Below are 144,179 nucleotides of genomic sequence, written 5' to 3' on the forward strand. Positions count from 1 at the left end.
TCTCAAAACAAGGAAAATGCTTTCCCGGTGGCTTGGAAAGGAGTTAGCTTGGGTCTAGCAACAGACAAATAACTGAGAATGTGGTGTAACTAATATATAACTAATATAATCATTTTAAAAGATATGAAGTCTTAGGGCTAGATCCAGTAAATTATTCTGTTCTTCCAGGTGGGTGCCCTAAGCAGAAGGTTACAGAGTCCCAGTTGCTGCCTCTCAGCCAAGGAGTGGTGGATTCCTGTGTGAGTCAGGGACCAGACTTCACTACTGGGCGAAGGATTGCTCTCACCTCAGCTGACCTACAGTCAGACAGTAACAGTACTCACCTGGAGAAACAGGCAGTGTGGACTGGAGGTGAAAATTATACCAGTATTTTCATTACAGGGACTAAGCTTTAGCCACTAGGCTATTACATGGTATGATAGGAACCAGCAGAAGGAGCAACGCTATGTCTTACAAGAGAAGTTGGAGCTTTGTTTATAGTGTTCAGGAACTGGGGGTAGACAACTCCTTCTGAGAGATCCTGTAGATCTCAGCATAACAAAGCTGTGCTCCTGTGCCAGGCCTTTAATCAAAAGAGAAGGTTTGACTGTGACCATTTCCAGCAGGCCTGCTCTAAGGGTGCCCTTCCTGTCCTGGGGAGTTTTTTAGAAGGTCATTTAGGGATCCCAACTCTAGTTTTGCCCTGGATTGGCACCTGGGTGCCCTCCTTGGCTCTGGATTCCAGCCCAGGTCTGGATCTAGCTTGCAAGTCCAAATAACCTGCATATTCAGTTGCACAGATCAATGATGCCCCAGTGGCACAGGCCAGGGAGGTGGTGCAAGATCACAGGTTTCCCCACAGATGTGCTGTGCCTCTGAGGAACCTCCAGAAAGATCTGGGAGCATCAGGAAGACATTCGGTAAGGGTGAGGTGACTGCTACTCAGTTTGTCAGGAGCTCACGGCGTATGCTTCCTGTGGATGATTTTGGGCTTGCAGGTTAGCAGTTCAGGCACCTTACTCTTTCCCCAGGGTCATGTTACTCAAAGTTTTTCAAATGTCCTGGATCATGTCCAGATTACAAGCTAAGTGTTTTAGAGTAGTATTTTGAGAGGAAGGATTATTTCTTCTACCAGCATTGATACTAAACACTAGGGCTAAACACCAGCCACATCAGGCTGTTTCTTTAAAACTTCTTTGAACTTTGGATGCATCTCTGCAGCCTACAGCTTTGTATAACTGCAGAGGTTTGTTCAATGGCTGGATGTTATATAATCAGTCTTTTATTTTCCTTTTGCCTGTGATCATGTTATGTAGGCTGCTTCTTAAATTTCAGCAACCCTAAGGCAGCCTGAGTCATGTGTATGAGGCTCTTTTTTGCACTGTTGTGTAAGGTAGTGAGTTGCAAAGGTCATGGGAATGAGTTATTTAAAAACTGAAGCATGCTGGGCTCTATCCAGCTTAGAAGAGATGAGCTCAGAAAGGCATTTACGTTTTAAATTACAGCTTTGGTTATCAAGGACTGGTTGACTTCAAGTCAGTATTTCTGTTTCCTTAGCAAACTGCAGTAGCACACAATATTCCTGTTTCTTTTATATGTGTTGCTGATATAATCATATATTCACACGTGAGACAACGAATAAAATATTTACTTTCAATCCTCAGAAAACAAATGCATTCATAAATATTGCCATCATAGACACAGTCTTCATACTCACTCGTTTTCAGTGCTCACAGCAATTAATCTCCCTTACCGTTTGTTCTCAATGGAAAACATTAGCTTCATGGTTGAAGTGCATTCTTGAGTGCTTTGTTGAACCCAGTGGACAACAGGGTTGCGATGTGTCACTACGCTCTTGTATAATCTGGCTCAGTCATACCAATGCCGTTCAGGTAAAAGGCACAAGAACAGCTAACTGTGAAGGTCCCTAGGGCAGGTCCGTATGTTTCTATTCACTCTGGTGAGTGTCTGGTTTAAGCCAACCAGCTGTACCCTCATTTACAGGAAGCTCTTTCTTGCTTCCTCCTTCATGTCACCTCCCAGGCCCTCCAAGTCGCCACCCGTGCAAAAGTGTGTCCAGCCATACTTTAAAGTGGAAGTGCTCTGAACTACCCCAAAAGCACTTTTAAACTCGGATCATTTCACAGGGCAGTTAGGGCACAGGTCCACAGACCGCTCAGCAGGCGGAGCAGGGCAGGCAGCAGTCTCTGGCAGAAGGGAAGGGCATTGCAGCAGGGCTGGGGAGCAAGAGGGAATACAGAGTCACACCCTGTGAGTGATTTTTGTTCTCTCCATCAGCCTATGCAGCTATCCCAACATCATTTTGGCCATTTGCAAAATTCCACACGTGCAATTGTAATTTGCTTCCATTTTCATGCAACAAAATGTAATCAGACTATGATCACATCAACTCTTACTGAAAATAGTAAGAGAAAGTTATGGTATGACAAAAAATTACATTAAATTGATTTGGCATGAGGAAGCAGTTAAATGACTCTGATTGCTGAAAACCAAAACAGTACAATCCACGTCCCAAAATACTGTACCAGTATCACATGCTATTAAGTAATTAAGTAATAGCATGTCCCCTATGAGCTGGTAATACAAGAGTACTGGTAAATGATACGGGCAGAAACTGGTTAAGCCATGAGTTGTGGAGTCACGCATGTGCATGTAAGAGAGGAAAAAACCACATAAAAAATGAAGGGTAGAAACGCAAAGGGCACAGTAAGGTGAGTTCAGGGAGAAGCCACTGAAAGGAAAGAGAACACTGGGGCAAAGGGCTCCCTGGAAAGATCTTGAATGTGAGCACAGGTGGGCCTTTGCTGTTTGCCTGCCTGCCTTTTGCTGTGTTCAAAAAAACAAGAACTTTGTATGTCTTTTTAAATAATTGCATAAAGAATAACACTTGAGTCTATTGCAGTATGCCCAGTACCAGCATCAGGACTCGAGGTGATTGCTAGGATCAAACAGGAGCGGCTATAAAAGAAGAGCTGGTACAGGGGAGAGCAGAGGTAATGAAGCTGTATGGGTTTAAAGATGTTAGCAAAAAAAATCCCAGTGATTTTCCTAGATACAAGTCTTTCTGTTTTGTATTTCCATGTATCAGTGGGTAAAATATGTAAGATTCAAAGGTTTGTGTGTTTCTTGCATGTTAAGAACGAAGGGGTGCCTTACCCAGACTCAAAAAGCAATTCCTTGGGTTAATCTGGAAACCACTGCTTGAATCTGCCATCACCTAGAAACTGGCAACAAGCTCGCCTTCCTCCAGAGGAGAACTATAAAACCAAGCAAGAGAAATCTGCAAAGAGAAAGCCTGTTTGCTTCTCTAACACTGCTCTTATCCTCTTGAACTATCTCAGGTCGAGCAACTGGAAGACGGCATGTTCTGTAGACAGACGGCTCCTGGCAGGCAGTCAGTACAGCTGCGAATATGACACTCTGTGCCAAACATGAGTCTGTAATTTCTACTACTCTCCAATTGTCCGCTTTTTGAGGATATCATTTAGTCATTTCCTGGGAAGACAAAGGATGCCCATCAGAGCTAATGATACTTCACTTGCATACACGTTGCTGTGTGGGAGGTTGTTATAACATGCACTTGGAAAATGAGCACGACTGATGCAAAATGACAGCAATGATGTTGATGCAGGAATGTGCTGCCAGGCAGTTTTCTGAGTCCCTGCACCCTTTGGTGAACAAGGAGGAGTTTTCTTCTGACTTACATTTCTCAGCCATCTAAATAAGAGAGCAAATGCGCCTCAGGAGAAATGAGAAGTGTGTTAGTTTTCATTAACTTTTAATTTGAAGCCTGCATAACTGAATTAAACCACTGTAGTAATCTGGAAAGGATATCTGAAAGTCCTGTTGAATCAGAGATAATTCCTGCCCTCTCTCTGAAAAGTACATAGAAAAAAGGTGCTTTGTTCAGAGGCGCAGTATCCCCACCAGTGCTGGCAAAGAGTCTTCTCTGACTTGAGCAGTGGAAGCAGCTCTAGAAAGTCATTTCAGGCTGCTGCAACGCTCCCAGGGCTGTAGTAAAGGTCAGCATGTTGTGTCCTTCAGCCGTGTGGTTTTGGTTAGCAAATCTGTGTTGTCGACAGCTCTGAGTTGCTTCCAGATGGCAATGTATTAGGGCTCCCGTGTGCAGAAGTAGTGCACTTCTCGTGCCCAGCTTGTGCTCAAATGCACGGGACTTGCCACACAGCATTTAGGCTGTAATGCCTACTGCAGCAAGGCTCACACCCAAACATTCCAGTCATGTCAGGAAAGAAAAGTTTAAAAATGTTGTTTTGCTGCCAGGTCTTCCTCAAAAAAAAAAAAAAAAAAGGAGTCTAGTTTCAAATACTTAAGGATGACCTGTGGGAATAGACAAACCTCTGGGTCTCAAATGCCTCCCTGCATGCTTCTAACCAGTTATGCCAACCCTCTTGTGAAGAGGGATTTTGTATATGAAGCAAGGAAAATGTAACTAAGGGACAAGGGTCTATAGTGTCACTGAGTGTCTCCCCACGCTGTACCATTTTCCAGGGTCATTCTTTAAGGCCATCTTTACAGCACTCACAGTGCCAGACCCTCATGTTTGCAGGATTTTAGCATGCCTACAACAATTGTAATTCTGCCAGGCACCTTGCCACCTCTACCTTGTGTTTCGTGACCACGTCCAAGCCTGTTTGGCCTTGCTACCAAGGCCAAATCATCAGGTGTAGTGTGTTGTTGGGAAGCCACATGTCCCTGACCACATTAGAGCTTCTGTGATAAGAGTCCTGCCAGAAGTCTGCCCATCCCTGTGAACTAGAAAGTACTTCTTTCTGGCGTCCAAGCACCACTAACCAATCTTGTGTGGCTAAGGATTAGGTTAAGGGTTTGTCAAGTATAGCTGTGGTGCGGTTGTTTACATATGGTGCTTGCTATCGTGAATGTCGAAGTAAATACAGGATCTGGAGCATTCTTCCACTTCTTTTGGTTGCTGATAAATAGCAAGTGAAAGGTCGTTCACTAGCTGCCTCAAACCAGACAGCTACATCAAATAAATAAAGAGGAAGGGCTTGTTTTCGGTGCTTGAAAATTATTATTTTTCTTCCTTCTGCTTTATCCCCTACAGTGGCTACAGCCGCTTTCTGCACCAGAAAAAAAATAGAGGAAAATGCTGTTTGAAGCAGAGCTGAATGACAGGTCTGTGCCATGTGACAGGGAGCAGCCGGCGAGTAAAGCACCTTCCTGGCAGCCCGGAACATCAGAGGAGCTGGATGCGGAGAGGAAATGTCACTGTATTGATCCATTGCTTCTGTTTTGTTTTGTTTTCTGTTAATACCACACTACTCCCTTATTCAAGCTCACGTATCAGGAGCGCTGGGGACAGTGACAACGCAGCAAGCCAAGGCTGCTGACGCCAATGAAGGTGGGAGGGAAAAACATACATTTAAGTGAGAGAAGAATTTGGCCCAGTGTCACCTTTTGCTTTTGTACAATCAAGGAAAACTAAAATACTGTTGCTGACAGTGCCAGCTTTTAACACTAACTGCACAATTACAGGACAGTGTATTAGAATTTATGTTAATACTTAATTTCAGATTTCACCTCTTTTTTTCCCTTTGCCTGTCATCTTGAAATGTATCTCCCCTAATGCCTGGCCACTCTGGAAGGACGTGTCCCTGTAGGCAACATGAACAGGGAATGCAGAGGTAACGTTAAACGATTTCTGCAAATATGAACTTTTTAGAAATTCTCATTTTTGTAGACGTTAATGTCTTTGAAACATTTGTAAGCCAATGATGTCAATAATTTATTCAGGCTTCCTGAGTGCATTATTTTTCTATACTCTCAGTTAAATACTGGGAATGAAGGTTGCCATAGTTACAACTGAGTTCAGAAATTAGCTCTCTTGTATTGTAATTCCAGTTTCTTATCTCGCTTCTCTTGCTCTGATACAATGAAAGACATGTTTCCACCTCTGTAATTAAACCATGATGCGAAAGATCTTGCTCATTCATTTTAAAATGTTTGAGCAAATGTAGGAGGAGGGACATTTTCTGTTCTCTTGTTTTCACCAAAACCAGTGAGTGACATGGTACTTCCTGCACCCAGTCTGCATACCTTCTGTGCATAGCTTCAGCTTAAGAGTGAAATGTAGTTTGGCATTTTAATTCACTGCAAAAATATACACCAAAAAGTAAACAGGTATGCCCACGACTTCCTTTTATAAAGGATATATTGCATGTAAAGACCTGCATTATATTAGCATTTATTTTGACAAAAAAAAAGGTCCCAATATGACTGGATTCAGCAGGTCTTAAATTGACTTCCAGGTGGTTTGGATTGGGTCTTAAGATGGTGCCTGGAAAGCAGGAGTCGTGAAGGGCTTCATGTAATATCTACTGAAAAGTGAAGGCCTTCTCCTTTAGATGAGGAACAACAAGGTGTCTGTCTTACTGTCAGAACAACATGTCTTTGTGTGCTGTTTGCTAACACATCAAAAATGACACATGAATAATTGGTAATGATTCGGGAGTTTTTTCAGGCTCCTGGGTCAATACAAAGCAGATTGGGAGGTGGGTCGTGCCGCCCTGGAGGTGAGGATTCAGCACATCTGGGTCTGCCCGGTGCTCAGCGGCGAGAGCAACTCCTGCTCTGGGCTGCTGCTGCTCACGGGTCCGAGCGGGGAACGGGGCAGTGGCTCAGCAATACAGCTGCAATAATACATCTTCACCGCGCTCCTCCCTTCTGCTGCCCACATTTCACAGCCCAGCCCCCTTCCCTGTGCTTGCCATCATGCTCTGTGGACTCTTTGCCAGGACAACGCAACTCCCAGAGCTGGGAATAGAGAACTATTCAGTTTTTTCTCATTGCGTTAGATACTGCTGGTTCAGTGAGTTGAATCCTGCCCAGAGAGGAGAAGAGGGCTGCTGGGCAGGGGCAAGGGGACCCCCATTGACTCCTGGGGAGAAGCAAGGGGGAGCGAGGGAAGCAGGTCTGACTCTCTTCTTGGGTCCGCTCTATCATCAAGCTGTGCCTTTTGAGCTTAAATGTGTGTGTGCCATGAGATTTGTTAAAGAATCAGCATCTCTTCCTTAATACAGTAGCAAGAATAAATATGCTTTATTCTCCTGAGATAGTGGCTGGGAGGGCACGCCCACAGTGCAAGAGGGGGCAGGGCCAACCTTCATCCTGCGAACATTTCCCTGGGATTTTTTTTCCCAGACAGGAATAAGGCATGTGTGTACCTTACAGAAGGGATCCACTAGCTATTTGGGACAAACCACCGTAAACTGACATGAACAGGGCTTTGTTTTGGACATGATATTCGATGCACCATCGGTAGAACGTTAAGGAAAACCAGCATTTACCATGCTTCAATATTAAAATCAAGCGCTCAGAGATTATATGCACGTCACATCTACATAGTGGACGTAATGAAAAATGCATGTCATACCCATATTGAAATGAATCTTCAGTTTACTTGCAGCCTGTGAAGTGCGATCGCACATGCCTGACTGGGCATCGCTGCTGACGGATTGCCATGCAAGGATGCCTTACGCTGGGGGCTGAGCCGCTTGGTGAGTCACTGGAGTAGAATGCAGGGTAGAAAAGCTCATTTCCCCAGTTACTCAGAGGTAAAATATTTTTGGATCCATGCCTGGTTTGTGCTGGGAATATTAAGGATGTTTCTGTTTTTCTGATAAAATTCAGTGAAGAGAGAGAGAGAGAGATATCATTGCTGCAGTTAGCACTGAATTCTCTCAGCCTACAGCTGAGTTTTCCTTTCCAAATCAGTTTGCACGGCTCTGTCTGAAACATGCCTTGAAACAGTATGGTCGGCTTCTGTATCGAACACAGAGGACTGCATTTACTCTTTCATCTTTGCTTTATATTTAATCCCCCATAGCAAAGTAGCATTGAGCCCTCATCTGAAACATGGACCGTAGGAAATCTGTAATTTTTCAAGCCATTGATGGAGTAATTAGAAGATGAAAAGTCATATGATAAAAAGATTTTAAAGAAATAAATGCACGTTTAGCTCAGTTAAAGCTATCCAAGTTCTTCAAAATAATGAGTGGAATTAAAACCATGATTTTAATTAAAACCAAAGCAGTGGAAGGAGTGCCCAAATTTTCCTGTAGTGAAAATCTGAGGAGGCTTAAGAGTGGAATACCACTGGAGCTGGGTCAGCCAGTAAAGTGGGGCACGTTCTGTGCTCAGGTGTCTGTGCACGGTGCTGATCGGCTCTCATGACATCTGGATGTGAGCAGCTGAGCGCAGAACTTGCTCTGCCAGCAGCAAACACGGCAAAAGCAGACAACCAAAGAGAAAGAGGTGAAGGACTGATCAGTTGTGTGTCTCCATGTCCGAAAAGGTGGGCCATTCCCTGAATCAAAGTGTCTCTCCGTTTATTCAATCCTGACCTCTTGTAAACAATTTCCTTTTTGCACCTGTTCTGTTTCTGAGGGGGGGCCGCCTGGTTACAGAGGGCAGCAGGGTCATCTGAGCTGCATACAGTTCTGATGGATCAGAAAAAAGGCACCATGCTGAACACGGTGAGGATTTCTGGCTGTTTCTGCTGGAGACACAATGCTACAACCTTGTTGGCGGATACTTCTAATGCACTAAAGCAGCAAGGTCTGGTAATCAAGTAATGGTAGGGAAAATAGGGTGATACATCCAGCCAGGATATATTTGATATCAGAATCACAGAATCACAGAATGATAGGGGTTGAAGGGACCTCTGGAGATCATCTAGTCCAACCCCCCCACCAGAGCAGGTTCACCTAGAGCAGATTGCACAGGAATGCGTCCAGGTGAGTTTTGAGTATCTCCAGAGAAGGAGACTCCACAACCTCTCTGGGCATCTTGTTCCAGTGCTCTGGCACCCTCAAAGTAAAGAAGTTCCTCCTTGTGTTTAGATGGAACTTCCTATGACCAAGTTTGTGCCCATTACCTCTTGTCCTGCCACTGGGCACCACTGAAAAAAGACTGGGCCCATCCTCCTGGCACCCACCCCTTAAGTAGTTATAAGCATTAATAAGACACCCGCCCTCAGTCTTCTCCAGACTAAAAAGACCCAAGTCCTTCAGCCTTTCCTCATAAGAAAGATGTTCCAGTCCTCTAATCGTCTTTGCAGCCCTTTGCTGTACCCTCTCCAGCAGCTCCCTGTCCTTCTTGAACCGGGGACCCCAGAACTGGACACAGTACTCCAGATGTGGCCTCACCAGGGCAGAGTAGAGGGGGAAGATAACCTCCCTTGATCTGCTAGCCACACTCTTCTTGATGCAAGAAGGCATCTCATAACCCCTGCTGTAAGCACCAAGCCTCAGTGGTGACAATGGGAAACCTTTTCTCCCCCCAAGCCCCTCATCTTTCTTCATGTTCTCTTGTGTGTCATTCCCCACATCACTCACTCCGTTTACTTTCCACAGGCAAAAGAAATGAGATATATTTAGCACCTTTCCTCAAATCCTTCTGGAGCTATGGGGCTCCTTCTCTGCTTTCAGCTTGGCATCTGCCACCCCTTGCAGCTGGTGCTCCTTTGCTCACACCTGCACCACACCTGATGCTAACTAGAGCTCTGGAGGAACGTGTGGGTGACTGATATGGTTGTTAATGAGGAATTCAAGCTTATAACTTAAGCAGACTCTTAACCACAGGTAATCAACCAGAAACAGCAACAGAAACACTTCAGAGGATATAAGCGTGTGCCTTGGCCCTCTGGGGGCTGGGAAGTGTGTCTGTCAGAGCTAGGTATCTGCAGTTCTGCAAAATGCCCCTGAATGTCACCTTTAGCGTGAGCCCTGGAGACGGGGTTTCTCCGAGCTGCAGGTGCTCAGTGCTGGTAAGGCATCTGAACGGCTTTGCACGGGTAAGGAAATGAGGGCTGTGGGCTTGTCACCTTGTAGGAAACGCCTGTGGACTGTGCAGAGTAGCCTTTGCTTCCTCCAGCAGTTTTAAAAGACCTGCCCAACTGGACATCTACTCTTGCTCTGAGTGGTGGAAGGAAAGGTTTACCCAGAAGAAAAGACTATTGTAGATGCAGCCGAAGCAGTATGCCTCTTATTCCACCCTATCTCTGGATCTCATACAGGCGATTTCACCTGTTATTATGACACCTTGGAAATCACCAGCAAATAGCTCTTATAAACATCAAACACAGGAGAGATAAGCACCTGGATAAAAGGATGAATTGTGTGTCCTCAATACAGTGAAGCCAGCACTGAGGGAAATACATATTCCCCTAAGAAATCTGCAGGAAAACCTGCAGTTCCTGCAACAAGTCAGAGGAAGGGATGGAGAGTTACAAAGCCTGAGCACTCTTCTTTCCCAGCGGTGGGAGGACGGGTGGTGAGTTTGTTCCTCACAGACCACAGAGCAGATGTTCAATTTCAAAATGAAGTTTGGATAAACATGTAGACATGTATGAGACCTGAATGGAAATCCTGGGGTTTAGGTTGGTTGTTTAGGGTTTGGTGTTCCTGTAAACCTCCTTTTTTTTCCCAGGAATTTCCTTTTGCATTATCCGAGTCCTCTTCAATGCCTCCAGGCTCCTCGTTCCCTGGGTGTGGGCACGGGAACCCTAATGTCCTTGGTGTGAGATGGTGTCCTCCGGGATGCCAGGCTCTGCCCTGTGCTGCAGGGAGCTAAGCCCTGTTCCTGCTAGGTGTTTCCAGGTTTCCCAGCCCTGGAAGATAAAAAGTCTGAAATATTAGCAGCCCCGTGGAGCTGCAGATGCAGGAGCCCTGGGCAACTGTGCAGCTCAAGAAACCAGCAAGGAAGGAGGCAGGTCCTGAAAAAATCTGTTTCTTTTTTCTCAGAAGTTTATTAAAAGCTGCTCTGCTGGTTCAAAGCGTGCTGATTTTGATGAACTGGCATTTTCTGATGAAAACCTGTTGTTTTGATGGAAAAACTCCCACCAGCTGTCAGATGTACGTTACAGCCTGGCGTAGCTGCAATGACCAGCGTCAGGTAGGCAAGCGAGCCCTGAGCCCCCATTCCTGGGGAGCATGGCCAGGGTCCATGAGCTGCCTTCAAACGAGGCTAGGACCAAAGAGGAGCAGGGTTACAGACAGGCAGCTCCTTCTCCACATCTCCCGTGGCCAGCTGCTGGAAGGGCCTGGCCCTCCCTTTCTTTGCCTGTTGACGCAGTGGGGCTAGCAGGGCTTGTGTATCTCCAGAGCATTTTCTAATTTGTTTATTGACGATGACAAAAGCCCATTTTTACTTCTGTCAGCAGAGTTGACGTGGCTGTAAACGAGCAGATTGCTTTGCCTCCTGCATTATGAGCAAAATTGCCAGCTAAGCACTAACTCCTGGACCCTTCCGTGGCTGATGCTCGGCACTGATGTATGGAGCAGAGCAGCAAAACAAGTTGCCTATTTACATTTTGCTATGCTGGGGGTGAGAAAAATGTGATTTTAACCACTGAATTGACCAAGTGCATAAACAGGGAATGTATGTGTATGCAGGTAGGTGTATGGCCCCAGCATACAATTTCTGATCATAATTCATCTAAAATAACTGGGGTTTTGGTAACGTCTAGCTATTTTGCCTCAATTCATACTTTCTGAGTAAATCTCACAAGATGTAGATGGCAGTGATAAGAAGCTGATGGCCCTGGAGTGATTTGCATGTTGTTCCATATAACAATACGTATATATAACATACACATATATGTAACATACACATATAACAATACGATATAACAGCTTTAACACAGATTATTGTAAGCATAACATTACAAAACCAACATTACCTTGAGATAATTACAAGGAGATTGTATTTACTTAGCTCTGGGACCATATTTTCTCCATGGGAAACACCAGTTCTGCTGTTTTGTCCCTTTAACCTCCTCACTTGGCACAGAAAGCAGGGACAGGACGGCGTGGAGTTACAGGCGGCACAGGAGGACAGAAGAATAAGACAGACACAATAAGACATGCCAAAGACACAGCATGGAGTGGGCTGGAGCAAATATACGTAAGCAAATTCATGATAACAAATAAAATAGCAAGTATTTAAGGTCAATTCCTGGCGGGGGGAAGTTTTATAACCTAGTATTTTGCAGCGTTTAGTATCTTTTTTCATCTGCCATTCTCTGGGCACACAGATAAATTTCTGTGTAATCTTTCACATTTACCCCTCTCCCTCTATGAGATCCCATTCCATGCATGTTGTTTTGAAGTCCCCTTAAGACATATTTTGTGCTTTAGTAGAACACTTAAAAACCCAACTGGGGTTCAACACAGAGGTTGCCACAGGAAGAAGTGGAAGGCTTTTCCTCTGGCTTCTGCCTCAAAATCATCCCCTTGGCAGCCAGCAGTGGCAGAGTCTGATAGGCAGTCAATGCACGGGGTGGTTGGAGGAGGTCACGGTTTTGTTCGCTTTGAAGAAACCTCAGCACTGAAACCCGGCTGGCAGCACTGGGGTCACCACTGGAAAGGCAGCGTTTCGGCCAGAGCTTGTCCCCGTGCAAGAGCAGGCTGCACAGAGCGGGCTTCGACCAGGGGTCTCCAAGTGCTCAGCAGAGATTTGATGGCAAAGACGTGATATAACATTTTGCAAAGTATTTGGGGAGCTCTGAGTGTTTCAGCCACCATTCTCAGTGGGCATCCCCAACTCTCTATGCTGTGGTGGTATCAAGCGAGTTAAACTGCCACACCAGTGCTTACAGCCTTCAGCCCAGGTATTTTCGGAAAACAACAGCAAACTTCATCAAGAGGCATTTCTCCTGTGTGCCCAGGTGCTTTTACCCTCCTCCCCCCAGCCCCCTCTGTCCTGGGAAACAAAACGAAATCCTGTATCAGTCCCAGATGCAGAATTTCCCTGGGCCAAAGGTGGTCCTGTAGTCATTTTCTGTCTGAGAAAAAGCCTGGCTTTGCCCGACCCGACTTCTGCCAGCAGCTGATCGTGGGAGTAACCACAGGGGATGGTGGTAGCCAGAGCTGCCTTGCAGCACCCATTCCTGGTGGCAGCCCTGTCCCTGTGGAGACACTGCAGGGCTGGCATCTGTCCTGCTGTGAGACGTGCGGGCAGGGGGATACTCAGTGTTTTGTGGTACGGTCGCGGGCAGGGATGTAATGTTTGGGATAGGCAGGCACATAAGGTGGGGAAGTGTCCTTAGAGAGGATGAAGGAGAGTGGACTTGTGGGCTTAGGAGGGAAGAGGGGTTTGGGGCAACAGCCAAGCAACGCCCAGCGACATGTCCAAGAGTGGTGTGACAACTCCTTATCCCTCCGGCACTGGGCTGGCATGGCAGACCCTCTCCGGGTCCTCTTCCTGCGTCCGAGAGGAGGAGTTTCCTGCTGAGCCAAGCTCGGCCTGACAGCAGAGCTGCTGCTGCGCAATGGGTTTGATCCTAATGTGCCTCCTCGATGCCAAAAGGGCTGTTTCGGATGCGGGTGGGCCGTGCAGGGGTGTGGATGTGCGTGCCTGCGCTACGAGCAGCAGCTGGAGAGAGGAAGGGGTGCCAGAAAACACTCTTCCTCCCTCAGCCCCCATAGCTTATAGAAGTGTGTCTTTTGTCCTGCTTTTTTACACAATCCCAAAGATGCCAGCCACAGTGGAATCGCCCCTGCCAGCTCTCTGTTGCGTTTTGGGAGTGCAGCCCGCTGACCCAGGAGCCAGCCCAAACCCAGCAGGGCTCTGGCACTGGCTTAGCTCAGGCAAGGGCCTTCCAGAATCACTTCTCTGAAGCCGTATCTCGTTTAAACCTGCATGCTCAGGCATAGGCAAAAGGGGAATTACCAGCTGTGTTGCTTCTTGCTTTTCCAGAGCCCTCCCGTTTCGCCTCCGATGGGCTGGTGCAGCCTTCCAGCAGAATTAAAGGGCACAGCTGGCTGCCCCGGGAGCGGGGCTGCGGCAAGCCCATCACAAACTCCTGCTACTGCCAGGAAAGGGCTTCACTGAGAGGCCCCCTCTTCTCTCCAGGTTATGAAAGAAATTTAAACTTCTCTAACAGGTCACCACCAAGACAATATTCTTAAGTCAATACTGCTGTGGGACTGAGCAAACAAGGGGGGAGGTTGTTTAAAACATTTCTGTTCCAGGTTTGGCTCAAGAACAGCCTTCATTACGCGTGTGTAAACTCAGAGAAAAATTACATTTGATTAACAGCGTAGTTCGGGGGGAGCATGCTTACCTTCCTCCATTCCGAAATTAACCCTGAAAACAAAAGTTTTGGAAGCAAACCATCCAAGAGCCTGTGCTACGAGGCAGCAAGGGGCAGCGCGCCACAGGTGGGGTTTCAGCATGTGCTTGATGGACTTTTGGACTTGATGATCTTACAGCTCTTTTACAACCTCAGTGATTCTGTGATGTTTTTTTTTTTTTTGAGAAAAGCATTTACAGGCACCTGCATCACCAGCCAAAGCAAACAGGGCGATTTCCCCTTTCCTTTAGCTAAAATCAGCCCTTGGCAACAGGGGAGAGAGACCTGCAGCATCACCAGACATTGGGCAGGGATGTGAGCTTTAGGGCATTTTTATGATTGCTTACAATCTTCCTTTACACTCTTAAGCAATGCCTTGGGGCCAAGAGGGTAACTGGACCCTACTGGCTCTTGGGCTAATGGTTACAAGTACATCAGGGCCCAGGGGAGATGACTTTTAAGCTGCCAGCGTGGCCACCCCGCTGGGAACCATCAGGTTTGTTTGCAGAGGTGGTTGGGGGAGCAAAGTGCACTTGGGGCATACCCAGACCCGCTGTTGGGAGCCCTGCAGGAAGGTGCTCTCGACTCCCTCTCCTTGCTGACAGCGTAGGTGCTCCCACAGAGTTTAATTTGCACGTGCCAGCGACTCCCAGTGCCCTTACTGGTCCCGGCTGCCTCCCAGCAGGTACCGGCAGGGAAGCAGGGGAGGGGGCAGCTCCCAGCGAGTCCCCGGGAGAGAAAAGGAGCTTTTCTCTCGCAGCAGGCAGCCTGTCTTGAGGGATCAGGCTTTGTCCCCGGCCATCCCCAGAGTTTCTGACACGTCTCCTTGGAACATCCCACAACAGCCAGCCATGCGGAGTGAGGACTTGGCTTGACTATGTGGGCACATGCCGGGGGACTGCCTCCAGTCCCGAGGGGCGACTTGGGCTGAAGCCATGAACCGGGGGTGGAAGAGACAAGTCCTCGGGACGTCTCAGGGTGGGATTTTAGGCTCATCAGTGACAAACCTACCCAGCAGGCTGGGCAGCATTGTGTTACTTAGATGCATATACCCTCTACTGGCTTCTGTTCTTAAATTAAAATCACATCTTCTCCCAATAAATACATCTTTCCTTAAACTCTGCTTCAGAGGGCTTGTAACTAAGGAGATCTGGCCTGTTAAGATGTCCCATGGAGAGGTGGCTGAGTTTCCCTGTTTCTTAGCAGGAGCTCCAGATGGTTTCGCTGTTTATCAGGAGAGACCACAGACACACCGTCTTCCCCTCAACCTGACGCACTCACACACTTCCTCTTGCTGTTTACCGCATCTCACAGGAGGCTTTTCACTCTGTCTGTGCAATTCCTGCTGGTTTCACCCCGAGTGAAAAATTCAGCCTAAATTTCTCTTGAAGCAGATGCTCTCCAGTGTAACTGGCATTTAGCAGAGAGCAGCTTGGCAGGAGCAACTTCTTCAGAAAAGCATTTTTTCTCATGCAGGAGTAAAACCGGGTGCAGAGTCACGAGTCAGAGTGTGAGACACTGGAACAGGTTGCCCAGAGAACTTGTGGATGCCCCTTCACTGGAAGTGTTCACGGTCAGGTTGGATGGGGCTTTGAGCAATACGATCTAGTGGAAGGTGTCCCTGCCCATGGCAGGGGTGTTGGACATGATGATCTTTGAAAGGCCCTTCCAACCCAAACCATTCTATGGTTCTATGATTGCTTACAAAATGGGAGGGTTTGTGGTTCACCATGGGTCCCTCATTCACTCTGGGGGTGACCGCAGAGACCCCAGGGCTCCCCGGGGAAGCATATCAGGCTGCCTTGGCTGGGCACACACAGGTAGCAAAGCACGTGGCCACACACCCAGGAGGGAGCCCAGGGATCAAACAGCAGTATCAGTGGGTCTAGTCTTCAGAAACCAGACCTGCAGGTCCCAGTCACACATGCACCATGGGTCTCCTGAACCTTCGTCACCCAGGGAAAAACTTGAAGATGGCAACATCCAGGATTGTAGGCACCTTTCTCAAGAAATGCCGCATTTGCTGGGACAAGGGAATCCGTCTGATGATTCTTGGGTAAGGTCTGAATACAAAACCACATGAGAAGGTGTCATCACAGGGTGAGTGTCCCTGCCGCATTGGTCCCTCACTCTCGTCTCAGCTCAGTGCACGTCAGGCGGGCAGATTGCAGACATCCAGGGATCACAGTGGTACCGTGCGTTCAGCATTCACATTACTGCACGCTCTTCTCATGGCAAAGGGGCTGCAGAGAAGGCGCACATGAGAATGGTCTGCCTCGTGTTTCCTGCGCAATGCAAGAAAACAGCCAAAAGAGCTGGTGGACCTGAGCCCACACTGTGCTTCGCTCTGGTGCCTCTGGGCCAGGCTGGGCTCCGCTGCCCCGGGCGCCTCTTCCCAGGCCTGGCTCCTCCACTTGTTCCTCTCCTCACCTGGTGCCACCCGCTTCGTCCTGGCCTTGCGGGGCAGTGGACCCTGCCAGGGCTCCGTGCTTACCAATGACCCTCCGAGCCGCTTGCCCATTTAGATCCATTTCAGCGTCGTTGCACAGAGGGTGTTAGGGGCCAGGGCTCGTTCCCAGCTGTGAGCTGATTTCTAGGGGTGTTTATTACGGAGCACATGCACCCTCGGAGCTGGCTCACTCTTCTTGCAGACTCCTGGTATACCGTCCTTGAGCTGAGAGACTGACAAGGGGTGTGAAAAGCAGCTAGGATTTTGCACTCCAGTGTATACACAGGCACAGAATGTGAAAACATCCCCCCCCTCTAATTATACACTGTTGTTTCCAGTACAGATTTTGTAACTACCAGCGACATGACAATGACTGGGGGGGTTTAAGCTTCCCAAATTCTCTAACTGCTGCTTTCACCTGCTGCACCCATTTCAAGCTCTCCCAGTTAAAGCAGCTGCAACTGAGCAGTGCTGGAGAGAAAGGGGAAGCTGAGAAAGCTAAAAGCCTCAGGAAACAAAAGCCATTCCCCAGAGGGGATGAACTCCTTTCTGTTCCTTGTCTAGAGACATTTAAATGCGTCTGCTACTTAATTGCATCTTTAAGAGTCCCAGCCCTTCCCCGGTAATGGCTGCTGAGGCTGCAGCATTGCCCTTGATGACAAGTGATGGGGGATCAGGAGGGCTGGGTTGGAGGAGCCAAGAGCACCGGGTGGCACCAGCAAGAGAGGCTCCGTTCCCTCATGGTCTCTTCTGGCTTGACGTCTGGTGAGCATGGGCAATGAATATTGTTATTTCCAAGAAGCGTCTCATCGAAACATCGCTCTGAATTTATTCATACTGTCAGAAATAAGCCACTGGGGAGCAGTGCTAGGTCTACACAGCAAAAAAGGTTGAGGAAATTCCGGTTTGCTCGTAGTATTTGGGGAGAGGGAGCAAAACTTCCCCGCTGACAGCAGCCCACCCCTCGTTACACCAACCTGTATAACAGGAGTGTTGCAGCTGCACATCTGCAGCTGCAAACCAGACAGCATGGCTGTAGGGCCTCCTGTTTTCTGTGGCCAGACCAGATGGTCCTGATGCGCAGGTCTGAGATCCAGCTCTTCCCTGTCACCATGCTCACAGATCCCTGGGACCCATCACAGCATCTCCAGCCTTCAAAGGAATTCAGCATTTTGCCTTCCAAACAGCATATTGCTGGGTGCTCTGCAAATCCAAAGGCAGGATGCCATCTGAGAGAAATAACATGCAATAAGATCGGTGTTAGTCAGGAATAAGAGCTGCAGCTGCCTGTGCAAACCATGCAGCCATATTCTCTCTCTTTCCTTTTTTTTTTTTTTGAGAACTGTAATCATGTCCGCATGGAGGAATTTGTCAGGCTTTGTCTCCATCCCTAGAGAGAGGGACGTCTCCCGGCCCCTGTGGGTTTGGGATGCTGCGGGGGGAACCTGGAGTCTCAGCAAGTTCTGCACTGAGTTTGGGGGTCCCATGCCACGACTCACCTCTGCACAGCAATCTCAACAGAAAATACTGTCTGCATGTCCTATCATGTGTCTGACCATGAGGTAATGTTTTCCAGTGTTTGTAAGGAGAACTACTGCATACAAGGCACAGATGAACAACTCCGGTGTTTCCAATGGTAAGGCTCAGATCTTTACACCCACAAAAAAAAAAAAAAGAAAAGAAAAAAGAAAATGTTGAAAATGGGAAATGCAGCCTTTTCCTTTCCAGGAAAAAGTGCACTTTTTCTCAAACTGTGAAACAAACAGAAACAGATTTCTGACCGCACACTTTTAGGAGTAATGAACTATTGAAAAGTCCCTCTCCCGGCATCATCTCTGCTCCAACCTTCCAGGATAATGGAATAAATACTGAGCTTTCAGCACAGCTGTTATTAAACACAAAGACATCAGCATAACTCCTGCATCCCCTTGCCAAGATTTCCGGGGGGCTGGCTCTCTGCGGGCCCAGGTGAACCTGGAAACGACAAGGTGAGGGGAAGTGCCGGTGCAGGAGGGGCAGCAGCCTGGGGCTGTACCCCAAAGCCAGCTCCTGGATCTGTCCTCCGAGAGGCCAGGGAGGGAGGTGCTGGCCCCACAGTGCCCCCGCAGCTCCACGGCGCGTGGAAAGGATTCAGGGGAAACCACGGGCACGTGAAAGAGCAAAATCTGTTCATCCCAGCTTGGCTGCCTCTGGTGGGGCATGGATGGGAAGGGGGATTAGGTGAGGCTCTGGGAGATACCGAGCTGTTTGCTCAGGAGGGAGGTTGGTGCAACTCTTCTTGTCCCAGGGATCAAGCAGAGCCTGATCAAAGGCAAATAGCTCCATTCAGCATTTGCAGGAAGAACTGGAGACTTATTTTTTGCATGATTTGAAGGGGATTATTTTCCCGCAGTTGTAAACCAGGGTGAAAAGCTCACAGAGACCATGGGGTTACAGGTCGGTTTTTCCGTTTCAGTTTCTTCCATGCTGCGTGAGCCTTTCTGACACCCTGATGCACAGCGCTGTTAAATGGAAATTCAATAACTGCTGTAATAGCAGGCACTTATGCAAAGAAAAAAAAAGAAACCATCTAGATCTGTCTCTTAAATGTTGTGTGTTTACTAGGCATAACTGCTTTTGTGCTATGACAAATGTGTTTCCTTCTCTCTGCTTAGATATAGCCTCTGCTTTTCATACCATAAACACCACAGGTTGTGAGGAGATTGTCTGGTGTGGGCTCAGCTTTCACAGATTAAAAAAAGAACAATTCTGAACACTGAAAGGGAAATTCTCAATGTCAGCTACTGCGGTGCTGCCTCCTGATGTCTGCAGATTCTCCAAGCCTCAGAGCTATTCCACAGGTGAGCTTTGAACATCAATTATTTCCTAATTAACCCCAAGGGCTGGCTCATATCTTCCCAGCTGCCAGGCTTACAGTTACTCCTGCTGCGATGGAGGTCACCCAGGAAAACTAAGGGGGTGACAAGTCTCGTCTTGGTAAAGCAGTCTGGATCAGAGAGGGATACAGATAGTCAGGGCTCTGGACTATCAAGGCTTACTGAAGCTCTACCAGGATAAGATGGAAATGTTCGTATTACAGAGAGGCAAATCCATCTCCCATGGGGTTTCCTGGGCAATATCCCTCAGGCTGCGTGATCCCCAGCCTGAGCTGTGGATCCACGTCCCCCCCCCAGGCACCGGAGCACAGAACTGCCGGCGCACTCCCACCCGCGGAGGCTGGCAGCAGCTCGGCCGTCCTGCTGCGGGGTGACGTCCACAGCCCCGCTCCCTTTGGCAGCCAGTGGCGGGCCAGCGAGGACGGTGGTTTTCCTAAGGCACCTGTGGCAGGTGTCAGCTGGCGGCTGTGGCATGGTGAGAGTCACACGAGGAAGCTGGGAGTGCTGGGGTGGAGATGGTATGTAGACAACAAAGCAGGCAAAGCTGGAGGAAGCCAGTGCTCAAAGAGCGGTTTGTTTGGAGGTGTCTTGGTTTCATTTATTCTTCCTTTTAGACATGCACGGAAGTCGGGACTTCATGTTTTTTAATGTGATTTCTAACGCTCTGTTTGGATTTTCAGTCATCTCACCAAACAACCTGTGCTGCTACCCCGAGGAGCACCTTGGCACGCAATTAATTGCTACCCAGCTTGGCAGCATTCTCCTGCAAAGGCCACCTCCCCTCCGCCTCTGGCCGGTCAGACTGCGCTTCCTTCACTTGCCCAGGGAAGTGGGGATAGGCAGCAACTGCCCCAGCACACATCCCTGCTGCCAGACCTGCGGGCAGGAAGGCAGGGGCAGGATCTGCAGGTGGTGGGGTGAAGAAGGAGGCTGTGGCCGCACCACCTGGAGGCACTGGCTTGAGGCCCAGGAGAGAGGGACAGGGGATTAGTGCTTGTGTGAAAAGGTACAGAAAAAAGCGTGTGATACTGGGATCCTGGCTAGAGAAAAGAAGAGATGTAGGGGAAAGCAGAAGTTGCTGAGGGAGACCAGTTTTGAGATGTCTTTGATAGTTACCTCCTTCCACCATCCCAGTTTACTTGTGATCTTCATAGGGGCATATCACAACGTCACAGTCCCCTAGTCACCTCCTGCTCATACACGCCCTTTCAGACTGACAACAAACAGAAAACCCCACGAGCTTGGCTCGGATGGCATCACCGTGCTGCTTACGCTGCAGCGATCTGATGGGCGGGATGACATTTTGAGCCTCGTGCCAGTTTCAGTTCTCACCTCTGGTACGATTTACCTCAGTCACACACCTGCCCCTACCATTAAAATGAATGCTGTAGTAAAATACAAATCAATCAAGTCCTCAATAGTAAATGAAACCTGTGAATTTTAAACATATTCTTGAAATTACTGTACCTTGTCTGCATATATGAGTTATAATTATTTGCAGAATTGACTGTTTTGGCATCTAGCCCCTAAGATACTTAGCAATAAGCAACCATCTTATTCTATTAGTTGTGATTATCCAAAACTGTATCCCTCCATTGCCACACCAACTGCAAAAATCCCTTAACGCTTGTCCTGACAGAGCTTCTGTGGCCTGCAGAGCCACTAGCAGCCTCCTGCCCTATTCTGAAACCTCTCATGTTCATGGAAGGAGTAGCATGTTGTAGGCTTGGGTCAACTGATTTAAAAAGTGCAAAAAAACTTCCCAGTCCTTAAAAATTTTTTTATTGCTCAGAGGGACAGATAGGAGAGTCTGAAATGCCATGTGATTAAATAAAACATTTAGAAACTTGAAAGACACTCATCACACGAACAACACATTGTAGCTGCATATTAATTTTAAAAAAGGAAAAGCGTGAAGTTGGAAATACAGTCACAAGAGCTATTTCTTGAACAACTATCAAGCAATAGGAGAACAAAGTGCAGTCAATGCGTTTCAAGTGTTCACTGGACAGCAAGAATGAAGAAAAGCTTCTATGAATTCCTGGAGCTTTTGACTCCTGTAATTATTTCCTAAATCATGTAGAGTGCCTACGTTAGCTATATTAACGTTTTAGATAAATGACCTGGAAAAATAAAACACAACAAGTAGTGTGTCCACTGAGGATAAAGAGGGGGCCAAGCAACTGAACTGTTTTGACAGATCATTTTTAGATTAATTTATTATTTATCTGTAACAAGAGTTGACGTTAGCAGTAGTTCTTGCAAATTGCAAGGTCATTAGAGCTTTCACATGCCCTTCTGAGCAGCAGATAATTAAAGGCGTATCTAAAGCAAACTCAAAGCACGATTTTTGCACGGAAAGGTGTACTTGGTTTGCAAAAGCATTGAGAATAGGGTACAGAGTGAAAGCCCACATGCTGAAACATCTCCATTTCTGCTGGTAACGGACTAACTAAATTAAAACTATATGGCTGTGTCTACAGGTGGCACAATCGCATCTTCATTTTGTTTGCAGACATTCCCTGGTTTACCCAGGTCTGGTTACTACTTTTTAGTTATTCTGACTGAAGTAGTTCATAAATCAGACCATTCCGGAGGAGGTATGTTGAAGTGTGGTCCTGTTCCCTAGAATAACTTCATGACTATGGACATATCGTCAGAATCTGCACAGACAAAAAGCTTGTGCCAGTTACCATTGACAACGACGCACACTTACATTGCGGGAAAGTGACAGTAAGAAAAGACCTGTATTAGGGTAATTCATGAGGGTCATACTCACAGCAACTTTCTACACCCCTTTAGTCACATGAGTCCTCCTGAATAAATACGGTCACATGAGAAAGATCGTATTTCCTCTTGTACGTTGGTATTTCAGTAGGACTTGCAAGATCTGGAAAGTTTAGTTGTTTAGTTAAGCTATGCTTGCATCATGCAAGCCTAACTTTGCCTTGCAAATGTCCTACTGCAGCCCGTTTTTCAAATGGCTCCTTAGATTAGTTTACAGGTTTGGCACTTCGTACATCACTGACAGGCAATATGACAGAAACCTTACAACTAGTGAAGTCATACAGTCGTGGTACTCAGCGGAAATAAGATTTTTGGCTGGTTTAACAGATACAGAACCTAATGGACACTTTAATTACTACATTCACCATAAAGGTAACAAACAAATTTATTTATAGTGGACATTTCACTCAGTTGGAAGTTTTGCATTCACACCTTTTTTGAGGCATAGTGTGCACCAACAAACTAAGAGCTGTGCACAGAAGTAGACCTAAGGAAGGAAAGCATGACATGGAAATATCCGTGCGAAACTGCATATTAATAAATGGATGTCCCACTGAAAATCAGCGTTTCAGTTATCTACCGTGTTATAGCCTTACTTGCAGACGCACATTCTATCCGTTAATAGCAACTATACTGGACTAGCAAGCTACAGAGGTTTTGCAACACCAAAAGCAAATGCATTAGAGCAATAGCGACCCTGAGATTTATGTCCATGTTACCATGATATGATATGATATCAACATGAGAACATGTTCCTCTTTATGAAGCCAAGAAACACCTGAAATACAATGCTGCTTCAACTCAGATAAGCATGTCTGCATTGAAAATCTGCTAGGTCCAACTAATCATGTCCTCAGTCTCTGTTTTGGAATAAGAATGCTAACCTCGACTTACATTTTTATGGTGTTTTTGCTGGTGAAAGTCCCAGCAGATGTTGAATCATCTAAAGACAAGTAACAGCTCTAAGAACAGAAAACACCATTCATGTTTAATCATTTACTGACAAACACAGTTTTAAAAAAGTAGGGAGACTTTTCAGAGATACAAATGGGAGGTAGACACCTCACTTTAAGGTGTTTTGAAGGCCGTTCATAATCTCCCTTAACACTTAATAAGTGGCACTTGAATAATTATTAACTTGTCTAAATTCCAAAAATATGATGACAGTAAAATGATTATGGTCTCTGTGTTATATCTAAAGATAATAAAGCCAGAAAATTAAAGAGACAGAGGTACATAAGCATATATCGGCATCTGTGAAAACACTTCTAAAAAGATAAGAACAATTGCTTCTATTTCACTTGTGTGGCTACAGCACAGAAGAATTACTGTATTTCCCTGGGCATCTCACATCAGATGACAGAAGATCAGGAACAAACACCAAATACCTGTAACTTCTCCTCTGCCTGTTTTTCTGCATCGCTGTAACACTACTGTATCTCAAACACAAGGAAACTTTGTCATGTATAGTCCACACCCACGAAAAACAATTATAAACTTCAAGAGAAGAAACAAAAGCATACAATACTGTAACACAAAAAAGAAAAGTTAAAATTTCCAGTTGGAGTTGCTGTAAATAAGTGATGTTTAAATAGTCCTCTTGAAATATTAATTCAATTCAGAACAAGTCCTGTGCTGCATAAAACTGGAAATATGTTTGCTAAACATTATACCTCAATATAAATTACCAAAAAAAAAGATAAAAAGATTTAAGGGATTTTCAGAAAACTTAAGAGTTGACAACCTCTCCTGCCAACTGGAATGCTCAAATTTTTGCCTCAAAGTGGGTGGTCCATATATTAGCAAAAGCCATTAAATAATTTTTATCTTATTCTAATATTAACAACAGTAAGTTTACTTCTGTCTTATTTTCATATACCTTTCCTTTTAAAGGCCTATGGTTTAGTGTTCACAAATCGAAAAATATTTGTAAATATACAGAAATAAAGCTTAATAGCACACAATATAAAAAAATGATAAATTTCAAAACCATTACATTATTATTATTATTGAAAAGTGCACTACAATTAATCTGTAGGTTAGAGATGCTTTGATCGTAGACATAATTTCCGTGATTAACTCCTCAACAAAGTTTTTCATCTTCTTAATTAAATGAGAAATCTTTCATCCACCAAGGTTTTGGATGCCAAATTCTTCTGCCCAAGTGTATTACGAAAAAACCTGAATATCTAAGAACATTTTAGAAAAAAATGTGTTAACAAAGAAATACTTAAAACAGTACATTTCAGTACCTAACATAAAATAGTAACTTCATATTATCTTTAAATCATAAATAACATGAATGAATTAGGTGCTTAACTCCCCTTAGCATTTTTGAAATATTTTCCACTATCTTTCCACCTTGAAATGTAATATAATCATGTGTGATCCGTTTTAACAGATATTTGTATTTTCTATTTAAAGTTATTTGTAGCCTCGTGATTCATGACAGGCATGTGAATAAAATTAATTTCTCACAAGCCTATTTGACAAAAAAATCAAAGAACTATTTTATAAGCTCTCAATATAATCTTCTGTCACCACAAACTGCTAACTCACTGCTTTAATTGTCTAGTTAACTATATAAACCTCTATATTAACCCATATTTTTTAAATCTTACTTTGTTCTTAAAGGAAAATTTACCTCTTGTTGCAAATATGTTAGAATAGCAGCTAAAACAAAACTTTGGGAAGCCAGATCCACAATGGAGAAAAACAGGATATCAAAGATGAGCAGTGTTGTCTCATTGCCATAATAGACAACATCACTGAAAGAGTGTCCTTCATCTACAGAAAGAAAATAATTTTTGAAAAATTATTATTTCTGTGAAGTGCAAGTTTGTAGAGTACATCAGTCCACGCTCAGAAAGCTGATAAGAAAAAGGAAAGTCAGAGCAAGAGCTAGTTATAGGATTCTGTGGCATCATAAGAGCTAGTTATGTCATTCTATTTAAGCAAAATAATACAAACCTGTTCACATATAAAATGGCCTAATACTGACGGAACACAATAGGAAAACCCCACATGCCACATGCAAGTTTATTCACTCCTGAAATCTCAATCAGATTGTTTAAAAAAGGCTGCTTTGAACAAGAAGCAGATGTAACTTTCTTGTCACTGAAATTTTTAGCAAGTCTTAACTCTGGCCCCAACTCAACAAAATAATAAAATCACATGCTTAAAGCCTTACTTAGGAGGAGGTTCAGAGCCTAATGTTATCTTTGTTCATTGGTTAACAGTTTCCCAGAAAATGGGTCTCTTAAGCTTAAAATACCTTTTTCATAGCCAAAGTAGTCTAGACCACTTACCACTTCTTTAATCAAAAAGCAACACTTTCAAAAGAGAAAAGAACACTCAAAATAAACAAGTACAGAAAATAGATTCTTTCCCCTCTTTCTACTTTTTCAGAAAAATGTCTAATGCAAGTTTTATTGAGAACAGCATATTTTCAATACAAACTGTGTATGTCCTACTGCCATGAAATCCTGATTTGTATCTAAACTTCTGGGAACCATGACAGTCTAAACCATCAAACGATATATTTATATCAATGCTTATGATTATGAACTTTGAAACAATGGCAGTCAAAAGACCAAACCTTTGCTGAATACTTCACGATTTGGAGACATCACATCATGCTTATACACTTACTTAATTCTAACTCAGACATTGTGTACCTAATATTTATGGCTGAGTAGACCTGGGGTTTAGGATAGGGTTTTGGAATGACTGATATTGCAAGGTGTAGAATCACAGACTGAGGCTGAAGAAAGTCCTAGTTACAGTTTTAAGGCAGATACTGGCTATCTGGCAACATTTATTACTAAAAGATAGTGCTTCATCATGACAGGGGAGGAGAGCCCAAGCCTTTAATGAATTAGGTGTAGCTCAGATATCTAGACTGAGCAAAAATATCAGACTACAACCATGGCTAGTTTGAAAGCATGTGCTGCATTCCTGATTATATAGCAAAGTTTGAGACTCAAATTAGGCTTCAGCTTTTGCAGCCCTGGTGTCATAGAGCAGGAAAAGTTCTGCACAGCTCAGTGATGTAATCTGCAGATTGCTATTATATAAGAATGATGACATATTTAGGACGTGTAATGGTCATCTGGTAATATCTATGGATTGAATTATGGTTCTGATAAGGTTTAGAGTTTCTGAATAGTGAGGCTGGAGAGCCAAGTACTTGAGGGACTCAAAATGAGGGCTTGCATCACCTTGGATCACTAGTTAATGTTTAGTTTTCATGCAAGTGATGGCCATATTTATGGTTAGGGGTTTAATCAGGGTCTGAACTAAGGTTTTCAAAGATAATTCTTAATGGATTCTGTACAGCTCAGGGACTGAGGAAACAGACTGGTATAAGGCTTAAATTCACAGCTCATATTTCATTGCAGTGTGGATACTGGTCCCCAGACCACATCTGTTAATAGGAGGAGACCAGGACTCAGGGTTTCAGAACCCTGGAAGTGGAGGAAATGGAGGACCTAACATTGGATGAGGATTCCAGTACTGCAGGTATTGGTCACCTGGAAGTAATTATGAATAGGTTAAGGTTTTCAGAGCCTTGGTGTTTCACAGCATCAATCTTCCAGGGATTCAGTTTTAGGAACCTACGTTGAAGGTTGAGATATGGTCAAGAACTTTCACTAAATCTATTTTTAACACAGGTACTGGTCACTTGGAAATACTTATGGCTAGGTTTAGCATGGGCTAGGGATTCAGGATGATGTATTGGAGAAAGAACCCATGTCTGACTGATTTTGCATAGCTCCAGGGACCAGAATCAGAACTGGTGTCATCCCTTTTTTTGCTAGAATACTCATTTTTGCTGTAGATATTGGCAATGCTTAAAAAGCTTCAAAATAAAATACTCAAAAACCCAAATTACTTAGTGGAGTCTGCAAAGATGAGTGGTATATTAACATGAAGTATTCCACTAAAACATCCTCACTGTGATCAATATCCTCTTTAAAGACATTGTCTATCTGTACTTTTAGTTGTTTCATAACAAATTTGGTTCTATGTAAAAAAAAATAGCATGGAGCTATTTAAATATCGTGGGTCGTCTTTGCATTTACAAAGTGGATATTGGATCTAGATAGCAAGTCAAAGGAGCACTTTGTAAACATGTGCACATCTCTACACAGTATCCTTTCAGTTGCCTAAAAGAAAAAACACTGCAGTTGAGTGACAAATTATAAATAGGATTTCTGTAACCTGAAGAACATCTCTTAAATACCTCTCTCACAAGCGGTCATTTAATGACCTCTCCTGCTTTAAAGTCCAGTTGAGATTGTAAATCCTGGGAAAGAAATCTACACAGAAACCTACATACTTATAATAGTACAAACACCAAGTCATAGGTCTTTTTACCATTGTAAAAAATACTTTTCTCTATTGGTTCCATGAACTCCATGCCAAGAATCCGTTCAAGCAGCAACTTATCTTTAACAATATAATCCATTTCTTTATGAACCTGTAAGAAAAGGAAAAATACTTCTTGTTTTATGATTTCAAAGAAAAAGTACTTGTTACAAAGTGAAGTACAGGTACTTAGACCTTTATGAATGAAAAAAAGCACTGGTCTATTCCAAGACAAAAGTAAGTACATAACAAAAAAGGATTTGTCATTTTTAAGAGCATGCTGCACTGTTGGACAGTACTCCGATTTTTTTTTATAATGAAGCACTATTCCAGTTGCCATAAAATCTTTAACAACAAGTCTTTAAGCACATATGCGTAAAGAGAATTTACAGTCTTTCAGATTTACAATTTTTAGTCTCTACTTACTGTAATTGTATATTTTCCTTGATATAGTAATGTCAGTATACATACGTGATCAATAAAAGAACTGAGAAATTTGTTCATGGTGTTGTATGCCCTTATGCTTTGTTCGAAAGTATTTGCAGATGAGTCCAAAAGCCTAGCAGGACCACGCTTCTGAAATATAACATGACCATGACTTCAGCAAAAAAATTATATATTTTAAATAACGTTTACAGAATACAAATATTTCACTTACTCTTGTTAGAGTTTCATGAATCCTGTCATAATGCAGTCGCATTTTTCTTGAAATGGAAATCTGAAATGTCTGGCCATCTGTGTTCGGTAACAAACCTCTCTGACTACATAGATTTTCCTGTACAATTAAAGCAATTGTAAATTAAGATTATTAATGTCATTCATAGACCAAAAAAAGTCAAAAGCTTTTCATTTACTCTCTTTCATGTACACATATTACTTAATATCTGAATATATTAATCCACTGCAGTCTTGGTTCTATTATAGCAAGATTTTCTTAAGACATGAAATCCTGACCCCTGCTGTCACAAAGACATAGTCCTCTTTTCAGCTGTGTTCAGTTCATTACCTTCTAATACATCTTTTGACATTCATTCTGAAGTCCTTTATTTCATGTTTATCATTTATTCTATACTTGTCCTCCTTTTTTTGTGCTTTGGATTCCTGACTTTTTCCACATGTTTTTCAGGTCACATTTAAGAAATCTCAAAAACCCCAAGAAAATAGAAAATTTGACATCTTCATAGGGAAAAAACTGCTTTTTCTAAAATTATATTAAAATAAGCAATTAGGAAAAAATTATAGGAACATATAAGCCAAAAATGTTATTAAAAAGATTCCTCCACATTTCAATGTTTGAGATTTAATTTTCACATGGTTATGTTTTTCTCTGTTGACTTATCATCGAAATAGCAATATCCTTTGTCAAAGGTACTTTCTTCCTACTTGTCCCTACAAAGATGCGAGTTGTCATGAAATTTAGTGCAAAGTGCTCCAATCTTGTATTAGACATTTTACATTTGCCTGATCTTGCAGCAAAGATACAACATACAAAAAATTAGAAAAAATACTGATTCAAATTAATTTCTGTAAAGAATAGGTTATATCACCAGAGGAGAAGAGATGGAATAAAATAATTTATTGGAAGAGTAGATGTCTCTTTATTTGGAGTTTTTCAGATTTGTCTCTTTATGAAAGCTTCTTGGTATGCATTTTTTGATTGTGGCCATGAGTTTACCAACAGCTGGTATGTTTTAAGTATCATAACTTGGAGCAATGCAATGCAGAGGTGCAGATCCATAATGCAAAGGTGTGGCATTTTTTCTTATAAAACAAATAAATAAAGCAGGTGTAAACTTTACTGCTTTTACTTACTGCTTCTCTCTTTAGGTTCATATTCATTTCTTCCATATTGGTATCTGCATGTCCATGCACAGAGCGACCGTGGATATAATAACCAAAGCAGCTGTGCGACAAGAGAAACACTGAAATCTAAAAGAGATGGGGGAAGAGAAGAATACTTTAATTAAACATTATAATTTTATTTTTGAACTTTTGAATTCACAGTGGAGATCAGCAAGACCAGGCTGTCTACAAATACATAGTAGGCAGGTACCAAAATAAACATGGCAGAAAAATATTTAATAACTCTTTTACTGATTACTTTTATCTATGTTTAACTAGATACAAACACCAGCTTCAAGTTTAGCTTATCAACAGCAAGGATCACTACTTAATTCCAAAGAGCCAAAAAATTAAAGCAAAGTTATTAGCTTTTACTTTGATTCAGAAGTTATTATGTGATACATAATGTGTATGTGTGATTCCAGTTGAGCTCCTAGGAGACTGTATTTAAGAGAATTTCATTCAGTATGATACAATGCTTATATATGACAGAAAAAACAAAATTAACTCCCTCTACAACCCATGGACTACATGGGTTTTCACAGGAGAGGAATAACCAAGGCTGGAAAGGCTGATAAAAGGGGTCAATCCCTCTATTTTTAAAAAGTTCTGGCCAAATGACTGTTCTGACTGCACTCTTCTTTGGTTAAAAAGGAATTCCTGCAGTACAAAGCTTCAAGAGCCATATTTAAATTAGAGAAAGGGAAGTAGTTCAGATGTGAGTAAGTGAAATCGAATAAAAAAGGTGATAACTGTCCAGGAAGGACAACCATGAAGTTCAACGGTTGAGGGACAACCACAAGATAGGAGCAGAAACTGAACATAAACATGTTAAATAAAACCAAGACACCTGTGTCTATAACACAAAAGTACTAAAATGCAAACCAGTGGAAAAAACAGCAGCAAATGGTTCCACACCTAATTTCCGTCATAATTTGTTACTTTTTAATTCTGTATGAGCATAAGTAACAAATTTAACTTCAAAAAACAACCTCAAAATCACACATCTAGAAAAACATATTGATACTTATGATTCCAGAATATTTTTCCAATGAAAGTTTAACTAAAATCTTCTTGTAGATTGCACCAATAAAATGAGCTGAAAGAAACATTCACTTTGGCTGTTAGCTAGTAATCTCTGATTAAATTAAATTAATAAATATTATTTAATATCCTTAAAACTATTGTATATATTATTCTATTTAAAATGCCACTGTACAAATGAGACAAAGAAATACTTACATTGCTCATGCAACACAAATCAACAAATTGGCTTATCTTATCTTCAACAAATCTTTCATAAAACACAGAAAAAAATATAATCTGAAATAAATCAACCAAATTTTCTTTTATTAGTGCATCAGATTTGACTTTATCAAGCAATTAACTTCACAGTTTAACACCCAGAAATTACAGATGTCTGTAGTGGCCACCGTTGCATTGGACTCTATGAAATGGGACAGACATCCTTCTTCTAAGAAGTAAACTGTAGCAATAACCTGCTTTTCATTTTGAACTTGGAGATGCTTCAAAGTTGTTTAAAACAAAAAAAAAAGAGTTGCATAAATTCACATCTTTGAGAGGATTAAAATTCTGACTACAAAGAAAGATGTCTCATAGATCAGAAGATTCATTTTTCGTTCTAAAGGTGTACCATGCTACAGCAGCTACGAGTCTAGATCTAACAAAACAGTTAAGAATATACCCAATGCTATCATACGTAGTATGGATGGCCTAGTGATATATTTTAGCTTCCACAAACCAGCCTGAAAATGATAATTCAGTATGTCATGTGTTTCACATACCTGTAAGAAGGCAATGGCTAGCCAGAGTGCAGCAGACACACCAAATCTTAAAATGCGGCTCCAAGGAGCTATGTAACTCTCACTGCTTCTTGTAAGACTGGAAGAAGAATCCATTAAAGCCAGGTTTGAAAATCCCACCACCTGAAGATATAAGAAGGTCAATATAACAACATGAGGCAATGAACAATATTAATTATGACCCTGTTGTTTCTATCGTAACAGGAAGTAAGAAGAAAAAATTAGGAAAAATGGACCTGGGAATAGTAGCATGTTCACTATGATAGGGCCCAATTGTGTGATCCAGTGTTATTAATGAGAAACATAAACTGTACATATATGTGTTGATACATAAATTTAAAAATATATACACCTAAATCTCATGACAAGTCAACATTGATTTTTACTGAAAAACTCCGAAAGATTCTACTGTTAGACTGCATAGGGATATTATATATGCCAAATTTCAGCTTTTTGGTCCTATATATTCCAGTGTTAAAACGAATTTTTTATCTATTCTGCAACTGTAAGAAACTGATTTTTTTTGTTTTTATTGAATAGAAATATATTTCCCTCCACTGTCTTTATGGCTGAATCTATTTTAAACAATCAATCTAGAAAAAGTTCCCAAATAAAAAAGATGAGGGAAACACTATGTCTTGAAACATAGGTGAATATTTTGTGAAAGTCATTCGGAACTGAAGCTGCACCAGAAACATATTTGGGGTGGGTTGACCCCTACCACAGCAGGAGGGGGAACAGGAAAAACGAATGCAAGAAGACTTGTGGGTCAAGATAAAGACAGTTTAATAAGCAAAAAAAAGGGAAAAAGAAGGTGAAAAAAACTCCACGACAAGTAATGCAAAGGCAATCACTAACTACCTCTCACAAGTAGACTGACGCCCAGCCAGTCCCCAGAAAATCCCTCCCCTCAATTTTTATTGCTGAGCATGATGGTCTATGGTATGAAACCATGTACCCTTCGGTCAGTTGGGGTCAGCTGTCCTGGTTGTGTTCTCCCAGCTTCCTGAGCAGCCCCAGCCTACTTGCTGGGGGCCTTGACGCTGTGCAAGTGCTGTTCAGCAACAGCCAAAACATTGGTGTGTTATCAGCCCTGTTTTAGCCACAAATCCAAAACACAGCACCCTATGGGCTGCTATGAAGAAAATCAACTCTATCCCAGCCAGACCCAGTACAACATAGAAAAGCTCACTTTTGCTGACAGAGCGCTATCTGCACTAGCCATGTAGTCAACTCCACCACGGCAACTAGTGCCAACCAAGCGGCTGCTTTGGTGCCAGACATGAGGCCTGAGGGGAAGGAGATGCTTTCCAACTTCCTCCAACTATTGCTTTTCCGGGCTTGTTTTCTACTACTGTACAGCTGTCACCATGATTGATGAGAACTGAACAGTCATTTTATCAAAATTGGTAACTCGAGAAGACAGGTTTTGAGCAATACAGAAGTTCCCCCTTGTAGTGAGCAGCTGACTGCATTATACCCCGTGCATTATACTTGTAGGGAAGCTACATTCCAAACTCCAGCATGACAATGAAAGTTATGAAGATTATCTGAGGTTTTCACAAACACCAATTTTAGCCTATTTAGGTATCTTTCATGACTTCCTCCACCGTCAGTGGCAAGAAAGGGATTCTCCAGAGGAAAATTCATAGCAGGAATTACAGAGGAAGATGTTAATCACTCTCTACAAAGAGTAGCCTCTCCCTTCTAGTAATACCAGGAGCCTATGAAGAGTAACCTGAGGAAACTAGTTAGTTTTGGGAATACGTGCTCTCTTTTCTCCCATTCCTTCCTTGTAACATGGCACATAAGCTGTTCCTGGCCGGTATTTACCAACAGCAAAAATACTGATGTAGTGAATGAGGAAAGTTTGGGCCTTTTTACTGTATATAATTTGAAAGAAAAATAGGAAATTTAAAAACGGAAATATAAAAATGAATAAAAGTATTAAAAATATGTAAAAGAACCTCACATAAACAACTATGTGCTACATGCTTTAAGAATACTTCCCAAAATAAAAGTACTTGCCAAACTACAGAAGAAACAAACCAAAATGTTTTTGAAAAGCTAAAGCACAATTTTTCACATATCCTTAAGCTGTAACTGCCTTGTGTTATGCCATCAGGAACAGAACTGGCACATTTCATTTCCTGCTTTATAAAAGGTCACTATAGCAAATTCGCATGAAGGAAGCTCAGTTCAGATAAATACGAAACCAGAAATAAAGCTGTAGACTGTGGCAAGAGGGAGCCAGTAGGCAAATAAAGAATTGAGTGTGTACACAGATTTATCGGTCTCTTATGCCATTTAGGGTAACTCATTACCTTAAGAAAAGAACAAAACTAACAAAGGTCTCTAAGGTAATGAAAGGTTTTTTTGTTTTTTTTTTTAAGTCTTCCTTAACGAAATATGTACGACCTATACATACATAAATATAAATTAAAAAATTTATTAAAATAATTACTTTACTAAGTTACATGTTTTCAGGTGAACTTGAAGGTCATCCACTATTACCACAGAGAATGCAATTACAAAACAGACCCTTATGTTACATTCTGGTTGTGAATCATAAAAAATAATAACAACAACAACAATAATTGTAGTAATAATACCTCCAGAAAAAAAAGAACTGCAAGCACTTGAAAAAGGGGATTTATCTTCCTCACTGTCTGAATTTCATTCCATTCATTTGCTATAAAATATGTTCTCCATATGCTCACAGGTGCAGCAGCACTTTTAATAACACCTTCACCTAAAAAGAATACATACAATAAACCTCTGAAATTTAATACCTGAGAGTAATACCTGAATTTAACCAAAGCTGTTTATACAAACAAACACAGTTTGAGTTACCTTCAACTGCTTTGAGAACTTTGCCCTTAGGTCTTTCCCAGTCAATAAAGAAAATATCTATAGTAAGTTGTGAAAACAGCAATTGTAAGAATTGCAGAGCCTAAGAAAGAAAAAGTAGAAATATAACAAGTAAGGACAGCAGCAGCATATAGACAAAGATGAAGAAACAGTCATTGCACATGTCATTCATTAAATATAACAAATAATATACTTGACTATACTTGAGACTGCAACTTTGCTACCAAATTTTGGTACATTTTTAAAAAAATTTAGAAGCTTGGCATAATGGTAAGTCATGTGACAATGTACAAAATAATGAAGAAAATACAGCAAAGTAACTTCCAAAAAAATTGACTGCGTATTTTCCCATAACATATTAACCTGTATTATGAATTCCAATTCAATATAATACTTATAACTAATAAAATACTCTTTTGTCCCATGAAGACAGAATACCCATCTCTGAGTTCTACCAGTATGCTTGAACATAATTATTTTAACCTGTCTTCTTTTTAATCAGGAACTGACAGCACTTATATTCTGCTTTAAAAGAAAGCACTTGCTTTCTTGATATGGTGTTATTTTATTTGTGTTTCTTTACACCTTTATCCTTGAAAAAATAATGTTCCATAGATCATCTTCCTCAGACATTTGTTTCCCTATAAAGACTCCACAAAATAAATGTCTAATTCTTAGAATAAAAAAATTATTTACACCTATACACTAATAAAATGAAGTGCACAAGATGTTTAAAAACAAGCCTACTGAAAATATATGGAAGCATTATGTTGCAATGTCTTTAGTGCCTGAGGAAAAAAATAATTTACCTTTAAACTAAATGCACATGCTATGTATGTAACAAAATCTTCTTCTTGAGATGGAAGTGGTAAAAGCACAGAGACAAACTGCTGAGCCTGTAATTGAGAAGTTACATTGAAACAGTGTGGATGGCATATGTAACAACATACTAAGTGCTTAAGAGTGAATAATGTTTTGCAGAAAAAGATCAATATTTAATGCACAATCATTTTGAATTTTTGAAATATTTTAAGTGACTATTAAGAAGACTGCAAGCACAATGAATCCTAAGGAAAAGAAACAGGTGAACACAAAAATTTAAGCACACAAAACAGACTATGATATAGAACTTGCCTCAATAGTCTGACCAGAAAGGCAAAAAAAAAAAAAAAAAAGAAAAAGAAAGAAAATGAATTTTTGTGTAAAAATATATGCAATAGAAATAGGTTTTCATAACACCCAAATCTGGAAAAACACTTACTTTGAAGAACACAAGCCAATAAATCCCTGTTCCCACTGTGATGACAAAGAAAACATTGGCAAGGTCTCCAGCATAAAACAGTAAGAACTTCAAAACCGTCTGCAATTATAAAAACACACTGTAGAGATTTGTAAAACTAATTAAGTAATGCATATGTACATTCATATAAAATGTTATGCAGTTCACACTACAGGAAACTCTAGTACTGAAAAGTAGCTTTGAACAAAATTTTTCTACTATGGTCATACATTTATGGTATATTCAGTATCTGAAACTCCTACATGCTAGTCTTTGTTCAGAGAACTGATTTGAAAACTAAGGTCACTCAATTGATCAGAATAGCTCTGTAAATACCTTTATTTTTAGTAAAAATATTTCCTAAATTACATCAGAATCAAAAAAAATGCAAAAACCCCTACTTCCTCCAGTGAGCCTAACTCCAGGTCACAGTTCTACGCAGCTAGGCTAGAAATTATTTCAATTACCTTAAGAAACAGAACAGTTATATCACAGGGAATGATAGCAAAGGTCTCCTTAAAGAAAGGAGGATGTGTCCCTTTTTAGGTTACCAGCTGTTTATACCTGCAAATCAATTATAGAGCTTCCTGTACGCCTCTTCCAGCCTGCAGTCTTGAGAAGGGACCATAACACTGCAAGCCCACCCAACACACCCAACGTGATCTGAAGAGAATGAAAAATTACTTGCAGATATTTAAAAAAACCACAAAATAGAAGTAAATCATTGTATCAACAAATTAAAGGGCAATACAACTTACATCAGTCTGAATCTGAGCCTCTGACTGATTCATCTCATAATTGACTGAGAAGGAAACCTGAATATTAAGACACAGAAAGTAAATATGCATAGAAATTCTGAAACGCTACAACCATTAGAGAGTAGTAGTTTTCACACTTTTAGTTGATGGAAATTCCCATCTAGGGCTACTATATAACTACAACATATACCTTCTTTTATTGTATACATCTGACCTGGTGTGCTACAGTGCTAGGCTTAGTACTAGCATGAGCTTTGCTGTACTTAGTGCAGATTTTACCAACAGTAATGCTGGGGATGGATGCCTGCTCTCTGCAAGTTACTAGCTGTACCTAATTATAATCCTTTCAAATGTGCATATTTTTGTCCTTCTGAAAGGAGACACCAAAGGTTTGATACTTTCCCTTTTATCAGTGTTGATTAAAAGTAACTTGAATGTAATTACACCAATATGCAGAATCATAAAGTGAGCTCTTGCATAGTTCAGACATCAATTTTTTCTTCCAGCTTGAATGGAATAAAAATTGTCATGCAGCATCAAAATTGCTCCCTCTAGCTTACATATCTATCTAACCTAAGACCTATTTTGACTTTGGTCTAAAAGTTTTGTACAAGGAAGACAAAACGTTTGTCTTCGTTTTATAACATGCTGGCCTGGATCTTTGTCACTGCAAGGCTAAAGTTAACACCAGTAAGATAATGAATAGTATTTTTAATTCAGTTTTAAAAAAAGGACAAAACCCCCCAAACCAATCCCTCCTCCCCCCCTGCCTTGGCTTCCCAAAACATTTGTTCCTGTCAGAGCTCATACTATCACCTCACTGGATTTAAGTCTAAATATGCTCAGTTACTAGAAGCTCAGTGTTTATAGCATTTCGAATGAAATTCAGTGTATCTTTTTACTTGCATAAAATTTGTTAAATGCAACAAAACATACAAAATTGAAAACACCTAGGTAGATGTTTGGTTGAAATGTAGATGTAAGGTTGAAAGAGTATAACATAAAATAGAGAAACTGAAAACAATTGTTCCTGCCATCACCATTTGAATGAATTATTTTCTAAAAACAGTGCTGTTTCTGTGGTTAAAGACAGACATCATTTAGACAGGGAAGAAGTGTCTGACTAATTTTTCTGTGTTTCTAGTTCCCTGTCTGTTCTTTCCTTTCATGCAGCTAATATAGAACGCAAGGAATGGTTCTAGCACCAGAAATTTCTAGCTAGATACCTATCTGTACTGGAAGCCTGAACTGTTGAAGGTTGATAAGCAGAAAATGTTAATATTCTGGGTTTTTTAATAGCAGAATGATACTATATTAAGCTCAACATTTTCACTTTTTAAAGCAGTATGATCTAACACGCAAACAAGGCACAGGAAGGGGACATCTGAGCTGCTGCCCATCGTGGCAGGCAAAAGGGCAAGTAGAAAATGCCCTTTGCATCTGCTACAGGAGAATGTGGTGGCTTTCAGTAGAGGAAGATCCCCCAAACTGGTCTCCAACCCCTCTGACTACAGATTTTTGGATTATTTTACTTTAATTCTGAGAGATGTGATGTAAAATAATACACAACAGACAAAACACTAAAGGGTGTTTTAGACATATTACCAATATTTTAACTTAAACTACAGATGACCTGAAATGCCTGTGTCATAACAACCTCATCTTAATGCATTGCTTTAAATAAAAATATTCAAATCCTTGCATAAATTGCTGCTTTCAGTCCATTGCATAAAGAGTACTTTTCTTGTTATTTTCTGTCTGTATAATTTTATTTGAACTGTAGCCTAATTTAGTATTATACAACCAACTGTAAAATTCTAAGTATTTTAAGTTAAAAAAGAGTCAAGATAAATTAAAAAAATAATTTTAACTGCTTTGTTTCAAAAACTTGAAGTTTTAGTGAAAACTTGCAGCTCCAAAACTGAGCAGAACTAGAAACTGCTTATTAGATTTTTACAACGCCCCAAAAAATGTTCACTCAACTGGAATTCCAACAGAACTAAAAGTATGATTAACAAATCAATTCAATTAAGATAGCACAAAGATCTCACCATCACACTCTGCGTGTCAGGGTTTTGGACAAGCACATCTGTGTAAGCAATAGTAAGTAGAGGAGGGTAGATAGTTCCTCTCTGAGTATGGGATACGAGACGAATACTGCAAAAATACAAACAGACTATGATTTTTAATGCAGAAAATGGATGAGTTGCTTGGAAAGTATTGATTGAAACTTGTACTAATAAGAAAATACTAAATGACAGAACAGATGAATAAAATGTGAGTTTCAAACCCAATGACATGGCAATTCACATTTTAAAAGCAACCACTGTAGAAAGACATATACACAAATATATAAAAAGAAAAAGCTGGGAAGGATTGCTTATTTGTAAGAAAATACCTGAATCAGTCTTTACCTACTGCTCACATTATGATAGCTGCAATTGAAGTCAATTCCAAAAGGTAACTTTTCTCAAAGCATTACAGAATGATCTTTTCTGTATTTATTTTGAATTTCTGGCATTATCCTTTTTTCCAAGGGGGGATGGGAGGGAGTTCTCATAAACATACATAAGCTAATCCTTATTTTTTGAAATAATGTAGTATGTAATTCTCAGCAAATGGAGTTAGTATATTAAATTAATCTTCAAGATGATTACTTGTACGGATCAGTACTCAGTGCTACTCAGCAATCATTTTAACTAATAAATTGTGAAGAAGAGCTGAAGGAAAATGGAAGATCTCAAATTTTTGACAGTCATCTCAGAGGAAGACATTACATAAAGAAGGAGAAAAAAGGTTCTTCCAAAAATTATTCCAGTTGACATGAACTATCAGTAATGACCCTAACAGGTAGTCTCACAATTTCAATTAAATGACTACAAGCCTATTCTGGATTGTACAACAGAATAGGCAACAGTTTGTAAAAATACTGCAAAAAAGAATATGGAGTATGAAATAGCATCCTTGTATAGTCAGTAACATACACATTGAAAAAGAACTAACAGAGGAGTTTTTAGGTCTTTCCACATGACACCCGCATCTAAGAGGTGACTGAATGCCTGCTCACCTGCATTATGCATACATAGTCTGATCGATCTTATCTGGAAAGTAATCACAGTAATTTTAACCCCTGCAAATCAATCTTATGTTTTCGCACTCACTCACTCATCAGAACAACCTATGGAAACTCTTGCTATTTCCAAGTATGCAACAGAAAAAGCAGCACAGGACATATTAGAAACAACATAATACACCAACTTTATTTTAAGACAATAAAATGCAGACTGCACAAAATTGGCTTTATTTTCTATGGCTATATATTATATGCAATTAATCACCTTATTGTTATTTTGCTAGCAATTCGAATTACTCTTGGTAGTTTTCCCAAGTCATTCTCTCTTCCACTTAGTGTATCCACCAAAAAAAATCGACGAGTCAAAAGCCAGTTGTTCATATTACTGCCTTTGAAAAAACATGACAGTCACATAATATTTAAAAAACTAGTTCAACACACAAAAAGAATTAAATCTACTAGAAATGATACATATAACTGTATGATACATATAACTGTATTCAGGATGTAAAATTATTTATTTTCAACTTAAACAAATACATAATAAAATTAGATTACTTTATTTGTGCATATTATTGATTGGGCTGGTGTATGCAACCAAAGCTTGCATTTAACACTATCAGAACTTGCCCACAAAATACTAATGTCTTAAAACGGAAACAAGTTACGGTGGGTTGTAGTATCTTTAAAAACAACTCAGTAACAGCAATTAATACAAATTCTTTCTCTTTGAAGTTATTCAGATTATTTAAATTCACAGAAATGTTACTATGACAGTCTTACCTTGATTAACAAACATTTCACTGTATTGAAGATTCAAGTTTAAAACTGGCACAGCCCAAAGATACTGTTGTCCGTTGTCACCATTATATTCAAGGAATAGGTCATAAAAGATTGGATTAGCGAAATCCAATAAAATCTTGGAAATTGAAATTTTGCACTACAAGAAAAAAGTGTTAAAATAAAAAGATCACTTTAGCCATTTAATGATTTTATGAAGTTGTGGTGTTGGGTTAATGGTTGCACTTGATGATCTTACAGGTCTTTTCCAACCTTAGTGATTCTGTGATTCTTCCCCTACAAAATTACTGTGGAATCTGTCCCATTTTTTTGCAAAAGACAAAGCATTCCAGCTAATTGCAGGCAATTAGAAAGTACTAATGATTTGATACAAACCTCATGGAAATGACTGCAACTGACTAGAATAACTAATGTGGAGAATGAAGCGCTGCTAACATTTTTCAACAGAATAGGAAAAAATATCCTAGCAAATTTCACAGACATAAAATTTAAAACAGCATAAACACTAAAATCAAGAAACATAAACGCTGAAATCATGGAGTACTGTGTCTGGTTCTGGGCTCACCAGTACAAGAGAGAAATGGAGCTACTTGATAATAGTCCAGTGCAGGCCACTAAGATGATGAAGGGATTAGAGCATCTATCCTGTGAGGAAAGACTGAGAGATGTAGGACTGTTTTGCCTGGAGAAGAGAAGGCTCAGGGGGGATCATATCAATGTGTACAAATATCTGAAGGGAGGGTGTACAAGACAGAGCCAGGCTCTTTTCAGTGGTGCCCTGTTACAGAACCAGAGGCAATGGACACACACTGAAACACAGGAGGTTCCCTGTGAATGTCAGAAAACACTTTTTTGCTATGAGGGTGAGCAAGCACTGGCACAGGTTGCCCAGAGTGGTTGTGGAGTCTACATCCTTGGAGATATTCAAAAGCTGTCTAGACACAGTCCTCGGCAACCTGCTCTAGGTGGCCCTGCTTGAGCAGGGGGTTGCAGAAGATGACCTCCAGAGGAGTATGCCTACCTCAACCATTTTGTGATTGTGTGAAGAAATTAAATGTGAAAGCAGGTAGTTTTCTGCATATGTGAACAATCATGCAGTCTTTAAATACTCATATAACATGTAGACCATGTTTTCTTCAAAGCTGAAGGGAAAAAAAAAAAGTGATGCATACAATCCATGAAAATAATTAAATTTAAAAATACTCAATAAGTTAGTATTTTTTGGTATTTGTATTTAAACCCAGTAATATTAACTGTTGCTAATACTTAACAACAGGTTCTACAGACTCAATATATCAAATACATAGGATTTTAAAAAGCACAAAAAAAGGATAACCATACTTGACCAGTTCAGTGATCCTAAATAGGAAATAAGTTTCCGGGAACTGCTGGAGAGGATACAGCAAAGGGCTACAAAGGCTGGTTAGGGGACTGGAACATCTTTCTCATAAGCAAAGGCTGAGGGACTTGGGTCTTTTTAGTCTGGAGAAGAGAAGACCGAGGGTGGATCTTAATGCTTATAAATACTTAAGGGGTGGGTGCCAGGAGGATGGGCCCAGTCTTTTTTCAGTGGTGCCCAGTGGCAGGACAAGAGGTAATGGGCACAAACTTGGTCATAGAAAGTTCCATCTAAACACAAGGAGGAACTTCTTTACTTTCAGGGTGGCAGAGCACTGGAACAAGCTGCCCAGAGAGGTTGTGGAGTCTCCTTCTCTGGAGATATTCAAAACTTGCCTGGACGCATTCCTGTGCAATCTGCTCTAGGTGAACCTGCTCTGGTGGTGGAGTTGGACTAGATGATCTCCAGAGGCCCCTTCCAAACCCTATCATTCTGTGATTCTGTGTGATTCTACTGAAATATGGATTAAACAACATTAAACAATATGGAAGAGTAAAAATATGTAACAAAGATTTGTCAAAATTATTTAGTAAACACTCTAGTTTTCAAGGACTAAAGCTTTGACAGCTATTACACTACAAGAATCTCACACCACCCAAATAGCAGCCAGAGTTTATCTATTTTTACACTGCAACACATAATGTGGGGAATGGTTTTGAATGTAGACAAGTTAATAAATAATATTAATGGATATATAGGTATTAGTCGCTGTGCAGACATATGGAGTTTTATAAAAATAAAGATGCTATTTCTCCACACCCCCATCAAAGGGACTACCACCTCCCCATTTAACACGCAAGTGAGAAAAATTAATGAAGTTTTATTGCTGGCAGAACTGTCTCTGTGGCTGACTGAATTTAGCATCTAAGTATACACAAGCTCAAGTGCTCTATCCTCTCTGCCTTTCCTGGTGTTCAGTAAGGTGTGAAAACTCCAGCAGTTTTTCCCATAGTTAAGACATCTATAGAATCTCTTTCCTCTGATGAGTCATCTGTTCAATTGAAACTTGCCTTTCATCTCTTTATTGAATTCACTGAAATCAGGGAATGCATTAAAGAGTTAATGAGCACAACATACAGGCATGGCATGATTGCATATGCCTTCTTTCCGTATGAAACATGGCCAAAGATGGAGACAGGAAAATTCGAAGTTACAACGTCAACTTACCGGATGTCTGCTGGAAATATAACACAGCCAAGAGGAAACAGTTCTGGAGGTTCCTGGAGTGTGTGGAAGATAACTTCCTGACGCAGCTGGTAAGGGAGCCTACCAGGGGAGGTGCCCTGCTTGACCTGCTGTTTACAGAGAGGGTCTGGTGGGAGAAGTGAAGATCGGAGGCCATCTTGGGCTTAGCGACCATGAAATGATAGAATTCTCAATTCTTGGCCAAGTAAAGAGGGGGGTCAGCAAAACCACTACGATGGACTTCTGGAGGGCAGACTTCGGCCTGTTCAGGACACTGGTTGAGAGGGTCCCTTGGGAGACAGTCCTGAAGGGCAAAGGGGTCCAGGAAGGCTGGACCTTCTTCAAGAAGGAAATCTTAAAGGCGCAGGAGCAGGCAGTCGCCATGTGCCATAAGAAGAGCTGGTGGGGAAGACGACCGGCCTGGCTGAACAAGGAGCTTTTGCTGAGACTCAGGGAAAAAAGGAGAGTTTATCACCTTTGGAAGAAGGGGCAGGGAACTGAAGAAGAGTACAAGGACCTTGTTAGGTCATGCAGAGAGGGAATTAGAAAGGCAAAAGCCCAGCTAGAGCTCAGTCTGGCCATGGTCGTAAGGGATAACAAAAAATGCTTCTATAAATACATTAACAACAAAAAGAGAGCCAAGGAGAATCTCCATCCTTTACTGGATGCGGGAGGGAACATCGTCAAAAAGGATGAGGAAAAGGCTGAGGTACTTAATGCCTTCTTTGCCTCAGTCTTTAATAGCCAGACCAGGTATCCTCAGGGTATTCAGCTCCCTGAGCTGGAAGACAAGGATGGAGAGCAAAAGAAACTCCCCATGATCCAGGAGGAAGCAGTTAACGACCTGCTATGCCACCAGGACACTCACAAGTCTATGGGACCTGCTGGCATCCATGCAAGGGTACTAAGGGAGTTGGCGGAGAAGCTTGCCAAGCCACTCTCCATCATTTATCAACAGTCCTCATTAACAGGGGAGGTCCCGGACGACTGGAGGCTTGCCAAGGTAACGCCCATCTACAAGAAGGGCCAGAATGAGGATCTGGAGAACTACAGGCCTGTCAGCCTGACCTCAGTGCTGGGGAAGATCATGGAGAGGTTCATCTTGAGGGCACTCACAGGGCACATGCAGGACAACCGAGGGATCAGGCCCAGCCAGCACAGGTTTATGAAAAGCAGGTCCTGCTTGACCAACCTGATCTCCTTCTATGACCAGGTGACCCCCTTAGTGGATGAGGGAAAGGCTGTTGATGTTGTCTACCTGGACTTCAGTAAAGCCTTCCACACTGTCTCCCACAGTATTCTCCTGGAGAAGTTGGCGAATCGTAGCTTAGACAGGTGCACTCTTCGCTGGGTTAAAAACTGGCTGGACGACTGAGCCCAGAGAGTCGTGGTGAATGGAGTGAAATCCAGTTGGTGAACGGTCACAAGCGGAGTCCCCCAGGGCTCAGTTTTGGGGCCGGTCTTGTTTAATATCTCTATTGATGATCTGGATGAGGGGATTGAGTGTTCCCTCAGCAAGTTTGGAGGTGACGTATAAAGGAACTTAATTAAAAATTCAGAATAGCATTTTATCTCTTACTTACACTTTGTTGGTAAGTTGTTCCAAATGTATAAGCCGCATTCAATTTAGTTTGGGTATCAGGACAAAGCTGAACAAAACATAATTACAATTAGGTTAATTCAAAGGTATCCTTTTCTCACATGAAATATTCACAGGTACCACAAGCAGTTTATGTATCCAGTTCTCACAAAAGATATTTTGTTCTTTTTTTAAGAGAGGGATTGATTTTGAAGAGTAATCATGATTATTTATTGTACTAATATTGGTGTTCTTAAAACGCTGGTTTAGCTTATTTATACTTGCATAGTATTTTTCAGTTCTATCACTGAAGTTGAAATCTGTGACCAGCATCATCCAACCAGGCAAGAATAATCTTTCTGGGGACTGAATGTTCAACGCACTGTGCTGCCTCAAGCTTTATTAGTAGCTTCTGCTAAATCCAAGAATCCCACGAGAAAAGAACTCCACATCCATATTGCCCCCTTTCTCTTAAGCTAGCATTCTCCTAAGATCAAAGTTATTATGGCAAGTAACAGATTATTTTTTTTTTCCTTTTTCAATGTAACTTTTACATTTCCTGCAAAGAACAAGTCATTCGAAGCAGAACCCAGAAAAATGGGCCAAATTCTAACTAAATGAGCATGGCACTTAGTGGAGGGCATAGCCATTTTCCCAAAATGAAAATCAAGTCTAAGTTTACATAAAACACAATTCTACTAGTGTGCAACTGAAATTCTGGGAATTGCTAGAATTATGCATTGAGGTTGCTTTAGCACTGTGATGTCTTATCATCACACACAATCTATCACGTTACAAGAGGCTTTGAATGGAAAAGCTATTCCTTTTTTTGATAGCTACTAAAAGCTCCACATTTAGGAAATTAACGTGTCCCAATAAACCTTAAAATCTATGTCAGAATATCTCATTTTCTATGCACAGTAATTAGCTTAGTAACCTGTTTTCTCAGACACTAGTTTTCCTTAAAATTTGAGAGGCAGATGAAAGACAGTTCATCCTTGAGACAACAACAGAAGAACTAGCAGTCACTATCTAAATCCTGAATGTCAGCTGCTGTTCTGTAGATACTGGAGCATTTGAAGTGATATGCTCCAAGAGTGACATGAAGAGCCTAGAAAAGCGGCAGACAATTCCCAACTGTTCTTGCTATTGTTGCCAGCCTAGGGAATTGCTGCGAGTGCCCAGATCACCACTGGACTGCTAAACAAATTCTACTCTGTAACATGTTTCGCAGCTGCCAATTTCTGCTAACCATTAGGCTAATCACTATCGTGTATTCCACTTGCTTTTTCCTTGCGTTTTTCACACCCTATACAGCATGGTACTGCTGAAGAAGAATGTGCATGTGCCACTGAAATCTGAGGGCAGAGTGTCCAGGGGTACTGTGAATCCTCTAGCCAGTGTTCCCCAAGTCTATGTAAAGTCTCCCAGCAAGTTTTTATAACTTTCTGTTATGAAAAAGCCAGGTAGATACTGGCCAAAGTGTATATTTTATATTAAAACCAAAAGAAATAAACAAAAAATCCCAAGAGAACTGAAAGAAAATGGAGTGGTAGATCAGTTTTCCTGCCTCTCTTGATAGTGACATAATCATTGATTTGCTTGGCATCCCCATAATATGTGAAAACAGGTGACAACATCCAATAGGGACATCCAGAATTTTCTATAAATGCATGTGGACTGAGACCTAAAGAATATACTTTTCTCACCAAGAAAAAGAGGGCTAATAATAAATTACATACATGGGTAACTGTATGCTGAATGGAAGAAAGAGATAGTTGGTTCTAAAAGACTAGTGCTGTTTTTCACAGCTTTCCAATATTCCAAATTTATATTGGTCCAATGGATGAGGGCAATGTTGCTGAATGTATACTTTTGATTCTGTTATCTTATGAAGTGTCACTACTGTAGTAGCCAAACTGTTGGCTTATGCCTTAACTTGGCTAAAGGCAATTAGAACATTATGGTATCAACAAAAGATAATTAAAATCAAATGTACCTGTAAGATGCCTCCTTCCAAATTATGCCACTTAAGAAAGTTTCCTGCTGCATCAAATGAGGCTGCAATAAACTGCAGCTTTACATCCTGAGGATGAAAAAAGATAAAGAAACAATGAAACTGCCATAAAGCGGACATACACATTTTAGGGACTGCTGTCTCATCGTTTGATGCTTCCCTAAAACTTTCAGCATAATGCTTCATTTTTTCCCTTTTATTTTATGTTTTTAATCTTGGTTTTGGTAGCTTATTTTTTTTAAAAAACATACTTTACAATTCTACAGCTTCATTGGTGATGTAGAAAAAGTTCCAAAGGAACTTCTATACAGGTAGACACGCCCTAAATTAAGCAGAAATCTATGCAGATTTCTACTGTATACCAGGTTGGGATCTTGAGGGCTTCCAGGACCTTCAGTGTTAGGAAGAATAATGAGTATTTTAGTTGTTAAAACAGAAGCTGCATTGCAACATCATTTAATTTAAAACACAACCTTTTAGAATATGGCTAAAAAAAAACTATTTTATTTCTGAGTCAATAAGAAAACTTAAGATAAATGTGGCAGTATAACCAACAAACAGGTTATCACTAGCACTACTTACCTTCTGAGATTAGCTTAACCTGAATAAACTATTCCAGTTATTCTAATTTTACAATGAATCTGTAAAATAAAATGCTTTACTGTTTAAATTACTGTTTGATTCCTTCTTGGAACTGTGGCAGTTAACACTTAACACGCTACTTAAGGAGCCCATCCCTCCCAGGGATGGATACCTGGCTTTGTTCATATTGAAATGATTGTTTTTCCTCACTTCTTTTTTTTTTAAATTCTAATTCACTGTAGGAACAGGAAAAGGCTGGAGTAATAGACTGAATCCATTGCTGATACAACTCAACTTGTAGAGATTTGTAACAGAGATATTAAGGTTGGTATAAATGAAGCATGGATAGAAATGTGTAAGTGCCAGAAGCAACAGAAGGAAAGGGTTAAACACCGCATAGCAATAATGAAGAACACTGTTCCCAGCAATAAGGCTGAGAAATGGATTCTGATAAAACCATGGCACTAACAACTTGTCAGCAAAAGATCATGTACCTTGGCACCAGGAGACGGGCAGCAAAGTTACAGTACATCACATTTTTCCAATCAGTACATCCCTCTTTTTCCAATTAGCTCACCAGGAAAACTGACAAAAGGATGTATGTATTTCAAACAAGGGAAAAAGACAAAGACAACTTTGCTTCACATTTATGGAGACTGAAAGAAACAAGTCTCTGAAGCAAAGGACAATGCCAAAACAATTATTAACTCCTCAGGGGTATAAAAATTTGTCTAATTACTAGTTCATCACTGCCAATCCAGAAGAACCTTGAGGACATAATGAGAACTTAATAGCTGGCATCCCTTGTTCCTTGTGTCACACACAGTTGATCCTGGTCAGACCACTCAGGCAAGCACATCTTGGCCTTATGAGAATGTGGGTAAGAGAGCGTAAGCAAAATAAATGTGTGAGCAAGTGAGTGTAAGTTAGTAAAAACATCTTACCTAGAGATTTTTTACATAAATATCACCTTCCTCTTCCGTAAGGTCTCACACTGAGTTTTGTTACCCTAGCTGCCTAAAAATTATCTTTAGTGGAGCCACATCTCCAATGAATCTAAAGCTCTTCATGTGATTATGTCCTCTTCCAAATGTCTGTTTCCCCATGTCTACTACCCAAAACCTACCTTATCTGTTCCTTTAAAACTGAAGATTGTAGGGAAATGATTTGCCTCGAGCACTTGGGATGCTAATCCTGGTTGATCACCGTAATATAGCCATGGAAGATTATGCCGCCTGAAAACAATTACAATGTTTTCTCTAAAGAAACATATTGTTTTGCATCAAAGAACATTTAGAATAATAATTTCCATAAAACACTACAGAAGACCAAAGTTATGGAAAAGGCAACTTACCAGAAGGCTACAGAATGAACAATGCCTAGCCTTGCTGTATTGACGTAAATATACTGAAACAAACCACAGGCATCAGTACTTGAAGAACTCAATGAGTTCATATTCATTACACACATATTTCCAAGAGCTTGACATGCTGTTAGATTGGAGTACAACTGCAGTGGAGAAACACAAGAACACAGAAAAGTATTTATTTAGCCTTCCTTTTGGTAGGGCAGTCATAAAATTAATGTTATGTTTAATAAGCCACTCCTAAACCCTCACTTTTCCTTGAAAGTGATTTCACTTTGTCAACACCTAATATTTTCTTCCAGCTATTCAGGTTCCCTATTTTTATAGGTCTGCAGATGGCAGCATGAAATCAATGCTCTCACTTTTTCAGTTTATTTTAGTTGCATCAGCTAGATGGTATGACGTGACAGAAATGTCAAAATCTGCATTTAGAAAATGAAGTAAGAATCAAAATGTTTAACATCACTTACGCTGTATGACAAAGATGACTCCATCAAAGACCTAAGACTGACAACTATAGTTGCATGTATCGTAAATACCTTCTTTTCAGTTTTAGTAATTTTTCTATTCTGCTGTTCCTAAACTATGTTGTATTTATACCATTGTTCAGTTTTGGTAAACAAACCACTGCCGTGTGATAGGCAGAAGCGATGCCTGGCATCTGTATACAGTGATCACTGCACTAGTATTAACTTGCCAACACCTACTGCCTTTGTGTGGGTTAGATTGGCAGTTGAACGTTACACTTAGGCAGCACCTCTAATGAGCTGGGCAGGCCAAGGCAGACCAACAGGATAAAATTATGTAAGTGATGAGGATAGTCTCAGTTTGTAAAAAAGAACAGGATAAGTAGGAGAATACATCTCAGAGCTGTGTGTACGGGAACGGCCACAACCTGATCTGGGAAAATACTGAAGTCTGCTGAAATACTGACTGAGAGAATGCCTGCCAGCCTGGGAACTGCTAGCCTGGGAACTAGGCCTGGGAATCAGAAACATCCTTGAGAAGTGCAGCTGGGTACCTAAACACCAGAGATATCCTGAGATACCATCAATAAGCACAAAACCAAGAAGCTCTAACAGCAACTTATCATCTGGAAAGATGAAAAATAGTCTGGAAAAGAGGGAAAACATTCTAAGAAAGTAGGAATCAGCAACTGCTGTTGGCTATTCTAGCTGAAAGAGCAGAAAAATAAAACCTGGTCTGAGAGAATATAAAATGTCATCATCTATTTGCTGCTCCAGGTGATGCTGTCCTATGCCCCCTTATGTCTCTGCGATATAAAAATTACTTATTTTTTACCCAAAATGGAGAGTGAATCTGTCCCTGTCTGTCTGTCTGTCTCTCTCTCACATACACACAGAGCTGCTCCTGCACAAACTGTTCTATGAGCTCTCCTAGGCAAGTTATTGGACCATTGCTGGGGACGCCTGGCTGACTCCAGACCCCACGATGCAGATCATCTTCGAAGTGAGACTTTGTCCGTTGCTGATTTCGAGGCCCCACACCTGGGAGCGGTTTGGTGAGCACTGTACTGGTACTATTTTGAATAATATACATACATAGGCATGCATATAGGTAATTGATCCTAAGTGTATTTGCTGCTGTATTAGTCATAATTTTGTAGTAACTTGTAATACTGAAATATATGCTTACTGCTACTATTGATTGATGCTACCATTGTAAGACATCTACTTGCTTTATTAATCATAAGTATACCCATTTTACTAGTAGTAATTTGTAGTTATCTGTAATACAGAAATGTAGGAAGTAAAGACTCTGTGTGCTTGTGTATTACGGAATTCTGCAAACTCACTGTTGTGGTCTTTATACACCTGTAGGCCAGGTAATCCTTTAGGTCGTGACAGATTGGGAGACAAGGTAGGGCCGGAGAAGTTAAAATCTGATTTTGAGGACAGGAGTATGGAAGGGAAATGAGGATGTGTGATAACATTATGGTGGTGTTGGGTTGATGGTTGGACTTGATGATCTTACAGGTCTTTTCCAACCTTAGTGATTCTGTGATTAACAGAGTTGGTAAAAAGGAGGCAGAGGCATATCCCCTTCACAAGTGTGTATGATTCTGTTGCCACAGCCACTCTTCCACCCATGGTTACTGCCCCTCAGATCAAGGTAAATAACACTCGCATACATAAATCAAAGCAAAGCTAAAAAGGATGGTTCTACAGTTATCCTTCTCCATCACAAAACAGAATGATTAACTGAAAGACAAATAAGAGGTAAAGACCAGCTGCCAATCAATACTTAATATGTACGAAGTTAATTTTCTGAGTGATTGCTTACTGGATATACTGAATAACAGTCCACATACCTACTGACTATTGCAGGATTTTTTGTTTACCACCATTCACCTTGTGAAGATTCCAACCCTGGAGACTTGCATTAACATTGACTAGTGCTCAATATCCTTTCTAAACATTCTGTATATATATTTCTTTCTTATCTACTGTCATCTCAAAATAACATTCTCTAAAAATAAGCAAGCTAACTTCCAAAAACTAAAATGCCATGCTTTTATACAGATTATCACTTCTGTGTAAAAAAGTAAACTGCAAACATTAATGAAACTCACCCAACAGGCAGAGGCTGAGGATTGCAGGTTTTTCAGAAACCATGCTGATGTCAGTGTTATACCCTGTAAATAAGGAACTGCTTCACTGTCTTTGTTCAGAACAATTTATCCATAATGTAACAGTCTGGAAAAAACTATGTCAGTTAATGGATGCTACCTATTTTTTTCGAAGAACCTTCTGTCCTTTGTAAATGTCTAAATCAAACTAGCTCAGTTCAAAACACAACCGTAATGCAATAATTTGTTTCACTTCACTAAATTAGACAAAATATACAGAACAAGAGCAGAAATATTTAACTTTTGTATATGGATTCTGTCACAAAGGAGTTTTCTTTACTGCACAAGGGAAGTACTAAGGATTTAAAGGGTAAAGTGTTGACTGGGTCGTAAATTTTACTCAGGAACAAATTTGCCAAATTAATTATTTCACAACCTGCCTTTTATAACCACTCGTATTTGAACTAAACATAGCTTTTGTACATACTGTAAGCAACTGAAAAGACATGTTTTCAATTAAATATTATTTAGAAGACTGCATTTTCAGAAAGCAAGACCAATATTTGCTGTCAGGAAAACTGAAGTCTGCTTTTTGCTTTCTTTCAAGCAGTAGCCTTTAACTTTAATTCATTTAAGAACAAACTAAATTTATTGGCCACATAGCATTTCCTGAATTCAGAACTACATGGAAAATGGTCCTAACTTTGAGCAGATTTCACAACTAATACAAGTTCATTAGCTAAAACAATGAAAACACCTTCATTCTTCTCAATAGAACATATTTTCAATCATTAGCCAATTCAAGTTCAACAATTTCATACACAATCGCAAATTGTATGGGTGTCCATTTTCTTCTATCAGTTGTAACCGTTTGACAACTAAAAATTTCCTTTCAATCTTTATATCCTCTTTCAAATATTTTATATGAATACCAATTTTACACAGTAAAAAGAAAATTTAAAAAGCCCAGAGGCTTTCATGGACTCTTCAGCATGTTTTTGTGATGTAAGTATGTGTTTTAAATACATACAATTAATATAATAGACCACATACTACTTGTTTTGATACTAAAGTAATATAAATTACTTCTCTTTTTCAGTTTCCAAGAGGGCATGAATTTTCTTAAACATATTCCATTAGAACAATGCTTGCCTGGTCTACATGGCTACACTCTATCTTGATGCAAATTACCTTGCAATCACTGTGATCAGACAACAAACCACCACCTTTGCTTTTCAGGAATGGAATTTAAAAGACTTACTGAAAGTAAACAATGAGATAGCTTGAAAATGTTTTAGAATAAACCCACTTACCAGCTGTCCAAAACGAACAGTTGCAACTCCCTTTGGGGGTAAGCTGTCACTAGCACTGAAACACAATCCCCCAGTCTGAAAAAAAAAACCAAACCAGAAATAAAAAAATGGAAATTTATACATTTGTCAACATAACTTTTCTTTTTCTGAGTTTCAATACAATAAGCATTCGTCTACTTACTAAAATGTTTGGGCTGCTGCAGTCACAAGACTTGCTTACATTGATGAATGTTTGTTCACATCTTACACACCTATGGATCACAAACACGAAGAATAAGCTTAAAATATAGTTAAGTATGAGATTTAGTACTTAGTGAAAGCTCATTGCAGAGTATGCCTGGTAACACTGTCATCATCTTCACTAGTTCTAACAGAAATCCAAAGGACATCATTACCGATTTGTTTCTACTGTCAGTGAAGTAGAAAAGAAATTAAATAGTTATTTATCAAAATAAGAATTCTGTTTCTGCTTCCAATCCAAAGCCTGCTTGTAGTCACACTAAAGCAAAACAAACAATCAAACCAAGCCGCTGGTCATATAAAGACTTCTGTGAACACAAACATACTGGGTTTGATACGGGGTTGAGGATTTCCAATTCACTGTTCTTAAAACTGCCATCTCAAAGATACAGACTGTTTCTCAAGACTATTCCATTTAAACAGAACATGACACGTTCAAATATAGCATCACAAAAGGAAAAGAATACGCACCTATTTTCTGACAGATCTGAAGCGGAAAAGGATTGCTCACTTCCATTACAATGTATGCACAATGCTTCATTAAGCAAAATGCCATCGATACTTCTTTCCACTAAGTGGAAAAGAAAAGCAACTGTGATATAATTGCATAACACACAGTATGTCACACAGGTTAAGAAAAGTGTGAAAAAATGAAGTGTCTATGCAGATCTAAAATAAATGCAAAGATTTTATTAAATAAAAAATCAAGAGCACAACTTGCAAATAACATCCACTATAAATGCACATGCATATATGTATATGTGCAGCGTTTATAGCAACGCACATGCAGTCTAGTTTTAATGAGAAATGCAATATTTCATGTCCAGTTCCTTTGTTATTTATTCTGAACCAAATTTCAAACCAAGGCATCACTGCAAAGCTAAAACTCAAAATATCAAGTTTACTAATTACTGGAAAAAATATTTTTAATTTTCATCTGAAATGATTCAGGCAAATGTCACAAATTCAAATTTTCAAACTGCATCTTCCAGCAATTAAATAATTTGGCAAGAGATTTCAAGTCTAATTATAAAAAAAAAAAAAGAGCATCAAAAGGATTACAATACTAATGTTCTTTCTGCTTTTTAAAATACAGAATCAGCATTGCTTTCGATATTTTACCATAAAGGCTTGGAATGTATTTTGTAACTCTCATAAAGGTTAAGGAAGATGATTTGGTATTCACTCTTTTAAAGATTCCTTTTAAATTAATGATCTGGAAAACAGCGATTCTCCAGTATACTCTGTTACAAATGTAACCGAAGTGGACATTAGTAATGCTTATTCAAAGAATTACAGGCATACGGAAAGTCTTTTCCATTCTATGTCTTTGAAAATAAGGAAAACTATAGGTCCCAAGAGTTTTTTGTTTTACACCCTTGATCAAATTTATACTTTGCTTTTAGTTTTTCACTATGCAAGGTAAGCAAAAATATAGTTAACACAGACACTAAAGTTAATATTAAAATTAATTTTCTGTGTCTACTGAAAGCCATCTGCAACTAATAGAGAGCATCAAGTAAGAGGCACGTATATAGGGAAGCACGTCACAGGAAACCACAGATATAGGCATGTGTCTCAGGAAGGCATAAAATCCACTGATATTAATGTACAGTAGTTTGCTTGGCTCACTCAGGCTACTCTGTTCCACCTACTCATATATGTATAATTCCTGTACTGAGAAGTACCTACACATTATATCCTTCAAAACATTTTCATGTTTTTTGAGCCTGTATTGACATTGTTTTTATCCAAATTTTAATGCCTTCACCCAGTGCCAACCAGCTTAAAGGAAGTGATACACCAGTATTCATTTTTTGAATGTTTGCATAAGTTTTCATTGCAATGAACAACAGTACAGATTTATCTGCTGTCTTTCAGGAATGAGGTTTAAGATCAAGAGGAATGTTGAATTTTTACATTAGATATGTAAACATATGTTAAATTTCCTTTCTTATTTAACAGAAAAGCATGTCTTAACAAACTCAAATATCTAAAATAAACACTAATATCTCATAATTTGCATATATTTCTTACCTAATATTTCATTACTGAGGCATTTACATTTTCCTTCTGAAGTTAGACCTTTAGGACAATTAATACAATTCCACCCATCTTGAGTAACTCCGCTCTAAAATAAAATGTAAAACTATTGTAATTTTCAAAAATACAGACATCACCAAATATTTGTGAAGAATGTCTGCTCCAGTTGTTATTTTCTAGAAAATGTTTTGAGATACAACAACATCGATAACATTCACGAAGCTTTTAAAGATAAAAAAAGGCTAAACAATTTGGCAAAAGTAATTCCTATGCAGACATAGACTAAAAAAAGTGTTCTTAATTTTTTCTGAACCCATTAGCTAACAGCTTTAGTGAAGATAAGGGTTGATTAAAAGTGGAATGTTTAAAAAAGATACAGAGGTTCTACACCGAAAAAAAAATGGATAAACATATCTGCATAAATAGACGTATGTGCATATAAATATACAGAAGTAATGGAAATGGAGGAGTCTTAAGTCAAGCAGCTTATATAACTGCATGGAATTTTGCACGCACCCAAACAGTTCACATCCACACTTATGTTATACCACAAAGTAGCTGCTAATCAAAACCAAAGAGGAAAATTACTAATCAAAGCTACTAATCAAAACCAATGAGGAAAATTAAGATAACTGCTCATCCTCTGGTGATAAAGATGTTATTCCCTTCACTATCATCATTTTATCTTTGCATAAACCTTGCCATAGGATCAAAGATGAATGCCACCATACAGGAAAGAGAAAGAAACAGCAAAATGATCAAAACACCAATGGATATTCGTCAATGTCTATGTCTAATGCAGCAAGAAGATGCAAAGAAGAGGGAAATTACTTACATTACCCATTAGCCATTAAATACCTAACTTATGCAACTAAGCTGGGCTCTTGAGACTTCTTCTATGGTTATTAGAAGTATTCAGGAAGGCTCTCTCACTGAAAAGTTGTTTTTGCTGGAGAAAAAATATTTCTCTATTTACTATAGCGGGAAAAATCTGGTTAAGTCTGGTGCCTCTGGTTCAACGCTGTGAATATGACCCAAAATTATGCTTAATTTGTAAAGAAAGGTAGAAAGAACTGAACAAACTACAAAGATATATATAATTAAAGTAACATAATAGCAACAGCTCATTTTGAAGTAAAAAGATAAAGTATCAGGGACTAGGAAGATACAGCCTAAATATTACAATAATAATATTTACATAAATAATCAAATAAGGTACCTCTGAGCTGAAAAGCATCTTTGGCATTCTATAAAACAGTGGTCTCTGGGCAAGGATAACATAACATTAAAATACTCCTGCTTTGTCTGTGGGGTCAAATTTATAATGAAAAAATGCCTGCAAACTAACAGTTACTAACAGTAACTCTCTAAAGAGAAAAAAATTACTACCTATAAGCATGGTCTTAAAAATTCCCAAGCAAACACTATTATGCAAAATAATCTTAAATTAATGAAAAATAACTTGCAGTCAGGACGAAATGTAAAATTTAAAAACGCATTATTATAGCAAAGTATGAAAAGTTCAATACTTACCATATTTTCTGGGCATTTTTCACAAACAACGGAGGACCCGCCATTGCTAGAAACCATCCTGTATCCTGGCTGACATACACATGAACTACCTGAAAAAAAACCCCAAATGCACTTTTAGTCTATATAAAACTCATTTTTTTTTCACAGAATACTAAGAAAAACTGCTATTGTTCTCAAGAGATCGATATAGATTATTAGATAGAGAAATAAAACATCTGAGTGAGATGTGCATGAAAATCATCTTGCTTTTTAAAAAATGTTCATGTTACAGTTTGTACAAAGATGTTTTAGGAAAATGTTACTAGGCTGACTGATATACCGAGGGGAACAGAGACCCAGACCTTGTGTTTTTGTGGTTTTTTTTAAACTATATCAATTAGTCTAATAACAGATATAATCTCTCTCTCTAAATCTTGCCACATTGCCATTCTTAGCCCACTCTCTCTACACCACCAGCATCACACGTTTGTATACAGTTTTTATCCTCTGAATAGGAAGTCAGTCCTAAAAACAAAATACGTTTATATGCAAAGGTTTTTCAAAATATAACTGTAGTTTGTAAAGCTATTTTAAACTCAAAGCTTTTAAAATTGTGCATGGGGATCAAACTTTGTACTGAATGGTTTTCAGTGGAATAACAGAACATATTTAACATTCAGTATGAAATTAAACACTACTTGCATGGCACATCATAGTACACATCTGCTAGTGCTCAACAACTTTTTTTTCTGCAACTTTTTCAGTCTCACTATCATGCACCTCTCTATGTATCTTTAAACACATACCACAGACCAAAATTGATTTTATGTACTAATAAACTGTATTTATTACTATTTAAGCTTATTGAACTGTGCATGCAAAAATAATGTAAAATTCTGTGAAAAGCTTTATAACCTTAAAGTACATCCTCATGAGATCAGTTTTACAGAAACAACATTAGTCAAAATGATCAACCATTCATACTTAACTATAAAGAACAAAAAGCCCAATAGGATTAGATCAATGAAGATACTTGAGTTGTGACATTCACTGTGATGATACCTAAATTTTTAAACATGTTGCTTGAAAGCAGGATCCACAGTGATGAGTTAGCCATGGAGTGCATGGACAGATTTGTGCAATCCCAAGTGGAATTCAGACAAGATGCAAACAGCAGACTGAGCGGCAGTTACCTACACTGCTCCCGTCAGATGCTGCAGAAAAAATTAAATCCTTGACCTCCCCCTGGAATTTATCTCTCCTTGAAGCCCTTGAGTTAGAGGAAGATTCAAGCCTAAAAAGGAGTTATGGATCTAGACGCCCATATTAACAGGGGGTTTGAAAACTATTATAGTGCATTTTTTATGCAAGTAAACCATGGGGTTACTCTTTTGAGATACCATGATAGTGGAGGAAGAGGTGACCGGCTTTTACGCAGCAGTTGTGAACACAGCCATCCAGATCACTGTGTCTGACTGAGGTACCAGTTCTGAAGAGAGATGCTGTTGGGTCTTAGTCTCAAATTTGTTTCTGTACACACAACACTGAACTCCCTCTTCTCTTGGACTGTGTATTTATAAAAGATGGACACTATCATACCATCTTATCTCCTAGAGAAAGGGAACTACCATCTGTATTTTTCATTTAGTACTGTCAGGGTGTGTTGTGTATGCTCCAAGTTCCCACACGGGACTTGGATTAGTTCGCACAGCCTGAAGATCTCAAGATACTTAACATCTCACACATCCAAGTTTTGACGAGGCGTTTCAAGTTATGGAAGTGTTTGAGAAGAGAAATTCGGAGCTCTACAGAATTTTACCGATGAAAACATGAATATGTATAACCATATAAATGCCTGAGAAAAGAACGATTATAAAAAAAGGGCTCCAGACGTTTCTCTGGGACGTATCTCTGAACACAGGTATCAAAGTTGTGCTGGGGCCACTTAGGTCTTTGTGGGATCCTGGCCCTTTTCGCTGCCCTTTCAGACTCGCCCCTGAGGACAGCTGCTTTACCGCCAGAACCTGAGCCCAGATTTTTCACCTCCCGATTCTGGGGGCGGCCTTCGGCGCGGAGCTGCCTGAGCTCCGCCGGCCCCGCACGGCCCCCGGGCCCGGGCAGCCCCGCCTCCCCCCGCGCGGCAGGGCCGGGTCGCTCACCGCCGGCGCTCTGTCGCTGGTGGGCCCCGCAGGGCCCGCAGGCCAGGCGAGAGATGTCGAAGTAGCGGGCGTCGCCGCAGTCGGCGGGCCGCTGCAGCGGGAGGGAGAAGCCGCGGGCAGGCGGCAGCACCGCCGACACCGCCAGGAGCAGCGCGGCGGCGCCCCAGCGCCCGCGCGTCGCCATGGTTACCCGCGGCCTCCTACGGCACGCCCTCATTGGTCAGGCGCCGCTCGTACGGCAAGCGCGAGGGGCCCGGCGCCGGAGGCAAAGCGCTCGTGGTGCGGGAGGACGGCGGGCGGGGCGAGGGGGGCGCCAGTCCGGGGCAGGATTTAGGGTGTCGGCTACAGAGGGGCAGGGAACTCGGGGAACCCCGGCGGGGCGGGGGAGCGGCAGGGATGGAGCAGCTGAAAACAGAGAAGTGAAGTCAGGAGGGGTTGGTTTGGCTTGTTTTAGAACACGGGGCTGGATGAGATCAGCGGGCAGGACAATCGAGAGAAGACAGAGGTGTAGTTTGCACCCACTGGTACCTCATCTCTAAAACTGTTATGCAATGTATAATACAAATGTAATACGCGTGTGTTATTTCCCCCTGAGAGGAATCCGGTAACAGGGCAAACACACAAAATCCCTAGAGGAACGGGTGGACGCACCAAAGTTACCCCCTTTTGCTTTTCCACAGGCCAGGATGTTCACATTCCCTCCAACGTTACCAAAAGTTTGCAGGGCATTTCATGTCCTCGATTTTAATTATTCCTCACTGCCCCTTTCCTGTGTGCTCATTGCTAAGTTATTATGATTCTCTTCATTAGCATTGCTTGGAAGCCTATATGCTTATGGCACCAAATGCTTTATTCCTCATCGGATTTCTTGTGCTGGGCTCAACAAGTTTTTAAAAGCTGAGTTACTAGCTGAATCTACTGTAAGTAATAACTGATTTTTGTCTATCAAAAATGGAGCAGACAAGTAGAGAGTAAGCCTATAAATAGAGGGGAGAATACGTAAAAGACAGGGAAAGGCAGGTGGGATAAACAAACGCTAGGATAAAATTACTACCTCACCTGCAGAACCAAAGCAGTCTGCCTCTCCCCTTCCCTGTACACGGCCTTACACCTTTTCTCCTCTTCCTCTTCCCCTCCTCCGTCCCTGCCTGCCTTTCCTCCCAACACCCGGACTTGAGCCAGCCCCGAGTTAGGTTAGAAATCATGTCTTGTAGCCGCTGGAAGAGTAGCAGTGGGTGCAACCCCCCTCCTTGGTGCCTGAGGCGCCCCCAGGCTCAGGCCGGGCCCCAGCGGACCTGCCTTCCTCCCTGCTCCTGTTCCTCGGCTGGGCAAACACTCGGACTAATGGGAATGAGAGATCGAAGACAACGCTTAACACGCCACAGCAACGGTGATCTAAGTGACGCTGCCCCCTATATAAACCTTGGTTCTAGGAGGATGCCATAAGTACCACGCCGCGGGTGAAGGCGCATGCGCACTAGCGGCAGAGCGGCTCCTCCCACCTCCGCCAGCACCGAGCCCGTCTGCGCGCCAAAGAGGCGCGCATGCGTATTGAAATGACCTGGGCGTGAGACTGCTCATGCGCAGATCCAGAAGCGAGGGTTACGACAGCAGCATTTTCCGCCCCGCCTCCCGGCAGCCGTCTGGGACGTTGAGCTCTCGGAGCATGCGCGCGCACCGTCGCGCTCCGCGCCTGGCCGCGGGGCGAGAGAGGGCCGGAAGGACTCGTGCGGGTTCAACCGTTGGGGCGAAGGGGAGGGGGTCGCGCAGGCGCACTTCAGCCTCTCCGCAGAGTGTTGTGGGGGGGGGAGCGAGGGAGGACGCCATCTTGGTGGTGCTGTGCCGGGAACTGCGGGGAGCGGGGCTCGGCGCCGAGCCTGTCCTAGTGGCGTGTCCGGTGGGTGGATGGCGTGAGGAAGAGCGCCCGGCTTCCTGGGGCGCTGCGTGTAACCAAGGGCGCGGGGTTCTCGCCCTCAGCCGGTTTTCGGCAGCCCAATCCTCGCGGAACCGCTGCGCGGCGGTTCCCCGGGCCGCGGCCTCCTCATGCCGCCTGGCTGCCCGTCACCCTTCCCTCCCCGGTGCCTCCCTTCAGCCCTGTCCCGATGCCTTGGGGAGGCCGGGCTTCTCCGCGGGGTCGGATCGCAAGCGGTTGCTGGCAGGCCGGACCGCGTTTGGCGCGGGGCCGCTTCCCCCTCACTCAGTTCCCCTCACGCCATGTTCCCCATCCCGCCGGCGGCGGCTCTGGGCTTCGGCCCGCTCGCCCCATCCGGGCTTGTGCTGCGCCGTCTGTGGTGTAAGGGCCGGTACGGGACGGCCCTCGAGCGGCGCTGCCGGCGGCGGGGCGCCTCACGGGCTTTCTGCAGCTTGCAGCGCTCGGAAGCGGCCCTGTGCTCAAGCCGGCCGTGCAGCGGGCCCAGCTGCAGAGCTCACTGCAGAGAAAACAGTCATTAGCAGCAGCCTACTTCAACTGTTAACGCTTATTTTGAAGAAGATTAGAATAAGAAATTGTCCTCTGATCCACCAGTTAGTCTCATATTGGTCCAGTTTTATAGTTGGGGTATTTCTGTGGGTGTTCTTTCTAGGTTGCATGCTCACTGCATGTAGGCTATGTAATCTCTCAACGTTGTAGTAAAAATGCTAGTCTAGTGCAGGCTTAGTTTCCTACAATGTTTGCAAGTTGAGGGTTTTTTTTAGTTAAGTTTTAATGGTATTCGGAGTTTGTTGAGGCTGTGGAAGTATAGGTATAGTAGTGTTTTCTAGTTAGTTAAAATACAAAATTTCTTAAAACAGTGTGCACGCTTCTGTGCTTTTAAATTGGTGGCATGATGTCAGTCTATTTATTATCTAAATCCTTGTTCTTTGAAGTCCTTGCTCAGTTAATGAATTGGTCTTAGTTTTGTGTGGCACTTTTCATCCCAAAGTCACTGTTTTTGGTTATTCACTTTAAATTGTTAGATGGCTTGTCTAAACTTTCTACCAATGCTCGACTGTCAGTAGAAACTTATTATTTGAATTTGCATTTCTGTTTGTGGACTTCTTAAAAATCACATTATGATCTGGAATCACTGTGTCGAGTTTTCACCACTGAAAGTTCTATGTTGTATCCATGGTACATCGTGGAGAACTTGCCGTTTATCACCGAAGAAATACTGAGGACATCTGTTCTGAATGCTGTTTAAAAATTGGGATGAGAATGCAGAGTTGTGAAATTCAGAAATACTACAGATTAAATACATCATGAAGTAGCAGGGCAGCGGATTTGATTTTTCAAGACACGAAGGTCCTGTAAGAAAATTCTGCCCTTGAATTCTCCTTGCTTTTTGGCATTGCTGTCACATCTGTTGAGAAGATACATTAAAAAGTGTACTGGGTCTGGCTGGGATGGAGTTAACGTTCTTCATAGCAGCCCATACAGTTCTGTGTTTTGGATTTGTGGCTAAAGGAGTGTTGACAACACATCAGTGTTTTGGCTATGGCTGAACAGCGCTTGCACAGTGTCAAGGCTTTCTCTTTTTCCCCCACTCTGCCACCCCAGCAAGTACACTGGGAGTAGGCAAGAAGCTGGGAGGGGACACAGCCGGGACAGCTGACCCAAACTGACCAAAGGGATATTCCATGCCATGTAACAAAATGCTCAGCAACAAAACCTGAGGCAGAGGAAGAAGGTGGTTTTTGTTCGATCATTTTATTTTTTGGGGGGGATTTTTCATTGGCTTCCAAGGTGGTTGTCATTCGGAGGCAGGCTGGGGGAGGTGGTGAGTGATTTCCTTTGTTTCATTTTTTTCCTCTTTACTTCATCGATTAAACTGTCTTTATCTTGACCCACAAGTTTTCGTGACTTTGTTCTTCCTGTTTTCTTTCCCGTCCCGCTGGTGGGGATGAGGAGTCAGTGATGGGCTGTGTGGGTGCTTGGCTGCTGGCTGGGGTCAACCCACCACAAAAATACAGAGAGCAGATGATCTTCAGTGCAGTTATTAAATAGGCAGTTGGTTTTGGTTTGTTGTGTTTACAAAGTGCTGATGTAGAAGTGAGGTAGAATCCGGTCGTTGCAGAATTTGGGCTTTGCTCTTATTTTGCTAAGCTTAGGTGGAGTGATAGTTACTGTGATCAATAGATAACTTGGCATCAGAATCTAGTGCTTTACATTTGTTACTGAGCAAGGGGTTTGTACAAGGGATATTCTCAAACACTTGTCATTGGAGCATTGGGCTCTTGGTTTTTTTAAAGGGATTTGTTACAGAAGCTTGTGTGATGTTAGATTATGTTGAAAATCAGGGTATGTTCAAGTCAGTGTATTAAAGTGATTCTTGTTCTTATGTTTGAAAGGCAGTAAACATATAGGGAAAATACTGAAGTTTGCTTTGTAAATTGAAGTACTCCCTGAAGTTCCTCCTTGTTGGATATTTTTGCTCTTTCATTTGATTGTCTTCACTATGTCCACTAAGTGCAGTGCTGGACTGGTGAGTAGCATATTCTTGTTGTGAACTTTGAAAGCAGGTGGATTTCAGAAGAATGGACACATGCTGTAATCTTGAGATGGACTTACGCATCTTTCAAGGACTCAAAAGAATTGAATTGAGAGTTTTTCCCTCGATTTACTGTCAGTCTGTTTAATTTCAACAGTTCATTGTGGCACAACTGATGACCAAGTAATCTCATCGTGTTTTCATCGTTTGCAGAAGTCAACTTAAATTCTGAATTTCTTTTGCTTCTAAAATGGAAACACAAAGATGCAGTGCATAGCATCTTGGAACATGGAAGGAATTCTTCATAGTATCCCAAATTGTGGGTTCATTACATGCTTGGCTTTAATATTAGCCATTGCTATGGATGAGCTGCAGCAGTGTAGCACAGTATGTAAAGCGAAGTACAGATATCAGCCATTAATTATGTTTCGTTTTCTTTCCACAGTTAAGTTGATTTTACAGAATTTATCAGGTCTTCAAAGCAGAAACAGGTAAGCTGCCAAAAGCTTAACACTTCTCACTGAGTATTGTGACAAGATCATACACGGCCTTTTTTTCTCACAGACTTGTGGCTGGGAACTAGGATTTGCTCTCCTGAGTGCATGTGGCTGCTGCAGTTAATACGCTGACTACATGAAAGAGACAACATTTTTGAATGCTGAGAAAACATAAGTTATTGAACAGAACTGATCAATGGGTAGAGCAACTTGTCAAAGCAGTAAAGTCATCACTGTCGGTGAATTACTTCATTTTCCAGTGACATAGTTATCCTTTTTCCTTTCTCCTTTTATCATCTAGTATTTTCTGTGTTACGATCGCAAGTGTCCTGTTCAAAAGTAAACAGGATTTTTTTTTTTTGTTCCTTAGGACTGGGCAGAGATCTCTGGCATACAGTAACTATGCCTTGAAAGACTTTAGGTGTTCTTTAGGTATCGTGGATGGTGAGGAGTGACTTCGGTGGATTTTGTTGCCCTTGGGATAGGGAATATTGATAGACTTGTGCACGTGTGCCGGTGGAGTAGCTAACTGTTCTGACTAACAAACTTTCAGCGAATCTTGTTTTAATCTTGTTCTTGTGAACTTGTGGGTTTTTTGATACCTTCTCTCTTGATTGAGACAAGGACATTCATTAAAAAGGCTCTAGCTTCTTAAGTGTTAAGATACTGTAATAGCTGAGTACTAAAGACGTGCTATCATGTGTACCTTTTTGTCTGCAGGTGATTTTTGCTGTGGGTTGAGCTCAGCATGGCTGTAGTCATCCGTTTACAGGGGCTTCCTGTTGTTGCGGGTCCTGCAGATATTCGTCGTTTCTTCTTGGGATTGAATATTCCTGATGGAGGTGTGCATATTATTGGAGGAGAGATTGGGGAGGCTTTTATTATATTTGCAACAGATGAAGATGCACGGCGTGCCATGAGCTGTTCAGGAGGGTTTATCAAGGACTCGCGCATAGAGCTCTTTCTCAGCAGCAAGGCAGAAATGCAGAATACCATAGAAATGAGCCGGAAACGATTTGACCGTGGGGGACGAGAAGCTATGTCTGGCTCTAGAAGAACAGGTACTAATGGTTCTGGTGCATCAGGTGTTGGAGACATTCCACATTTAGTCACGGCTTTTCCAAAAGGAATAAGTAAACCTGGTTACGGTCCACCAAATCATCCGGAGGCTGGTTTCCATACCAATGGCACAAGACATGGTGATATAGGTATGCCTAAATCAAGCTATCAGTCAAGAAAGGATTCTCATCCATTTAACCCAGATGATCTTTACTTATTTCTACGTGGTATACCTTACTCTGCAACAGAAGATGAAGTACGTGCTTTCCTTTCTGGGATACATGTAGATGGAGTGATTCTGATAAAGCATCGCAATGGTTTAAACAATGGTGATTGCTTGGTAAAATTTGCTACGCCTGGTGATGCCTTAGAAGGACTTAAACGTCATAGACAGTACATGGGTCAGAGGTTTATAGAAATAAGCCCATCTACAGAGGAACGGTGGATTGAATATGGTGGGAGGGTAGACATGCCAAATGAAATGGATCGCTTTTTGTGTGAAGACCGTTCTCCAAGAAGTTCAGGCTACATGCATTCAAGGAAGCATTCTCATTCAAGATCACCAAGGAGACAAAGAACACGTTCTCGTTCACCTCCCAACCAGGAATATTACATACACTTAAGAAATCTATCTATTAATGTGGAGAAGAGAGATTTGAGAGCTTTTTTTCCTGACCTGGATATATGCAGCAAACAAATCAAGCTTCTAACGGATAAGCATCAGAGGAGGACTAGAGATGCCTTTGTGATGTTAAGGAGTGAGAGAGATTATCAGGCTGCTTTGGAATGTCATAGAAAGGTTCTTCTCAATCGTCCCGTTTACATTTTTCCAATTTCAAGAAAGTCAGTGTTGAAAATAATTGATTCTTGTGAGAGGAAAAGATCACAGGACAGAGATCATCCTGGACAGGCCATACCAGAAAAAAGTTATCGGGAAGGTCATTCTGGCCCAAAGATGTGTGTTTATGTGAGGAATTTTCCATTTGATGTGTCAAAAATTGAAGTGCAAAAGTTCTTTGCAAGATTTGATATTGGTGAAGATGATATTTACTTGCTCTATGATGACAAAGGAGTTGGGCTGGGAGAAGCATTAGTGAAGTTTAAATCTGAAGAACAAGCCATGAAAGCAGAAAATTTGAATCGTCGAAGATTCTTGGGAACGGAGGTATTAATAAGACTTATATCTGAAGAGCAGATGCAGAAGTTTGGTGTAACTATACCATTGTCTGCACCAAATGAAATGCAGAGTCATTCACATCCGTATGACAGAGGTGAGCTTTCCCGTCCAGTTGGTTCACCATCTGGGCCACCACAAGGGCCACCCATGCATTCATTTGGTCCCCCTGGGAACTTTAGGCATCCCTCTGAATTTAGGCACCCCCCTGAGGACTTCATGTGCCCCCCTAAGGATTTTAGAGGTCCACCACCCCTCATGGATTTTGGTGGTGACAGTGAACCTTTTGGCAGAATGGAGTTTGGGAATAATAAAATGGGAAGTTTTCCTGAAGGAAGATTTATGCCGGATCCAAATTTCAGTGGTGGTTCTGAACGTGTTGTTCCTATTCGATTGAAAAATTTACCTTTTAAAGCTACTCCTAATGAGATTCTGGATTTTTTCTATGGCTACAGAGTCATACCAGAGTCAGTTTCTGTACAGTATAACGAACAAGGATTACCTTCAGGTGATGCCATCGTTGCTATGACAAACTATGAGGAAGCTATGGCTGCTATTAATGAACTGAATGATAGGCCAATTGGTCCACGGAAAGTTAAGTTGAGCTTGCTGTAAAGGAGGAGATGATGCTCTAGAATAAAACATTCTAGATTTGACAGTATTGACAGTTATTTTCACTTTTTTAATTACTGGAAGATGCAGAAGAAACCGTTTCCATCAACGGTTGTAAATAATATCTAGTTCAGTTGTTTAGCTCTTGGTTGAAATACCTGTATGGTTAAGATATGAGAACTGTATTGTGCCTACTTCTTGTGGCAGAGAAGAGCCCAGAAATTCTGGAGGACACTGAATGTCTTACATCAAGGTATAAAGGTGTGGAGTTGTAATGCTTTGGGTTTTTTTTTTAGTTTGCTTTAATTCTATGTCTCATGACTTTGCATCAAAATAATGTAAGTGCTGGTTGACTGACCACACAAACGGTTCAAAAAGAAGAACTTCAGTGCTACTGCATTAGTAGATAACGCTTCTTACTGAGGTTAGCTTAATAAAATTAAAAAATGACTTTTTTTTTTTGTGTAAACTGTTCAGGTTTTGTTCGGTTTCATGTGGTTGCAGGCTTTCCTATTAAAAGAAGAAAAAAGATCTTCCTGTTCACACTGGCTGGCTTTGCAACTTTTTTTTAAATAAAAAAGAAATGGCCATTAAATGTGTGTCTTATACTTAAAACTTGTATAGTTAATGATCTCAACTATTATGCTTAGCATACATGGGTCTTGGTGAGAATGATGCTGGCTGCTTCCTCTGGAAAGAGTGAACTTATGACAGTTTGTCAACATAGCAATGAATACATAGTTTACAAAGACTGCAAAATCTGTATTAATCAGTTGGATAGGCTTTCTTGTTCTCCTCACTCACTGTAGTACCTTGAGACAGAAAATGAACCTTGGAATTAGTTCAAGAATTCTGACTCCAGCCTGAGCTTTCAGAGTGGTCTTTGTTTTGTCTCCACATGCTTGTAATATGAATATTAACTTGTTAATGATGCCTGGATGTGTTTCAGGTCAGTCTCTAATTAGTTTTAACTAACATCTGTCACTGGCAACCAAGCTTACAACCAACTATGTTATTTTCTCACATAAGAAAATAAATGCTTATGTCAGTATTTAGAATGCTTTGATTGGTTTGGTACTAGCATTATTTACATTTCAGGAAGAAATAAAAGATTGATTGAGGAAAAACTGCATCTTCAACGGTCAGGCTTGGTAGGAAACTTTGGTTGTGTGGATAAGGACTTTGTACCATTGTTGACATTGCAATGGTACAAGATAGTACTTGGAGTACTAAAGAATTTTGTGAAGTTTTAGTCTTCTCTCGAACTAAGACAACGAAGTTGCACCTTGGTGATGAAAACTTGTTTTAACCTTTGCTCGGGCAATACCAAAAAATCATAGATTCATAAAGTAGTTGAGATTGGAAAGGACCTGGAGGTCTCTAATGCAACTGCCTTCTCAAAGCAGTGTCAACTGGAACAGGTTATTCGAGGCCTTGTCCATTGGCTTTTGGGTATCTCAAAGGACAGAGACTCCCCAGCCTCTCTGGGCAGCCTGTTGCAGTGACTGATCACCCTCACTGGTGGCCAAACCTTAATTACTTTGTTTATATAAAGTCATCATCATTACTAAACTTCCACATAAACTCTTTTAAGTAGAAGCAAACAAAATCAAGGTAAATTTTTTGTTTGTTCTTCTGTAGTTTTTAAAAGGCCAGTGTAGCTTCATTTCTTCTGTATATTATTTGTCTTCTGTTTTAAGTGCTAGGAAAAAAGCATTTTGAATGAGAATGCCAAGTCTGTATATGTAGATTCCTCTGAGCAAAGAAACTTGAATGTGGCCAAATTTTCAAATTCTGAATATTTACAGGTTTTTTTGCTGTCTGGTAGGAATTATTTTCAGAAGCATACTGTTCTGAATCCTCTGAATTTAAATGGAATTTAAAAATCCAGAATAAATTAGTGCTTTTATTTCATAGATGCTATAAAAGAGATCAAGGAGCTAGAAGTCTTGCAGGGAAAATAAAGACACGTTACAAGAATCCTCAACTTCTCTGACCTAACCATGCTGTTGAAAACTTCGTGATTATTTTTGTAAGCTATCATCGTCTTTACTGCTAATTCTTGCCTCTGTATTATCAGCTGTTTTGTAAATGTGAATGCAAGTAACTTTTCCAGTTAATCAGCTTTAGATTATTTTTTGGTTTTAAAGTTCTTCTAGCTACTACATAACAGGAGATTTCAAACACTGAACATAAATTGGTAAACTTTTTGCCGTGCTTCTAGAGTAGTGTTGGTACACACATATGGATTCTTTTAATTAAAAAAAGGATTTGGAGGCTGGAACGATGGGGGAATTTAGTAGGTATTTTGCTGGTTAAGTGTGAGATTATCTTTTAGAAAAGGTATTACCTGTTCTCAAGAAAGTTTGAGTTAATTGCTGATAAGGTACCATTAATTTTTGGGATGGTAAACTTACACTCCTCCTCCCCACGCCCCCCCCCCCCGTAGTGAATGCATAAAAAGAGTCACAAAGCTTATAATGGCAGAGGTCATAATTAAGGCATTTCAAAATGGTTTTTGTTTGCCCTATAGCTAATTTATCTTTAATTTAAAGCCAGACTAGAATTTATGACTACTCTAGGTTACTCTGTGAAATGTCTGATTGACAGGCCAAAAAAGTGTTTTTTTAAAAGGTCTATAAAGACAAAAGCTGTACTTCAAAGTATGCATAGATGATCTGAAGCAGAGGAGAATTAGGAAAGGATGCCAGTACATCAGTGAAATAATAAGAAGGTTAACAGGACAGTTAATTCTCAGTTTATAGCTGTTACCTTGCTAGTATGTTTTGATTGGTGTTTTGGGTTTTTTTCCCCCCCAATTGGGATATGTATGTGTATGTATAGGCATTATATGCTCATTCTGCCTGAACAGGTGGTACAGGTGCACGGTGTGGTGACAGCATTTCCTGATAATAAGAGTTTTATAACTTTAGATATCTAATGGTTTGGAGACAGTGTACTTTCAGTATAAAGGACACATCAGAGAGAGTTTATAATTACATGGCTTGAATTACTGCTCTTCCTTTTTAAGTACCATCCATGTAGTAAAAATAACAAAGGAAATACTGCAGTTTGTGGCGTTGATATAGAATATAGCTAGTTTCCTTAGTTACGCTTACTCTGAGATTGCTTTTGCTACCACTGGCCAAAAATTACGGTTTCAAGGAGAACAGTCTCTGTCATCAAAAACCAGCAATAGCAATCACAAACAAAAGCAGCTTGAGGCATGCAGGAAAGCCATAACATGTGACAATCTGATGCGTACAACAAGATAATCCTTAGTCCCAACGGGATGGGCCAGCATGTTCAACAGAGTGGCAAAATACTCTTAGCAAGAATGGATAAAAGCCTGCATCATCTACATGTCAATGGTCAAAAATATATATGAACAAATGGAGTACTGTCAGGCTTGCAGTCAGCACTTAACGCTGTGAGAAAAATCTTTGCAAAAGTATCTTTAGGTAGTATTTAATTCTGTAATTACATTCTAAATTCTTCTGGCTTTAAAATACATTGATCAGTGACTTTTTCATCTATAGTTTTGAGGCCACACAGTTTCTGTCCCACATGCAAACTTAAGACATCATATATGCAGGACAAAGTTGCCCAACACTGTATTTCTCCCTTTCTGTAAGTTTTTCTGTAATTCCTAAAGTCAGCTTTTTTTTGTGAGGTAGGGGAGGAGAAGGAATTTGAAGCTGCTGAGGGTAAAAAAAAAAATCTCTTTCTGTACCGTAGCTACTAAACTTTTAGTGAGAATTAATGTAGGCTCTGCTTTTTTATTCGGAAGTCCTTTTTCAAGGCATAGTACAGAAATAATTGCTATTTGCATATATCTGTATTATACAAAAATCTGCTGTAGTCATGAAGTTAACCATCTGTTTTGGATTACATGACTTCACTGAATATGAAATGTTAAAGTGGTGATCACCATAATTTCGATGTTGTGATACAAACATTTACTGAAGTGCCCTACTCACTGAAATAGATGGGAATTAGTTACCTAGATACCTTCTATGTTTTGGTCATTAGTATTCTGCTTGTTGTCAACATAGTTCAATGTCAATAGTATGTAATTCTGGTGTAAAACTATTTTCTGGGTTTAAAACAGAACCCTATATTTTGACTTTTTCTTTTACTGTCATCCCATTAATTTTTGGCAAAACCTGTTTTTTCACCTGTCAAAACAAATATGCATTGCATACTTTGCTTCAGTGGACAAAGGCAGCATCAATATTAAAAACGCACTTCCTGGTTTATTTCCTTAACTGAAAGAATATTTGGTTATAACTTAAGATTGTTTTCTCAGTTACAAGTTTAAATTATAGATTTATACATATGTTCTTTCTACATTTAGCAGATAACTAAAGCTGGAGATAAACAGTATAGTAGCAGCTTTCTTGCAGACAATTGTATGCTATTCAAAAATGAACATGCATAACCACCATCTCCAAACAGGATAAGAAATCACACTCAAAATGTGTAATTTCTTGTATGTTTGATGGAATTGGTAACTGAATCAACCAGTTAAACACATGAAACTTGAACTATATATAGCATGTCAACTAATACAATAAATGTCAACTATATAAAATATCAACTAGTTTTATTATGAAGGCACTTTTATTTAAAAGCAAAGCAGCATTGAAATTAGATACTGGGCTAGCTCCTTATTTGTTAATATTCATTCTGTATGTGTAAAGGAATCAAAAGTCATCTTAGTCAAGCCTGAGGAAAACGAGAATGAGGAAACAGTACACCTCACCCTGCCTTCTGCCATCCAAGGTGGGTAACAAAATGAAATGTAACAGGATTGTTGCTGTAATCAGTTTCTTGAGTACCATGGTTACTTCAGGGTGTATAAAACCAATTATGACATATAGCTAGAGGACTTAATAAATCCAAGAGGTGTGTAGCAAGAGAATAAGGTAATGCATTGGCAAAGTAACAAGCAAACCCTTATGTTCATAACTGCTTGTCAGCTTAGTGCAGTTTTTGGACACTGTTCATCATGTAAGTTTAAACAAATGTGACTGCGATATAACATCTATGCAAATATAATAGAGGATTCTATTTAAATATTTCATTTTCTAGCTAATGAAATTGTCCATTTTCACCAGATTCTGTTCCATTCTTTGAAACTGGTCATTTGTTTCTGGCACTCTACTATTAGTGCCAATTCTTGCTCCTGTTGGCATTTTAAAAATACAGCCTCAGTGAAGTTTTTGATTAACACACAAAAGCCTTTGTGTAAAGGGAAATCTTTTTTTTTTCTCAATAAAAAAAAAGAAAGACTCTTAGAACAGTTTTGTTATCTCACTTCCTTAGTAGCATCTAATTCTTCCTCCTCCTCCTCCTCCTCTTCATCCTCATCTTCGTCCTCCTCTTCTTCTTCATCTTTTCTTAGCATACTGCTGGAAATCTGCTAAAACAAAAATCCAGCAAAAGTAAATCAAGTGTTCATTCTCCTGAAAGAAAAACAATTCTCTGTTGGCATTTCCAGTCTAAGTACTTGTAGGTTTTTCATTTAGGGGGAGGGGGAACGTTGTTTATTCCTTAACCCTTCAACTTCTAGTAACATGCACAATGCCAACAGAAAGATATATGGCACAGTATATAAATACAGTATGATTTTTAAAAGCTAAAAAAATCACCATAGTCCTGAGAAGAATTATAGACTAGGGAAAACTATGCATTGGTCGAATTAATGTTAAAAATCAACAGGATGTAAGTAATTTTTTTTTCTGGGTTGGCTCTGGAGACAACAGGCTGAAGATGAGTATTAAGACAATCTTATCTTGAAGACATCAAAACTCTTCAGTTAAATAAAAACCTCAACAGTATGCTGCTCTAAACTGGTTTTGAGACTAGATTAGACAAAGTTTACTAGAAGAGCCTTGATTCATACATGAACTTGTTTCCCTGCCCAACAGTGTTTGCCCTTCAGAATGATACTGTAGTCCTTTTTTGGTTCATCAAATGTTAAAAACAAGTGCCAGCTGCTAAGCTTTCATCTCATCTGACAGATTCTGCCATCAATACTTTTTTCTAATGAGGGCTCAGTCGAATTCCTATTGAAGATAGATTCTTCACAGAAGATGCAACATTTACAATTTAAACTAGAATATATGTATTTTTTATTCTTTCCCCATGAGAAAAGGAACATTAAACTCAAAGATAGTTATCCAAGTCATCTGGAATGCTTTTGAAAAATGATTTTAGGTTCAGCAGTTTTCTAAGGGCATCTGTAGCTCTAATTTTGGTTGTATTTTCTGACTTTTCTTACATACAGTGATATAATAAAACTTAAGTATTGAAGACAAAACTTGCCTTTTTTTTTTCTCCTAAACAACCCACTATTTTGGAAGTCCTAAAATGCTGGTTATTAAATTGACTTCTGAGATTTCATAATTCATACAGCTATGTATGTAACAAAAGTTTTTGTGTGTGCATAAAGCAAACTGCAATCATTGAACTAATGAAAGCAGAAAACTCCTTAGTCTTGTTGATGCTTACAAAGTACATAATTTAGCTCAAAGCAAATGCTTGCTTACAAATCTCTGAACATAACAGAAAATGGAGTTAATCATTGGATGGAGCTGGGTTAACTTGAGTCTAAATGCCTAAACCAGCAATCTTTCATTCTGTGAAAGAAGAAAAAGACAATGACACTGATTTGTAATTGGCGATAAGGAGTGCTGCAGATTGAGCCTGTTAAGGTAGCTTCATTTCAATGGATAGACTCATTTTCCAAGTTTTTTCTAATTAAGAGCATCTGAAATTCTCAAGCAGAACTTCAATCGTATTTATGAATAAAAGCTCCCCTTCCCCCTTCCCTGAAATATTTTGGCTTTGAGGCTTTTTTCTGCTCACTACTCAAGTACCTCTGACCATGCTGTAATTAACTAAATAAATAGTAAATTAAATATTATCACTGGTGGTGGTGAGGTGGTGGTAGGATGGCTAACCTAAAGAACCAAACTGGATCAGATTAAGGAAAGCGAGAAAGGAAATTAGGCAGTTTAAATCCATGTTATTTTGCCAAAAAGCTAGAACATACCAGTACTTGAAAATTCAATTTTTTATTACTTAATGCTGGAAAAAATAATTTAATTTAAAAAATTCAATGGAATCTGATAATTTGTTGCTCATCATGAACAATTTTATGTGAAAATGAATTCTCTTTAAGTTTGCATGTAGGTGATGACTGTCCTTGCTTAAGCTGCTGAGCTGCATGTTTCACTGCATGTGCTACTATAGAAAGCATGGCAATTCTCTCTTCACATCTTAACCAGCAGGCAGTGTTGGAACACCTGGATGTAGACATTTCCAACCATGGTTAAAATGATACTTTGCTGTCTTAGAGGGCAGGTGCAAAACACTTGGCTATATTAAATGCATGCAGATAAAACTTGTGTAGTTAAGTTTGATTTAAAATATCTGGAAAAAGTAACTCTTCTGCTGTAGTTCTGTCTGAAATATAGCATACCAACCTGAATCAGTAAAATGAAATGCTGAAGATAAATTGCCAAGTAAAGTGCAAAACGAAGAGATTTACAAAGTATTGTCGTGAAAACTTAAATAGCCTTTTCAGAACTTGTGTAAAACTAAGTATCTGCAATAGTCATGTTTAAAAAAAGCCCTGAACCCCTGAAGAGGTTTTCTCATTATGGGGAGCCATCCTATGAAAAACAACTTTCCTGGTACATAGACGTTTTCTTTCCTCATCATATTAATTGCATAGAAATGAAAAAATGGAAGTCTTATTGTTGTACTGTCAGTGCAGGTTGGGACATTAATTCTTCCTAACAGGATTGTTAGGAAGCCCATTGCTCCTTTCCTTGTGGTTTTATAGTACTGTCTGCTAAATGAAGTCTGGCAGGTAAGATGGAGAAACTAGCATCTCCATTGCTTCAGCTAGTCCGAGTGAGAGTTGAAAAAAACTACAAAAGTCAAGGGGCGAATGAGTTGAGGGACAAAAGCATTAAGATAGACATAAAAGTATCAGTGGTCTTTGCAAATTCCTGCTTTTGCTAATTTAGCATATAGTACTCCTTCCAGAACACTTACTGCAGGAGTGACAGGACACATTTGGTTTATGATGTAGCTTGACAAAGCAACATGACATAATGTTAAGGCAGCAGAACTTTGAAAGGAGGTAGCTCTTTGTGAAAATTTTGGTCATGGGTTTGCTTTGCTGCTAGGAGGTTTGCCCTGCTGCTAGGAGGTATCACTAGTCTGAGTTAGGATCTGATAGAGAATCCACACTCTAGGATCTGGATACTGAGACTAAGAATATGCAAGTGTTATTTAAAGGATGTCACTTCTGTTTCCAATAAGCTCCTAGATCTTTTCTCTGCAAGATGCCACAGTTTGTTGATGAAAGAAATAGTATTGATGGAAATTGTGTTTTTCAAAAGTAAACAATGCAGCTTTAAAAGTTGATTTTGTTTTTTCCTCAAATAAAAATGGTATTTAGAAACCGCATTATTATATGCTTAATAAGATCTTTATGCTCTTGAAAGTCTCTTTACCTTTGTTACTGTCCTGAACTGAGTAAAGATAGTGGATCCATGTACATTAGCTAAGGCTCTACTTAAGACATTCTTTTAATACAGTGATCTAGCATTTAATTTTTCTTTCTTACCTGTACTGTCCTCAATGAAGATTTTAAGGAGCCAGTTCTTTGCAGGGGGGACTTCGAATTTGCACGAACTATGTCTAAGCGAGATTGATAGTCTGGTGGATAAAGTGAGCTCCGAAAAACCTATTCAAATGAAGAAAGCTGTGACTTGGGTGCCATAATACAGCTTGCAAGCTAACAATCACCAAGACTGAGGCTAACAAAAAGGCAGCATTGGACAATTAAACCTGCTCTAGAGATATACATCAACCGTAGTTTGGATTGATTGCTTTTAGCTGAAACAACATTCTTGCTCAACGTCAGATACATCAAGACCCTTATGTGGTGAAAGTAAACATTCTCCAGAGACCTGAGGGGATTTACAAGTGGAAAACTGCAGTGATTTCCCACCAACATATATAGCTGAGTTTCAGGCTAACCTAGAGGTACGAACCCCAGCAACTCCCTTCAGGCTCTCCTCTTCTTGGAGAGATGAACTCTCGGCCCCTTTGCATGCAAATCCTTGCTGCCAGTCACAGCTGCATCAGAGAAATTTTATCTGAAATGTTCAGGAGATGTGCAGCTCAAGAAAAAAATTGGGAAAACCCTTGGAATACAGGGGAGACTGTAATACCAATTATATTTACAAGTTCTTTCCAATAGCCAAAACCAGTAAATTATAAGACTAACAGCCTGATAACTAAAAATAATAAAGCTATTCGTGCAAGACTTTATTAATGAAGTCAAGGAACATGGTAGAATTATGGTCAGTCAATATTTTTATGGGAAGTAAATATTGTCCAATTAACAGGAAATTTAAAATGAGATTAGAAATTTGGTTGTGAAAGATACAAAGTATTGACTTAAAGGGTATTTTCGAATTGGTGACACATGACATTTTAGTTGTGAAACTAGAATAGTACATAATTGCCACGGCATAGTTTAAATGAAGTAAAAATATCAAGTAGTCTCAAATGTGACTGTCACTGAAGAATCATGATTTTGTATGTCTTGCGCTAACTGAATACTGCCATCCTTGGTCCTGAGCTATGGTGTGGAAAAAATAAAATTAGGACTGATAAGATTTACAAAAAAAGGACTGAAAATGATCCAACTTTCTTGACAAGCTGAACACATATACACAACATACATTTCAATGATAGTAAGTTTAAAGGCCCAACATCCAGAAGAACTGCAAGAATGAATCAAGGACTGAAAAACACATTGTGGGAAAGAGAGGCTGTAACTCTGAAGAGAACAGAAAGGGTGACTTGAATGGAAGCTGTAACTGCCACAAGGCAAAAAAAGCACTTTGGTAACAAAATGTCTCTTAATTCTAGAACAGCCTAATAAAAAACAATGACTGAAAGATGACAATAGCAAACACACGTCAGGATAGAAAGAAGAGATTTTTAATGAAGTGATTAGTCTTTGAAACATCTTATCAGAGCAATGTAAGATTTTCTCTTACTATGCATCTTTACAGCGAGATTCACTGCAGAGGTGTTAAGAATTATAATTAGCTGATCTTGGAGTGGCAGTTAATTTAGGAAGAAGTCTCTTGTCTGTATTTTGTGGGAAAGATGAGATTGCCACTATAGCTCTTCCCTGTTTTTAAAGTCTCTGAGTTTCTAATCCTGCATGCTCTTGCTGGAGAAGTGCAAAAAAGGGCTGAGTATACATGAGTTTGTTCTCGGAACCTGAAACAAAAGTTGCATTTTCTGCTCGGGACATGTATAGCCCCAGAGTGTAAAAACTGTTTTTATGTAGTAAGTAAATTGAAAAGCAAATCTTAATCACTCTTACCTCTAAATCTTCGTTTTCATCAATATTTTGGATATTTTGGTAGGCAGCAGTATATATCTCTAAAGCTTTCCCATGGAATAACATTTCAATAGTTATAAATTCAGAAAATATGTTCTAAAAGCAAATGAAAACAAAGGTTTTCTTAATGCAGTAAAGTACATTTCCACTTCAAATACAAGAAATTACTGAATTCTGTACTTGGTATTTATATGATACAAATAACTGCACGATACCTAGTACTTTTAAGTAGTCGGACCTGAATTTTAGAAATCAAACATAAACGCTTGCTGGGCTGTCACTTACGCAGTTGTCATTTCATACTAAATTCTAAGTAAACGCTTGAAAAGCAAAGAGGAGACTCATTAGGAATAAAAAAAAATGTCATGCTGAAAACTCACTTGATATTCCCTGACATGTATTCGCAAGATGTAGTCAATGGATTTTTGCTTTCCTGATGGCAATCATTTTTAACCGGTTGGGGATAAATTATCTGTAAATTCTATACATATTTATAATTTACAGATAATGATATATTTTATACAAGAAAAATACTCTTTATATCTAAAAAAACACTTAATGATAACATCTTCAGAACTCACACAATCTTTTTCATACTACTGTAACATCAAGTACTGGTTGGTTTGGTTGGGTTTTTCAACCATCTTTCATTCTTTCCTATTTAGTCTGTCTTTTTTTCCCCCTCCCCCCCTAATAGAAAAGTATCTCACTTCAGCAATTTTATAATTAAATTTGAGATCACATAATGCAAGTGGTTTTTCAGTCACTATAGTCTTTGAGACTTAGGCCACTTAATGTTTGACATTAAGAGAGAAATGAAAGTTTTAATTACTTGCAGTCACTGAACATTTCGTGCTTTCTCCATCAGTAAAACGCTTAACTGCCCTAAGCTACACAAATTTAAGCATGGATAAATATATTATTTACTTATCCCTGTTTCTGTTAATTTTGCTGGTATTAATGCACATGTATCATTCCACTAACAAATGCAGCTACTAGTGAAGTAGAATACAGCAACTGTTGGAAGGTGCAGATGCTGAACAAACGGATACAGGAAAATTCTGAATTCCATAAACTGTAAGAATAATGAACTGATTTTTTAATTGCAAAGTTCATGATATTTGGATTATGAAATATTCATTAATACCATAAGATTTATATTTATGTAGGCTTAAGTTAATGCTAAATGTTGCTAATCTTGCCAAAGAGTAACTATAGTAATTTGGTTATGCAAGATGAAATGTGATGTCATATACTGAAACGTAGGCACACATACTTTTATGTCCTTTATTTTCTGTTTCTCAAAATTATCAATTGTTTCCTCTAATTGCCGAGTTGTTCGAGTTGCATCCAGGGAAGCTCTCTGCAATTCACTTTCAGCCTGGTAAAGTAACACAAAGGTGAAATTAGTCCTGTATTTTATACAAAGATATTTGCTCTAATTGCCATGAAAACATTTAAGTCTGGGTTTTCAAAATACTACACATCTGTGTTACTGTATTTGTAAATTTGTTTGTAGCTTAATAAACAAACAAAGATGCCTTCTACACCGTTGTGACTTTGATCTGGAATATTAAAAAATGACTAGCTGCAGCCAGTCGGGAAAGTTCCACTGCCCTAATCCATTTTCTGTAATTTTTCATCTGCTGAGCCAGCCCTGACACTGCTGACAGCACAGTGCCTGGGTTCAGGGAATTAATCCAGCACAAGGGTTTACCCTTCAGAAAAGTTCAGGGTTTTTTTTTAGCTGGTGTAAAAGAGAGGGCAGGAGTGCACAGGCCAGAGTGGTGGATGAGTGGAAAAGATCACTCTCTATTTTCAAGTGCAGATCAACGTGCTGGGTCTAAAATGAATTTCTGAGTGTCATGTGCTGAACATTGTCTTACTAAGTTTTTATAAATTATTTAAATGGACAATAAAGCAGCAGCTGGAACTAATGCTCTTCTCCCATAAGTATCTCAATCAGCAGACTAGAGTTAATATCATTTTTAGACCCAGAAACATTTCATGTATTTTATATTTTTAGTATTTTTATATTATTAAAATATTTTATGACAAACATCTTCAACAGAGCACTGGGAAAGGGACACACCAACCAATCCCTAATGCATAAATACAGTTTTTCTTACTTTGTTACTACAAAGAGCATTTTAGATATGTATATTAATTAGCTAGAACTATTAACTGTGTAAAAATGCACACTACCATTTAAATAAAGATATTGAAGCTATTCTGGTTAAGTAAAGTCTGAGAACTGTGTACTATTACAAAATAATGATGCAAAGATGTAAGAGCTTGCACTTGAAGACTGCAAAATTTGGGTCTAAACTTGTTTTATTTTCCATACATTACTGGTCAAACATCATAGACTATTCAAGACAGTATTTACTTACAGGCTCTGTCAGTGTGTATCATCATCAGGAATCTATTCTGTCCTGGGATTTGGAAATAGTATATGGATCGAGTAATTGTATCCTACAATCAAGATGTAGGATTCTTCTCATTTCTACAACACTGCAACTGAAGAGAGGGACTTTTTTTTTTTAAAAAATGGAAATAAGACACCACAGGCCCAGTTCCCATGATCTAGTTTTTAGTGTTATATGTATATGGAAACCTAAGGCATAAGGCATGCTCTGTCACTTCTTTTTCTTTGATTAAAATCTGGTAACCTTGTATCACGGGATTATTAATTTGAAACAATCTCCTTACAAAAACGGCTTAAAGTCACAGACACAATTGCCGTTACTGGGCAAACAAAATTGGTAATGAACCTTAGTAGTACATACGGTCACATGTTCATCTCCCTTTCTTGATTTTGCCTGAAACATTCTGTGTTTTCTCAATTATTATAATCAGTCCCTCTCTGTAAATGAAGGCAGCTGTTATACATAAGCAGCCATTACACATACAAATACAGTATGTTATTTCTATGACAATCAAATGTATCTTCTCGATCCATCTTAAACAGACTGGCCAGATTTTGTGAGCACATGCTTTGGGAAAAGAATTTTGTTTGTTGTAGAGTGAAATGTCTAAACTTGCAGAACCTGCATAGTTTGCACAACAGCACTTTGATACTTTCTCTTCTGAAACACTCACCTGTGACTGGAAATATTAGTAAAGGAAAAAATGGCAAAATAATAAACAATATTCATAAAACTATTTGTTTTCACTTTTACTTTTAATACATTGGGAAGTATTTACTTCAGATATTTCAAAATTTCTGTATACTTGGAGGGTACTATTATTATGTTGTCTGAAGCTTCCTGCTGTAAGACATTACAGTTTGTATAGCTTTGCTAGAATTCAGCTATCCAGGCCAAAATATTTCAGGACAGCTGTTTGTCTTGGACTGAGGGTTTGGTTATTTATTAAAAACAAACAAACAAACAAAAAAAATCAGACAACCTAGGAAGACCATTTCAGGGAAAAAAAAAATCAATTTTTATTTTAAAAAATGTATTTTTATATTTTAAAAAAATCTGGTACGGTTTTCTTTTCAAAGCTGTACTACCCCCACATTTTATAAGATGGACTTGAAATCTGGGAGTGAGTACAGATCCTTTGCTATCTGTGGCCAAAGTTGTTAGCTGCTGAAACATCACAGTTGCTAGAGAATAAGAGAAGCACTGCTGGAGCCTAACAGCTATGCTAACGAACACAGTGAAGACTCTCTCAGGCCTAAAAGCTGACCTGCATACATCCTCAAAAGCAAATGAACATACTCCTGCTCCCAATACTTTTTATGCATTTTGTGTTGATCACATTTGGTGCCTTTGGCCTTATGCAAAACCAGACTGTACTGAGATTTAATAACTCTTCAGGCAAAGTCTTAAGTACAGAAAACACGGGTATTAGAAGCAGCTAAGCCACAGAAGGATATTTCGGAGTAGCTTAGCAAAGAGACAAGAAGAAACAACCTAGGTGCCAGCCATATACCCATGAAATCAACTGGGAATTAGCGCAAGAGGAAGAAAAATGGGACCAGTCTCCCTTTGGGAAGAATAGCTTGCTGTTATAATTTACTCCCTTAATTGTAATGAAAGAGAACTCTGCATCACAGCTCAAGTTCTAACCCTACGGCTGACATCCATGCGTCTTTATTACATGAGGAACTCTAATTAGTCATCACTCGATTTAACTGATTTGATTAATATTAAATGGGAATTCTTTGGCAGAGACAAAAATAAAATGTAATTCTCCTGGGTGGCATTTGACCATCACAATTATTTTCACTCCTGCAGTCCCATGCCCCAGTCACTAGAAAGATCCTAATTTCTGAAATAAAGTTGAGGAAATCCTACAAGGAATAGAACCGCTTCACTCCTGAGTCCAACACTAGAGTGTAAGACAAAATAAACAGCACATCATCATGAACTTAAATGCTGTATCATAATACACAGACATAAAAGGACTGAAGTAGGATTACTTCAATCCCCTTTATTTTGGCATTTCCTAGATTCTGATTGCTTCAGAATTTGAAACTTCAAAGAGATTTTAATGGAAATTCTGTGGAGGCTTGCTTTTTCCCTCTGTGATCCAGAATAGTATACTGGGGAGGGTCACCGGTCTTTTGAAAGGAAGAGCAGTCTGGTTGAATATTCTACTAACAGAACAACTTTTCTTTTCACACTTTATCTCACAGCTGGAGGAAGCTCATACCCCATCTAGGTACAAGGAAGCACAACAACTACCAAAATGACAGGGAGAAAAACAGTAAAACAAAAAATCCACAGAAGTAAAAAAGTTGTCTAATTACACTTATTTTCAAAAACCTCCAAATTCCTAGATTCAAGCTATGCCTACGTCTCTTGCATAAACATATCAAATACTTCGTAGTTTCTTTTCAAGCAAAAAGGAAGTAACAAAGCAGCTATTATAAGCTGTAACTTATCGTAAAGTTTAAGAGAAGACTGAACATCAACATGGGAAACAGTCCCTCTGAAGAACATTCTTCTCTTATTACTTTCTAGACACAATAGTTTAATTCCTGACAAATTTGAAAATATTTCTTATAGCCACTAGAAATACAGGATACAATAATGTGTCGATCTGATGGATTGCGCTGACGTGTCTTTTCCAGTTGAGACAGTTGCTTGGCTTCTCGGTTCTTTGCTGTTAAAGTCGCTTTAAGATCATCCTGGAAATAAAATGTTTTAGACATGTTTGAAATAGATCTAGGATAATACAAAATGCACTTTTCTTAATACATGCATTGCCTAGAAAACATGAACAAAACTTCTTCTTTAAACAAAACCAGATTTTACTGATTTTATCCTGTTAAATGATCCCCTGAAAGAGAAGTCAATGGGGACTAAGAGAGTTTAGCACCTTGCACAACTCTCTGTAGCACCCACTATAATTTAAAATGTGTGTGTGTGTGGGGAAAAACATATTTACAGCTTTTCATGAAAAGTACAGTAGATGGTCAAAAGCTGACATCCGCAATGCAGTAAGAAGACAGGCCCTTTCCGGGCTTAGCAGTGGTATAGGTGGCATTTTAGAAATAAAAAGTGGCATCAAATAATTCAGTAAGAAAAAACCAAAACAGGCAGCAGTCAGTATCAATCAGAAGTTATGAAGCACACAAGGCTGCTACACAGAGCTTAAGGTGCCATAGAAAATCCACGGCTGAAAGGGTTAAACTGCATATCTATATATGCAGTTAGTAAGGTGTTTAAATACATTTGGAACAAAATACATCCTAGTAACGATGTAGCTGGAGAAGATGAAACTTGCTGATCTAGAAAAGGCAGAAACTGTTGATAAATACTTTTTCTCCTCATTTCCAAAGGAGAAGTAGGATGTACTTCTAGGAAAATCCGTGACAGTTTAAGAATGTTTACATCCACTTTCAATTCTTGTTCATACTATAAAACTGTGTTTTGTAAATAGTTTGGCATACATGGAATCTAAAATTGTCAGTCAGATATTTATCACTCCATTGACCCTGGTATGGGAAATGACATTAATTCTGATGGCTCTAATTTAAAGGAGCAGTACCTTAGAACAAGCAGAAATACAGCCCAAAGGAATCAGTCTAACAAAATCTGAGGCAGGAGTTAGGCATGCATTTCAAACCATCATTTCCTCTAAAAAGACCAGTTCCCATTTATCTACCAAACTAGAATGGAGTGGATTAAAGCTATTAAAAACTGTAATCTCAGGAAGTTGTCTGTGCTCCCTCCCTGGATTTCAGAATTTTAACATGGTTGTAGGTCTCCTTCACCCAGAAAGATACACAACCAAGAATGTGTCTCTTTCAAAAAGTTCTGTGATTCTGTGACCAGATCTAGTTAATGACAAGCACAGGTGTGCCAAGTTTCAGAGTGCTGTCTTTCTTCAACAATGAGTCTGTACATGAGGTCAGGATGAAAGCACACAGTTTCTTCCTTGTTTCTAGCCTGTCTGTTTGTAAGTCCTTGTGTATATGACTGTCATTTTGCTTCATCTTTAGGGACACAGAGATGGTTTCTGATAATAAAAACAGCTGCATCTTTAGCCCTAAGCTAATTTTGCTGCTGTTCATTCAAAAGGGAATTTACAGCACCTTTAAGGTCATCTGAAAGACTGCTGGAAAGGGCTTTCTCCTTTATGAAAACCATGCGGCTGCAAGAAAAGCAATAATAGAAAATTTTTTTTTATTGCTTTACATTTTACATTAAAGGTAGAGAAAGAGAAGAGAAAAACATTTATTTTTGCCATAGAGCAAAGCAGTTTTGTATCTAATACAAACATACAGCTGTACGTTTAGTGGCATTTAATGACTAGGCCCTGTTAACAGCACTGACTTTCTAGGCCCATTTAAAACAGTCAATCAGATTTAACGCTGTGGCTGAAAGGGTTCTGACTTCCGTGCAAAGTATACTTGAGAATGCTAAGGAAACCACTAGAGTTACCATTATAAAATTCAGTATTTAATTCCTATCACATAGTGACTTTGGAAATACCTACAGGGACTGCACTGTTCCCTTCTCTACCTCTGTTCCCTTCTCTACCTCTGTTCCCTTCTCTACCTCTGTTCCCTATTCACTGTTGCAAGGGGTGAGCTGGCTTCAGTTGCTTCTGTCCTCAGCATTTACTGGCTATGAGTGGCAACGCACTTCAAGACAGTATCTTCAATGCTTCGGAAGGCATTGCTGTAGCGCGCTCTTGTGTCTCTGCGGCAATGCTACTGCCACAAACACATGAAACTTGTCTTCCACCCTCAACATTTATACCCTATAGAATACTTAATCAGTTCTAGGTCTCACAAACTGGGTTTCAGAGTGACTATTAAGGTACCAAATTCTAGGATACATGCTCTATAGTCTGCAACTCTGCTAAGGACTACCACACGTAGTACCACTCAAGTGCAGGATGCATTTCCTTCATAATTGTTTCTCTAACAAGCAAGTGAGATAGCTGTGCAGTATGTTCCAAACACTGTACTCTGTTCTTCCCTGTACTGAAAAGACACAAGAGCAAAACCGTATGAAAAATGCTAGTTTGAGATGCAATGCCACAATGTACTCAAATTAACCATGATGAACACACTGTAAGACTTTTGTATGTAAAATACCATCAAATAATTACTATTTTACCTTTTGGTTTATACAGATTATGATACAGACATACACCTCAATTACAGATTTGAGTTTATAGGATGAAGGTATCCTCTATGTAATATAAAAGTATTACAAAGAACTATTTTCATCCTATAAACTAGTATCTGCTTATTAAAATTTACTTGCTCAAGCTTATCCTACCTGGAGGAAAGAAATTTACAGATATTTTGTGGGAATGTTTCAAACCCCTATATATACTGGCTGCAGAATATAGTGAATGAAGAGACCTCAGTTTTTTTGTGTAGGGTCAGGTCATCCTAATGACTTTGCAGGACAGAGAGGGATTCAGGCCACTACTTATTTATCAGTTTCAAAAAGTGTCTTCTACATTATGAACTTCAATGTAGAATGGAATTTGAAGTTAGAAAAGCTGTTAAACACAGCATATAGATGACTAAGAGCCAAAATCATTTCATGTAATTCACCTTTTGGAACTCTGAATAATAATAATAATGATGATGATGATGACGACAACATAATTTATAAAGAAAAATGTCCTGAATTTGCACTATCCAGAAAGTTTCACGTTATCCATAATGCCTTTTTTAGCATTTGCTTGTGCTCCAAGAGTCTGAATATCCTTGTCTTCACATCAAAGCTTTTTCCTCCAACATATATAGAGCTTCAATTCAGATGTATTACTATATAATTCAGTTAGACTGATTACTGCAATATGAAGAATCAGAACCACTCCCCCCTGTATAGAAGTTTTTAACTGAATGGCCAGAACACCAGAATGTACCTTGTGAGAAAACAGATGTTTAACCTACCCTCTTAAGTTTCACTATGGTCCCGTAGCTTTTCAGAGGTTCAACAACCTTGGCTTCAAGCCTGTCAACCTACAAAAGAAATCACAAGGTCACTAAAATCATCCACATCTATAGTGTGCAGAAACAGGAAATAATTCATTTACCAGTGGCTCATCTTATTAGGAATTTAGTCCATATATGCTGGAAACATAGTGGGATGGAGGTTTTAAAAATATTGCAAAAACCAGTAAATCATTCGTATTTTGAGGAGTAGAAAGCTGATTTCTCATGGAATTCCTTTTTCTTCATTAGCAATATATCAGGATAAATAAAACATGGAGATTCTAATAACTCAGTACTAAGTACATCAAACACTGCATCTTGGAGTTCTGTAGCTTTCTATCTAAAGTTAAAGATCAATGTATTTGCTCTACATTTGTTGATAGATTATGGACTAAGCCATCTTTGCTATCAAACATACTGTATGAAATGCAACACTTCTGTTCTTAAAAATAATGGAAACAGCATCATAGGTACTGAAAATATTAAAAATACCAACAACAGGCTGTGTAAAATGCATGAATGCTCTCACAGATGAGTGTATCTGAATTTTTGTTTCAGTTCTTTTAGTTAGAAAAACAGCTACATATGTTCAGACAGGCTATAGGGCAAGACCTGCCTGCTTGTCAAAATTGACAATACTGACCAAGCGGCCCCAGCATAAGCTGCCGACAACTTTGGACCAGAGAGTCATCTGGCCCATCGCTGTTAGGTCCAAATTAGGACATGGTGCATACCTCTATTAGGAAGGGACAGACATTATGCTCCCCTCTAAAGTGGCAGTCACCAGTCAGTCAAAATCTATGCCAACTGAGCAAACATTTCTCCTTTACTGCACTCTACCAGTGCACTGTCAAACAATTTCACTTAAACTACTAATAGAATAGAATGGAATAGGGCAGTAAGGCTCTAAATGAAGCACATGATATAGATGTACCAAATAACCTGCTAGTCTTGCTTACTTACCCTTCCACATGTCGTGGAAGTACCTCACACCTCAGCATTTATATATCTAGCACTGCAGCTGAAGACCAGAAATCAATAACACTTAAAAGCTAATTTTCTCTTGCCCACATTGTCAATACATATGAAAACTGTTAATTAACCTGATGCCCAAAAGAAATAAAGCTGATATTATCTACTTGGTTTTCATGAGCAAAGGAGAACTTGATTTAAAGGCTAAATGCTTCTCTTTTCCTTTGCTGCTTCTACCTTTCCTCCTTCAAAGGGCAGTGGTCATTTGGGGACAGGCATGGTAGGAGGATGTAGGCCAAATGTCAGTTTTTAAAAACACGCTTAAAAATCGAAAGAAGCAAAACTCACGTTGTTACATAGGTACCTCGAAATTACAGATTCATAGTTCAAAGGTGAAAACGGACAGAGAGATCACGCAGTCTGATTTCACATGCACCTTCGGCCATAATATAAATTTACCCTATTAACAGAGGGATAATTGCTATTACATCAGTTGAAGCATAGGACCTACGTATGGTTCAGCTGAAGCCAGATACAGAAGAGCTTATGGAAAAAAATAAAAATTGCACTATGCACACCCTTGGATTCCTTATTACTTCTTAAAAATCTGGCCCTAAATACACTGTTAAAGATCCATGCGTATTTCTTGCTTTTCAAACCCTCTATTTAGTAGACTAGATACCTCATAGATAAACTTCTTTTAAAAGGTTTTCTTTTTCTACTTTGTTAATATAGAAAGATGACTTGCAATGCTTTTTTTTAAAGAAAAAAGTCCTACCTGAAAACATCAAGAATGTCAACTACTTAGCCTCTTTTTTAAATTAAAACGGTTCTTAGCTTTTCAAAACTATAAATGGGAATTTTCCATGCCGTACTGAAAGAATAGATATGTACTCCAAAAATCAGTTTGAGTACATGTGAATGAATTTCTGTTTTCTTCTATCTCAGCATTTCGAATTCTGGATCATAAGTTACAGTTTGACTGGCCCCGAACATAAATGTGTAACTGGCATAAACACCTTTCTTTATGCTCTCACTTATCTAGCAGAAATGGGACTATATTGTCACATGCGGTCCAAATCAAGTTTGTACGTTTAATGTTGAACTACAGGCTTATGAAATCTACAGTGGTCCCCGACAGAGGGACTGTCAGTGCCCAGTGAAGGATTCCAGTAAGCATTCTCTTCCATAACAGACTCAGCAAAAGGAAAATGACTGATTTTACCTCAGCTGCTGCTAGACAACTCAAGTCACAAAACTAAAAAAGCACTTTATTAACTCTAAATCATAACCCAAAGTCTAAGACCAATAAAAGACTTGCTCTGTCTCAAATTCTGTGAGTGCTCATACAGATAGTTTCACTGACTTCAACAGGACTAATCACAGGCAGTTTTCACTGAAGTTATTAGTAGAGTATTAGAGAGTAGAGATGAATGCTTTGGCAGCCTATCCTGCTCTGCCATTAATATAATTAAAAGTGTTTTCTCCTATGTTTTTCTCGTGATTGCAGAGTATATCTTTTCCCTTTTAATCACAGATAAGTAACTGAACAGTTCAGATGGCAAACACACCATGTACAGCTTTAATTTTGTACCTCTGCCTGGCGATAATCCTGAAGTCTGGAAAATTCATCTGCAAAGTTTTTCAGTCCAACTTTTAAGTTTGGTGTCTCTGTGGCTGCATATGCATATACTTCATTTACTAGAAGATCTGCTTTGTCTCGTAGTCTGGCAGTTTTACGTACATATCCAGCAAATATTTGGCACAATTCACCAAAATGTTTTTCCACATTTGAAACAGCATCTTGTATTTGTCGAGTCTGATTGTCCCTGGATACCAAAGAAAAGATAAGTGAAAAATAAGAAGGGGACAACGTTTACAACACATTCAGAAGAAAACCAATACAATTATACTATTAATAATTTATACATGACTTGGACATCTCATTTCCGTGCAAAACAGAAATCTATTCTTAAAAAGATAATGTTGTAACAGTCTGATGTAATATGTGCTTATTTATGAATGAATAACAAACAAACAAAAAAGCAGGATTTATACTTAAAAATAAAGATCCAATAGAGGAAAATGCAAATCACAAAAGCCAGCTCGCAAGTTTTCCTCCTGTGGTTAAGCAAAAACCTCACTATTACTGTTGGTGTTAATTACTAACTTAGTAGTAACACTTGCAGGTCTCAAACAAGACTGGGTCATACAGCTTCCTCCAAGAGCCTGCAATCTAAACAGCCAAATCAATGGTTGACGAAATTAGGCAGTAGAGGGCAAATCTGTAAAGGTATTAGATGTTCTTTAAATTGTGAACAGGTACCAAACTGCTCCTGGTCAGCACTACAGAGGACAAATATCCCTGAGAATTAGAGAAGAAAAGTGAATGTACAGAGGTGAAAACTCTAAAAACATGTAAAGGAGATTAATAATTTTCTTTAAATTATAGTAATTTAATTAATTTTTTATTTGAACCAAATGCCTGTATGTTTCATTATTAATGATCTAGATAAGTAATTCTGAATTTTTAATTCATATATTTCACTTGATATTTTGCTTTCCTGTTCCTACATCATTTGATGGTCTTGCTTTAGTTATGCTTCAGTGATTCTATTAAATCAGATTAGCATCGGTGAATTCATGCCAGTTGTTGTTGATCTGACTGAATCAACTAGAGGACAATTTAGCTAACAGTAACTGCCAGATTCTGGGTCCTAAGAAGTCTCCATGGTCTACATGAGGTGATTCATGCAAAGTGCTGGAACTCTCAGCAAGAGATTTCACTCATACTACTGTCTTGGTAAGGGACAGAAACGAAAACTTCCTTCATGTCCTTAAGCTATCCCAACTCCAAATGCTGACCAACATTTAAATATTGACATAATATCACAACACATGAAAATCAGAAAAATTGGAAGAAATTGAATACTTTAAGACTAAACAACACCACAGTCAATTCAAATGAAGACCTTTCTCCAAGAACTCTTCAGGAAAAAAAATTCAGGCCAAAGTTCTACTATGGGCAAAAACCGAGTTGTGTTGCTTCATGGCAAGCAGTCTAGAAGACTTTTCAAAAGAGATTTTGTTCAAAGAAAAAAAAAAATTCCAAGTAAGTTGTTCAGTCCTCCAGGACATACTTGAGCATAGAACCATTTGAATAGGAAAGGTTTCACCCAGTGAGTGGGAAAGTAAGAGTCTCATTAAGTATTAATAAAGTTGTTTTTCAAAATTAATACTGTCTGATAAAACCTTAAGTAAAAGGTACATCTTTCCTATTTTATCAGAAGGTCTTCGTGTCAGAAAGTGTTCCTCTCCCAGGGGAAGCCTTACGCACGTTTCCTCACCCACTTCACAATTTTGATCTCACAGTGCTCCCATGCAAATAATACTTAAATTTGGGACATGAAACACTACATTTCCTTAGATAGGGATGTGAAAAGTTTTTTTTTCCCCCTCCTAATTATTTGTGACCACTTAGAGGCAGCCACAAAATTACCAGCGAGAGGCCCGATTAAATCGTCAAGTCTTTACTTCATCTCTGCATAGCACACTAAGCCTAGAAAAGTTTTGCGGCCTTTTCCTGAGGAAAACCGAGGCGGATCCCCCACCCCTAGGGAGGTTAGCTGCCGTAAGGGGGACTGGGGCCGCATCGCCCCCAGACCCCCACGCCACTCCCTGGGTACCCTGCCTGAAACAGGGCCTCCTCCCCCCGCCCGGCAAGGCCAGGCGGAGCAGCCAGCCCCCAACACGCAAGCCCCCAAGAGCAGCCCTCCGGCGGACGGGCAGAAAGCCGCAACAGGCCCCGAGGCGGCGGCGCCCCGGGGCCTCCTCCGCCTCTCACCGCCCGGTTACCTGGCGTCCAGCCCGCGGCCCAGCAGCATCATGGCGGCGGCGGCCCGGCGGGAAGGAGGGCGGCGCTCCGCTTGCGCTCGGTTGCCATGGTCACCACCCGCCGCCCGCCCTCCCTGGGCCCCGCCCCGCTGCCTGTGGGGCGAGCTCCGGCCTCTCCTGCCCCGGGGGCGCCGGGGAGGGTGGCTCCGGCGTTCGGGTGCTCCTGGCGGCCATCGGGGCGGGCGGGCCCTCGGGGAGCAGCTCCCGCCCGCGGAGCACCCCCGTCCCTTTTGGCGGCCGGGGAGCGGTTAGGCCCCGAGCCCGCTGGAGGGCGGGGGCTGAGGCCTCCCGTTTCCGAGCTGGCTGTCCCCGCGAGAGATGCAGTGCCGAGGCCCAGACCAGCAGAAAGCGGGAAGGCTCGAGCCTGTCTCATTAAAAAAAAAAAGCAAAAAACCCCAGAAAACTCATGTTTCGGTAAATACTCTTTTTTGCACATTCAAGCTTGGCAAGTGAGAAGCAGTACCAGGGGAAGCGGCCCACCAGTCTGCCACGTCTGAGGGAGAGCTGCTGAAGTTGGGCCGCTGTGGGGAAAAACCCCATGAAGCACCGGGAAAGGTCTTCAAAAAAAGGGAAAAAAAACCCACTTAATCCCCCCAAATCGCCTCTGTTTAAAGATAATGTATTGCAAATGTGACTTAGGGACTGTGTGGGCATCATCCTGTCTCAGTGCTGAAGAAAAAGCCCGCTGGCAAAGTCCCAGCAGGTGTTGTACAAGACAAAGGCAGAAAGGGCTCTTAAAGGAGAGAAGGTTGGAATTGTGCCGTGTCCAATGCAAACCCACTGGAAAATACAGCAATGCATGAGAGCTAAGTACTTAGACAAGTGTTAGCATGCATGAGAAAATTTTATAGGCTTGCCTGAGCATGTGGATAGAAAATGATTTAGTTAAGATTTGGTTTTTAACTTTTCATCATTTTTTTTCTGTTAAAAGTAGATTATTTAGATCACTTAAGCTGAAGCTTTAATTCACCTAAAGCAAACTACTCTTCAAATAATGAGGATCTGTTTAGATCTATTTAGTGGTTTGCACCAACTATGCTTAAATGAAATCGTGCCATTTTTCCTTAAGAAAAGTTTGTGAAATCAGTGGTAAAACTCACCCCAAAGGTTTGCAGCCCTTAGTGACTTGGCAGACTAATACATCTAATCCCAAAATGACCTTCAGAGGATGCAGGGGTGAGAGGTCAGCTGTTACCTGGAGGTCTTAACTTCTTTTGACTGCAGGCTTGAGATGAGAGGCTATAATGTTCATTGTTAAATCAACCCACTATTAATAATCTAATAAATCAGCTAAATGACCTAGCTAATAATGATATCACTATTATTAATGTGCAATTCTGTAATTCCTCACACCGCAGCAAGATCTGAGTTTATCACTCTTAAGTCTTACTCATTACACACAACTACCACTGAATTACAGTGCTATCACCTGTCTGTCTACCATGTCACACTGCTTGTCATCAGGGTGCAATGTGATCCATCTCTGGAAGGATTTTTTTAGGGGAAATTTTTTCCCCAAAAAATCCCCCAAATTCCCCTTCGATTTTCTAGTTCATACTGTCTGCATATTGTTTACCTTGCACACTGTCTGAGACATACCATTCCATTTTAGTCTTGACTCCTCTACCTAGCTCCAATTAAGTCTAAGCACTTTATCCTATATAAACAACTGACATACCAGAGCAAGGCTTATCCTGTTAAATGGGTTTTTTTCACTGTTTTTGTGCTCATATAGCATCCTGCTCTTAAGTGCTTAATTACAAATCATTGCCCTTAACATGTTCTTTGGACAGTCTCCTGGTCTTCTGCAGTGGTCTTGTCTCTTCACCAGGCCTTGTACTCCAGCAGGACCTCTAGCTCACAAACTGTAACCCATTTCTGTAGCATTAAGAGCTCTGGAAGTTGAAAATATCTATTCTGCTACTTAGAGCTTGTTTAGACTTGGTCACCCAGGAAAGCTCAAGCAAAGCGAATACCAGAATACCCAGAAATTCTTAATAAACAGATGAACGGTGTTGTATGAGGTGCTATATAAACATCGTAAGAAGAAGTACGAAGTTATTTTCTTGAAATTACAGGCCAATGAGAAACACAGACTGACACTTAACTAGAAGGTAAAAGACTTTGAAAAGAAGGAAAAGTTACTTGTGATTAAAATCAAAGAAGTAAGTGGAACAAAACACAAGAGGAATGACAGCTCATCTTCAGCTATTGCAAACTAAATCTACCTCAGTCCTGAAGTATAGGATTTGGCATAGACATTAAAAAGCTTAATTTGTGTATGCTGTTTTCACACATGACTTGACTTAATAGTTCTTAGTATGATGCTGCAGATAGTCCTGGAATGCATGGCCCACCAGCTTCAGCTGCACATAGGAAGCTGAAAATAATGTCATGAGGGCCTGTTGAAATTTGAGTCATCAGAGAGTGCATAAGAGCACAATCTGCATGAATCATGGAGTGGAGAAATATTTTTGTACTATGATTTAGAAATAATTATGAAGAATGATGTTGAAAGTAATGCCAAATTTCCTGCTCATTGCCTCTAAGTAAGTTTCCAGAATAACATACTAAAGATGATGACATCTTATAAATGACAATTTCTGAAGATAAGAAAGCTCTGAAATATCCAGTTGACAGTGTTTTCCAATATTCCTCCAGAGCATAAGCAACAGAGTCCTCCTGACTTAAGTGAACTTGAGTAAATTCTCTGTACTGTTGTACTGAACAAGAGTATCAAACTCCAGCAGTTTTCAGCAGCGGTGAAAAATTGCCTGTCATTGCTGGGTAGAAAAAACAGGTATGCATGGGTCTGTGGAAACTTCAAGAACATGAATTGGGATAGAATTTGTTCTGTAATATTTAGGGAACACTTTAGCCATTGGTAAGGTAGAGCCATTTTTCTGGGTTGGAATTTCATGTTTTGTCAATGAGTGTGCCCTAGATATATGTGTAAAATACCAACAGAATATTCAGTCACTTTCATTTAAGTTAACTGATGTTTATTTGTATGGTATAGTAATTGCAAACTGATCCATACAGGACCAGAGGTTCATCTGTGCACTACAGTTTATGTGATTAAGTCTCTGTATGTAACTGATGAGCTGCTTCTATGTTCGTGTGACTACTTCTTTTCTCCTAGTGTGTTTTGTAACTTTAGAATTTTTTTTACAATCTTTAAACTTTTTTTATAATTTTCCATTTTCACGCCCACCTATGCTATCAAATCCTATTTTATGTATAGAAAGGCAATCACCGTAGACCTTGGATGTCAAACAAACAAAATTTTAGCATATGAGTTTTGGTCATAGTGCATTGAGGATTGTTCTTTGAGATTTAATAATTTCAAGTGTTTTCTTCTGCTGCAACTGTTTCCCTCTTCCTGCTATTTCACTTCTTTGGGTCTGCAGTTCCCTTACTTAATGCAGGAACTAGACCACCTCTTATTTCTAGCTCTGTGTTTTCTCAAGAACAAGAGGCAGCTTGTGGGAGCCGTCCTTCCCTGATGTGCAAGTCTTCAACACCAAGTTCCGGATATCTTAATTAAAAATCAGTTAGTTTGTTAGAGAAAAAATTGACAGCATAATTAGAAAAACAGTAAAACATCATTTCCTCAGGCTAATACCCGTAGGCGGGTATAACCTTCTGTCATCCATTTTGTCAGTACTGGTTAGAGCGTAGAAGCCTCTTGATGATTTGTGCATTTGCCTGTTGTGTTCTTAGTTCTTTAAAAGAGCTTTGGCCACTGTCAGAGGTAGGATGCTGGGCTAGCAGGATGTTTGATCTTGTTCAGTACAGGCACTCATGCTTTTATGGTGTTATGTTTTTTATAAACTAAGTTTATAGTTTATAGTTTGCTTCCTTGCTTACCTTTGGGTAAGTATTTCTGCTCCTGTGCTTCTCTTTATGCAAACTGAATTCAAAGGTGAAATGCAAAATATGTCTGCAACATGCTGCTATACAAGTTTTTTTGATGTCTTTTGTTTTCAGTGATCTGTCAGAAAGTAAGGTTTTGTCTCAGTCTTACTGCCAGTTTTTTATACCGTGTACACTTTCAGGCTTGTTTTTCACAGATTTTCATTTATGTAGTAGGACGCTCTCTCCTTGAGTTGTTTCCCCAGTATAGCTAATCCACATTGTTTCTGGTTTATCATTAAGACCTATTGCTCAGATATCGACAGATGAAGATGTTCTGTGTTGACACTGTTTTATGATGTTTGATACTCTATTTGAGGTAATCACATTTGTTGTGATGCAGACCATGATCTCAGTTACATGTAGAGAGTACTGATTCATATGCCAGGGAAGGCGTTGGAAAATACCTATTTCGTGGATCCATGGTCTAGATGATTCTGAATGTTCTCATTCATTAGTGTCAACAAATGGTGCTCCAGTTATTGTTGGTAGCACCGTTGAAATCCTAGATTAGGCTGTCAAAGTGCTTTACTGAAGCCTGCTCAAGGTTCCTGAGCCATGTAGGCACATTGTGAACATTGTTGAAGACGAAGAGCTTGTGCCAATCTACTTGTGTTGCTGGAAAGACAGGGCAGGGGCAACTCTTGGAAGGAGACTATTATTGCACCTCTCCGTGGGAATCTTTAGTAAGAAGCAAAAGATTTATTTGAAATTAGGGTATGGATGGTGAGGAAAAGAAGCTTTGGAGAGTGTGCTTGCTACTTGTTCTGCAGCACCGTCCCTTGTTCCTTCAGTGGCAGTAGCACTGAAACAGCCTGCTTAGCTTTCCGGGGCTCTGATTGATGAAGGTAGGCAGTGGAGCCAGGCTGTTTTGCCATTCCCTTCAGGCTAGTGCCAGAAGCAATCTAATCTGCCTTTTGCTTTCAGATAACTGTGATAATACACACATTAATTAAATAGACACTTGTATTATTAACATAGTACATAATCTTAATTAGTAAATAGTTATTTTCCAGACATATTTTATTATTGAAATGAATATGAGTCAACAAGAACAAGCAAGTCAGAATTATTCTTTTTCAATTTCATATTTATTAAAATACAAAACTGGTGGCAAGTCGCTCTGCTGCCTGAGAAGCAGATTGGAGAGTAGAGAGTTCTTTGTTGCCGCATTCAGCAGGTAGGGAATTTCTTCTAGATCCTTCACAACTGAAGTGAGTGAGGTTGGAAGAGTGGTGAGATGGATGAAGCTCATGTGTTTGGACCAGGCATCTGCAACATGTACCAGGTGCAATACCTTTAATGGAAGTTTCTTCATGTCTTCTGTGCCAGACTCATACTGGTAGTCATGGCAGGATTCCTGAAGGACGTCTGTCCTTCTCTTCAAGAACGAGGTTGTAGGCAGGGCATGTTTCTAAGTTGCTTCTCGTATAAGCAACTGCTTCCCAGAGATCCCAACAGTGAGTGGCAGGGGTAGTCTTATGCCCTCATTGTAATTACTAGCTCAGTACTGGTAGTAGAGCAGGCTGGCTGCATCCGTACTGTATGCCTGGATGTCTCCTCTGGGTCTCTTGCGGCGCCACTGTGGCTGAAATAAAGCAAAGGCATGAAATAGCCTTCCTGAGTGTTTTTATAGCATGGAACTGAGGCTATATATGTCCTGGGATGTGGTTTATGAGATATTTGAGGGGCAAAATTTTCTGCAATAATGTTGAAGGATGGTAGAGAACAGAGGGAGTCAATCGCAGAGCGGATGCAGCAAACCTGGTGCCGTTTCAACCAATTGACTTTTGTGATCATTCCCTGGAGTAAATTGTTCCCAGCACTGTGCCTGTACTTTGTCTGAGAGAGAGCAATGTGGAACTGCCAAGAGTAGGGGAGTGATAAAACAACTAAGCAATACTTGGTTTTGTCTCATGGCCCTATAACTTTTAGCAGTGTAGATATACCCAAATAAACAGTTATACTCAGAGGGTCCCTTCCAGGTGCACCTAGGGGCTCTTTTGCAGGTTTGCTGTCTACATGAACTGCAGATCTGGTCTTATGGGCAACCTTGGATTTGGTCTCAGAAGATTATAAGTATTTTATAAGGCTTCAGAAGGAAGTTGATACTGGTTTCATTTAAGTCCGTGACAGTTCTGTCATTAGCAGTAGGAATAAAATTTTATCCTTAGCGAATTGTTTTCCTCTTTTTACAATAGCAGTATTCTGTTCCCAGCAAATTGCTGTAACAGGAATATTTTCTGCAGCTGAAGTGGCAGCCTGAAGTGAGGTCATGCTGAAGATACTGTTATGTGATAACAGCCACCACTTGGTGGCATCCACTCCATGCTTTATTTAGCTGAAAACTCCACAGCCAGCAAGCTGAGAAAATTTTCTGAGTTCCTGGCTTGACATTCTTTAAGGGTATTTAAAATAGTTAACCTTACACTAGTCTTGATTGGTATGCATGACCCACCTTCTGCTTGTATTTTAGTGTGGGAGTATACACATTTACTGACCTTGCAGTTGACTCAAATAATCTACGTAAAGTGATTAAACTCGATCTTTGTCCTGTTCTTTGGAAGACCGTACAACTATTTTTTATTCACGGAAAACCTGTTTAAACTCTTGGACCCTTGTTTTTGACCTTGCCATGTACCTCAGTTTAAAACAAGCTTTGATTTTAGATAAGTCAATTAGAAGCAAAAATAGCATAGATCTGGTTAGGAGGAGAGTGTACTTCAAATGAGTTCTTGAATCTTTGTTTTGCACTTTTCAAAGGAAAAATATTCAGACTCATTCTGGAAAGTGTGTAACATTAGCAATACTACTAAATTAAGGTTTATTAGGAGATGTAAACAGCTACAGATTCACTTTGCCTAACTTTTGACATTTAAATGAGACATCAGAAATGTATTTCACCAACCAAAATCTTAATTTGGAGGTCTCTATCTGTCTCTGAAATGATCTACGGCACAACAATCTCATTCAGTTTGATTCAGTACCTAACTTCAGATTTGAAGTTGCAAGCCCATCCTCCTTGTATGTGTTGTCAAAGTACTGTGAAAAGAAACAAGACAAGATTTTTTTAAAACGGCTGGTAAATATGAATACATCAGATTTTTGGTAGCTTAGTGCAGATACCCTTAAGTGGGCAGTTTTTCTGGTAGTATTAGTCTGATGCAAGGAGAATCAAGAACTTTTCAGCTGTTCAAGACTTGGTCTGCAAGTCCTTGGTCACTTTGGGGAACATAATGCAGTAACGAGCATGGTGTGAGATCTAAATAAATGGCATTTGGCAGTTTGTGGAATAGTACTGGAACAATATTTCTACTTTTGAATATTTCACCCATAAAATCCACTTGTGATCGTAGTGAAATTAAAAAAAAAATCCCTAAGAAAACTGTGTACTCGTCATCTAATTGCATTATGCGATGATAACTGAATGGTAGATGTCACTTGAATCTTATTCATTACTTTCACACCTAGATTCTTTGAATTCTGCTTGGAGCTGAGGTTAGAAGGTTTGAGGGTTGCCTTTTTTTTTTTTTTAATTTAAAGGAAATTTTGCTAGCCATTCCCAGGTCATTGGAGAGTTGGTGGAAAGCAGACACTTCCCAGCACTTTTTAGGCTTTTTTTCCTTACTAATAAAACCAAAATAAAATTAAACAAAAATTTCTAAAAACTTGATAGACAAATAGTCATTATTAATAAATGAGATTGCTATTACTTTTGGAGTAATAAATAAAAATTTTAACTATGAAAACATTGCACTTAATTGAAACTTGCTGACTTATTTTGTGATTTTTTTAGTATAACCTGATAAATCTCCCATTCCTCTGTGTGGCCTGTATCAGTGTGGTGAGGGTTGTGCTTTAAAAAATGCAGTCATGATCCTCTTTTGCTAATTTTCAGTTTCATTAAACAGGGTAAAGAAATAATCTGAGCTAATTTCTTCTTGGAAGTTAACTCTGATAATCCCAGGAGCAATACATGACACCATTCCATGTTTCCACCAGAATAATCAGTCATGTTATCAAATGACTGTGTTTATTCAGAGAACACTTCAAAATTCTCAATACCTTGTAGGTCATCACATCTTTCTAGTCCTTCTACATTGTTCTGCTTTGTTCTTACACATGTTAAAAAAATTACAGCTAGGAGCAGGCCTGTATTGAAGAAAACCAAGTATATGCATCAGTCTGCTTCTAGAGGGCAGCAAATGACTGTGTTTTAGCCACAAAAGAAAATACAAAATTCACATACGGTTCTGCCAGCAAACCAAAGGCATAATCCAGCATCTTGTAGTTAATGGCAAACTTCCCATTTTCTTTGATGGGAACAGGATCAGGCCCTATTGCTTTCATTGCTGTCTTTCTGAGTGGATAAGTAGTGTGCATAAAATAAGTAGGACTCCTGTTATCAGTCATCATTGTTTTAAACAGAGTGAACTATGGATGCAAATGTTATGTTTTTTATTAACATTCTGAGGCTACAATCCATCTGATATAAAACAGTACATGACATAGTTATAATAGTATTTATCTAAATATTAGCTCATTGGGTTTTTTTATCTGTTTTGTTTTGTGGTATTTAAAGGAATAGGAATGATTTTTTTTTTCTCTGCCCACACATGGTACAGAATAGTGGGGGGTGCCCCTTCTTTAGGGAAAAAACCTACTGATAATTTCACAAGTGTTGCTTAATGCAATCAAAAGAAAGAAAGACGGTAAGTAAAAGTTTTATTTTAAATGTAATTCACTTTTAATTATGCATAGGTTTTTCTATAGCCCTCCTTACCATAGCACTGGTATATTCACATGTAAGCTTATACCAGTAGCATAATATAAATGGTGATAAATTGCCTAAACATCTCACAACCATTATATTTTTCTTGGTCAGTGGTCTATCTCTATAGAAGTTGTTCTAACTTTGTAGCCTCTGTGATACTTTCAGCTAGACTTTCTCTTCTTTTTCTCTCAGAAACAATACACAATTTCTTCTCAAAATTGCAGTAGTAGAATTTGTGCAGAAATGGAGGAATGGGAACTGGTCAGATAGGAAATTCCTTAGAGAGTGTGTCTTGACTCTTTATCTCTTCGGCCCTTTGCTTAGGAAGAACTTAAGTTTTGTGCTCCACATACCTAAGGAACAATCTGGCTGCAGATACAAGCTGATAAAATTGTAGAGCTTCTCTAATGTATGATTTATTCCCCATGGCTACCTATGAATGTAGAAGACTGAAAACAGCCACAGTTTGGTATATTCTGATAATGCAAAATCTGCGTTGTTGGCTGGGAACATGTCTCTCATATCCACTGGCCTAGAGGTCATTTTTAGCAAGTATCAGAGTATCAGAAGTAACAGTCAATGTAACAGAATCAGGCTCTGACTGTCATAATTTCAATGCTATGCAGGTCAAGAAATGGGATTGTTCCAATAGAGACTGAGAAACTCTCTTTTAGCTGAGAAACATCCCAGAGCATCAGATCAGATGCCTCTGGTTGAGGGAGAGCCACCGCGGATCATGTTCAGAGCACCCTTGCCAATGGTGGCCTTTCCTGGGGGAGTTCGTTTCTTTGAAGGTGCTGGGAGTCCAGGGCAGCTGGGAGGAGGATGCATGCTGTAAACCGTGGCTTTTCTGGAGTCTGCTGAAGCTTACAGCTATTTTCTTTGTCTCAGAGATAGCCCTTACATCTTTCACCAGTGAATGATTCCAGTGGCAACCCTGGTGCAAATCAGATCTCATTTCAATTGCATTTTTAAAAATTGTACTGGAACTGCCTTTTGCAGGTCTGCATTAGTCCTTGCTCTGTTTTTAGTGCTGGTCCTGGGTATCTGTGTCTGAAACCATTTACACTTCTGATTCGATTTTCTAATAGACACAAGTCTAAAGAGTGACTCTCATCATAGTTTCAATTTTTCTTTTCAATGGTTATGAATAAAACATAATGTAAGGGGGGGGGAAAAAAAGCTTTTGTTGTCTACTTCTGAAGTGTACAAAGGGAACATAGAATATTCTGTGTGACTTAGTGCCTGAAAAAATCACAGCAAGGCTTCTAGAAATGTCAAGAGGTGAAATACTTTAGCTAGATATAATATCTTTGAGATGCCTTAACCAGGGAAATGCTGTAGAATTTTGCACCCATAAAAAGACAGTTTTTGTTCTTCTCCAAGGTTTATGTTTAGTTTTTGGCAGTCTGTATATCTAGAAAAGATGATGTTTGCAATGGCATAGTTGTTTCTCAGAATAATTATTCATTACTCATTTCAGAAATATTTGTACAGATACTGGCCTACAGCATGCTGTAGTTTAGGCTACTAAATGTATTACTTCTTGGCTGCTGACATCTTCAGCATATGGTACTTTATTGTGTTGGCCACAGAAATGTTCTATAGTCTTGCAGTAGCATTGAGTGTGGTTCTGTGGCTTTCAACTTTAATTACGCTTAATAACATAATACGTATACAGCAAATAACTTTTCCCATATTTAAAGTGTGGTTCTACTCTGAAATGTGGTGATTTTAAGATGATAGTAACTAATTCAACAAATAAGTTCCTTGTGCTAGTGGAATCATAACTGGCTACTAACAAAAATAAATTTCCCTATCTCCCCTTCTCTTAGCAGGGTAGAATCTGCAAAGTCAGTGACCGTGCTGGTAAGTGCTTGCTTTGGCTGAGGCATAAAGTTCCAGAAATAGGGTCAACAAGTGCTTTCCTTTGCTCTAGTATAATCCTTGGTGTTGCAAGTGAAATACTAAGTTGGTAATAAACTGATAGAATTTAAACAAGAAATTAATTTAGACTTCTGACTGTGAAAATGTGACAGTGTCTCTTTTCTCTTCAGCCTCAGTGCAGGAGATGCATTTGGTGTAGGCAGGGGTGAATGTACTGCCCTATGGCAGCTCTGTGAACTCTTCCCTTATTAAGAAGCTACCTCTTAGGATGTCTGCCTCTACCCAGTTGAGCTTTTTATACAGTTACTATTTGTTAAACTATCAGTGAAGTTTTGAATAGATCTCAGTAAACAAACTCAATCTTTCATTCACATTTCAGCAATGACATCAACATGAATTAATAAGGATGATTTAAAAATCTGGGAATTGCTGTCACTTTTTTCTTTCTCAAGCTATAGAGTGGCAATTATGCTGAGGTAGGGGTGGTTTTTTTGTTTTGCTTTCTTTCATTCAGTTTACAGGATTTTGTTGTCAGCCCTTTTTAACTAGCCATGCTTTCATTTTGATACAGAAGAAGATGAGTAAGCCAGCTTGACAGGCACAAGCTCAAACACAAAGCAATTGGGAAGTTAAGGACCGAGATAAGCAAGGAAAATTTGCAACTGAGTACAGAGGTGTCAATACCTTCCCCGTTTATATCTATATCAGGGCATAACAATGCTGTGGGCACAAGAGACAGCTTTGCTCTGTGCTGCCTTTGGAGCTGGAAGTGCAGCCAGGGGTGCAGAGGACACCGCTGGCTCCAAGAGCTGTCCCGGTGAGGTGTGGGCTGGCTGTGGTGGCTGATGGATGTGAGCTGGTGTCTCTGCACAGCAGTGCATTGTGCGTGGGGCAGCTCACCTAGAGGTCCCTGCAAAAGGCTCCTTTCTTTGGACAGGAGTTGGCTTCATTTTTCTGCAGAGAAATGGTTATGTTTGGTTCCCAGTTTATTGCACAAAACTGAAAACAAGCAGGACATCGGGCCTTCTACTTTAATAAAACTGGCCATCTTTACAAGCCAATAAAAAAAACCCACCTCTCCTCAGGTTGACAGGAGTGAAAGAAGTGAAATTAGCCTTTGTTGCTACTTTGATATTCCTAAAAAATCCTTCCAATGTCTCACTCAGAGCACATGTGGAGGCAGTCTTGATGTACTATAATATGAACTACAATAAACTCATCTGAGTTTGTCCATGATGTACGAACTATCCATGTGTACATGCTGGAGTTTCATGCACACACACACACACACAACTTTAAAAAATAACTTCCAATTCTAACAGAAACTTATTAAAATAGAGATTTTTGCTTAATTACATTGAAAATAACTTCTTTTTTTATACAGTCTACAAGTTTTCATTTCAAATTCTCCTAGAGACACTGCTATCAGATGAAGCAGTCATGCTACACTATCTTTTTCTACAGGTTCCTTACTTTAGCAGACTCTGATTTGTTATATGAGGAAGGTAAAAGTTGACTCACTCAAACAAACCTTTATAAAGCAGCACTAAGCAGTGGAACTGTTGCTTAAACCTTGTTTTCAGTGATCAAAGCTGCCCAAAGAAATGAAATCCTTTGACAAAAACCCTAAACTGAAAGGTAAGAAGAAAATGCCATACCCTAAAAATAATGTAATAAAAGATTTTCCTTGTATCTCTAGCTAAGGTTGTGATAAAGTTCACACGAAAAAGATAAATGGTTGTTCATTTTTGCCCTTTAAAAGATTGTATTAACCCTGGCCTCTCTGTTTTTTTAAACTTAGGTAGGGAACTGACGCTCAAGAAAAATACCCCTGGAAGGCTGTGCTAGTGGCTGTGTGAATAGGGCCAAGACACGTTTACTGCAGAGGTTCAGCTAGTGCTTGCCACGAGGCTGGGAAGTGTGGTGCCAAGGGCTGTTTTGGCTGGGCCTGGCCATCTCGAGGTCATGCTCTTCCCAGAGCATTTGCCGCCAGTTAGGGAGCACCTGGTTGTGTCACCTTCTTGCTGTGATACCGAAGGCTCAACCCTTAGGCTTTCTAGGGGGAAAGGAGAAATGAGCTGCTTGGTTCACTGAAGGCAGCAATGGAGAGTGTCACTTCAGGCTTGCTGTAGCTTATGCAGAAGTTTCTCAGTTAGTCGTAGTGGAGTGCCAGATGCGAGGCAAAAGCAGGTGTTAAAAAGTTTGGTCATCGCTTCAAATAACATGCGTGGAACTTTTTCTTCTTAAGAGCTATAAAAATAAAAGGTTATTGCTTAAGACTCAACAAAAAATGCACAATAGTACTTATAGTCACCTGCAGAGCTTGTGTGATAATGACAACAAATTGGTGTTGTTTTCTAAGATTACCCTAGCTAAAATGATAAATCTTGGTACAGCAGATACTCAGTATATTAACAATATATTACATCCTTTTTTTTCATCTGAGAAAATGAAGACTTTTAAAATGGGCATGTTTTTTATTTTGCACTCAAGCCATGGAAATGTCAAAATGTTTCCCATTATTGTTTTTAACTACACAGTTTAAAGCAGAATCATCCACCATATGCATGATTATTTTCAAGACATTAATAATACCCCGTTAGCAGTGTCTCCAATTCTAAGAGAGATACTCCAGCTTTGAACTTTGATAATGCATCATCATGATAGTGCATCATTTGTAACAGATAATGCTGAAGTTTATACAGCTTAATGGAAAATTGGAAAGTTATTTGTTTTCAACTAATTGTTTAGTTCATGTACTACATAAAACATGAATACATGTGATGGCTACATTATTATTTATTCTTGAGGTTCTGTAATTTAAGTTTTCGTATACTGCACTGTGCCTGTCAAAGAGTTTGAGTTACAAGGGAGATTTAATTTTGTCAGCCTTGAAGATAAGGAAATAATGAAGCATGTCCCCACAAGGTGGTTAATTCTGTATTGTGCAGTTGAAAGAAACTTAAAATGTTTTTTATCTCACATAAATTACAGTTAGCTATGAACTGCACAACGGCAATTTTATATTCTTCCAGGACAATGAAAAAAAGGAAAACAGAGATATTTCCAGTGACAATTTACTGCCTGTATTTCTTTCAAAATGTGCTAGAAGATTTCTATGGATACACTTTTAAAATTAAAACAGTTTGGTTTTGTGTGTGCTGAAGCTTAAGACATAATTCCTTAATTGAACTTGAATTATAACAAAAAGCTTGTGACAATTTTTGGCCATAGGCATTCGTACATAAATCACACTTCATGGAAAAAGAGGAAAAAAATGGAAAATGATTGTGAAAAAAGTACTGATATTTTAATAAATTATAAGCATGGCTGGAGCAATGGTGATTCACAAAAGCTGGAAGACCGATAGAAAAATGATGGGTTCTGAAAGATTCAGTTGAGTGTGTGTGCTTGTTTTGGGAGTCAGAAAATCCCTTCTTATCTCTAGTACGGCAGCAGGAGGATACGTTCCTAGTGCAAACATACTTGGACAGTTTACAGAAATCTGCTAAAGACTGATTCTGTTAAAGCTGAGCTTCAGTTAAGTTAATTTTGCTTGTATATGTAAGAATTGATTAGCAAACCAAAAAAGAGTGAAATATATTACAGCTGTTAAGTATAATTTAAATAATAAATTGACACTTGTGGCAATTTAACCTTGTATTTGATAGTAACAGGAATGCATACTTAACAGGAAAGTCCATGATATACTAAAAATAAATAATATTTTTCTAAAATGTTCTTTAGAATGAAGCATTGTTCCTTATTTTTTAAATGAGATACTACTGTTTCTTGTTTTGACCGTCTCAGCTCACAAGTTCTTGATTTTCCTTTTTTAAAAATTCAAGAACTTTTATTGGGGTAACACCAAATAAAAATAGAGAGGATACTTCCCAGAGTAGTTAAATGATAGCAAATGACACTTGATGCACTGGGTCTACTCTTCTGCTAGAGAAAATCTAAATGGAATTAGACAGGATTTTTTCTTCTATCAACCTTGTGCTCGCTCAGTAGGAGCTTGAAGTCCTGTTGATATTTTCACTCAGGTTTTGAATTACGCTAACTGCCTCTTTCATCAGTATGCTTAGTTTGTTGGGGGTGTTGCATTTTATTTTCAAATTGCAGCTATATGACCACTTGCTGATATTTGTCTTTGTGGATGGAAAGCAACTTCCATGACCACAGAGAAAGTGCAATGAGATGCTGGTGAATTTGGCTGTAAAGGACCAAGGGGCTTGGATGGGGAAGAGAGGTTAAAAAGTCTTTGTTGGATGTAGAGGTCTGGAGGCATCAGAGAGCTCCAGGAGGTAGCTTGCTCCTCGGTGAACCATGTTCTGTGCAAGACTGGGGAACTTCGGATGGGATCCCACCAGTTGCCTTTCTGCCAAGGAGTCACCTGATACTCCTTTTTTTCTTCTGCTCCAGACCCAAGCAGTCATCAGATTTCTGAGAAGGATCGTTGAGAAGCCTCCCATGGGCTTTGCCTTTCACGACTGATAGGGACAAAGCTGCAGCCTCATCTGGCCAGGGAGTGCAGCAGGAGAGCTGTCTCCAGCAGCTTTTGGGGGCTCCTTTTGGTTCCTTCAAAGTCCCTAGCTAGTCCTGAGAGTTTTACACCTGCTGAGCATTGGCTTTGTGCGTTCATGTCTTTTCAGAGGAGAGGCGTGCCTGTGAATATTAATCTCAGTAGTTGTAAGTCGTTTGGACTGGCACAAATTGAAGGCAAGACCTAGCGGGCAGCCGGCCGGCTTTGCACCGGCTGAGTGCAGTACAGGGTAGGCATGCTGTGTAGCAAAAGAAGGCTGATGGTTGAAATTACAGCTGAAAGCAGTCAGGGAAATACATCCAACTCCTGAGAATTCTTTTGAAGGCAACAGGGCGAAGGAGAACTTTGAAAATGAAAATTGAGATTTTGTTTTTCATTGAGTTTCTGGTGTATGACTAGTGTTGGTCACAGGTTCACAGCAGTGGGAAGATATGACTAGAGGCACCACACCTGAGCTTGGCTCCCTGAGAGATCAGTGATCCTACTGACACACCCAGATCTTGTGAGATGCGGTCTCTGTAGCAGACTTTTAAGTTCGCAGGAAATCCCCACAGCTTTTATGAGATGCAGGTAGAGCAGCAAGCCTGGTTGCTACTAGTGGCAGAATCAGGCCTTTATGTGGTTAATAATATGCTATGCACAGCTTTAATAATCAGTTGAGAGAAATTTTGGCTTCTTTTGAAAAATGAAAGCGATCATTAGCTTACACTGAGCTGACACCAGAAATGAGTCAGAAGGCGTCCTGATCTGAAAGCTTCCCTGTAGGGCATGTACATGCATCCTCAAGCTTTTCTCTTCTTTCTCTGGGAGGGCTTGCCCTCATCCAGTTCATAATGCTTTGACTTTCTGCCCAATGTTGGTAACTTTTGAAAAGTTGCCAAGAGGCAGACTTATCTGATTCACCGGAACCTCTGCACATTCTCAAAAAAAAAGTTGTATTTCCCAACAAGAAGGATTATTGTGACATTTCTTAGCATAGTGATCATCATTTCCTGCTCAGGCTATGGGGAAAGTGTCAACCTAAGCACTTGGCTGATGTATAATCATTATTTGTTGTACTGTCTGGAATCTTTTATTGTAGTGGATGAATGGAGCAACACTGAATAAATAAAAATTTGAAGATGGGGTTTTTCAAAGTGCATTGATCTTGTTATGATGTTCCCACTTCATAGGCTTTATCTGATATGCTAGGTCAATATTTGCCTCCCCACATTTTCCTTAGGACTGCTGTACGTACTAAAAAACCCAGGCAGAGGGCCGAAAAAATGATGAAGCAGTTTTGCAGTGGAAATAATTCTGCTGCAATGACTTCTAACTAGAAGGAGAGGCATGGAAACAGAAGAGCAAAAAGACTCAAATAAACTGCTGATTTATCCCAGAAGCTCCAGAGCATTACTTCTTGTAGCATCATCAGGAGTTGAACAAAATTTACATTTAAAGGCCCTCCTTGGTTTCCAGAATAAGCACTGTGGTGTGAGGAGAGGGATAGTGCAAACTTTATGCTCCTCTCCATGCTTGACCTGTAAAAGATCTGAGTGAAAAATGAACTTTGCAGGTGATATGAAAATGATTAAAGGGAAAGCAGGACTTCTTCACCTTTATTTTTGGCACGTGTATCGAGTCTGTAGTTTGATAACTGCTTGAAGAAGATTTGTGATTCTTCCTCTGTAAACGGCCTCTCATCTTCCTGAGAAATTACATTCTGCATTTCGCCATCTCAGTTTCCACTTGGAAGGAAGAGCTTCAGTCATCTCACTGCCCGAGAGCCTTTCTCTTCATGACGTCCTGTTCGTCAGTATCTGTGAGCAGATGTCAGACTCCCTCCCCAGGGTGGGCAGCCTTACTTTCCAAAACTGGTTTACTGTATACCTCTGTGTGTGTGCGCATGCCTCCTCTGAACAGCTATTTGAAAGCAGTTAAAGAAAGTTCTCTAGCTGAGACTGAACAGGTCTGTTGCTGAGCAGAATTCCTCTACCACAGCATCACTTTGAGAGAGACAGAGAGGCGAGCAAGTTCAGGGCAGCTACAGACAGTAGCAACCTGGCAAACTGACAAAATCCATAGTCCTTAAGCTAAAAATATCCATCTGGTTTTGAATCTTTTGCACATTCTTGTAAACTTTCATGGGAGATTTTTTTTTCCCTCACTATCTAGTTTCTGGAATTTTAGAGGTTTAAAGTTTGCTGAGACCTCTTTATGAGACCAGTACCCCCAGCAGAAACTTGTGCTTGGTTGTTAAGCTTGTTACAACCAACCGGCTGGGGAAGGTGGTTGCTCTCAGGAGCTGTCCAAGTAAATCTGCACAATCTTAAAGAGAGAGGGCAATTTTTAATAAGTCGCTACACATTAAATCCCCCTGTAGCAACCCACTACCCTCTTCCTTCCAGTTAGAAACCTTCTTCAATTTCTGATGTAAATTTATTCATGGCCATTTGCGTTAGTGCTTTGGTTTGATTTACATAGCTCTTCCCATCCCTGATGTTACCCCACCCTGATGTTACCCCATTTTATATCCCTAGAGATTAATCGTATCTCATCTGAGACTTTGTTTTGCTGGGTTTATAATCTGAGCTCTTTGACTCTTTTTATTTTCTTTCCCAATTGTTCTTTTAGACCACCCCACCATCTTTTCCAGTTTTCGTGAAAATGGGTACCAAGCTGATGCATTCCAAATCAGGATTTACCACTGGCAGTAGTGCCAATGGCAGTAGTGCCAATCCTCTTTCTGCATTATCTGATTAATCCTAAATTGCGTGATTTGTCATACCAAAATCACCTCCAGGGTTGACACCTTTCCATATAATCAGTTAAAACCCACTCATTTTTTTCTCTCCTTCTGGTATTAGTAAACTAACTGGTAACAAAAATTCTTGTTATTAGCTCCAAAGTGCAGTAATTCACACTTCATACTATACCTGCTATTCTCATTCCTGCTCTATCAGGCCTGAAGGATGCTCAAGATTATCACGGGCACTTCACAATGGAAAAGGAGACATGTTCATTGTCATGAGGAGCTTGTAAACTTATTCAAAACATGACACTACTTGATGGTATCAAGACTGAGGCTGAGGTAAATCAATAAGCTCACAGTATAGCTCAGAAAGACTAATATATAGCATGATGAGATTAATAATTTTTTGTTAAATGACTAAACCAAATAATTTTATTTATTTATTGGATTGATGTGCAGCAGCCAAAATAGATGAGAAAATGTTGGAAATCATTAGAAAGGGTATTCAGAATAAGGCAGGGTATTTTATTTTATCACTATATAATACCTTGTAGCATCCACATCTTGGGTTCTAAATGCAATTCTGGTCTCTGCATGTCAAGGACAGAGTGGAGTTAGAGAAGGTACAAAGAAGACAGCTAAGATGATTAAGAGGATAGAACAGTTGCCTTATGAGGAGAAACTATAAAGGCTGAGACTCTTCAAACAAGAGACAAGAAAGCTGTGGGGGTATGATTAAGCTTTAGGAAACTGTGGAGATGTTGGATAAGCTGAATGCAGAATGGCTTTCTAGCAAATTCCTCAGTACTAGAAATACAGGGTGCTTGGTGAAGCCAGTAGGAGACTGGTTTAAAACAGATGGAACACAGTACCTTTTTTTACTTTGAAGGCAGAGAACTGCTGGATTTACTTGCTACAGAAGTCTGTGGAGACAGTATCAGCAGGTTCAAAACAGATTAGATCAAGTTACTCAGGACCACATCCAGTCAAATTTTGAACAACTCCAAGGATGGAGGATGCACAACCTCTCGGGGCAACCTGGTCCAGTGTTTGACCGCCCTTGTAGTGGAAGAGGTTTTCCTAATCTTTAATGGGAATTTCATATATTCCACCTTGTGTCTGTTGCCTCTGGTCACACCACCTTTCACCTCTGAGAAGAGAGTGGCTCCATCAGGTAGCTGAAGGTAGCAGGAAGACGCATCACTGAGCCTTCTTTTCTCCAGGTAGAACAAAGCCAGGTTTCTTATCCTCTCCTCATATGTCCTGTGCTCCAGCCCTGACCATATCGATGACTCTTCACTGGTTTTGCTGCAGTATGCCCATGTTTTCATATTGTTTATTGCAATGAAATATTTTAATTTGAAGCCATAGTATTTTGAACTGATGGCTTCCTTTTCATATTTGTCATCTCAATGAGTTTTTAAATCTGGACAGACAATAACATCAATACTTATTCCCAGCACTGAAGTATATGACATCTGGTTAGTGATATTGCTGATTCTACAGTTTTGGTTTTCATCTTGAGAGCGCTATAACTCCCCAAATATTCAAAGTGACAACTGCAAAAATATTCTTCTTCCACCTTCTAGAAATAATGTCATAAACATTGTCAAAATTCATTAAGTTTGAAGGGCAGCAAGGTCTAATCTCTGCATAAGGGACAGGATGAAAGCCACATGTTCCAGAACTTTAATGAGAATTCCACAGTTGACTTATGCTGGCTGTTCTAGTGATGGAAAAGTTCCAGGTATTATCTGCATCCCCTGTACAGATTTTCCTCTTTTTACCTCTCAGGCAGAAATCCATTGTGTAGCTTGAACAATGAAGCTGCTGATACTTCTGGGATTAAGGCTGTTGTAATGATGGTCCAGTCAGTCCACTGAAGTCAGCAGAGAAAAAGCATTTAACTGTCACATGAAATCTAAAAGCAAAATGTAGTTCCTAAGGTGTATATCTGCATTGTACATACATAAAAGAATGTAGCAACTTGCAGGTTTTCCTCCCCCCAAATGCAGCAAAAAAAGTCAGATATCTGCTATGTATTGATTTACTCCACTGCTCCTAGACTGAATTGGGTAACCGCTTGCCATTAGCTCGCAGTTCATCATCTGGTGGCATCTAATCAATAGATCAAGTGGTAGTTGCAGTTAATCTTATTTCTACGTATCAGTGTACAGATCAGTACAGAGTTTTGTTTGTTTGTCTTCATTCTCTTCAAGACTGATCCAACAATTCCCATTCTTGAAGACAGGATGGATCCAAAAACCTGCTGCACACCTTCCCTCCCCTTCTGCAGTTTCCCCATAACCACATCCAGACTTGAGCAATTCACATTGCATTCTTGGTTCAATTCTAATCTTAATCCAAACTCAGTCTTCTCTTTCTTCAATCCCTACCTTCTTTTCACATTTCAGACATACCATCAGCTCTTTCTGTACCTGACTGTCTCATTAAGGAATTTCTGCACCTGCTTCTCATTAGGTGCCAGCTGGGTTCCTCTGCCTAGCTCTTTTGTGGAGCCCCCTTCCCAGTCCTCTCTCCAATGGTTTCCCACAATCCTCTACTTGATATCTAACAGTTCTTTGTCCTGCCTCTCACAGAAACAACAGGCTTTCTCTTACAAGCATTTCTGTTCCATGCTGCTATTTGGTGTTCCTGACTTTCTCGTTGAGCTACCTGTACAAGACTTAATCCATCTCATACAGTTCAATAATTGCGTTTGTTTTTCTAATGCTATGTATAGACTAATTGGTGCATGTGGTACAACAGCACCCCTGCAGTCATAGTCCCCTGAAGGTTCAGGTCACGGGTAGGTCTGACGCATGTATTCTGGCTTTCACTCCAGGGAAGACGGGGGATGTCAGGGTGAAGGAGCTGATCTGTGTGCCTGCTCTTTGCCCAAGTCCAAATTTCTGCAGTGCATATTGCAGCCTGAGGAGGCTGGAAGTGCTCCAAGGTGCCCCAGCTTGGACATGGCCTAAAAGACCAGAACACCCAGGAATTTTGTTATTTTGTTTTTGTTACTCATCTGTTTTTGGACCCAAGTCAGACAAAATAGAAGGAAAACACATGGCTGCATTTGTGTTACCTGCTTTGCAAGTCACTGCTTTTAGTAACAATACATTCAGATATATTACACAAAGCAAAGGAATAATGTTCCTAGAAATAACGGTCTGGACTCTCATTAAGAATACCAATACAAATAGAAACAAATCAAAGTGAAAAAAAAGACATATCTGATCTAATTTTGACATTTACAAATCATTAACCTCAGATTTGTATTTGACAGGTCTGTATTGATCCAGCAGAAAAAAAAAGTCTTTCACTGTGGCACGACTGAGATAAAAAGTGCTATAAGAAAACATGTGAGTCATAGAAAATGACATTTGGACCCACAAATGAGTAGTGTGGGCAAATTAACTGAGGACATGCAGCACAAGTTTTGAAATGACAGCAACAAAAAAAGGAAAGATGAGATGAGAGGGATGCTGTGAAAAGAAGGAACTGAACAGCAATGATTGTGTTTGCTTTGGAATGGGCTGCTAGCTAGTGGGAAAAATAATGGATGCAGCTGGATAAATTACTGAGTTTCGGATTAATTTTGCAGCTGGGATGGTGACATAAACCACTTGTCACTAGGACTCTTTTCCTTGATTTATAACCTGGTCACCCATCTATCTCCAAACATCACTTTCTCTATAGCGTACACGTCTGAAATTGTGCCCCTCAAAACTGGGGAAGTCATTGGAACAATAAAGAAAAATATAGTTCCTTCAAGAACTAATAGTTTTGTTATCTTGTGTGAGTCAGCTTGTGTGGGAGTTGAAGAGCTTTGTAGAACATTTGTTAACTCTGTGCAACTAGTGAAGTTTAGTGTTTAAATGAATGCCTGTGAAAGTTGCCTCATCTAACTAAATAAATTTATTTCAAGTCTTTGCAACAAATCTATTCTTACAATCTCTTTGGTATTGGGTTAAATTCCTCAGTGTAAAATTAATTGCTTATCAGATTTTGCACATTATGAAAGCTGTACCCACAATGTTTCCAGGCTTGAGTCTATTACTTAGTGGAATTTAAAGATGAATACAGATGATAAGCCTATTAATAAATGATGGGTAGGGGAGTACACACCGATTCTTAGAAAAATATTATATGTGGAGTGTACTGTGTAGTTTAAGATAAGACTGATTTTCATCCCCAAGGAATTTTTATATATACTTGCAAATCAGACCTAATATATATATGTAAAAGAAAAGGACAACTGCAGCAGGATGAAACTGCTCACTTTTAGTGTAAAATAGAAATAGCCTCATTAAGACAGAATATTAAACAAAAGAGAGGGTAAGCATCTCTTGTCTGAGGATAAGGAAAAATATTTAAATCAAATACAGCTTCTCCTTATCCAGTGTAACACACTGTGAAGTGGCGTCCCCGTAACATCCAAACAGGTACTTTCAGAGCTTGGCACAGATGTGCATGTGCTTTGCGAGGGTTTATGAGCTGTGGCAGAGACAGTGCAACATTTTACGAGAATACTGCGAGTGCCAGGACCGCTGACTGCTGCCGCAGTCCTGCCCGGTTGTGACCTCAGCCCCAGCTGTGGGTGCGTGCTGGTGAGTGGGGCTGTCAGAAGCTGACTGCAAAATGCCACTTACAGAAGCCTACTTTGGAGTAGGAGATGTATATGTTAGCCCAGGGGAAGTAAAGAGGTGCTGCGTTACGGAGACCGTGCAGAGAAGATGATGTCAGATGCTGAAGTCTGAATGTCTTTTTGAGGTCTGTGTTACAAAGAACAAAGGATAAGCTCAGATCAGTTTCTTTTCAGTTGATGGGGATGTAGGAGTGTGGAGACCTTGCAGGACAGTCCTGTAAAAGAGCTTAAACAGAGCTTAATCACCCAATTCTCACCTTCTTATTTCAGCAAGCTTGCTGTGGATGTGTGCAGAGCCTCCTGGCTCCTGGCATCTACACCACAGCCTCGGGGAAGAGTACCTTGTTGGATAACTTGGGGTAGGATCCAACCCATATTGCTCTCCACGCAGTACTGGGGACTCTAAGAGATACGCAGTGACTTTTACTTCTGTGATGCAGACAGCAACAAGGACTTGACTTCTATCTGTTTAAAAAGAAGCCTTTCCTTACTGAAATGTCCTGCAGAAGTTAATCTGGGAGATAAAATGAATAAGGTCAAACTAATCAAACAGAAGTTTTATGAAAGTGATTCTAAACCCCACAAAATGTAATAAGCAGTGATATTACCAGGGAAAAAACTTACAGGATTAGCTAAACTGTCTATAGACCATGCTCTGTTTAACTGCACCACTGTTACTCTACTAGGAAAAAAACTGCAGATGAACATAAATACTAATCTGTTATGAATAATAAATGGTTGTATCCTAGCCTGTCCTAAGTATCTTTCTAGTATTTCATTTAGCCTGCGAAATTATATCTGCTCCTTTAATTGCAGTCTCTCTTCTGGAACTGCTGTTGTCTGAACTGACTTCAGCAGGCTTTGTCTTAGCCTCGTGGTCAAAGATGTTTTTAGCTGAACACAGAGTGAAGTTACAGCTTTGTAAACAGCTTAACTAATGATTGGACTTACTTTAATTGGCTGACAGACAAAGTGTTATGTTATGTGTCAGTCTGTCTAATTAATTTCTTAAAACTTACAGAAATTCTTATTTTAATTATCAATCCTTTTACTCACTAAGCTCCCTGGTAACTTCCCAGACTTACACTGTTCCCATAGGTGATAAGGATTTAAGATAAAGTGGCCAGGTATGGCTGTACAATATTATAATTCATATTTTTGTAAGCATTTAGAATATGGTAGGCACCTTACAAAACAAGAACGTGCCTTGTCCTAAGAGCTGTATTCACGATGACACAGATGTCCATCATATGCTAGAAAGCTGGGTAACAGGGAATGCACGAGAAGAAAGAGAAAGATAATAACATGACAACATGGGTCTGCACCGAGGTACAAATAGAGCAGTGCAGCTTCTTTTCATTACCTCTCTTGCCGTAGACTTCTCAAAGGAAAAATAATGGAATTGAACTTTTGGTGGTGACTTGAGTAGGAGGGAACTGATGGAAGGTTGGAGGAAGAACACCCTTCGTGCTATGGAAGTACAGAAAAGTGGTTAAGTATAAGTTAAAGTTGCATATGTACTGCTTTCATCCTAAATGCCAATGTATAAATTTCAGTGCATATTATAAATGTAGAACAAAGTTCTTACAACACTTAAGTTACCAAGCTCCCATTGGCATAACTACAGCCTAGATTTTGCTCATTTTCTTCACTGGTTTAAAATCTCTTGATCAAATCCAAATCACCTTTTTAAGACTCTGGGATAATCCTTCAGGAATACCTTCAGTAGTTCAGGGCTTTAGTTTGTGCTGCTTTATGATCAGTCTTTTGTATTTCCTGTACCTAATTATGCATTTTAATGAAGCTTGCCTCTATAACTTTCATCTCCCAAAGAGATGATAATTTTCACTTAGAATAATTTTAGAATTCTTTTAGATGATTAGTATTCTTTAGAATATATAATTTTTCTACTCTGGCAGTGGGAAAGATCACACTAGCAATTTATGCCTGTTCTAGCCTCAAAACCTACGTGACTTTAACCAAGCCAATTTTAAGTCACACGGTTAGATAAATCTGTGGAAATCTATCTGTGCATATCCTTTTATATTGGCTAAATTTGGGTTGGATTGACAGATATCGGTACAAACAAAGAAGATGCAAGCTAGGTTCAAGTGGATATGACAGTGTTCACAACACATATTTGCAATGATTCCCTTGTATCAGTTTTTACATCAGTTTAAGTTTTACTGCTGAAACATGCTTCAAGACCTTCATCTTTTTTCATTTCACACACAGAAGCTAACCTTTCAGCCTGGTGCCAGCAATAGATCTGGTTCGTATGGATGTCACCACCCACAGCCTCCACTGACTGAGGTGGATGGTCCCAAGGTACCAGCGGCAAAAAGGTCAGGGCAGTGAGCAGGCAGTGGGGAAGATGCGGTGGTGGCTGGGCAAGATGGGCTGCTTATTTGCACAGGCACACAAAAGGTTGGAAATTACCAAGTGAAAACACAGCCGAGCAAGCTTAAAGAGCCTCCCATGAATTTTTGACTTAGAGCTGTCAATGTTGCCAACTATTTTTAATACTTGCCTTGCGGGCACAGCTAGAAGTATGAGTTTGATAGCAGGCACAGGTGGTGCTGTGGCCTATCCCATATTGTCCTAGGTCATGGGGGCAGAGGAGGATATTACTGCCTGGAGTCCTCTCCAGCTAGGTGGGGAGCTGAAAGTGGGGGTGATTGCAATGGACGTTGAGTAACTGAGAGCAGCGACTGCCTGTGTTTGCTGGGGAGGGCTGGAACAGCTGGAAGTGCTGACACAGACCCTTTGTAATCCTGCTGGGATCATCATCCCTTAAATGGATTTTCATAATTGGAAGAGTATGAATAACATAAATAAAAGGTAGTGGTTTACCTTGCTTTTCTTCTTGTTTCCTGGAGTTTTATAGCATAGTTGTGTGCAGTCTCTGTTAGTAGGTGGTGGGTAGTGTGCTTATATGAAATATTAATAGTTGCCCCTAAATTATTGTTTTGTTGAAAATAATCTTCTCTAATGAAAGTGCAGAGGATGAGTGTTATTCATTGGACATTTTTTCTGTGTTTCTCTGAAGGTATTTTTATTTTGCTTGCTTAAGGAAATGAGACTTATGAAGTAACAGGCATATACACATGTGTGTGCCTGTGTGTGTTTTATGTTTGTGAAGGCATATGAATACATGTGCCTTAGTGCCTTAATGCTTGTCTGCCCAGTTAATTTTTCAATCTAGTGACTGGTTTCTATCACATTTAATAAAGGGATAGAAGTCTTACAATCACTATGTTCTTATGACTTCTGTAAAAAAGTAGAAATCCTTCTAGAGGAAAGAAACTCTTTTAGGGACCTCACCAAAGGGGAGGCTACTGTCTTTAAAAGACATGAAAGAATCCCTATGGAAGGTTCCCCCCTTGAGATGTATAAATCAGTAGGGGGTCATTAGCTCCACTGCAGAGAAAACTAGTTGTTCACTCTATTTGGATAACTTATGTCCCTTCTTCATGACAGGAGACAATTGATTTCCTAATTGTAATGCCAACTTTAAAAGGACCATTGTGGAAGTGGAGAGCTATTTTTTTGTTTGTGGACAATGTATGAATGTGAGTATAAATGGGAAATCTACTTTTTTTCCTTCAGAATTGTAGCTGAATTAACAGGATTTGTATTAATAAAATTTATTCTGGGGAGGTGAAACCAACCTGTGTAAATATTAGGAGCTACCTGGTATCTCTCTCTGTCTCCTCTCAAAAGTGACCATAAAACCAGAGAGAGAATGGATGCAACACAAGAGTCAGTGTCGTTCTCAGCTGTCAAAGCGGAAATTCAGAGTAACTCAGGAATCATGCTAGGGTGCCTGAGAGGAAAATTTCAAAAGACCAGAGGAGATCTAAACAAGATCTGAACTGTGGGAAGGAGAACTCCTAGAACTATGTCACTATCCCACTACCTTCCTGATACCGATCACTGGTAATGGGAGAGGATGCAGGCTAAGCATAAATATCAGCTAGTAAATATGATTGCTTTGGAGAAGACATACCTGAGCCATCTTTAGTTTAGGTACAATATATATAGGGTTTATATATAACAAACAGCTGCTGAGAGGCACTCAGCTTCTGACTCAGAGAAGTCACCTGCTTCTCAGAAGCTGTTGAATCTTATTAATGGGGTGCAGCATCTCAGCCCTTCCAGTTCCTTTCTAGCACAGCTGCCATTGCAAAAGATTTCACGTTACTTGAATGGAAGTCATTTGGGAGCTTTGGACTGCAAAGGAAGATCTCAGAGAAAGAGGAAACAGTCTGGGACTTAGCAGGGCGGATGTATAATATTTACAGATGGAGGTTGGCATGAAGGCTTGAAAGTCCAATTAGCTCAAGTTACTCAGGACCATGTCCAGTCAAGTTTTGAACAACTCCAAGGATGGAGGATCCACAATCTTTTGGGACAACCTGGTCCAGTATTTACCTGCCCTTGTAGAGGAAAAGGTTTTCCTAAGCTGTAATGGGAATTTTGTGTGTTCCATCTTGTGTCTGTTGCCTCTGGTTACATCACCGTTCACCTCTGTATCCTCCCATCAGGTAGCTGAAGATAGCAGTAAGACGCATCACTGAGCCTTCTTTTCTCCAGGTAGAACAAAGCCAGGTTTCTTATCCTCTCCTCAAATGTCTTGTGGTCCAGCCGTGACCATATCGATGGCCCTTCACTGGCCTTGCTGCAGTAAGTCCATGTTTTTCTTTTACTGGGAACCCCTACTGGACTCAGTCCTTCAGATGTGATCTCACCAGTGCCAAACAGAGGAAGAATCACTTGATTCAACCTCCTGGCTACACTCCTGCTAGAACAGACTGGCATGTGTTGGCTGCCTTTGCTGCAAGACCATGCTGCTGATGGTGTTCAATGTACTGCTCACCAAGACACCTAGGTCCTTTTTGGCAAAGCTGCTTTTTTCCCATTTTTTTCTCAGCTTGTGCTATTGCATGGGATTGTTTCATCTCTGTTGGAAGATTTGGCATTTGACTTCTTTGAACTTCATAAGATTCCTACCAGCCCTTTTTTCAAACCTGTCAAAGTCTCTCTGCATAGCAGCTCTACCTGCAGCACATCAACTGCTCCACTCAGTTTGATCTCGTCTGTGAATTTACTGAGAATGTTTTCAAGGTCTTTAATACATACATCAAACGGTATTGGCCCCAGTATCGATCCCTGAGAGATGCCACTAGTAACCAGCTGCAGGTTGGGCTTTGTGCCACTGATCACAACCCTTTAAGCCTGGCAGGCCAGACAATTTTCTGTCCATCATCCACTTATCCAACCAATATCTCACCAACTTGGTTATAGAAGACCATGACAAAGGCCTTGCTAAAGTCAACGTATACATTATGTTACTGCTTCTCCTTGCCCAGTGTGCCAATCATTTAATCACACAAAGCTATCACGTTAGTCAGGCGGAATTTGCCTGTGGTAAATCCATGCTGGCTGTTCCTAGTCATGTTCTTGTTCTCTATGTTTTTGAACATGTGTTTACATACTTGAACTGTTTCCTTGTGTTGTCTGGAGTACATACTAATTAAAGACTCATTTTTTCCCTAATTAAATGGGATATGGTGAATCACTCTACAGAGGCATTAGCACAAACAACAAGAAACTTTTATTAGGAACAGCAAACCTAGATAGGAAGTGATGGCTTTTACCTGCTTTTGAAGAATTAAACAAATGGTTATGACAGGTGAACAGGCTGCCAAAAACCTGAATAATTTCTTTGTATAGGTCTTCCTTTCAGAAGATGTCAGGGAGTTAGTTCACTGCATTGATCTTATTCGTGTCAAATAAAGATGGAATACTGTCAGGGAACAATTTTTCAAAGGAAAAGGTAAAAAAAGTCCAGGACTGTGTGAGAGAACACCCAGGAACTGCAAAGACCCCCAGTAATGAGGATATTGGTTAAAGCTTCCAGCACTGACACATGACTTGGATTGAAACTGCCACTGATTAAAACCACCGCACAAAGGAAGAGAATAGTAGCAAATTTGGGGATGATCCTAGGAAAGTCAGTAAACTTACATTAGATGAAGTCGATGAAATGCTAGCTAGAAATAGTTATAAAGTATCCAGATGACATGATATGGCAGAATATGAATGATGCTTATTTAAAAGAGAATCTTGCATCTGTAGAGCAGGAATCCTTTAAATACTTCCACAGAAAAACAGATAAACTGAATTCATAGCCACAATTTGCTTGGATTTTAAAAGCTATTGATATCTATTGAAGTAGTGATGAAGTAAAGAATTATTAGTGATGAGTTAGTGTGACTAGATTTAAACAATTAAAAGCTAAATTTAAATTAGTCTATAATTTATTTTAAGTCAGTAGACTGTAGGCCAAGTAGCCTGTAGCCGGCATAAGCAACAGCTAACATAATTTATGGTTGAACCTTCCTCCCCCTCTCCTGATGAAGAAGAGTAGCTGTTGCCATTGTGTTATCTAAGACTCCCTAAGCAAAACAGAAGGAGATCAGGAAAGCCAAAAAAAGCCTCCTTGGAAAGATAAAGAAAGGAATGCAACAGCTGAGGGAGGAAAAGTGACTGCTGAGGTAAGCGGAGGCATTACCAGCTTTAAACAAAGAACTGGAAAAAAATTATAAAAGGTGACCAGAACAGAGAACTTGTGAATGCTTTGAACTTGTGAATGCTTTGAACTTAAAGGAGTTGAATCTGCATGATCTCTGCTGTAGACCATCTCCAGATTCTCAAGACTCACAGGACATCTGGCCAACAGACTGGTGAGATTTTATTAACAGAGGCTATGTATTGCTGCTTAGCCCTGCATAGCTGTGTATGTTCCAGTAAAGCTTGGCTGTTAGAGGATAGACTTTTTTATCTCAGCTGTTGACTGCCCACTACCCACATTTATCACTTTGGCAACGGATTTGGCATTTCTGGGTGGGCTTGAAGCTTAAGTGAACTGAGAGAGATAACCTTCCAGGACCAGAGGTTTGAAGGATTGCAATTTCCTCCTCTGAATCTAAAGAAGGTGCAAGTGCTAAGATAACTTTGTTTTGAAATAGGAGCAGTTATCTCCTCACACATTACTATAAAAGAGATTGGAAATAACTGGAAGCTAGCAATTCATGCTTCAAATGTGTATCTCTCCCATCTGGTCACCTATGGCATATCAGGAGGCATAGCTGTGGCATGCCTGGTGATGCATCAGTTGTCAGCAAAGGCTAATGAGGGTCATGCATCAAACCCTGGGCTAACCAAGTGGTCACTGTCTCTGCTGAACAAAGGGGTCACAATAGGAGGTCAGGATCTGTCTCTGTCTTTGATTTGGTAATGGGTGAAGCAAAAGCAATGGAAGACCACGAGTGCTTCCTACCCAACCCAAAACCCCAGAAACCACTCTTTTTGGATGGGACTGTTAAAGTGACAGAGCCAGAAAAGCAGAGGGTACGTTGGTTGGTTTGTAGGAGAGCCAGATTACTATGGAGGATGAGCACCTCACATGGGGTACGTGATGGTCAGTGTATGTACTAGGAAAATGATCAAGGGAAAGCTGCTGTCACTTTATGCATAGGCTGACAAGTGGCAACATTAAAGACACACTGGTGGATCAGCCACTGCCAGGATCCTGTTTCAGATTATGTAGGGAGGAACTGGCTCTTCATCTCGTGGAAAAGGACATGCAGTCAGCAGAGAGTACACCTCCTTCAGCTTCAGCATGCAAGGCCAAAAAGTCTTTAAGACATAGCCTGACCCATCATCTCAAGTAAGAAGGACAGAGAGCTTAGACAAGATAGTATTGCAAGCACAAGATCTAACCCTCTCTGATTTAGTGAAGAAGGGGAAAGTTTGAGATAGAATGTGGTAGGGTGTCACAAGTCTGTAGACTTATATAAAAGCTGGACAGTGCCTGAACACGCACAGATCAGGTTGATAGCATGAGCTCATCCTCAGGGAAATTCAGCAATAAACAAAGCCTTGACAAGATTAGAGAGTGGTGCATGATGGTCTAAGATAAGAGAAGATGTAGAGATGTGTGTTAGGAAGAGTATAACTTACATGACCAGCAGTTCACATACAAAAGTAATAAACTCACTAGAGGGTTTCTGGACTATGGAGCAGGTTGTGAAATGGAACCTTCTTATCCCAAACTTATGATAGTTTCACCAACTGACAGAAGTATTTCCAACTTACAGCAAGAGAGCCAGCACAGCTGCTTGGGTGCTGATAGGACAGTTGTTTCTCTGACAGAAACTGGCTATGACTTGGGCCTGTATGTCACAGGAGAAATTATAAACGATTGCATCTGGCATTAGGGTTTGCACAAAGGCTTTGCATTTGCTGGACATCCCCAGGGAAGACTGCTGAATGCTGAAGATGACTCTGAGAGACATTGTAAAGCAGCAAGGGAAAACCTGAGATATGAATCTCCCAATAATCCTAATGCTGGAATGAGGAACTGCTACATCTCCTGGAATAGAAGAGACTTGAGGATGCTCCATTTGCGATTAGGAGCATGGCTGCCAAATAAATTACAACCATATGGTCCAACAGACAGATGGATTCAAGGCATGTTAAAGACAGTGTCAGCTACACACCACCAGGTAGCCAGGCGTACATTAGAAGCAAATGTTCAAAAGATGGATAAAGTAGCATGCTTGTTGCACCTGGTAGAATGAAATATTGGAAACTGAGTAACAGAGAGCCAAAGCAAAAAAACACATGCTGAGACTTCAGAGGATGGGACCTCTTAGAAATATCAAGTAGGCCAGCCACACCAGCTAAAAGTGAGAAGGGGAACAAAGAACAGAGAAAAATGTTCAATTTCTCAAATTTAAATACATGGAAAAGGTATTAATGAAGCTCAGAATTTGACTTTCATTTTGCAGAAAAATGAAAATGGAGCCTGGCTGGGACTGAGAAAATTATAAACCTCACAGCATCTCTGGCCTTGTCTGAGCACAAGTACTTTCAAATTTGTTGTTTCAGGGTTTCCAGGGTTGCTGGTAGATGTATAGCACTGAGTATAGAATGCACCTGTCTCAACTTAGACACCTGTGAGAAGTTCAGAGGGAAAGGTAATAATTCCCGGTTGAAAAGACACTCTGACAAAGGAGTCAGAGTCCAGCACATATTTAAATAAAAGACAGATAATGAGTAGCACAGATTGGCCAAGTGTGCTGGTTTTGGCTGGGATAGGTTAATTTTCTTCATAGTAGCTAGTATGGGGCTGTGTTTTGGATTTGTGCTGAAAACAGTGTTGATAACATACGGATGTTTTTGTTATTGTTGAGCAGTGCTTACGCAGTCAAGGTCTTTTCGGCTTCTCACACCACCCCACCAGCGAGTAGGCTGGAGGTGCACAAGAAGTTGGGAGGGGACACAGCTGGGACAGCTGACCCCAACTGACCAAAGGGATATCCCATACCATATGATGTCATGCTCAGTATATAAAGCTGGGGGAAGAAGAAGGAAGGGGGGGACATTCAGAGTTATGGCGTTTGTTTTCCCAAGTAATTGTTACGTGTGATGGAGCCCTGCTTTCCTGGAGATGGCTGAGCACCTGCCTGTCGATGGGAAGTAGTGAACGAATTCCTTGTTTTGCTTTGCTTGTGTGCGCAGCTTTTGCTTTACCTATTAAACTATCTTTATCTCAACCCATGAGTTTTCTCACTTTTACTCTTCTGATTCTCTCCGCCATCCCACTGCGGGGGAGTGAGACAGCGGCTGTGTGGTGCTTAGTTGCTGGCTGGGGTTAAACCATGACACCAAGGTATGAAACCCACATGAAAAAATATTGGAAATACGAAAATAAAGTCCAAAAAAGCTTAAACTTGTCCAATGTTCAACACTCAGGCTACATGACACATCTTTTCTGTCTGCCCTAGACACAGGATAGTTGGCTTCACAACTGCTTCATATATGAAGTCTGGCTGATCCTACTTGCTGGCCACGGCATTGAGAGAACTGGGGAACTCAAACAAGTCAGTAGCGTGAATGCTGGATGCTCCAATTAGCTGGAGACTGCAGTGTTGTACAAGACCTCTGAGTCCTCCTAACTCAACACTGGAACAGTGGTTGGTAGGAGATGTGTTGCCTGTCTGGAAAAAAAAAAAACAAATGAAAAGATCTAGTGTTACTGAAAGTATTAGAAATTTAAAAAAAAAATGCTCCCTTGTTCTTGTTTGCATACGGCACTTGCAGCAGATTCACTGAAATGCAGAGTCCTCCCCACTGAGATCAGAAGGATTGTGTTGGATTCTTCTATGGATAAAGAGTGGCAAGTACAGACTTGATGGAAACTATTCACTTTTATCCAGGATCAAGTGCTCAGTTAAGTGATTGACTGGTGTGTCATGTTAAGATCACTCTGCAGAAGTACAAGAAAACAGCATTAGCTTATGTATGAAAAGGATATGTGTGTTTCAGAACGATGTGTGAATATGATTTAATTAATGACATTTCCAATCAAACTGTGTTTACTGACTCCAATGTAGCTGTTATTGGATGCCGTCTTTTTTTGTATAAACCACCTGTGTTTTCTAGTTGATTACTCATTAAATACTGTACCCGGTATCAAAATATGACCCCAAACACAACTGATACGAAATTGTCTCATGTAAAAGAAGCATTAGAATATGCAAATTTTCAATAACTATTAGAAGTGCAGACAGAATGGCCTTGATAATTGTGTATCACAGTGGCAGATACTGGAATGAATTGAAAGAAGGAAGAGTATCACTGGTGGAGTTTTCTTTGGGTGGTCACCCACAGCTGCTGGAATCTTAAATGCATCATTGCAGGATCTCATTGTGGGCCTACTAACAGTGCTAACAGTGCTAGTAATGCTAATAATGTGTAATAAAAATGGCTCATTACTGGTTGAGGCAAGCAAAGCACCAAAGTGACAGCCTGTTGTACGGACCTAGACTGGATAGGTGCCTCCAGTCTTAGTCAAAGACAAGGCCTCTGTCTTGGCCACCAGGAAGTGTTGGCTCCATTACTGGCCACCACCCCATAAGCCTTAAGTGGCACAGACACGTGCCATGTCAGGCCTTGATGTTGATAATGGTCTCATTTATTACAAGAGGGCCTTCAAGGAAGGTGTGACACACAGGTGGTAGCTGACATGGGCTATAGTTAGCATAACAACTTTTTCTTGAGCATTTTTCTCTTGCAAAGTCAAGCATAGGTGCTGGCATGTGCTGTTATATGTGACACAGGGAAGAGAACAGGAAATCTGGGAAAAATGTCCTTAGAAAGATAGAGAAAGTAGTGTAACAGCTGAGAGAGGAAAAGCAACTGCTGAAATGACCCTCAAAGAAAGAACTGTGAAGAAAGTTAAAAATTGTCCGGAAGAAAGAAGCAGTGAACACTTTGAACTTAAAGGAGCTGAATCCACATGGGTCCCTGCAGGTGACCATTGCCAGGCCCCCAAGACTCCCAGGATGTTTTGAGTAAGAGATTGGTGAGATCTGCTACAAAACAGTGCTTTGCTTTGTATAGTTGTGGATATATCTTGTGAAATTAATCTGTCTCTTGTGAAATTAATCTGTCTCTATCTCAGGTGTGAAGTGCCCGCTATGCAGATTTACCACTTTAGCAACAAGGGCTGATTCTGCTCTCGAAACCACTTGAGTCTGTGGAAAAATACAAAGTCAAAACAGAGTAAGTCATGTCAGAACCTGTGCTGCATCAGCTCTACTAACTTTTGTGAATAAAGAGGATATTGAAAGTAGCATGAGTTTTCAGCACAGAATGTGTTCATTTTGATTGACGTACCAGGAATGTACAATTTATACCAGTAAAGTACCTGTTAACTTACTGGATGGGCGAATTAATTATTGCACTCTCTTGTATTTAATTGTTTTCTGTCTGCTATCAGTTTTACAGTCTCTGATTTAGTCTTGTGGTTATGTCTCTTCTTGAATATGTTTGATATTATATCCATTAGTATGTATTTTTCTCTTTCTTTAACTCATTAATTTTCTGGTTTGCCTTTTAAACCAATTTCTTCCTAGGATTGTTCCAGCATGGGTTTTCTGCAAGTTTTGTCTTTGAAAGGTAATTTAGGCTTTCATAGTGAAAGTTCAGTTTCATTGCTTAAAAAAGGCCTTGTTATATAAGAACAAAAAAAGACTGATATGATAATGTTCCCCGTTCCGCTCCCCCCCCCCCCCCCCCCCCGCCCCGGTTATTAAACAAGTCCTCTGGGAGTTATACAAGTTCAGAGATTCTTGAACTTCTGCCAGAACCGTGGTACACTTCCAGTGGGTATATATAACTTTAATGCCTAGAATGCAGCTGGATATGTTGGCTTTACACATACCCAGAGTCTAATGCACATTGTCTGCTCTAAAACCGATTCGCTATTTTGCCATAACTCTTACTAGATTGTTATACAATAAAGAGCCAGGTGCCAACAATCTTAGCAATGATGCCCCAGCTAAATCTGCTTTAGATGAAAGTGCACCTGCCAGAAGTATTTCCCAGGACATGCAATCATTTAGTCTACAAATTCAAATAATGCTTATTCTCTTGTTTAAATTACACCTAGAAGTCTAGTCAGGTACATAAAGAAAACTTGGTAGATACGCCAAAAAATTAATAAATTGGAGTCTCTGATTACTGATACAGATTTTACAGCCCTGGAGTGGAGTTACTTCAAATTTAATCCATTTAAGCGTGAAAAGGCTTGGAATCGCTGGTGAGAATTTTCTATTATTCTCTGGGAAAATATTTACAAAGATGTGTTCTCCTGCAATTTTATTGAATCCTGTGCAGTGGTAACGAGTATGTGGCTTCTGTGCCTGCCCTGAACCCTAGTTTTCAGATTTTGGGGCTGGATAACATTTTAACCATGGACTGTTTCAAAGCTCACCAAGTGAAAGGCAGTGTGCACTGCAGGGGGAATTTATCGCCTTTAATGGACACAGAATTTCCCCACTGACCTCGCTGTGTAACAACGCAGGGTACCAAGTTGCCAAAAGTAGTCTACCTTTTGTTAGAGCTTTTGTTGAATAGTTAAAACTCAGGCCTGGAATATAGCATTCAAAGCCTAAATGCTTCTTTCTGTAAACTGGTGTAAATCAAATGTTACTCCTCAGAAATCACCCTCTTGAAGAGCCTGTTTACTTCCACTGAATATGACAGGAGCTAACCTGAATTTAGGTGGTGAAAGTACACACTGTGTTAAAGTCGGCTGGGAGAGTAGGTGCCTTACAGAATTAAGGAGTACAGAGAACTTTGTTTGTATATCTATTCAAATTCAGATTCTGGATGACTGAAAGTTATTATTGTCACATAGCCATGAAACATTAGATCATCTTATGTCATTTCCTGCACAGGCTTATGCTAACCAGAGTTGTCTAATTAGGACTCCTGCTGGGATGTCCAGGAGAAGGGAAGGACTGGATGGCAGACAGACTGGTTTAACTTCTCAAGCCTTATTGCCATCATGATGTCCATGATTAAAAGTATATTTATAGACTACTGTGGGGAACCCTTCTCTGCCTTTGCCCACACGGTAGAGGAAGACTGTGCCCCTCTTACAGGGCAGTGCTTTTCTATCTGAATTTGATGGTTTTGCTTTTCAACTGGAAGCCAGTTTTATGTTGTGTGCACAGTAGGTGATAATAGGTCTTCTTGAATGGTCTTAAGTTGTCTAATGGCACAATTAGGAATTTTAAATTCAGAGATTAACCCAGTTCAAACTTCAGAAAATTTTAACATTTAATTTTTCAAACCATTACGGAGTCTTCAAAAGTCTTTGCTTGCTTTATTACAGATAAAACTTCTGTGTGAGGATGAAGTAACAACATACTTTCAGAAGCTGTGAACACGGCTTTTGAATAGAGGAGAATATAGGTATAATAATAAATGTTTCCATGATCATAAGGAACTAACGAAAATAAATGAATAAATGCATTTACTCACATAATTTTAAGTAAGCGTAGTTTTGCTTGCTGTGATAGCCAGCAGTGGCTGTACTCTAGATACATGTAGACTCTTCTGCTGAGAAGTCAGACCAGTCCGGCTTCTAATTAGCTGGGTTAATTAATCCCGGGTTCTTCTTTGCTTCCAACATCTGCTTGAGTGAAGCATCACTGTTGATTTTCATCTTCAGACAAAAGAATGAAAAGTAATTAGTCCAGTGGTTCCTACCCCATGGCTCAGGGACTCCAGACCATGTTTAGTATCTCTGATATATGGAAATGAGTTGAACGGTGAAAACTGTGAACACCCTCATGGTCTGTGCAAAGCTTTGAGGGGTGACTGTGCTCCGCGGATCCCAAAGCGTGGAAGCTACTGCACTAGCTCCTGTCTGTGCAACATTGGTGAGTGATTTCTCCTTTCAGCTGTCCTCTGTGACCCATCTGGTGGACTGCCTTTATGGCCAGAGGAGAGCTTGGGGTGGGTTCCTTCACCTGGGTCTGGGCATCTTGCTTTGCCCCAGCAGCACAGAAAGCCTGGCCCTCATCTGAGACGGCATTGGTGTTAGAGGTGTAGGATCCGCATACCCTATTTCAGGCCAACCTCCCCCCTCTCCCAGAGACAGGATTATGGGGGCTCTTGTGAATGAGGAGACTCTGCTATGCTCGGGTTTCCTTTGACTAGCAGATGTCCTCTTAGGTCTTAGGCCAGCAAATATAAAATCTGAGTGGCCCTAAGTGTCTTTTAACAAACAGAACTGGAACTGAGAGTGGGGTAGAAATAGATCCAGAGTCAGAGGGTCAAAACTTGCAGCAGCTTTTCCTTAGCTGTACCCAGCAGATCCTGGGCACAGCCGAGAATATAAAAAGCTATAAACATGTTAATGCTGGTAATATTGCCTGTTCTTTTGGCACTTAGCTTCCCTCTTGGAGGAAAGCCAGCTCATCTTTTGTTGGTTTTTTTTTTTGTGTTATAGATTCTCCTGAGATGCTACATACTTCAGTTCAGGCTTTGTGATTTGTGTTAAAGTGGTGTAACTGAGAGTAAATCTATTAATTTATTTCAATGTAGCAAGTAAGAATCGGAACCCTTACTGCTACTGCTGAATCAGTAAAGAGAGGTTAATAAATTGTGCCACTCTAGATTTTTTCTGCAGACGGGAACCCAGGAAAAACTTAAAGGTACTTGCATGACATTAAGTATGAGTGAATTCAATGTAGTTTTAAACTTGCAGTCTTTCAGGTAACAGTGTGGAAGAAAACAAATATTATAGGGGTTTTTTATTGCAATTCTGACGCTGGGGACTATGAAAACATTTTTGAGTGACTAAGTTTTGCTGTGAAAACTAACAGGTATCAATTGCAATTTTAATTAGCAACTGCATAAAAGTTATATCTGAAAGAGTTATTAAAATTACATTATCTATAGGCGACCAGAAGTGAAGCATCACAAAGGTGAGAAAGAAAATGAGTAAGCCAGGAACAAAAAAGGGTATAGTTTGACTGGAAAATAAGCGTTGAGTGGTTTAGGTATCTGCACAGTGCAGATGGGACTGATGTGCTTCAAGCTATTGTACATATTGAGAAATATTTAAGATTACAAAGGTTGCTGCTATATAATTTTTTTCTGCGAGTACTGTTAGAAAATGAAAATTCACCTCTGGATTGGAGAGAGAAGTAGATTTGTTCAGAAAGAGATGTATGATGATGGTGGGCTGCAAACTGTCTTTGTAAGGAAAAAACTGGGAAGAGAGAGAGTTTACTGAGTGACACAGTGTTGCACGAGAGACTAACAGTTGGAAAGGTGTCAGTGACCAAGAGTTAAAAGAATGAAGCTAAACACAGTATAACTTTTTTTGGGAAAAACTGTAGTGCCACCAATCCAGATCTAAGCCTGGGACATTTCAGCACCGTAGATCAGAACAAGTGCTAGTTAACAGATCCCACCTTCCACTAATGGGAGCAATGTAGAATTCATACATTTCTTGTCGCCTGAGCCCGAACACCAAACAGGTGACTGCAGTGATTTTGTTATTAGCTGTTACAGTTGGTACAGGATTTAGGTGGTGGTTCTGGTGCACATGATAAGTCCTGATAAGGGTCATATGCAAAAGAGAGGTGATGGGAGCAAGCTACTATTATACAAATAAATTATAGATAAATTATTTACATATAATTTATACACAAATTATATATAATTACACAAACAACCATTTTCCCTCATAAAATAAAGCTGATATGAGTGTGATCTATTTGACTGATGACTGACAGGTTGGACTCGATGATCTTACAGGTCTTTTCCAACCGTACTGATTCTGTGATTCTGTGATAATCTGAGTCTTGTACAATTTGACTTAGAGAGCAGAAAAGGAAGCAGAAATTAAACAGGAAGAGAAAAAATTAAAAGGGAAGGAACATGAACAATTCCAGATGTGGGTCTAACATTTTTACTGCAAAATGAAGCAAATGAAATGTCAGTCTGGCTTTTTGAAGTGTTTCAGAGACTCCCAGAAGCTACAGAAAGGCAGGGTTTTGATTAAGGTAATGGGATTTGTTATGGTGTGGTTGTTGGGAAGCATTGCTGACTTTGCTTAAGTGCAGAATAGATAGAGGATGGATATAAGAGCTAAAAGAGATCAGTATTCAAGCAGTGACATAGAAGGGGTATTTGGCTATCAAAATTTGTTAGGATTGTCCAGCTTTTCCAAATGCTGTCTGTGACAAAAAGAAAAACAAGGTGGAAAAGTTTTTTACAGCCAGTTTTATACAGATACTAGACTCTTACTAGTAAGATCACTGAAACTAGAAGTGTCTGATTGGAATAGGAAATACATTTGGAATGACAGAGTTGTGTTTTATTAAGATGTCAGCTAGAAGGTAGAATTACGGCTGAGGGTTAGGAAGAGGAAAGTCAAAACAAAGGGAGGGAAAGGTGGCAATTCTACATCAATATGTTTGAATGAAATTGCAATAAGGTGTTCTTTAAATTAAAAAAACCCCACAAATGACCCACAGGTCACATTCTAATCTTGGCTTATTTCAGAATTCTGTTACCAAAACCAGAATTTGGTATCCTCTTTGAGCTACTGTTTTTAATTCCAGTCCATAGGCAAGCAAATAAAAGAATTTAAGTCAATGACTCACTTGTCCAAAGTGGAACGCAACTGCAACAACTAACTTAAATGCAGCCAAAAAGGGGACTTAGTTATGCAGGAACATAATTTATATTTATTTCTTTTCTACTGATAACTTAAGTATGTGACAAGGTGTCACTATCAAAAACTGCTAAGAGAATTAGGATCTTTTTTGTATGCAAATCTGTCTCTTTGGCTATCACTATGCTTTAGAACAGTGTAGACACAACGCAAAACATTTGACTCCCAAACATTATGTGACCCAGTAGGAAACATGGAGACAGAAAAGGCAAATGCTTTTACGCAATGATTTTACACCCTAGCTCTCTCTAGCCTTTTTTGGCAGTTGCAGGGAGACAATTCCTGCTGTTTAGACAGTGAAATACATTTGGAATGACAAAGATGTGTTCTATAAGACATCAGCTAGAAGGTGGAACCTGCCTGGACCTCCATCCCTGTCTTGTCTAGGACAGATATAGCAGGTTGGATGGAAAACACCTATGGACTGGACGTGAACCACAGGCTGCTAGTTGGACTTTGGGGACTGGATCATTGAGAATGGCAAGTGAAGTGCAAAGCATAAATAAGTTTGGGAGACTGCTTGGTGGGACAGAGGAAAGTTAAATCTCATGGTGAAGGTGTACTGATGGTGAACAAATGCAAAGCATGAGATATTGTGAAGATGTCTGGCGTTCTTATGATTAGAAAGGCAACATCTCCTGAAGCATTCTCACTTAGATTAGGTGTTTAGTAGGTGTGGTGTGTGCAGCTTGGGAAATGCACCAAAAGAATTACTTTTCTACTTCATAAGCTTGTTCCCTTATTGTTCGCTAACCTGTTATGCTCCAGACCTGGCCTCTCATTAATCACAATCAGAGAACTTTGTAGTTCTCACACCAGGGGAGGAAGCCAGGTTTTTAGTTCCCAGTGATCTTCTCTTGTTCTTAAATATTTTTGTTAGTTTTGTGGGAAAAGCCCCAAAATTATCTTTCTGCTCCTCTATCCTTGACCAAATGTTACTTCCAATGGAGTGCAGATACCATCAGTGATAATGCTTGAATCTAAATGGGCAAAGAAACCACAACAATAGTGTTTTTCAAATTTTTTTTTGTAAACAACAAGAGAAAGAATACATCCTTGCAAAACAGACAAGTAGAAAAATGCTAAAAAATCTTCAGTGATGAGACAAGGTAACACAGAGAACTGGGTACATTCTGCTCCCAGCTGCTCTGAAAGTCCTGGATGATGAAACGCACTTCATGTTAATCTAGATTTTCATCAATGCAAGGCCGAGCAAAATCTAGTACTTTTTTAAAATCACTTGCCTTCCTTGTGATGTCAAAATTTGAAGAGAAAAATGCTCTGTTGTCAGGTCTTAGAAAATCTTGATCATGCAGAATTCTGCAAACAGAGCTGGAGCTTAGAGCCTGGCAGGTGCAGATTTATGCATCTAATAATATTGGGACCTTACATTTAGTTTTTGCTCTTGATTGAACGGAATAATATTAAAAGATTGTATCATTATGTGTACTACATTTTTTCTTTACATTATTTTAAACTAAACTGAGATAGCCCTAGCATTTCAAAGCAACAGTATTAAGAACCTGTTTAAATAAACAGAAAATAAAATAAAACGTGTCTTTTTCTTGACAGGTCCACATTTTTTAAGCTCAGATCTGTACCTTTCCTAGAAAAACGTTTCCAAAACCAATGGTAAATTGAGGATATCCTGCCTTATAAGAGGTCAGTTCTTTCAGTTGTGTGACTCTTCCTCCAAAAACTTCTAAAAGTTTCACAATAAACTCAATCAAGAGGCTTTTCTATTGAAATCTAATGCTTTCTGTCACATATTTGCCTGAAGACTGAGGACTTGGCCAACCACACCCGGAGGCAGGGCAGCAGAAGACATGTACGGTGACTGTAAGTGGAAGCGAATGACCGGTGACTTCGCTGGCATGGGATGGGAAGGAGGGCTCAGCTCAGGCTGAGGCACGCTCGCAGGGTTGTCTTGTTCCCCGAAGATGTCCTTTGTGACCCCTCTCCTCCCCCTTTTCCCGGGGTGAGAGGCCCCGGCAGGCAGGAGCAAGGGCATGGGGAGACAGCAGAACCGGAGGTAGGGGCTGAAACAGGGCTGTCTGCGCTCTCCCGGCGGCGACTGGGGACGGAGCAAAAGCCTTGTCTTGCATCTGCTCTTGAAGCGGGGCTGCTTTTGGGTGAACCCTTGTGTGCGCTGAGGCAGAAAGAAATGCACTCACATGCAGACGAGGATGGCAGAGAGCACTTCTGCTGTGGTCCCCAGCTCTGGCAGTCTGCACAAACAATGGCAATTTGTCTGCTCTCCAGACATTTATTTATTGAGTGGGAAGGAGGGCTGAGCACTTGCAGGACAGCAAAGTGGAGAAATTAATAGGAGGCTCAGAGAATTAATAATGTCCCGTGGAACTATTCCTTATTTAGTTACCATGTGAAAGGTGACTCAACCAATTAAACAGCCATCAAACCATCCGCTGGCTGGCTGGCCTCAGGGCAAGTAGTTTGTGTGAAATCCAGTTTTGGGAGTACAGACATCACTTCCATTAAGATAATTTACCCAATTAGTGCAGACTGGGGCTCCTGTTGTCCCTCTCAAGAATCAGACTAATAATGAAATAGCACCAATGACTTTTCACAGAATCACAGAATCACTAAGGTTGGAAAAGACCTGTAAGATCATCAAGTCCAACCATCAACCAAAAAAAAAAAACCAAAACCCACCACCATGCCCAGGCATCATCTCGTTACTTCAGTTTTTGGACTTGAGGCCTTTCTAAAAATTCTGGAGATGCCTATATTTTGATGCTATAAATTTATTCCAGAAAAGAGACATGGGGATTTGCAGGTGCATATCATGTGCATGTGTTAGTGAGAGAGAGACGGGTGGACGCTTCTTCATGTAGGTGTCCGTGCAGCGCAGCAAACCTCTCAAGTTGGTGGAATCAAAGGACATCTAGCATTGTGCAGTACAAATGAGCTTTTGTTTGGTATGTAATTATTTAAATGGCATTTTTTTGGAAGTCAAACCAACAGGCTGCTTGAGTGCAGGCTGAACAGGGGATGTGAGGCGCAGGCGGCAGCTGCAGCTGTACTGCTGTTGTTGCTCAGCCTTTCACCTTGCACGTGCTTACTGTATTGTAAAGGTAATTGTAAAATAATAACAATTTCTTCCCTCTCTCTTTCTTCCCCTGTAAAATATTGAGTGACAAAGTAGTGTCTGAAGAACAAGCATTTTGGTGGTTGAGGAACAAGAAAGGAAGGTAAGATTGGGGAAAACGCTGATGAAGGGGCATTATCCTTATTTCACCTCGGTGTTAACAACAGCCTTAACAAGCCTGGAATCTGCGGACAAAAAATATGCCGGCAAGCATGTGGCTATCCCATGCACACCTGCTGCTGCAGCTGGGCAGGAAGGCAGGACCAGTGCATGGAGGTGCCCATGCACTCCCTGCATCCATGTCCATCACTGCGGCCGTTGTCCTCAGCAGCAGCAGAGTGTGGCTGGGGGAGAAAGCAAGGTACTGGGAATGGTGGTGTGGTTTAAACCTGGTAGGCAGCTAAGCACCACATAGCTGCTTGTTTACTCCTCTCCAGCAAGATGGGGAGAGAATTAGAAGGGTAAAAGTGAGAAAACTCATGGGTTGAAATAAAGACAGTTTAATAATTAAAAAATGGAAGGGAAAACCAACAAAGAGAGAGGGGAAAAAAAACCCCAAGAAAAACAAGTGATGCAAAAGAAAACAATTTCTCACCACCAACTGACAGGTGCCCCGAGCAATGGCAGCCCCCACCAGCCTCCACCCCCCCTGTTTTATTGCTGAGCACAATGTCATATGGTATGGGATATCCCTTTGGTCAGTTGGGGTCAGCTGTCCCGGCTGTGTCCCCTCCCAACTCCTTGTGCACCCTCAGCCGACTTGCTGGCGGGGTGGGGTGAGAAACAAGAAACCCCTCACGCTGTATAAGCACTGCTCAGCAATAACTGAAACATCCGTGTGTTATCAACACTGTTTTCATCACAAATCCAAAACGTAGCCCCATACAAGCTACTATGAAGAAAATTAACTCTGTCCCAGCCAAAACCAGTACAAATGGTTAGGGATGCTAAACCACTGCGTTGGCTCCAGTCAGTATTGCTGTGTTCAAGGAATAGGCTTGAATCTCTGGTGCTCCTGTAGTGTAGGAGAAAGGATGATTCCGTGCTTGCTCAGACTCTGGTCCTGATCCTTCAGCCAGGGCTTGCATAAATCTCCTCCCCAAGCTGGTGAAATTTTTTGATGTGTACAGGCAGGGAGAAGGCAGCCAGTGTAATTAGAAAGAAAAAAAGAAGCTGAAGAAGAACTAATTACTGCAGTCATTTTTTTCTGGCTTTGTTAATGAGGAAATGGAATTGGGAAAGAGATACTGTATATGAAACACTTTGACAGTTTAAAAACTGTTAGCTGTATCTAGTGAGACTGCTTAATTTTTAGTACTAATAGCAGAGCCATTCCCAGAACAACAGTTCTCTGAGCTGCAGTGGTACTCTGGGGATGACGCTGCTATTTGTAACAATATTACTCCTCTTCCTCTTTTCTTTTTTTTTTTTTTTTTTTTTTTTAAAGCCTCATCACTCCCTGTTTATCGTGGTACTTGCTGCGTGTGATGAGAACAAGGAAGGTTTGCACATTTGGAGGGGCTCCTGCATGTCTCAACACATCTTACCTGGCTCTCCCGAGGATCAGAGGAACAGGCAGCTGCCTTCTTCATCCCCCTTGTGCGGATGCTTCAGCAGTTGCCAACTTTCACCCAGCCTCAAAGGCAGGTGAGGGGCAGATCACTGGTGACTCTTCATGCGATGAAAAACACCTAATAAAGAAATGTGAATAAATTACTATCTTTTCCCAGGATTTTACACAATGTTCAGTACAATAGTTGATAACATCAGGTGAAAGTAACACACTTGTAAAGGGAAACACGTTGCTTTGTAGCATTGACCTTTTTGCTGCAATACAGGTTTTTGTAGCAACTTGGTTGAAGAAAACCATGTATCTGCTTCTTATCCTGAAACAAACAAAAAATAAGAAGAGTTGGTACATTATTTTTCTTTTATCTTTATACTTTGTTATCAAAGTGTTATCTTACAATAAGGTATCCACTTACATTTTTTAATGCAGGCATCTTGGCTTGGATTCATTTGTAAACACTGCTTGGAAATGCCAAGCCAATTGAAGGCAATTGGGGTTTGAAATGTGTAGGATCAAGCCCACTCAACTGTTGTGTAGATTTGCTGATTTATGTGAAAACTCACGTGCATTTCTTCATGTGTTTGGCCGTTCCCTTTTTTGTATAAAAATAAATTGTTTCTTAAGCACTTATTTTATCTTCTCTCATAAATCTACACCTATTGAAATCCAGGCTGCATCCTAGTATGGTCCTTACTGCCTCTTTTTTTTCCTCTGAAATGGAGGTCATGTTGTGTCAGCTAATATGTATGTAAGTACCCACAGCAGAAGAAAACCCAGAATTTTCCATTCTCTCACATTTACTTGCTACAACTGAGTATTTACCCCAAAGGGTGCTGTACTGGACAGCTTCCATTGCAAACGAGAACATTTGAATCTGTTCCACAATGGGCCGAATTTAGAACCAGTATCAACTCCAATTTGACTATTAGGGTTGGGAAGAAGGTCATTTCTTGCTTTACTAGAGATAAGTGGATTTGCTTTCAGTGTAAAAATATGCAGTGGCACAAATATCTCTTGACCTGTGCTTTCTGCAACAGATCTGAATTTGACCTAGTGTGCAAGCACAATTTTCACGGATTTGGGGCTGAAATCCTGGCTTATTGTGTGCAGTCCCCTCCCCTCAGATGAAAACAGGTTATAGAATTTCTTTATCAAGCTCCAATTTACCCCAATGAGGTATTTTTTTGCCCCACTGTAATTAATATTAGAGAGCTGTTCAAGAACCCACTCTTCCAAAGGCTCAAAACCTTCTTCTAATTCCAGTCTTACATATTCAGGAACAATTTACACCCATTTGTTCTCATGCCAGCATTTTCCTTTAGCTTAAATAGCTCTTTCTTCTCCGTGTGTTTACCTTCCCCCAACATATTTATAGGCAGCAATCATAACCCCCATTGTTTACCACATCGCTCTTTACTATTTTAATTAGAAATAGCAGCTCTGATTTCTTCCTTCCTTTTTCTTTTCTTTTTAAAGGAAAATATTGATTTTCAGATATTTGATGCTGCCAATTTTCTTGCTTTTTTTTTGGCTAATTTTAAATGGCATCTATTTATTTAACTTGCTGCTTATACTGAAAAAGAATGTTATGCCTAATTGGCTGCATTTTCATAGCTACGCAAAGGGGACATTGCATAAAGGCAAAGCAATTGGATTCTCTGTCAAAACAAATTAGAAAGTGTATTTTTAGTTCTTATTAGGGTAACAAAAATACTTGGTTCCTTTGCAAGCTGTATAATCATTTGACCTATTTATGACCTCAGGTGCACTTGGTTCACCTCCAAAGACCAAATGAAGTGATAACTGTAGCTAGTCAATAATCCAGGACTTAGCTGGCCCAGGAGACATTAGTATTAGTGTCCTATGGGTGATGTCTAAATTAGATGGCAGTCAGGTATGTGTACACTAGAGTGGTCATTAGAGTGGGCAGATGTGCTCAACTAATGGCTTACAGTGGGGATTGCTGCAGGGGGAATTCCTTCAGAAAAAAGTGAGTTAATATGAGACAATAGACTATACAAAAGGGTGCTTTTCTGTGAGCTGTGGTGAATATTTTCAACACACAGACGTGTTACAATTACTTGATTGACAAAATATGTGGATTATTAATTTAACACGAAAGATGAAACTAATCTGGTTGCATAAACGCTGGCCAGTAATACCGTTCAAAGTAAGCTTTTCATGCTAAATACGTAAAAACACTGGACTAAACCAGGAATGCAACACAGACCCCTATGCACAATAGAATAAAGCGCTACACATGTAAGCAAAAAATGTCTATATGATCTCATTACAGCATTGAGAGCTAACCAGCATTACTCCCAGATCACAAAGAAAACTAAGTGCACAAGTGACCTATGTACCAGAATCTATGCAAATCTCAGGCAGATGCAGAGATTTATACATACTTTACACACCCCTGAGGAAATACCCATTTTATAGCACTGATGGAGCAGATGTATTTTCCTCTGTGAAATGTGCATAGAATCTAATCAGAACAAAGTGTTTAATGTATTCAAAACATGCACACACCATCCCTTAACTTTACTAGTAAACTGGAATAGAGAGCAATGACATATCTGAACTAATTAGAAGCTTTATTGTATGCTATGACCATAATTTTGTGAGTGCATTAGCAGAACCTTGTGCCATTCCAACTGCACCGCAAATTCTTACCCGGGTGAAAATAACTTTTATTCTGATCATAATTGGCAGCGTGATGAAAAAGCTGCAAATGTGAGATACTACGATCCCTTGAAAATTTTGATGTAGATTTCCAGTGTTTCCTCCTGCTCCCCAACCCTTTTAACTTTGTAGATACGGAAGAAAGAAAAGTGAAAAAGCTCTGGGCAAAAGTCAGTCCCAAACAGAGCCTTCTAGAGAGCTCAGCCCAGTCTTGCATCCGTACGTTTTGCAACAGGAAAGTGAGTATTATGCTGCAAAATTTGAACTTGTAGACTCTTAACTGTTTTGATGTCATACCATCAGAATAAAAGAACACAGTGCAGTTAATGTCTGTGTAATCCTAAACAGTATAAAATGAGATGTGTATTTGAAGCGTCAAGGCATTTGAATGTATCTTGTGCCATGGTCATGGACATTTATGTAAGGATCTGTGAATAAAACATTTTTAGTACATAAACAGAGTAGAAACATAAGAAAAAAGGAACAAAACGTGCAGTAATGAATCACGAAGGAAATTTATTCTTTAATCTTTCTCAGACTTTGGATCATAGCACTCCAAGTAAAGCAGAATTACTCATAGTAGTGTCCAGAGAAATACATAATTTACAACCTATGCGCTGCAAAGATTTTAATCCTCATTTTTTTTTGGTGAGCCCTGCAGATGGAGAAATTATTGTTAGCCTTTCTAAGCCTTGGATACTTCAGTGAGGAGATCCAAAAAGGGGCGCATTAGTGTCCATAGATTTAAATGCAGGATTAGCAAGATGTTAGTGTTGAATTCAGGACAATGAAAGCCAGCTTCACAAAGCAAAGAAATCACTCATCCTGCTTCTGGCATCAGCTGGCAATAACACTGCAAGGAAGACTGCTTGTTCCAAGGAACTTGTAGCTCATGCAGTGACACAGGTATCTGTCACTCTAGTGAAAGCCTAGGAGAAAGGAAGATACAATTTGGAAATTATTTTGGTAGCTGAGTTATTGAGGGGTTAAACATAATACAATTATTTCAACATGCCAGATGATATAGCAGCCAATTTTGAGATGTGACTTTTTAATGATAAATGAGTTCCTGAGATTATTCAGGATGTTATGCTGAATGCTAGTGAGACAGGTTTTGGCACGTGTTAGCTGAAAACCCAAGATCTGTCAAAAGCAGGGTACTAAGGAGATCATTTTTACTGACTAATAAAAATGAAGTGTTCTGGTTCTAGAGCTGATTCTTATTAATATAATTTTGCAACTAGTGAAGTGATACGAGGGATGTCTAAAATAAAGAATGTCTTTCAAGGCTGTTGCTCAGAACAACCAGGCCCTTCTCAAAGTGCAGACCTTTCTGTTTGTGAATTAAAAATTAAGCTTTATTTTTCTGATTGGGCTTTATTTGGATGATCATCTGGAGGTGCAGTAACTATGAGCTAGATTTTCCGCTGGTTCACAGGTTGGCATCGTTCCAGTGAGTGAGCAGAGCTACAGTGAGCTCCACAGCTGAGACTCCTCATCTGACGCTGTATCCGGCTGAGTTTAAATGGTTTTAAAGTTTTAAGAGCTTACGATTCTCCAAACTTTTTTCATGGATTTAATGCGGTCTTGCGAAATATAACTCCTTGGACACAAGTGTGAGTTTAGTGCTGTAGAATCATGACTGATGGTAAAGCAGGGAAGGGTTAATTAGTCGATCAGATTTGTTGAGGGTATTTGCCATCTTTGAGAAATTCCAGGATCTGGAAAAATAACTAAGTTGGTTTGGGGAGTACAGAAAGGGAATCTGAGTGTTTCCCACTTAAGGGAAATTCTGAAGAGTTTTGTTGAGAAAGAATAGAAATATTTTATTTAAAAAATTGGAAATCTTGGTGTGACCATAGTTGGATACAGTTCTATTAAAAGGCTGGGTGACTCCATACAGGTAAGAAACCAGTTTTGAAAGACTCTTGAGGTCTGTGCATTTGCATGAACTGTTTTTATACATTTTCTGATGGTGAAACTTTCCATCTGAGAACTTTTGACTGGTCTCAAAATGGACATAGCACTAAGGATAGTCAAAGAACCTGGACTGGTGGCACAGAGTCCTCACATGCAGAGTCCCTGTGGTGAAGAGGTGGAAGAGAAAACTGATAATGGGTTGGAAGAAAATAAAACTGGCAGAGGCAAGATCAGAGTTTTGAGAAATCAGAATTTCTAATAGAGGAGGAGATGTAGTTTAAAAACTTGAGCATGGACAGAGAAGCATTATTCATTTTCACCCTCTTCTCCATTTAAAATGACATTTTTTGGCAGTTACATTTTGCCTATTTCCAAAAGCCCACCAGTCTGTATTTTACTTGATCTATTATTCGACTGGAGAAACAATGCTGACTGAACATTTGCCTACTTTAGCAGTAAGAACAAGGTCAACCCTACGTGCTGCTATTTCTCCTGGAAATAGTCTTATGTTAGCACCAACCATTTCTAAGTTCCAGCAACATTTTAATATCACTCTTCCTGAAAACCCTTCAGATGCCTCGCACCTGTGTGACAAACAGGAGAGAGACAGCACCCGAGAGAAAAGCATGAACTAAGGCTGAGGCGAATAGTTGGGGCTGAGGGGCTGAGGGTGCCGCTCAGCTCTGGTCTCTTGGAGATGGAGAGAGCTGTGGCAGAGGTGCAGGATGCGGGAGGGCTCCTTTCTCCAGCAGGGCTGGCTGGTGGCAGCCCAGGGGCAGTGGTGGTGCTCATCCTCCCCTTTCCCCTCTGCGGGTTGGACCTGATGGAAGCATCAAATGGCAAGAAGGAAAAGCACAGAAACAAAAAGAGCATGGTGGAAAGAAGATGCAAGCACACCAAAAGAGGCAGGATCTCCTGGTGAAGCTGGAAGTGAGTGGGGAAGCCCCTGTCTGCGAGCTCCTTGGAAGTCTTCCTTGACCTGCAAGAGCTCTGCAGATGAGAGGAGCCTGCTGTTCTGGGCTGGATGCAACAAAAACTTTCCAAAGTTTTTTTTTTTCTTATGGGAAGAATGAGAGAGACATATGTATGTGCCTGTGAAAGGTGTTTAGGGCACTGTGCGTGGCTGGGAGAACCTTACCTTTGTGCACCTGCAGTGCCAGGCTGCTGTCCGAGACCCTTAACCACGGGGCTGCTGCTCCTGTGTTGTTTCAAGGAGTATTTCACACTTCTGAATATTCAGCTTTTTTATAGAGATTGAAACAGCTTCAGTGAGGAAAGCAGACACTCTCAATCCCTGGGGCCACTCCTGGGGCATGAAAATTTCAGCTCTAAGGCTCTTTTAAGTGCTTGTCTTTCTTCTGAGTCAGGCAGAGCCGGTCTGGAAGCTGGGGTTTTGCACAATTCCAGGTGTCCCTATTACAATCGCAGAGACAACATCCTTTTTCCCAGTTTGACCAGAAATTACATCCTGCTGCTGAAAAGGCTTTGCTCACAGAAGTATTGCTGAGACTCAGATAAACCCCATGAAAAGTTTTTTATGTAGATTAAGTAATGTTTTCTGACCTCTTTGCCAGAAAACTTCCAGTTAAGCCCTATTTCGTAGCAATGCATCCTGTATTGGAGACTTACAGGGAATAACTGCAGGTTGGTACACATGAAGCAATAGAAAGGACTGGATTCAGAGCCTATGAAAGCCAGTGAGGATTTTCCCTTCAACCCATCTTCCCCTTGGTGTGTCTTTCCATGTACTGGTACAGCACCGGCTTAGTGGTAACCCAGACATACCCAGTTGCTCTTTAAAATCTCCTTCGCACATAGTTTACTCGGAATGAGTCAATTAAATTAGCAGTTTATCTCAGCTAACTGCCTTTTAAACTCCTCAAGTGTCTTTGCAATCCCTAGGGCAGCTTCACAGATGCTGATCACACTGGACAGGAGATAGCAAGGTTGGGGTCCTGGGCAGCCCATGCCAAAACAGAGCACCCAGCTCAAGTTGTCGGCATTTTCAACCTTGAGGATGAATATTATTGCTGCAAGTGCAGCAGCTCCTGTGGGAAGAGTTTTCTTCTCGCATTATCCACCAGAGGCTCTTTTAAAATTAAAATTCATTCTCCAGGGAGCCTATAACAACCCCCAAGGACACTGGGGAGGAGAAACACTATAAAGAAGTGCAATTGCCCTGAGAGAAACTGTTTTACTAATGCACATGCCTTTTTCACTTCCGTGGCTGCAGCCTGGATTCGCTGTGCTGGTACTGGAGGACACTGACCATGGGGTTGCAGGGTCTGAGGCTGTGCCTGACCGCACTGACCAAGGGGGGGCTCAGCCAGGAGCTTGGCAGCCACCAGCTCTCTCTACAGCTGGCTCTCCATACAGTGCAAACTTCAGCATGTGGCCTCCACGGGCACTGCTGTCTGCTTTGACACCAAACAAGATGCAAACGTAGTGTTCGGAGTAGAAGCATGGCTTTACTGCCTGCTTCGGACCATCTTTGTGTTAGGAGTAGGAATGAAGGAATCAAGCTCTCTGACTTGGGCTTGAGTTTCTGATCTAACACCAGCTTCTTCTCTGTTTCTCTTGTAATTAGTCTCACTGAGAGGTGCTGAAATTGTTGAGAGGGTCTTGGAGGGGATAACAGTGTGCATATGCCTTTTGCCCAAAGCACAAGGGGGAAAAAAAGCCCCTCCTATGTTGGCATTCCTGGAAATGTTATCTGAATACTTCTTTTATTCGTGTTTGGACACAAATGATCTTTTGAAGCTTAGGACATACAAGGCTACAGCTACTTATTTTCTTTGGGGGCTGTGGCCAAAGAATGACAGGGTAACTAAAGAGAGGGCATTTGGAGCTGAATGCAGTCCTGGGTCCTCCGGGAGCGTGATGGTACTGAGAGCTCATCCCACGGTGGTTCTGTGGCTTTTATCTGTTTTCAGCACAATTACAGTGGATTTGCAGGGACTTTGAAAATTCCCCTTTAGGCTTGATTCGGGGAGCCCTCTGATTGCAGAATTGATTTCTGCCTTTCTAAAAATTCTTGCTGATCATCCCATTAGTTGAAGTAGGTGGAGAATGTGAAATATGAAGCTACAGAAAACTAGGCAAGCACTGTTTATTTTTTGCTCCATCTGATGGCTCATTCTGCACCAGAGTACCCTCTGTGTGCACTCAGCCTTTATGCTGGCCAGTTACAATCTTAAAAGTGACAATAATAATTCAGGCCGCAGCCTAACAAAGCATCTATAAACATTCATATCTTCTGGCATGTGAGTAGCCCCTGTGAACATCAGGAGTTTTATTACCCTTGCTGTTTTTGTGAATAAGAGATTTTCCATGTGTCTCAGCAGACATGAGCAATCAAAGAAATGAATCAGAGAAGTGAAAACCAGTTTTGAAATGTTCTTTGTTTTTCCAAGTGGGTAAAAGATTCATGAATCCATTCAATTTTGATGCTTTAAAACTATTAGGAATCAATATAAAATATTAGATATATTTCTATTGAATGTATTTATTTACACGCCTTAAGCATAAACCTAAAGGGAGTGTTTTGATCAATATTTCCATACGAATTTCATCAGTCTTGGAAACCAATTAGTTTTCCTGGCAGTATCGGTAATACAGATGCTATCCACTGGGAACTTTGACGAAACTTAGCTCATGTCTCACAGGTCACTTGACGCCCATGAGAACAGCAATATCTTTCAGGACCACTACTGGCCCTGAGTGGCAAGGTGACGAGGAAAGGTGCCACCTCCCGCTTTGTCCTGTCTTTGCCTCGTGAAGAGGAATGAAGGAATAAAGATTCCAACCTCTGGATTTGGCAGTCTCTGGAAATGTCCTGTTTTCCCATTATGAAGGGCTGTAAATAGAACATAATTTACTAAGAAAAAAGGATATTAGATGTAAATATATTTTCAGCCAGGGTTTCCTTATGAATCTGGTTCCTTGGAAATGATGATTGACTGACTACCTTCCTTATTTTCTGTAGTGCTATTTGAGCTTCTTTGTTAGCAATTGTATGTTTTTATTTGAACTACAAGTAAGTTCTTGCCAATTATGCTGATGAAGTGTGAAGCTCATTCACAATTCCTTTTTCAGTTTCCAGTTCAGTGAACAATAATGTTCAAACTACCTACGGCTGGATTGTCAAGGTAGAAGTAGGTTATTTGCTGCTGACATGATTTGACCTACATTAGAAGGAGAAAAGAATAATCTCTCCCTTCTTTGTTGATTCTGTAATCTGTATCTACAAAAATGTGCGAAGTTCAACTTCAAGGAGAGAATTTGGTATCCCAGGCCAAACAGTGTCATTGTAACTCCAGCTAACTGATATTGAAGTGACTTCACTACAGATATAAGAGAAAATAATTTAGTCTAGTATTGGCCAAAACATGTTTTAATTTGAAATTTGTGTGTGCACGGGTCCTGCAGAGGAGCTGATTCAAAAGAAATAGGTGAAGACTAGTCAGTACCCCAAAGGATAGGGAATTCCCTTGGGGTGATAGTAGCCACACAGTTTGAATACTGCAGCCTGGAAAAAGACTCAAACACAAGTCTCTTGCTATTCAAGTGAATGCTTTAACCGTGCCTAAGGTGACTGGTGACTGGTGCTGGCACTTTTTACCCCAGCAAGTTTCTCAGTGAATGTGGCCAGGGCTGGTGCATTCAGGGATGAACACAGTTCTGCTGCTGTGCGTTAGGTGTGGTCTGTTTGCCTGATGGAGAGGAGCCTTTGTACCGTCTCTCCAAATTACAGCAGCGCTTAACCAGGATGTGGGACAGGTCTGTGCCGACCTTGTGCTTCTGAGTGAGAGGAAGCGTCTGTGTTTAGGGGTCTGGGTAATGGTATAGCTCAAAAAGTTTTTTTTTTGAAAGTGTGGCCAGGGCTAGTCTTTTTAATCACCCTCCCAGGCTTACTTATGTACTTACCAGCTTACGGTTCCCAAGCTTAGCTGAGAATTTTATCTTTTACATCTACACTCTACAACGGAAAGTTATTGTACTTGGCTTTGTGTAGTTGTGTTTTTGGACTGGATTACATTTACATTATGAACTGTCTGAGAATAACCCCCTGATAAAAAGCTGTTCTCACTACCAGCAAAGTTACTCCGGATGGACATTGGTGTGACTGAGGTCAAAATTTATCCTTTGGGAATTTAGTAGCAGACTTGTTTTGCAGAGGAAGTTTGTACTCTGGAAGCTCAGCAGCTGATGTAGAGTGGGTGCTTTAGCAATCAGTTTTTTATGGCTGGTACGTAGCCAGTTACTTAGCCAGTCTTAGCACTAATAAACCCATGTGAAACAGTTTTTACTGAAGTTCAGGTTACAATCATCTTACTTTGAATAGTATTTAACTCCAAAGACAAATCCGCTGCAAGCACTCAGACTGTTTGCAGACTAAGGTACTTCTCAGCATCAGTGTGATAATTTGGCCTATACTGTCACACTGAATGTGATTCTGAGACAGGAATAATTCAAGAAGAAAAGAAACAAAACTCTTAAAATTGCAGTACGACTTTTTCAGTCATATAACTGTACCTTGTATATTTTTTGTGGACTTTCACCTGGCAAATGAAGCTGCACGATCTGCTAAGGGGTTAATCAGTTTGGTTTACTTAAAAATTCTTAGCCACGATGAAAATGTTTTAGCACCTAAGAGGAGTGATTGTGGGTGAAAAACTGAAGATACATGATTTATCACTCCCCTC

The 144,179-nt window shown here is 40.1% G+C and overlaps 3 protein-coding genes across 3 annotated transcripts; 1 reads left to right on the plus strand and 2 right to left on the minus strand.

Moving 5' to 3' along the window:
- Window positions 1-24,333: 24,333 nt before the first annotated feature.
- TMEM67 (transmembrane protein 67) lies at window positions 24,334-55,961 on the minus strand. The gene is made up of 27 exons (XM_059815377.1): window positions 55,890-55,961; window positions 54,351-54,444; window positions 52,785-52,884; window positions 52,255-52,324; window positions 52,074-52,148; window positions 50,764-50,826; window positions 48,159-48,313; window positions 47,931-48,039; window positions 46,205-46,291; window positions 44,210-44,275; window positions 40,025-40,181; window positions 39,507-39,630; window positions 38,220-38,325; window positions 36,169-36,225; window positions 35,975-36,073; window positions 35,393-35,491; window positions 34,941-35,027; window positions 34,114-34,213; window positions 33,873-34,012; window positions 31,243-31,383; window positions 30,680-30,760; window positions 29,408-29,524; window positions 28,254-28,370; window positions 28,067-28,171; window positions 27,605-27,707; window positions 24,870-25,012; window positions 24,334-24,414 (listed from the first exon to the last, which is right to left on the minus strand). The coding sequence occupies exons 1-27, from the start codon at window positions 55,944-55,946 to the stop codon at window positions 24,334-24,336; spliced, it is 2,733 nt and encodes a 910-aa protein (XP_059671360.1). The 5' UTR covers window positions 55,947-55,961.
- A 6,956-nt stretch (window positions 55,962-62,917) lies between these two features.
- Window positions 62,918-66,366, plus strand: RBM12B (RNA binding motif protein 12B). The gene is made up of 2 exons (XM_009819487.2): window positions 62,918-62,984; window positions 63,711-66,366. Exon 2 carries the CDS (start codon window positions 63,739-63,741, stop codon window positions 65,836-65,838), a length of 2,100 nt encoding a protein of 699 aa, XP_009817789.1. The 5' UTR covers window positions 62,918-62,984; window positions 63,711-63,738; the 3' UTR covers window positions 65,839-66,366.
- A 4,058-nt stretch (window positions 66,367-70,424) lies between these two features.
- CIBAR1 (CBY1 interacting BAR domain containing 1) lies at window positions 70,425-89,564 on the minus strand. The gene is made up of 9 exons (XM_059836375.1): window positions 89,532-89,564; window positions 87,271-87,505; window positions 84,663-84,731; window positions 81,324-81,425; window positions 79,385-79,390; window positions 77,559-77,663; window positions 76,265-76,378; window positions 74,483-74,602; window positions 70,425-71,260 (listed from the first exon to the last, which is right to left on the minus strand). The coding sequence occupies exons 1-9, from the start codon at window positions 89,561-89,563 to the stop codon at window positions 71,147-71,149; spliced, it is 897 nt and encodes a 298-aa protein (XP_059692358.1). The 5' UTR covers window position 89,564; the 3' UTR covers window positions 70,425-71,146.
- Window positions 89,565-144,179: the final 54,615 nt, after the last annotated feature.

Source organism: Gavia stellata, chromosome 3, assembly GCF_030936135.1.
Source record: "Gavia stellata isolate bGavSte3 chromosome 3, bGavSte3.hap2, whole genome shotgun sequence".
In the NCBI taxonomy this organism is placed as follows: domain Eukaryota; kingdom Metazoa; phylum Chordata; class Aves; order Gaviiformes; family Gaviidae; genus Gavia; species Gavia stellata.

Bases quoted from the DNA above. Each gene is read 5' to 3' on its own strand.
- TMEM67 (XM_059815377.1), bottom strand. From the start codon at position 55,946: ATGGTTTCTAGCAATGGCGGGTCCTCCGTTGTTTGTGAAAAATGCCCA. The intron at 48,040-48,158 runs GTAAGTTGCCTT...AATTGTTTTCAG, and splicing joins GTTCATTCTGTAGCCTTCTG to GCGGCATAATCTTCCATGGC. The intron at 34,013-34,113 runs GTAACTCAAACT...TATTCTTTTTAG, and splicing joins AGTTCTCAAAGCAGTTGAAG to GTGAAGGTGTTATTAAAAGT.
- RBM12B (XM_009819487.2), top strand. From the start codon at position 63,739: ATGGCTGTAGTCATCCGTTTACAGGGGCTTCCTGTTGTTGCGGGTCCT.
- CIBAR1 (XM_059836375.1), bottom strand. From the start codon at position 89,563: ATGATGCTGCTGGGCCGCGGGCTGGACGCCAG. The intron at 84,732-87,270 runs GTACAAAATTAA...TTTCTTTTGTAG, and splicing joins AGGATTATCGCCAGGCAGAG to GTTGACAGGCTTGAAGCCAA. The intron at 74,603-76,264 runs GTAAGAGTGATT...TCATTTGAATAG, and splicing joins ATGAAAACGAAGATTTAGAG to GTTTTTCGGAGCTCACTTTA.